At 65.3% G+C, this 139,270-nt stretch overlaps 1 protein-coding gene across 4 annotated transcripts; it reads right to left on the bottom strand.

The window, feature by feature from the left end:
* Positions 1-5,631: 5,631 nt before the first annotated feature.
* RXRA (retinoid X receptor alpha) lies at positions 5,632-97,493 on the bottom strand. Of its 4 annotated transcripts, XM_080820373.1 has the most exons (11): positions 97,375-97,405; positions 87,580-87,661; positions 30,579-30,844; positions 25,177-25,327; positions 24,903-25,082; positions 17,680-17,849; positions 15,240-15,369; positions 13,500-13,632; positions 12,465-12,556; positions 10,695-10,800; positions 5,632-9,233 (listed from the first exon to the last, which is right to left on the bottom strand). In XM_080820373.1, the coding sequence occupies exons 3-11, from the start codon at positions 30,786-30,788 to the stop codon at positions 9,086-9,088; spliced, it is 1,320 nt and encodes a 439-aa protein (XP_080676499.1). In that variant the 5' UTR covers positions 30,789-30,844; positions 87,580-87,661; positions 97,375-97,405; the 3' UTR covers positions 5,632-9,085. The 4 variants fall into 4 exon arrangements, with proteins under 4 accessions (XP_080676499.1, XP_080676496.1, XP_080676498.1 ...); XM_080820370.1 differs by lacking the exon at positions 87,580-87,661 and having other exon boundaries at positions 97,375-97,493; XM_080820372.1 differs by lacking the exons at positions 87,580-87,661; positions 97,375-97,405 and adding an exon at positions 86,176-86,193.
* Positions 97,494-139,270: the final 41,777 nt, after the last annotated feature.

Genomic DNA, 139,270 nt, shown 5'->3' on the forward strand with positions numbered 1-139,270 from the left:
AGCTGACGTCACACCCTTCCTCCGCCAGCCCCCACACGTCTCCCCGCCTCTCTCCCTCCTCTTACCCCCTCCCTCCCCCTTCCCTCCCCCTCTCCCTCCCCACCTCTGTCCCCCTCCCTCCTCTCCCTCTCTCCCCGCTCTCTTTCTTCTCTAAATGTGAGATATTAGTAAAGGCTTGATGTGGAATCTTTTTGGAAAAGCCAAGTCCTTATTTACAGCAGCTGGACTGTCTCACAAGTAAACATGTGGGTTTCCGTAAGTACTCAGGCAACGGTTTGTGACATTTTTTGTGTGTACATGGCGTTTTAATTTTCGAAATGAACTTTTTTATTTTAGAAAGCCATCAGACTTACTGAAGAGCACAGAGGGGGCACCACACTTCTGTCCCCACGCCCAGCATCCCCACCATCCCCGTGCTGGCCTCGGGCGCCCTCGGGCACGTCTGTCCTGGAGAATAAGCCCACCCGGTGTGTCACGCCCACACTTCCCGTGGGTTGGCTTTGTTGTCCACCTGATGCCCTTTCCCTGTCCTGGGGGCCCATCCTAGACCCCATGTGACCTTGAGCCACCATGTCTGGAATGACTTTCCTTCTGTCTGGTGACCCTGACGGTTTCGAGGAGGACTGGCCTCCGGAGAATGTCCCTCAGCGGCATCGGCCCGTGCACCTTGTGCTTGGGTGGGTGGGGAGGCTGGGAGGGAGACCACAAGGTGGGGGGCCATGCTCGTCACGTGGCTTCAGGGGTGCCCGCTACCATGTGGCTGTCACCCGCGGTGGCGGCCCTGGTCCCTGGCCGAGGCCGTGCTGCCGGTCCCTCCAACACGGACTCCTGCTTGTTCCCCCATTTGACAGCCGCCCCTGATCAGGATGTCCCCTGCACAGCCACCACTCTGGAGCGCACTCAGCCACCACCTCTCCGGGGATCGGGCGCCTGGACCGACTCCCCATCACTTGGTCACAGGAGTATCCGTGGTACGCAGGGAGTGGTCCTCCGGCCCCCGTGGCCAGGCGAGCCCGGGTCAGAGACCAGGGTCTGGGCGTGAGCAGGGCGGTTCTGTGCGCGCGCTTGCCTGTGCTATGTGCGTGGGTCCCCCGCGTGGCCACAGGTGGCCACGTGCAGGAAGGGCCAGGGGAGCACACGACGTCTCCAGCGCTGCCCCACCACGTGACGGCCGCTGCTCCGCCAGCCCGGCACCCCCGCTCCAACAGGGACGAGCCCGGCACCCCTGCGGCCTGGGGAGCAGCTTCGGGGGCTGGAGTACGGCTTCTCCCGCGAGCTCCCTCCGCCCCGCTGCCTACAGCCCTGCTCCCCTCCCCCCACCCCTCCCGTGAGGTGGCCGGCCCAGCCGAGCCACACACGGGGGACTGTCACCTACCCTGGCCTTCTCTCTGCTCAGTTTGCTCACAAGGGGTATGGCCAGGGGCGGCAGGTTTGGACAGGGGGACGGCATCCTGTCCCCACCGTCAGGGCGGCAAATGGCATAGAGGCCCCCAGCTCCACCCGCCGCCATGGGAAGCCTGGGAACCAGGCCTTTCCTGGGGGACCACCCCCTCGTGAACGAAGCCGGGCCCTGCCGCCTCCTCTAGGGCTCCTGCTACACAGCGACACACATGTCTGCTGCGCCCGTGTCTCGTCTCTGTGTGGCAGGTCCACGCACCAGTCACCTGCCGGAGGGCCTGGCAGGGCCCGCCTCTGGGGACCGGGAGCGACCCTCCCACCGACGCTCTCGGGCAGGTCGGCGGTGGGCTTGCTGTCGAGGCGTCACGGGACCACCGAGCAGAGCGACCGCTGCACGGCCTGTGTCCCTCAGAGCCCCACGCCCTGCCCCTCCGCGGGGATCCGGAGTCTTCGGCCGGGCTGGGCAGCCAGTGGGCGGGGGAGGCGGCCAGGCGCCGGGCCCGGGGCCACCGCCGAGCTGACCCTGAACTGTCACCTGCTCTCCCGGCCTCAACGGCCGACCTGAGCCGCGGCGAGATGACCCTCTGAGGCTTCACAGGGCCCGCCGGCAACCCCGGCCGCCTGGCCACAGACGGGGCACGGAGGCCGGGGAGGTGAGTGTTGTGCCCAACAGATCCCCAGCTGGGGGCGGACCCGGGTCCTGGCTTACTGAGCCTCACGTCTCACCGGGGGGGGCCCGGAAGTCGGCGCCGCTCCCACGGCCGCCCCGGAGGCCTGTTGTGCCGGAGCCAGGGCTGACTTCCCAAAGCTGCACCCCTGCCCTGCTGCACCGGGACCCCTTCGAGGGGCAGGGTGGCCGGGAAAGGCGCCATCAGACCGGTCCCTTCCAGCCCCCGCCCCGTGGTCCTCTCTGGGCAGTGGGCCGCACGGGCCCGGAAGCTCCCACTGGAACTCTGCCCGTCGGCGCTGGGGGTCCCCGGCCGGCCGCGGACACAGGCTCTCCCAGCCCCTGTGAGCAGAGTGCCGGCTTCACGGGCTTTGGTCGTAGATTCCCCAGGCCAGGCCCGGGCAGGGCTGGCAGATGGCAGGGTCGGGCCCGAGGCTCGGGGTCAGGGAGCCGTGCCCAGGCCGCCCTGCGGAGGCCCGGGGTGCAGGGTGCTACCCTGTGATGACGAACGGCTTCCCCCTGGGCAGGCTCCAACCTGGCCTTGGATTTGCACCTTCAAGGGCACAGCGATGGCCCACCTCATGCGCTCACAGCCCTGGCCTTCTCGGGAGGTGCCCCCTGCCCAGGGCTGACCTCTGAGGGCTCCAGCCTCCACCCCTGTCAGGGTCCTCGCCCTATGTCACAGCCTCTTTGGAACAAGGAACAGGAAGGGGGGACTTTGGGACAGTTGTCTGGATCCAGGCCCCAGGCAGGATCTTTGCCGTCCCCCTCCCCTGACAGGCACCAGCCCAGACCTCTGATGCTAGCTGCTGGGGGCCGGACTGGAAGGGATGGAGGGAGCCGGGTGGGCTGTGCCCCAGGGTGTCCAGCAGAGGGCAGTGCTGCTCCACGCCTCGGCCACCCCTGCGCTGTGGAACCATCCACGGGGTGGGGGGGGGGCGGCGCTGGTCCTGACTGAGGACCCCCCCACCCCCGGCTCTGCATGCAGCAGGGAGGCTGGCCTGGGCCCTCTGCGTTCTGCAGCTGGAGGGGGGCTGGAAACGCTCGCCAGAATGGCCAGTACGGGGACACTTGGAGAACACGATGTCACCAGCAGCCCCCGACTGTAGGGACAGATGGGACCCTTGCAGCACTGGGGACTGGCTGGGGACTGAGCTCTTTACATGGCCCCTTCCCTGACTCCCCCTGCTCCAGCCCCTTCCTGCCTGAGGTCTCCCCAACTCCCCTGCCCCCTCCACGGGTTCCTGTCACTCCCCTTCCTGCTGCCCTCACGCCCAGTGGTGGCACCAGCTCCCCTGTCCCATGTGTCCAAAGCAGGGTGCCAGGGCCTCTCCCCAGCAGCTCCCCCATTTCCCGAGCACGCCCGTACAGCACCCTGCCCGCTTGCTTGCTGAGGGCAGAGCCAGCCCCTTCTGGTCACAGGCCTCCCAGCTGCACAGCGGGTGCTCAGCGCTGTCCCATTCCACATGCTACCCCCACCCCCCTGGCCTCTTGAGCTCGAGCTACAAACCCCAGCCCTGCCGGGTGGGCCCGTGCCGGCGACAAAGCTCTCGTGCCCAGCATCTCTGGTCCAGGGGGACCACCCCGGGCAGGCGTCGCCATGCGGCTGGGAGCAGCAGCAGGAGGCCCGAGGCCCGAGGCCCGACTGCCTGCTGCGTGGCGTGCGCTGGTGCGTCGCCGGGGGTCCCACTCCTGGGGGGGGGGGCTCCAGGGGTTCCACCCACCGCAGAGGTCGGGGCTAGAGCCGGCCCGGCAGGACTCTCTGGGCTCCTGCCCACGTGCCTCTGCTCCCCTCGTCGGGGTTGACACTCCGCCCAGCTGTGCTCCCAGGGTCTCCATCCTGGAGCAGGTTTGGGGGACCCTGGCTTGGGGCAGGAGTGGCCCCCACGGAGGTCATCTCAGTCAATGGCCTGTTCCGGCCGGGGCCGCCCCTGACTGATTCGGACCGACAGAACGGGGTCCCCCACACGACTCCTTAGGAAGACGGGGATCGGCCCTCCCGGCCCCAAGGGCAGGGTCTGGGCAGGGCCACACCCTCAAACCCGTGAGGAACTCTCCTTTGCTGGTCCCCCTGCAGGACTGAGCGGCCCCTCCTGGCTTTGCAGCTGTCCGAGCCTGCCGTCGGAAGGGGACACTCACACCTGGCGCCCTCCCAGCCCACCTGCGACCGCCTGGCACGTCCTGCAGGCCCTGCCCGGAGCGGGGCCGGCACCTGCGTGGGGAAGGGGCCCACCAGGGACCTGCGGCCCCACACAGCACACTCGGCGGTGGCTCTGGTCATGGGGAAGGCAGGACAAGGGCCCCCCCCGGGGAGGCAAGCCTCCCGATTCCCCACCCCCCAGGCCTCAGCCTCTTCGCAGACCCAGGAGGCAGCCCCCACGGCTGGTAACGTGCTTCTGAGCAGACAGAAAGCAGAGCGGGTGGGTCCCGGCCAGTCCCAGCAGGTGGGGGGCTTGCTGCAGGCAGAGGTGGGCCTCCCTGTGCCCACCCCCTCCCGGGGAGTCCAGGCTGAGCTGGACACCTGGGCACAACCAGCAGCAAGCTGGTCCAGCCACAGCGGGGGCCCCGGGAGCGAGACGTCAGGCCCAGCCCACAGAGAGGGAGCACGTGGGGGGTGCCAACTCCCCCGGGGGAGACCCCCCTGTCCCGCGTCGCACTCCCAGAGGCCTTGTGATGCCCCTGCACGCCGGTGTGCAAAGCGGGCACCTGTGTATGCAGGTTGTGTGCACGCGGTGTGTACACAGTGTGAGGACGGTGTGTGCACGCGTGTCACTCGTACACGGACGTCGTGGGCAAGCGTTGCCTGTGAGCAGGCCTGTCCTGTGCTCCACGCGAGTGCCGTGTTGCGTGAGTGGGGACTGCGCATGCTCGTGCGTGTACACGGGCCGTGTGTGGACACGTGTTGTGGGTGCACCTGCTGGGGAGGGGAGCCGCGGGCCTGCCTTGGTGAGATTCGCTGCTCTGTCTGGAAGCGGCCCTCGCTCGCGGCCGACCATCTGTCTGGTGGCAGAGGGCAGGACCCCAGGCCTCAGGGCGTCCAGAGCCTCCCTGGGAAGGAGCCGGGGGAGGACACGGACACTCGCGCCAGGGCCCGGCAGCCAGGCCCGGCCCGGCCCCCCGACAGCATGGAGATGAAGAGTGTTTACGACACGGCACAGAGCAGGTGGGCTGTCGTTACCCCGTTAGGAATGGGGCAGCTGGATGACATCATTCACTCTGTGGCCCCCGCATGAGCGCGCTGGCCCGTTTGGGCTGGGGCAGCCTGGGGCAGGGCGGGTGGCCGCATGCCCAGTGCCCAGTGAGGCAGAGGGGCCCACAGGGGCTCCACGAGGGCTGCAGAGCACAGACCAAGGAAGGAGCACGGCCGCGGGACGGGGCGCCAACAATCCGAGCCGGGGGCCTCGCTGCCCTGGACCAGACCCCCCCAGCCCCCTGCAGGTCGGGCAGCAGCCGAGTCGCCCCGGCGCCCGCGCCGCCCCCATGAGGCCCTCCTGCCCCCTCGCACGGAGAGCTCCCAGCCCCACACAGGAAAGCCCCCAGCAGAACAAATGAGAACGGGAGGGTGATCTATTTTTAAACGCTCATATTTTGTTTCTCCTCTCACGTTTTCCTGTGTTTTTCTTTCCACGTTCTAACGCCGCTGTCGGTCCGCGCCCGGCACCGGCAGCGCCGGTGCTCCAAGAACAATCACGCAGGGAAGAAAGTTCACAGTCAAACAGAGTCTCGGGAAGGCCGGCCGGCGACGGGGGAGAACAGAGCGAGGCTTCGAGAATCACTCAGAAGGGGAAGAAAACCCTGGACGTCCGGGGCCCACCCTGCCCGAGGGGAAACGTCCATGCCGTTTGCACAAAGCCCGCGCTTCGACCTCGTCCGTGCGAGCGCTTCCCGGAGAGCGGTCTCTCTTCCAGCCCTAGAAGCAGAAACAAAACAAGTCCCACCCCCCCACCATCCACGGATACATGAGGGATAAAATTACATTTGTACAAAAATAGATTTTTTTTTTTACCTTTCCCAATGCTTTAGACACTTTCTCTCTACTCTGTACTCATCACCCTCTAGAGGGTTCGCGGCGCGTCCCAGCGAAGGCCTTGCTAAGGGTCGGGGGCCGGTAAAGCTGCTTTTGCTCCAAAGCATCTGAAAATAGATGCACTCCTCGCCTTGAGATCCTCACGCAAACCCGATTTCACCAACGGAGGGTCCTCACGTACTTGCTTACGTGAAGCAAATGTATAGGAAAACGGGGGAAAGTCTTGATTAGAAACGAAGACAGAACGTTGGTAACTGCCCCGCGCTGTCTCTGTGCAGCAGGGCGCGTAACGCCGCACCCCCGCACCGACAGGGCACGGGCCACGCGCCCGATTCCGTGATGGGGACAACATCAGCCGATCGCCCACCGGCCGCACATCCGGCCGGGCCCTGCCGGCAGCCCCCGCAGACCAGGGGGCTCCACGTGGTGTCCGCGCTTGGCGCCGGCTCGAATCTTCGAGGAACGGGAGACGTGGAGAGCCGGGGGTGCGGGGCCATCGCCCCAGAGACCGCGTGCTTCCGGGCGCCGAGGGCAGGCAGGTTTCCAAGGACGGCCCCTTGCAGACGCAGGCACAGTTGTCTTCGCTCCCTGCCCCCAATGTCACAGTGGGGACGTGAGTCCGCACAGCACTCCCGGGGCTCCGGCAGCTCCCGGGCCGGGCCGAGGCGGGGACGGGCGAGAGGTGGCCAACAAGCTGGTGTTAGCTATCTTTAGAAAATTAAAGATTGTCCCACCAAAATAACAATAATAATAAAAATAATTACAAAAATCACCTTAATTGAACCAGATTGATAACACTACTAACGGTCCGGTTAAATAAAGCTCCTACCTCTCCGCCGAGCCACGTGCAATCTCCCCGCTTCACCACCCCCCCCGCCCCGCCGCGGCGCTGGAAGTGTGACAAGGACAGCAGACGGAGGAGAGGACACCCCGCGCGCCCGCCGCGCCGTGCCCGCAGGCCGGAGGGGCTGGGGGCTTCCGGCTTTCCAAGCTGCAGCCGGGGCCCCGGGGCCCGTAACGGGGCTCTCCAGAAGCCGACCCTCCCACAGACCCGGTCCCGGGCTTCCCCCGCTGAGGCCCCCACGTTCCCAAGGACCGTAGGCAGTGGAGAGGGCAGGGCATGGATGACGGGGCGCGTCCGACTGCAGAAGGCACCAGGGGTGTCGGGTGTGGGGCAGTCTACCGTCCCAACTGGGGGGACCCCGAGAGTTCCCAAGAGTGCCTGCATCACTGCCTGTCACAACCAGGCCCCCACAGGCTTCCAAGACTTTCGGGAGAGTCTGGGAGCTGGGCAGGCCCTCCAGGCCCCGCCCCTGCCACCCACGTGGCAGGGGACCCCTCCCCTCCTCAGGAGCGGCCGGTGGCAGAGGAAGGCGGCTTCTGGGCAGGCTTTCAGAGCCCCGGCCCGGCGCCTCTCTGTCAGGGGGGCTGAGGACTCTGGAAGGCAAAGCAGGGCCACCTCCTTCCCCACGGGGCCTGGAGGCCCCTCCCTGCCTTGTCCTAGCTGGGGAACCAGACCCTGGGGAAGGCACCCCCGACCCAGGGCTGCTCGTGGGGACCACAGGAGGGAAGCCTGGCTACAGAGCAACCCCTCGGGAGCCGAGAACACCAGAGCTGCCCACGTCCCCCGCCCCCTGCCACCCCTGCTCGGGCCCCCAACGGCAACAAACGCGGGGTTCGTGGGGTCTGAAGCGCGAGACTGGGAAGCACGCAGACCGAAGGAGGGTGTTACAGTGCAAAAGAAGCCAGTTCAACCTGAGAGAGCCCTGCTCGCCCCGGAGCGCGGAGCGCCCCACCCCAGGAGGCCGCGCCCCTGCCCCGGCCGTGGAAACACTACGGAAGCGGGCACCAGCCTGGACGGGGGCGCCGTCAGCCAGAGCACGTGCTGGAGGCCGGCCTGAGGCGGTCACTCCGACAACAGCTGGGCTGGCTGTCCCCGAGGGGCGTCCAGCTGCACGCCCCAGAAGGCAGGCACGCCACCGTCCCCGAGTCTAGGACTCGTCTGCACACAACAGGCCGCCGGCGTGGGGGCCCCTCCGCCAACAGCTCCGGAGGAACCCTCGCCTGCCCCTTCCCGCTGGGCTTATCCGCCCACAGGCCTTCCGGCTCCGCGCGCCCCGGGAGTGCCCCGGCTCCCTCCCGCTGCCTGAAGACCCCCCCCCCCCCCCCCCGGACCAAGCACCCTCCTGCCTCCGACCTCTGCCCCCGACAGGTCAGCACGGCCCCGGACTGGGGGAAGGCCGGGAAGCGGGCTCACCCTGCACAGACGGGGGCTGGCCTGCGCCTCTGCACAGACTAAACCCACGGACAGAACGAAGGCCGGGCTGCACACGCGGTCTGCTCGCCCCGGCTTGCGTACGGCTGTGCAGGGGGAGAGGCTGAAGCGCTGACTTGAAGAGAAAGGCGACGGGGGAGGCGGGTGGCCCCAGGCCCTGGAACCCCGCTGGAGGTCAGCTCCTGCCCTGCTTGGCTTGGGGGTGACACTGCAAGTCATCTTTGGAAAAGGGGCCACTCACCCCTCACAGTGAGGGAAGCTGGCTCGCCCCAGAGCCCCCCCGCCGCCTTCCTGGGGGGCAGGTGGAGTCTTCGTCCCCCGGCTCCTGAGCCTGGGTGGGGCGCGCCGGCCGGGGGCCCCTGACGAGAGGCCATGGGGGTCACTCCAAACGCAGGAGGGGAGCGTGGGATGTTCCGACACCAGCGTGGCCCAGGGGCGGGCCTGCGGCCCGGAGAGCTGGCCCCGCCGCCCCAGGGAGCCTGCGGGCCTGGCTGGGCTCAGGGCAGATCCCGCCCCGGGAAAGCCGGGGCCCGCTTCCCGCACGAGGAGCACTGGGAACGGCGAGGCGGCAACACGGAGGCTCAGCGGACCGTGTCCCCACATCCGCAGAGGCCGGGCAGGGAAGGGGCAGGGGACGGGGCTCGGCTGAGAAGAGCAGCGGGCGGCCAGGCGGGAGCGGCCAGGCCGGCGGGCAGGCGCGAAGGACGGGCCGGCGGGCCTAAGTCATTTGGTGGGGGGCTTCCAGCATCTCCATGAGGAAGGTGTCGATGGGCGTGTCCCCGATGAGCTTGAAGAAGAAGAGATGCTCCAGGCACTTGAGGCCGATGGAGCGCAGGGCCGGCAGGCGGAGCAGCAGCTTGGCGAACCTGTGGGAGGGCCCGGTGAAGGCGCGCCAGGCCGCCCTCCCCACCCTCCACCCGGCGCCCGGTGGCCTCCTGGGGACAGGACGGAGCCCGGAAGCCGCGGCGGCGGAGCCCGGCCTGTGCAGAGCCTGGGGGTGGGCGGGAGCCAGGCCTCTCAGGGAGCGGAGACGGCAGGCCCGAGCCTCGGAGCAGGAGCGTGCGGGGTGGACACAGAGATCCCAAAGGACGGCCCATGGCGGAGGGACTCGGGAGGAAGGACCGGGGGCAAGACAGTGGCTGGGCTGCTGCAGGCTCCACCGCGCTTCCCGGGCAAGTTAAAACACGTGGCCTGGCTCCAAGCACGAGCAGGGCAAGAGCTACAAAAATGGGTCTGAGCACCGGCAGCGCGTCTGGCAGCAGTGGGGAGGTCAAGGCAGAGCGGCTCTGGGCCGGGGGAGCAGGTCTGGGCTCGATCCAGCCGCGGCTCGTAAAGCACTGGCGTCCCGTGTGCCCCAGGCCGGCACCCACCCCTTCCCCAGAAACGGCTCTGCTGGAGCCGAGCCACAGGCCCGATCCCCAGGCCCTGCCCAGCCCGCGGGAGGAGACCGAATGGGGGAGGGCGGCGGGAGGTGCTGGGGCTCCGGGGCGGGGGGACGCCAGGCTCAGCTGCTCGGTCGCCCTCCGCCCCAGCAACGGCATGGACCCTTGAGGAGCCATGGGGCCTCATTAATTATTCACAACGTCTGTATTTCAGGGGAGAAAGCCCTGTGGTTGGTCTGGCTGCCACACAACCCACGTTCTAGGGCAAAAACGCAGAAGAGGCTGGACCGGGGCCAGAGAAAGCGGTTTTCTGCTGAGCCGGCGAGATGGGCTGCGGCAGGGAGCCAGGAAAAACAAGCCCGGCCTCCGTCCTCCTCAGCAAGTTTCACTTTAAACCGAACCAGATGAGGGCCGTGAGGAGCAGGGCACAGCCACCCGTGCCCGCAGCTGCATGTGCGTCAGGCGGCGGGTGGCAGGGGCTGGTGACCGGTGGGGGGGGCATGGCCCTCCCGAGAGAGGCCTTTTGCGGGTGCGGGGGGGTCGGGTAGAGTCAGGACAAGACTCGCAATGGCACCAAAGCCACAGACACCTGCCGTGCGCCCGGCACTGTGGACCCCGGCGCCCCCGGTGCCCACACGGCTCCGCACACGTGTACAAGTGCCTACCGTGCGCCGGCTTCGGGCAAGCACGCCAAGACCCAGTTCTAGGGGAGCCCATGAGGGGCCGAGGGAGGCCCTAGGGCACTGGCTGCACACGGGCCTGTGTTTGCAGGGGCGGCGGAGTGCCCGGGCACGTCCCCCATGCCCCCCCACACAGACTCCCCCCACGGAGCAGGGCGCCGCCTTCTAACTCACACAAAGGTACCAGAAGGGCCGGGGGCGGTCCTGCCCGGGGCGGGGGTCACGGGACCCCGAGGCCCCGAGGGAGGCCCGGGCCGGGGCTCACCTGCCCGGCTGCTCCGGATACTTGTGCTTGCAGTAGGCCTCCAGGGACGCGTACACCTTCTCTCGCAGCGCCTCCACCTCTGCCGGGTTCGAGAGCCCCTTGGAGTCTGCGGGGGAGGGGCAGCAGGTCAGCGGCCTCAGCCCAGACTGCTGCGCGGGGCACCGGGGCACTCGGGCCCGCTACCCCCCCCGGCCCCGCCTGGCTGGGGCCAGCAGCAGCCGGACACGCTCTGCCCCTGAGGCCGCCCCTCAAGTCCCAGCTTGGGTCCCAGCTTGCCACTCGCTGGACATGTGAACTGTAGCCCAGGCCTGGACGTCCCGGCTCTCAGCTTCCCCATCGGGGGTCCGGTGCACGGGGCCACCGTCGCCCTCTCCTAGTCACCATGGCAACCAGGCTGACGTGGTACCCTGGCTGCACCGGGGACTCCATGCCTCTGAGAGGGAGGACAGCTCAGAACCACCACCCCAGAGTCAGGCAGCCCTGGGTAGGGCAGTGGGCAGAGAGGCTGACAGCCAGCCTGAGCCCTGGGACCCTGGGGGCGGGAGCCCGTGGACAGAGATGCCTGGGACCTCAGCCACCAAAGCCTCCAGGGCCCAGGGCTGGGATCCACGGAGGCAGGGATAGACGTCCCAGGGCTCAAGCAGGTGAGCCAGCCCAGGCCTTCCTGCCTCGGTCAGAGCCCACCGGGGCTGGGTCCTCCTCTCGGCTTCCTCGTCTCCCGGGGTTTCCCACGACCCAATAAGCCCACAGAGACGAACCCATCTCTTTCCACAGCAGCCACCGTGTCACATGGTGACACGCTAGGACTCAAAGGCCCCAGGTCTGACCCCAGCCAAGGGTGGCTCATCCTGACAGCCCCGGGGCCGACGCTGGAGCCCACAGCTGCCCACTGCTGCCATCTGAAGCCAGCGAGCCCCACAGTGGCTCCGTGGCGAGACGCGCCTGCCATGAGGCCGCCTCCGAGCCACAGACTGGGGGGCTCACACCAGTGCCCACACCCCCAGCAGGTACACCAGGGTCCAGTGCGAAAGCCGCAGGCCGCCTGGGGCCCTGGGCACCTCAGGAACATGCCAGGCTTCTCCGTAGCTCAGCACCCGGGCCTGGGGGCCTCCGCTCCGGCCACGTCCTTCCTGCACCCGCCGCCAGGGAACCCGCGCTGGCAGCCAGGCCATGCGCAACCGCAACGGGGAGGGCGCACGGCAAGGCTGAGCTACGGGGCCCCGGCTCCCACGCTGGCAAGACCACAGGCTCAGAGCCTGGAGAACAAGTGCCCCTGGACGTGGGCTGTCCCCGCAAGAAGACACTCATCTCTCCCACAGCCAGTTCCCTCAGTACTGGAGCCGATGGAAAGCGGGAGGTCCGGGCCCAGCGCCCCTGGCACCATCCTGGCTTCCCCACTGGCTGGCCAGCTCCCCAGCTCCCCCAGAAGCTGGCAGCAGCCCCGAAGGACACTGCGCCCCCGTGCCCCTCCCTCCACTGCCCGGGCTCTAGAACCTGCCCACTACAAGTTCACGGAGAGGCTGCCTCTCCCAGGGCCCAGGATTGTGGGCAAAGTGGGGCCACGCTTTGGACGTAGCACCCAAACCACAAAGGGTGAGCACAGCTCCCCAGGCCATGCCAGGTGTCGTGCTCACGAGAGCTGTGGGAAGAGGGCGGCAGGGCTAGTCTCCTCTCCCAAGGAGGGGATGGGCGACGGGCCCCACGGCACGGCACCAGCGAGCGCAGGGGGCCCGGGCCCGGCCAGCAGGCCGTGTGCCGGGGAGGCCGTACCGGGGTTGAAGAGGACGATGGCGCGCAGGCAGCCCAGCTCCGTCTTGTCCATCTGCATGTCCCGCATCTTGGACACAAGCTCCGTCAACACCCTGCAGAGGAAGCAGGCCGCCACCACCGTCCAGTCAGACTGCGCCCCCCTGGCTGCACCCCCCCCAGGAAAGACCCTGAGGACGGGCTCCCCATGGCCTGAGGCCAGGCCCTGCGGCCCACGGGAAAGCTGTTCTCCCCAGGATGTGGTCTTCCTTCCTCCTACCTAGCTGCCGGACGGGGAGACGTTTCGCTTTTTGTTACCAGACACTCGTGGCCAAAGCGAGCCACGGCCTCTTGTCAGAGGGCAGGACAGGCCCAGCCCCTGTGGGCAGTGGTGTCTGTCTGTCTGCAGCACCCTGCGGCCTGAGCTCCCCGACCTCCTCTGCCTACTCATGGGTCCCCAAAACTCGACAGCCGTGCCCAGGGAGGGCTAAGTGGTCGGTGAGACTAGACAGGGGAACGAAGGACGGTGGCCCAGGGAGGGCCTGGATGGTCACCCTGCAGAGCCGGGGAGTCCCCGACAGTAGGTAGGCAGCACAGGGAACAGATCCCTGGGAGCCTGGAGGTCAGAGTCAGAGGGGACGGGGGCTCCAGAGGGTGCCCCGAGGCCATGGTCCCCTGTTCTGTTCGCTCAGAGGGCAAGGAGGAGCTGGTTGTCCCTGATGTCGCCCACTGGGGTCTAAGCGCGCCCCTCTGCCACCGTCGCCTCCCTCCCTAGCAGCTGGACATAGGCAGCTCGGAGCATGGCGGGGGCCACGTCTCTAAACCCAAGCAGATCCCAGGAAGTCGTACTTTCTAGAGGCCTCTGTGGACAGCAAGGCACAGCCCTCCTGACCACACAGGGTTTCAAAGAAAAGAGCCAGAGGAGACCAATCTGCTCGTTCCACTGGTACTGGGAGTCCCCAGCACGGGGACTCGCAGAGACGAGAACCTCGCCCTCCTACGTCCACATCGACACCCTCCAGGGACAGAACGGGCCATGAACCCGGGCGGGGCCCGCACCTGTCAAAGATGGCGCCCACCCCTGCGCTGTGGGCACTGTTCCGGTGGACGTGCAGCCCGGTGGCCAGGAGGATCCCGTCCTTCACGGTGATGGACCGGTGGGAGAAGGAGGCGATGAGCAGCTCGTTCCAGCCTGGGGGTAGGAGGGGGCACGGTCACACGGGGGTCCCTTCCCCAGACGGGCTGCCACTCAGCCCTCCACAGGCAGCGTGCACTGTCACAGAATGTCCCACAGTGGGTTCTGGGGACCCCACATCCCAGGGGTGTGGCACAGAAACGCTCCTGAGCACCGATGTTCAGGACATGCCTCTTCCTTCTGCGGTGCAAACTCGGGCAGTAAAGACCCTGAGAAGTCCCGCACAGAGCACCTTCTTTGGCTCTGTGTAGCCCAGGTGCTCCCCAAGCCCACACGTCCAGGGAGGTCTCTTCCCACACCGGCAGGAAGCTTGTGCCATGGAGGACGTGGGGATCCTCTCTGGGATGGCCACGGACGAGCAGCTGCCCACCTGGTCTCAGCGGCAAACTCTCCAGTTACTGCGTGCTACGTGCGGCACCACAAAATAATAGATTTGTAAACTGAAAGAACGCATCTCAGAGCCTCAGGCGGACAGGACGCTCCCTCTGCGTGAGCTCCCAGCAGAGACAAACCGGAGGAGGCGTCAAGGGTTAGGAGAAAGTATGGAAGCAAAACTTGAAATACAAATGATTTCTGTGCCGGGTTCTCAATGACTGCCGTGGACGGGAGCCCCAGGCCACCTCCACAGAGATGGCTCTGTCCACAGCCACACTCCCAGGGCCCAAAGGCTCTGGGCTCCGTGGCACAGCATCACGCAGGCTATCCCACTTCCTACCAACTACAGTCCTACAGAACTATAGCCCCATTTTCCAGAAGGAGAAACTGAGGCCCAGTGCAGGGTAGAGCTCACCCCATCACACAGGGAGTCAGAAGCCCCAGCCCCGTCACCTTCGCCTCGTGGCTCTGGGTGTCAGGTGTTATGCCCCAGCTGGAGGCCCCCACAAGGCCAGGGAAGAGAGTCCTGCTGTGGGCCGAGCTGGCCCCAAGAGCATCTGTCCCCCCATGGCGGGACCACTCTGCATCAGTCTGCCTCTCCCTGCCATCCCCCCTCCCCCGGGGCCTGCCCAGCGTCCTCCTACCTCTGGGCCGGCCGCCACCTCTCCTACTGCCCCGAGCGCACCCAGGGCCCGGCAGGCATGGGGCAGGGCTGCCCTCTGACGTTCCCACGCACCAAGCACGTGCAGATGGCCCGGCGGGGCAGGAGGCCGGTGGGGTGGGAGTGCTCCCTGCCGCCCCCCCACCCCCGAAGGCCCAGCACCCCGCACAGCTGGCGACCCGCCCCTCCTGTCCCTCCAGCAGGAACCTGCAGCCGGCATGCCTGGAGCATGTCGAGAGCCAGGCCTGACCCCGAACCCCAGAGTCTGTGCTCCTACCCCCTGCCCCCTCCACAGTCCCCACGTGAGGAGCAGAGGCCACGGTGCAGGGAGAGGTCGGAGCACAAACCCTCCAGGGCGGCCCGTGTTGGGCACACCCCCTGCCCTCTCCAGAGGTCCCCAGACAGCCCCTGCCTCTCCAAAAGGAACTTAGAGACCCGAAACCAATGACCTCCTTGTGGGTGGGGGGAGCAATGCCAGAGGGGGGCAGGGCCGGGCGGGAGCCCCACACTGCAGGTCCCCGCCCTCTCCCTCCCTCCCTCCCCTGCCAGGGCCAGCCCAGTCACTCACCTGCCCTCAGCAGGATGACCTGGTCGTCCAAGGGCAGCTCAGAGAAATGCGGGACCCGCTTGGCCCATTCGACCAGCGTGAAGAGCTGCTTGTCCGCGGCCTGACAGATGTTGGTGACGGGATCGTTGGGCTGGGCGGGAGAGAGGCACCCACTGAGCGCCCGGCTGAGAGCACGGCCCAGACCGGGCCCCCACTGCGTGTGCTGCCCCAGCGCTGGGCAGAAGATCGGCCCCAGGGCCTGTGTCCTCGCGCCCCGAGCCCATGGCTAGTGCTGCTTTGCGCCCCCCTCTGTGGGCAAGATCGAGGGAGGCTTTGAGGGGGGTCCAGAGTCATCATGGGGTCCCCAAGGAGGAAAGCAGGGGTCAGAGACGGGAACCCGTGAGCAGGAGAGAAGCTGCTAGCTTGACCCTGGGAGAGGGCCCAGGTCAAGGACACGGCACCTCCAGCAGCAGGAAGGGAAGGGACCCGCTCTGGCCACACCGCGACTCTCGTCCCGGGACGCTGCCTGCGGACTTCGGACCTCCGGGACTGTAAGACACTAAAATCACTGCTGTGGGAAGCCCTAGGTGTGGGGCCGAGTGCCCCCAGTCACAGGCGGGGAAACGGAGGTGCGGGCGTGAGTGCCAAGCTGGGGCGGGACTCTGAGGACGGCGGCCAGTGCCGGCCCCTCTAGGCCACTTCTTCCTACCAGGTGTGGAGACAGCACACAGACGGGGGCATCTTCCAGAAAGTTCTAGCCGGAAGAGACTCTCCCCTCATTGTCACAGATGAGGAAACCCAGGCAAGCCTCAGGGGAGCACCCTCCCAGCTCCTGACCAGCGGACCCTCTGGGTCCTGAGTGAGGGGGAGGACAAGAGCCACACGCGATGGCCAGGGCGTCCTCTGAAGAGCTCCCCTGCCTCGACAGGAAACACCTGCCGTACAGGGAGGCTCAGTCGGGACGCCCGGGGCCCGCGGGAAGGGCCCGCCAAGGGCGCGTGTGGGACGCCCGGCAACAAAGTGACACAGAGGCCACAGGGTTGGAAGGGGCTGGGGTGTGCAGACGGGGACACGGAGCTGCACACACAGGCGTCAGCCAGGGTTTCTGGGGCACAAGGGACCCCCAGCCCAGGGTGCTAACACCCAGAGTGCCCCCACACTGGCCCTCACCCCGAGTCCCTCCTCCGTCCCCGGCAGCAGATTCGGCGCAATCCAGAAGCCTGGAGCCCCGTGCCCCAGCCCCACACCCCCGTGGGTGCTCCCTCCACCCCGTGATTCACGCGGGCACAGGGGCCAGCCCGCACGGAGTCCCCGCGTGAGACACACCCAGCAGCCAGCACGCCGGACGCCAGGGCTGGGTTCAAGCGCGTTCCACCACGACCAGACTCTGCTCCTCAGAGGCTCGGGGCAGCCCCGGGAGGGGAGAGCCTGGGCCCGGGCAGGCACGTGCTGGGCCCGAGATGCCACGTGCTCCCCGCTCACCAGGCCCCTCTGTGGGGTCCACGCCAGGGAGCAGAGGGCAGCCCCGGCAGTTCCCAAGAGCATCCGGGCTTAGCAACCCTTTGCTCCCCTCCCAGTCCTGCCCGGAGTTCATGTGCAATCGTGAACGCCTCGAAGCTGGCCTCCCCTCCCCTCACCGGGACTGCAGGGGTCGGCCCCGGGTGCACCTTCTCCCTGACAGGGCATGGATCTGAGGGGGGCCGCGGTGTGCGGGGAAGTGCGGGGAAGCAGGGACGGCCCATCACCCGGCCACAGGGGCCTGGCGAGCACACAGGACCCTCCCAGCCGGGACTCCCTGTGAGTGCCCACGGGCAGGCGGGGTCCTGGCTGGAGCTGGGCCGTGACCAACCATCGCCTCCAGGCACGTGGCAGGGCGGGAGTTAACACGCCACACGCCCCACTACTGGCTGCCGCATGCTGGGGGAGAGGAAGGAAGCTCTGTGCCCCATCACGGGGCCAGACCCACCTTTGCAGGGCCATGAAGGCAGGCCGGCAGGAAAGGGGTCCCTGGGAAAAGGGACACCTCGGGCCAGACAGAAGCCTGAGGAGGAATCAGGGGGAGCCACACGTGCAAAGGCCCTGGAGTTGCAGAGGCACGAGCTGGGTTTGTCCAGCACGGTGGGGGCCGCTCTGGGCCAGGCGGAGGACAGAGGGAGGGAGGCTGCTGTGACCTCAGGGCCAGCCACAGGGCTCTGATCCCAGCCCTGTCCCCACAAGAGGGCACAGGTGAAACCACCCCGTGGCCTGCATGCCTGGGGCAGGTACAGGACTCCCGAGACCCAGCTGAGCAATGGCCCGAGGCCACAAGGAGCCAGGCAGCACATGCTGTGTCCTGGCAGTGAGTGCAGCCCACGACAGCTTGGGCCTCCCATCCAGCAACATCCACCAGGGGCCAACAGTCCCTGAGCAGTGCTGGCCCTGCCGCCCCGGGGGAGGCCGTGTGTGCAGGGGTGGAGCTCACCGAGTTGGGGTTCAGCCCCATGTTCGCGTCCACATACGTCTCGGTCTTGGGCTCGACGGCCAGCTCCGCCTCCAGAATCTTCTCCACCGGCATGTCCTCGTTGGCGCTGCTCGTGGACTCCACCTCGTTCTCGTTCCTGTCCTTGCCCCGCTGCCTCTCCTCCTGTACGGCTGCAGGGGGCAGGGGGGTGGTCAGCCCGCGACTCCCTCGGCAGGGACAGTCAGGGCCCAAGCAGAACTAGCCCTGAGCCAGCGCGCCGACCGGGGCCACAGAGGGAGGCACAGCTCAGAGCTGGACGAACCCCTGCCCCATCTCTGCCCCAGGTCTGGCCTCCAGCGGCCATGCATGCCCAGAACACAGGGTACACCGCCCTTCGTTAATCCACCCAACACACCAGCCCACAGCAGCACCCGTCCAGGGCCAGGCGCACAGCAGCCAGAGTACACAAGGCCGCTCTCACACAGCTGACTGGTGGCTTAGCAGCACTCCCAGCATGCAGTGAAAAGAGCGTCAGTGGACTATGGACTCAAACAAAGCCAGGAAGGCTTCCTGGAAGAAGTGGCAAAAAAACACAGGTAATAGTTCAGGCAGAGGAGGGAGCATGTGCAAAGGCCCAGAGCTGGAACAGAGCCGCTCCTGATGAATGGAGACCTCTCCCACTGGCTGGAGAACCACTGCGAGGAGTACCAGTGGGGGGCAGGAGGCGAGTTCCTGCACAGGGTCTGACAAGCCACAGGAGAGACAGCACAGTACACGCGTCTCCAGCTGTAGAAAGAAGAGGGGTCCCAAGGGAGACCGGAAGCTGGAGGTCAATCCTGAGTGTGAGCCAGGATGCCCTGGGCTGGCCTGGTGGGGGTGGGCGGGAGGGCTGAGCACGGGGGTGGTCAGAGGGTGGTCAGGGGGTGGCCCAGGAGGGAGGGAAGCCTATGAGGGAGGCAGAGAGGGAGGCACTGACTTCCAAGCAGCCACACGGAGCCCCACATGGACAGAAAGGAGAAGCTGCTGCTTACAGACCTCGGGCTTCGGAGCCCGAGCAGCTCAAGCTGCCCCTCCCCAGAGAAGTCAGCTCAGGTCAGCGGAGCTGTAGGGCCTCTGGCCCACCTCCCAGCTTCCGGCCAGCCTGGAGGTGCCGGCTCAGCCGAGGGGCCTCGAGGCCTTCCCAAGGCTACCGGCCACACGCTGGTACCTCTCACCCTGCACCGAGCCTTTCTTAGGCCACCTCCCGCTCCCTATCTCTGACCCGTCGCAGACTGACATCCCCAAGACCAGGTTGGAGCCCCAGTCCCTGCAGAGCCACAGCCTGGCACCCCACCCTCACCCCTCACACTCCCGTGGGACTCTGCACTCAGTGCCCTCTTTCCGGGTCCAGCATCCTGGGGCAGGACCTTCTGGAGAGCAGAAGATACAGCCCCACCCGGGGCTTCCTGAGTGCGATGGCCCTGGTCCTCAGATGGAGCTGGGCCTCCTCTCTAGGGGCCCGACATCTCCAGGGGACCACACACAGTACCCCCTCCTTGAAACCCCGGACCCACCCCCGGCTCTGGCTCTAAGGGCCCAAACTCAGGCTGCCTGACCCGTCCCTCTCCCCTTTGGCTTCACGCTGGCTTTGGCAAACGCTGAGGCACCCGCAGGAGGGCGGAGGGCGGGAGGACGGGTGGCGCGGCGCTGGCACCCTCTCTGCCCAGCCTTGGCTCCGGGCTGTCCCTCCTTCCTGCACCCGCAGCTCCCAGGTTCGGCCAGTCCTCGCTGCCTCACTCCTCCAGCCCAGGAGTGCGGGGGCTCCCCGATGGTGCTGGCCCCAGGGGTCCCCCAGGCCTGTCTGGTTCCCATAACATGGCCCACAGCTCCCTAACAGTTCACATGAACACCTCTCGACCACCGCTGGCCCCTGAGGGCAGGCCCCATGCCCCTCGTGCACTGACAAGTGGCCGTTCAGGCCCAACCCCGAGCCAGAGGCTACGCTCTCCGGGACCCAGAGCACCGACTCAAGCGAGGGACTTGCCGTCCACACAGCAAGTCTCAAGGACGGGTCAGCCGACACCTTCACACCACACCAGCTGGGCCAGGAGGCCCGGCAGGAGGCCCCGAGTCAGAGACGCTGCAAGCCCGGCTCCTCCACAGACTCTGACAGCAGGGGTGTCCTCGGGGGGCTCGAGCCGGCACGGCTGCGCCGGCTGGCCGTCCTCTGCCCCTCTCCAGCCAGGCCTCCAGACGCCAACAGGGGGCGGGGGCTGGGCCCCTCGTCGGTCCCCCTCGGCCACAGGGGATGAGAGTCCAGGAGAATCACCCAAGCCACATGGCCAGCAGCCGGGGTGAAGCACCCGCGTCCGGGCCGTGTCCCTGAGACCCCGAGGATGGCGTGGTCCTCAAGGTCTGTGCTCTGGGCAGAACCTGAACCTGTTAGAGCCAGGATGCCGCCAAGAGGCACCTCGTCTTACCAGCTGGGGCGACAGGCCCGCAGCAGCAGAGGGGCCCGGCTGAGCTCACAGCACGGTGGGCGGCTCCAGGCTCAGGGACGGCCCGGCCTCCGGGGTCCCGCCCCGCCCTGGACAGCCCCGTGGCCCCGCCTGCTCAGCCCTGGAGCGGGGAAGCACAGCGCCGGCCCCGGGCGGGACCCACGAGCCGCTCACACCTCCACGCCTCCTGCTCCCACACTACTCACACGCGGCCAGTGGCGGGTCTCCTCCCACTGCACAGACGGGACGGACGGGGTGGCCCCAAGGCGGGGGCAGCGCCCAGAGCGGCGGGGGGTGGAGGCCCCCAGCACCTGCCTCCTCCGTGGGGGCGGCGCGAATTAATGAGCCAACACTCCGTGAGGCACTTTGAAGCCGTGGAGGGCCGGCAGCTCTACACGGCATCATTATAAATATTATGGTTTTATTTATAGACACGGAGGGGGCAGGAGGGAGCCCAGGGACTCATGTCTTGCCAGCTCAATCACCTTTCAGATAGAGTCATGTTTGCCTTACGTTGTGCTGGCGCCGGGAAGCCTCAGGCAGGAGGCGTCTGCGAACACAGGGCTTCATTATTGCCCCAGGCCCAAGCGCTGCGGGACCCCGGGAAGACCACAGAGGCACAGGCTGGGAGGGTGTTCTGCACCCAACGAGACCGGGGTCTCCGGCATCTGGGGAGATGCTGATGTGGGGGTGGGGGGGCAGCAGTCCCTCGGCCAGAGCAGGCCAGCCCCGTCCTGGTGCCCACCTCCACCCCTCCAGGCTGCTGGGCCGGGCAAGAAGCCAGGACGTGGGAAGGGGGTGTCTCTGGAAGGCAGCACCCCAGCCTGCTGCCAGCTGGCTGGGCCCTTCCTCTGTCCCGTGTGCAGCCCCAGAACAGGCAGGACTGACAGCCCAGAGCCCCTTTGTCTGACCCAGAGAAGGGACTATCCCGCCGACCGGCTCTCTAGCTCAGCGGACACGTCCCTCCCGCTCTCAGGGCACTCAGTCCAGGACAAGGCGTCGGCATGCAGGAGTGACCCCACACATGCTCTCTCTCTCTCTCTCTCACACACACACACACACACACGCTCTCTGCTCTCCACCCCCACACCACCACTGCCCTGTTCCTCCCAATGAGCCTACAGGGACCCACTGCGCCGCCACGGTCACCTGTGGAAACAGGCACAGACAGGCAGTCACCCACTCGATGTCGCCGGGGTAGTGCGGGAACCCAGCTGGGCTCTTTGTCCACAGCAGGAATGTGTGGGGCGCTTGTGCAAGCACACACACACACGCACACATGTACACGCAAACATGCGCACACACACAGACACACGCACGCATACACACACACGTGGTCAGAAGACAGAGCTCGGAAAGCAAAGGGAGGCAGGAAGGAAGCAGGGAGAGGCCTTCCTGGAGGGGAAAGAAGGAAGCAGAGAGGCGGGCAGCGGGGCGATCCTCCAGCCTGGGCTGGCGTCACCCAGGTGGGGCCAGGTCCCCCCATCAGACCAGGAGCGCCAGCAGCGGCCCCCCCCCCACCCAGCCCTGCCACCGCGTGTTCCAGCAGACAGGCCCGGGCACAGCCTGGCCAGCAGCCGGCATTCCCACCTGGGCCGCAGCCCCCACCTCCCCGGGAATGCAGCTGAGCGAGTCCCAGGCCGAGGCTTGTGTACGCAGGCCCCCGCATTGCCCAACAGAGATGCTATCTGCCGGCACCAAGGAGGGGTCTCCGTCCACTCCCAGCCAGGGCAAGCCCCTCCTGAGCTCTCCCTGAGGGTCAGCCACTCCGGATGCCAACCCCGGGCTGCTCCCTCCCGCGCTGCACCAGGGGACAGCGTCTGGGGGCAAGCCCGCTTCCTCGCCCGGGGGGACAGCGTCTGGGGGCAAGCCCGCTTCCTCGCCCGGGGGGACAGCGTCTGGGGGCAAGCCCGCTTCCTCGCCCGCACCGGGGCCCTGATCGCAAGCTTTCCTGCAGGGCCACGCAGCCCAGACCAGCCTGGAAGCCAACACCTCCCAGCCTCTGTGCTCCAGGCCAAGCCCGGCTTGGCACACCTGGCCCCCATTCCCCTGGGCTGCCACGCTGCCCTGCTGCTGCCAGGGGCCCCAGCTCATCTCCGAGACAACAAAGAGGAAAGGAGCAGTTTCAGGACCAGTTCCGGGGGGACAGGGGCGGTTCCCAGCACCCCGCCACAGGCCTCGAGGCCTGGGAGACCATGGAGCTCCCTGCTGGGCCGGCGCCGGAGTCACACTGGGGCCACTGATCACTCCACTCAAGACAGAGGCTGTGCACTGGGCCCCGCGCACCGGGCAAGCACGGGGAACGGGCCCGGCTGTGCGCTTCTGTGTTTCGGGCAGGAGAGAGCTCCGTGGGAGGGTTTTTACTGCACGTTCGTGACTTACAAATCCAACACAAGGCAAGAAGGAGGTGGGCCCTGCCGGGACCAGGTATTTATCTAACGGCCCATAACTCAGGTATCGAGGGCCGTGTGCTGCCTCAGGAACGCGCCCAAAGCACCAGATTCATCCATCAGATGAGAGAGCGAGGCAAGAGACACACACAGGCTGGCGCGACTCCCGACCGAGCTGACGGGGGCAGCCCAGGCCCCTCCCCCCACAACCTCTGCAGCCCGTCTGTCTCCGAGAAGCCCAGCAGCACGGGTGATGGGGCAGGGTGCCCAGTGAGGCCCTGCACATAACACCCTATCCCCATGGGCACCAGGGCAGGGGCCAGACCGGGCCTCCTCCACCCTGGGACCCTGGAGCTGCACTGGCACAAGACGGGCATCACCCAGTCTCTCCCAGGACTGGCAGGGGAGGCGGCAGCCGGAGTCTGATGGTATCCAGGCTCCAAGCAGCCAGGCTGGGGGCTTGAGGAAGAGATCAGTATCTCCAGAGCCGTCCAGGGACCTGGGGGGAGGGTCACTCTCTGGGGCCTGGAATAGCGTCCGGGCCTCGCAGAGCAGCTCTACCGGCTCCTGTTCTTGGCCTCAGCCCTCCGGCTGGGCTCACGATCTCCCTACACCCTCCAGTCTTAGGGCATCAGGCTGGACATCGGCCCACAGCTGGGTTCCCCCACCGACACTGACAACACTTGGTGGGGGGGCCTGCCTGGTAACGTGACAATCACGGTCAGTGGATGCCTGCCCATAGCTCATTGCTCATGCCCAGCGCCCAGCATGGCGCTTGGCACCAGGAGAGCTGAGCTTGGCAAGCGAGTGGTCTCGGGCACTAACCCAGGCTCACCCTGTGCTGGGCTGTCCTCGAGGGAGCCCGAGCCTCCCCCAGCATGCCGGCACCCAGCACTCTGCCCAGGCCCCACACCTGGGCACACACCAGTCTACTGCCTGCGACACGCTTGCCCTGCCTGAGTTCCCGTCCCAGCAACAACGCTGCATGGACCTCCCCCAGCAAGGCCTCCCTGATTACAGGGGCATCCAGAGGAACCGGGGCCAGGTGCACACATCCTCTGGCTGGGCACGTGCTTCCTCTGCCCGGGATGGCCTGAAGGAACGAGGGCAGCACTGGGAACCAGACGCCTGCATCCCACCTGGCATGTGACCTCAGACAAGCCCTGGACCCTCTGGGCTTCAGTCTCTCCACCTGCACGAGGATGAGTGGGTGGACCGAACAGTACAGGGAACGGGCACCCCGACCAGGAAGGTCTGGGGGCACACACTCCCCACGGACGGCGCCGGCCCCTGCAGCTTGGCGCCGGCGCCCGAGGCTCCCCTTGCCGGGAGCGGCACCGTGTCCTGCTTGCCCCAGCAGCCTGGGGCAGGACATCCTGCAGGACTGCATGGCCCGTCTGGGTCTCAGCTTCTCCCCAAGAATCACGGAGCGGTGGGCCACCAGCCTGGGGACCCCATCAGGAGCAGCAGCGGCACAGACGGGAGCAGACACAGAACCCCTGATTCCAGAGAGCACCTCCCAAGCCCCACGAGGCCCTGGGTACGAGCGCCAGCGAGACACGCCCCCCACCCGCTACACCCGAGCACAGGAGAAGAGTGTAACCCAGGGAATGAATCCACCGGGACGCAGCGGTCGGCAAACCTGCAGATGGGGAAACTGAGGCCCACAGCGAGGGGCTGGGCAGAGGGAGGTCACACTGCTGCGCTGGGGCCAAGGGCTCAGGCCCAAGTCTGGCTGAGTCACTTAACAAGTTCAGTGGCCTCAGGGGAGTGACCTTCCATGCCAGCTGTCCCCCTGCCCTGCCCCTAATAAACTCTGTCCATAAAGCGGGCACCCATACCCAAGTTCGAGAGTCCCACTGCTCTGAGGACCCGGGGAGCCTCCGCCAGGTGCACAGAAGGAAGCAGGGCCCAGGGCGACCCCGGCACTCGGCGGGCTCGGGAACACCGGCTCGGTCTCCGGAGCGTCCTGCTCCGGTCCGCCCCCCTTCGGTGCTGTCCCCGCCCTGGCCGCCTCGACCAGCCCCTGGCCAGACCCCAGAACGCAGCTCAGGACACGCAGGCACCCGTGGCCCTGGGCTCCTCCCACCCCGACCCCACCTCCCACCTCGGCCCTCGCTGGGCTTCCACCCTTGCCCGGCGCCCTGCAAACCACACACCGGGTTGCCACGACCGTGAGGAGGGTCTGACCGACGCGAGTCCGCCACCGGGCTGGAGGGACAGAGGCGGGCCCCTCGGCGATCTCGGGCGCGCAGCAGGTGCCGGGGAAGGGGGACCAAGCCCGCCGCGCAGCCCCGCGCCCCGCAGGGAGCGAGCACCCGGGCAAGCAGGACGCGGCGGCGCACCACCCCCGACCCTCGCCGGTGCCCGCGCCCACCTTCCCGCTTCATGCCCATGGCCAGGCACTTCTGGTAGCGGCAGTACTGACAGCGGTTCCGCTGCCGCTTGTCGATCAGGCAGTCCTTGTTGTCCCGGCAGGTGTAGGTCAGGTCCTTGCGCACCGTCCGCTTGAAGAAGCCCTTGCAGCCCTCGCAGCTGTAGACCCCGTAGTGCTTGCCTGCGGGGAGAGGCCCCCGTGACCACGCCGCCCCGGCCAGCCTCCCGCCTCCCCGCGCCCTGCCGTGGGGTCCCGAGGCGCCGCGGCGGCCTACCTGAGGAGCGGTCCCCACAGATGGCACAGATGTGCTTGGTGAAGGACGCCATGTTCCCTGAGGGGTGGGCTGGGACTTTGAGGACACCGTTGAGGCCCAGCGGGGGCTTGATGTCCTCGCTGCTGCTGACGGGGTTCATGGGTGAGCTGAGCTGAGGAGGGAAAAGCAGGGGTGCCTGGGGGTGCGTGTCAGCATGCTCCCCCGCACCAGCCCACGTTAAGGGAGCCAACATAACCCCACTTTACAGAGAGGGAAACTGAGGCTCAGAGGGGGCCCCGCCCGCCACAGGCCACACAGCTCAGGAGGGGCAGGGCCCAGGTCTGCTGAGCGGCTGCCAGGCTGCGGGAGGCTGCTCTGCCCACAGCCGACCCAGACCTCAGGGGAGGACCCCCGAGGCCCTGCTCACGCCCCCTGCCCCTCGCTCGGCTAAGAACCGCCCCCCATTACGGAGCACGTCCTGGACAAGACCACGTGTACTCGCCACCATCCCCGTGAGGCAGGCACTTGGGGTGGGCGCCGAGGCCTGGTCCCAGCAGACCAGAGAGTCGGGGTCCACGTCAGCAGGCCACCCTGCCAGGGCCTCGGGGATCAGGGTGGGGGTCCCGGGTCATGTGGCCCCAGGCGTGCAGGGCCAGGCCAGCACCCCCTCGGCACCCAGCCCCGCCCCGCCTGGAGGAAGCGTGGGAAACTCACCAGTCACCCCGGCAACAGCGGGTGGCTGTGACACAGCGGTGACACAGCAGTTTTGGTTCTGCTGCGTCCAGTCCAGTGCTGCTGTCAGCGCCCAGAGATGCTCCCCACGGCAGCCCGCAGGCCGGCCCGTCTCCCCCGGTGCCGGGACCCCAGCCGCGCAGCACCCCCACACCCCCACTTCTGCAAACTCGACGGAGGCGGAAACTGGGTGGTGTGGGCGTCCATGGGGAAGGGCGGCGGGAGCCACGCTGCCCCCTGGTAGCCCCAGGCACCTCCTGCCAGCAGGAACCTCACCTCCTTCCTTCCCCACGGCCCCCAACCACCCCCACCCCTTTCCTCAAGGGGCAGGAAGAGCGTGGGCTCAAGGCACACGAAGCAGAAACCACCCAAAGCCTCCTTCCACGTGGGCCTCCGTGCGGCCCCCGGCCCGTTCTCGGTCCTGGGCCGGGCGGCTCCGTGAGGACACTTAACCCCCGCAGGACCCGGGTGGGGCGCCCCGAAGAACAGAGCAGCCCCCTGGGCAAGGCCGGCGGGCCCAGCTGCTCCATCACCAGGCGCCAGGAGCGCCCCCCCGGGAAGACGGGGGCCTGAGCAGGGGCGCGGTCTGTAAGAGCCCCAGCGCCGCGTTCACGTGTGCGTGGCCCTCAGAGCGCGGGAACGCTCCCCCCACCCCCGTTTCCCGGACCAGGGGGCTGGCAGAGCAGCAGGTGAAGCTGGGGTCTCGGAGTGGCCAGTGGTGAGCACCGAGGAGACCCTCGCGTGCTGCAGAAGGGGAAAGCGAGGCCCCAAGAGTCCGGCTTGTCCAGAGCCGCTCAGTGACCCCAGCCAGGCGGTCAGAGACGCGGCACTGCGGAGCTCACAGGCCGGGTGGGGACGGGAGGAGCAGGGTGGGGGGGACAGTTCAGCTTCGGCAAGGCCTCCGAATCACGCCCCCTCCATTCACTGTGCGCCTTTGGGGAAATCACTGTCATTCTGCCCCTGAGGTCACTGGTGTGCGGGACTGAGGGCTGCCGGCCGGATAACAGAGCGGATGCCCGGGCAGCTGCCTCAGTGCTCGGCCTCTAGGAGGAGGCGCCGCCAGCTGGTCCTGGGCAAAGGGGATGCCGAGCCGGTCCCCATGAGCCCACCTTCAGGGAGCCACCCAGGACACGAGAGCAGGAGGCCTGTCCCCATGCTGTGGGAGCCTGGGCAGGTCTCCATGTGGTTGGATCCACTTGGGAGCACAGGGAGAGGAACGTGGGCATTTCCTCTTTCATGCTTGCCCACACCATGCTGGGCGGCTAGCGGGCCACCTGCCCTCCCAGCCTCCCATGTGTATGCAGGCCCCAGGGACTGGGGCCTCCCCTGGGTAAACTGAGGCAGGGCTGCAGCAGGGAGGAGGCTGGCCGGGGACCCACATGGGAAGGAGCCACAGGCAGGATGGTCAGTCAGTGCTGTGGCCCCCAACCATGTGCCGGGGCATCCCTGCCCTCCGGGGCCTAGGCTTCCCACAAGCAAAGTAGTCGTCCTAGGAGACCCTGCACATGTAGGGAGATGAGGGCTGGGCCGGACACCCCACTCAACACAGGCTACCCACTTCGTTTCTTTGCCTCAACTAGTAGGTGGTCCCCACAGGACCACCAGGGCAAGGCTGTTGGGGTCGGGCTCGCTATCCGTACCGCCCCCCCTGCCCAGCTCCAAGCTGATGGGCCTTGGCTGGGTTCACAGCTCCCGGACAGAGCACAAACCGATTCCCGGGGCCTCGTTCTACCTTGCACACACCCCTCCCCAACCCCCCACCTACGAGGGACTGCTCCCCTCCTATAGCCCACCCCACCCCACCTCTGGGGAGACCCACGGCGCCAGCAGCCCCTCACTGGGGCCCGACGGTGGCCACCCTGTGGCCAGGGTGGGGGCCCGTCTCGTTTCCCCTTTCAGACCCTTGGCATCTATTTCAGTTCCCACCGGAGCCTACAGGACTTACTAAAATCACCACCTGCCTCCTCTGTGCCCCACCAGGGTCTCCTGCCGCCTCACGAGGCTCCTCTCTTCCGCACCCACCACGCCCTTCCTCTGGAGCCCACAGCAGGCCCCCTCCACCAACCCACGGGGGAGGCCATCACCCACGGCCAGAACCGGGATTGAAGGCTCAGGCCCGCCACACACGGAGCAGGTCCTTGGCCTCACCGGCCTCACGACGGCAGCAAGGCAGGGGCAAACCCAGCAGCACGACTCAACTCACCTGGTCGTCCCGTCCCAGAGCCTCACGGCCACGGGACCCCCCCAGCACTGGCCGCCCCGCCAGCCCGAGAGGATCCCGCACCGGGGAAGCTTCGCCGGGCTGGGGACGCCTGGACGCAGGGCTGCCCACAGTGGGCCAGGTGCGGCGGGCGGGCTCTGGGACGAGCCGGGGATGCTCCTGGGCCTGGTGCTGATGGAGCCCCCAGACCAGGAAGAGATGCGGGGCCGTTTGGGCACTCGGCCCAGCTCAGACGGCGGGCCAAGTGGGGTGGGCTGGGGTGTTGACTCCCCCCTCCCCCAGCGCTGTGGGTTTGAGCGGGCAGCCCTCGGCAGAGCGCCGGGCCTCCCCCAACAACAGCAGAGAACCTCCCCGTTCTGGCAACCATGACTTCGCGGTTGTGGTTTGGGGAGGGGGTGGGGCATGCCCCCCTTTGAACTCCACCCACATGCCCATGAATATGGGGAACCCCAGGTTTCCGAGACAAGCTGCTGAGACTCAGAAGCTGCACTCGCTCCAGGAAGGAGCTACTGGGGCGTGGGGCTGGCGGCAGGGTTCAGGGGAGACGGAGGCCCACCTGGGAAGGGCAGCCAGAGAGGCCAAGCACGGCGGGGGGAAGGGGTGCGCAGACTGTGGCAAAACTCACTGTGGCCCAACTGACGGACGGACACACAGGCAGATGAGCGGCCGACCACAGGACAGTAATGAGCATCTGGGACACAGGTTTGCTTCCTCCCCTGCCCCGGGCCTGACTCTTGCCCTGACTCCGTATCAGCTTCATGGAACCCGGGGCCCCTTTCCACACACAACCCAGCTTCCACCAGCACCCACTAAGTGCCAGGAACCTAACTGAGCACAGAGAATAACAGAACGGGACAGAGGTGCTCCCGAAACCCCCTCACTCCCTAGCATTTCGCTGCCCCTGCCTCCAGACAGGTGACCGGTACCAAGGGGCAGGTGCCCCCAAGGTCTGAAGGGCGTCACCGCCACCGCCGGGCTCCTACTGTGCACGAGCCCTCGGGGTGTCTGGGACGGGTGGCAGGTCCAAGGCCGGCAAGGACCCCCGTGGGGCTGAGGGTCTGCAGGTGCCTGCCTCCATCATGGTCCCCAAGGGGCAGGTGCAGGCTCCAACTCCTTGTGCCCTCTCACTCCCTGCATGGCGCTGTGCAGCCAGCAAGAGCGGGGGGGGGGGGGGTGGCAGTGCTAAAAATGACCTGGCCAGGCCCAGGAAGGCAGCCGAGCCTCCTGCATGCCAGCAACCTCAGGCCTCCTGCCTGCTCGGGGGCCCAGGTGACAGGACAGGGGCCCTAACTATTCTGCCCCCTTCCCTCGGCCACCAAGGGCTGACAAGGTCACTCTGGAAAAGCCAGCAAGATCCTGCACCAAGACCAGCCCTAGAGGCCCAGCCAGACAGGCAGTGGGCTGGCTCAGCTCAGGGGTGCCCCAGGCCTCCCGCGCCAGGGCCAAGGCGGGCTGCCCCGCAGGTGCTTTGGCAGCAGCGGGTTTGGGAGCCCATGGGACGTGGCAGGCACAATTAGATGTATGGCTCTGGGCCGGGACGCCTGCACTTCAAGTGTCTCCCAGCAGGCCGTCCTGAGGCTCCGTGGAGACGGTTTACAGACCGCCCCACCGCAGGGTCCTTCGCCTACCGCGGAATGAAGGGCTGCGCATGCACTTGGACTCGGACCGGGAACGGGGCCGTCCCTGCTCCAGCAAGGACAGCTCGGCCGCAGAGAGAGGACGGACCGGCTAGCACTCAGGCAGATCTCCCACCCACCCAGCAGAAATCCACCGGGAAGTACACGGAGCTGGGAGAGGGGAGGCCTGACTGGGCCCCGGGGCCCCTTCACAACGCAGGGACCTCCAGAAGAGCTCAGGACAGCTCTGCAGGGGTTTGGACGAGAGGCGCCCAGGGGAGGGTGGGCCGGGCCTCCAGGATCCGCATCGCAAGAACCGAACTGAGCCAGGCCCTGCCAGGCACCAGCTGTTTCCTGATTCACGGACGATCCCGAAAGCCAGATGGTTCCGAACACATGACTGTGGGAAAGACCCCAAGCCCAGCGGAGGAGCCCGGGGCCTGGTCCGAGGCGGGCGCATCTGCGCGGAGCCTGCGTGTCTCCACCCTGGGATCGGGGCCCAGGGGTGCCGAAGCCCCTGGCGTGGGCTGAGCAGAGACTCAGGAGCGAAGGGCCAAGAAGGGGCAGAGGCTCCAGGGAGGCGGGTTCATCCCGACACACACAGAGCCCCCACCTCCAGAGCCGGGCCCCGGGAGCAGGGAGCCCCCGACAGCAGGGGCCCACTGGCGGAGACGGCCAGCTGCAGCGAGCTTGGCTGATGACCTCTGAGAGTCCAGGGCTAGGGAGCCCGCCAGAGCCGGCCTCAAACTCAGGCGCGAGCCTCCTCTCTGACGCTCTGCTTCCCAGCAGCAAAGGGCAGAAATGACAGTGCGCACCCCCAGGGTCCACAGGAGGGGTCCCACCTCAGCACTTACCTGGGGGCTGCCCGTGCCAAAGCCCAGGGCAGGCGTGGTGGGCACTGACATGGAGTGGGGGCCCATTGGGGAGCTGATGACCGAGAAGGGCGGGCCCATGCCGTTGATGGGGGAGCTCAGGGTGCTGATGGGCGAGTGCAGCTGTCCTGGGGAGCCGAGAGAGGAACCGATGCCCGGGCCCAGGGAGGGGTGCAGCGAGGGGGCGGCCATGGAGCCTCGGCCCGTGGGGGAGTTGAGGGACGAGGAGTTCACCTGGGTGGAGAAATCTGTAAGACAAGAACCCAGAAGAGGGTGGTCAGGAGCGCATACTGCCCGGCCTACTCCCTGCGGAGCACAGAGGCCACGGCGAGGCCAGGCCCCGGCGCCCCCATGGTGAGCCTAACCCCACAGCGAGCCTAACGGTCCATGCCGCAGATTCCTGCCAACAGGAGGCCGGAGGACAGGGAGCTGCCCCCCGACACCCGCCAGCCCCGGCCGCAGGGCGCAGGCCGGGCTGGAGCAGACAGGTGCAGGCCGAGCAGGGGACGGCTGCCAGCGGACGGCTCTCTGATGCCCTTCCAGGCCAGGAGGCCAGACAGCCGCCTGTCCACCTGGAACGCCTGCTCACCAAGAGCTGCCGGCCCCTCTGCCCATGCGCCCAAGGGGCAGAACTAAAGGTGGGCCGTGACAGTAAGAGCCACGAGGCTGTTGCTCCCCGAGTGCCCACCACGTCCGCGAGGCAGACCCCATGCCCGGGGCTGAGAGCCACGTGGTGAGTACTCGTCCCGGCCCAGCTTACAGACACGCAGCCGAGACCCCAAGTTCCCACAGCTGCCCAGGGCACAGCACATCTGCCACCAGGAGGCTGACCCCCTCTCCGACTTCTGTGGCCTCAACACGCCACCCTGCCCACATCTGCCCAGATGCCCCCGCGGCCGCGGCCCCTCAACTCGCGAGGCCCCGGAGAGACGCCTGCTTCCGATGTGCCCGGGCCCGCTTCTGCGGGGGCCTCGTGGACAGGCCAGGGTGTGTGCCAGCCCAGAGGCTGCGGGGAGAGGCTGGGACCTCCCACACATGCTTTCATCTCGGGGATTTCAAAGCCCCAACGAGAGAGCTAATGAGGCCTCCTCACCCCACCCTGCAGGCTCTGCAGGAAGAAGGCTCCCCGGGAGGAAGGCTCAGGCGGCGAATCCACTGCCCACGGGCAGGCAGAACGCACCAGCACCAGCACAGCAGCAGAGCCGACGGGCCCCAGGCCACCTCCACCCGCAGAACGCCCTGGGGCCCCTCCCCCGGCCTCAGCCTGCCCACCTGCAAACGGGCCTCGCCCACAACACCCCAGGTCAGAGGGCCCAACCCGGCTGCGCCTCTCAAGGCTCCGGGGACCGCTTGTCTCCCTGAACCTCGGGGCAGCTGTGTTCCAAAGGCCCCCCTGAGTCTCGGGGGACAGACCCCATCACGCGGCGTGACACCATGACCAAGCGGCCCAGTTGGGACGCGGCACACGTGACTCTGGCCAAAACCCTTATCCGGAGCCGTACGACCCTATCCCCGGAGATGCTGGGGGTGGCCAGCCCGAAGGGTGGGGTGGTCCCGCAGGGACGTGCCACCCCCCCAGAGGCCCAGCCCCCGCGAGCATTTACCCACTTCCGCCTCACAGCCCCCGGCCCGCAGAACACTTCCCCCTCCTTCCCGTTCCGTGGGATCAGAGGCACAGAAGCCGGCCCGGAGTCCCACAGTCCAGCCGGGGTGGGCGAGCCTCCGGCGCCCTGACTCCACTGACAGCAGCCTCAGCCGAACTAGCGGAAACGCCAGTCACTCACAAAATCGGAGATCGCCCATTTCAGTGAACTTGAGAATGAAAACTAGAATTCCAGCGGCACTGGGGGCTGGCAGCACCTGTCAGCCAGGGTGGGGTGGGCACCGCAGATCTGCCCTGGTGGTCTCAAAGTGCCCTAAACACGTGTGCCTCGAGGGCCATAACTTCCCCAGAAAGCCCAGGGGGGAGCAGCGGGGCTGACGACAGAGGACAGGCAGGGAGAGGTGTCTGCACACACCAGACCCAGGCCAGGCCGCCAGTCCCTGAACCACGGGGCTCCTGCAGCCCTGTCCACCCATCCGAGACAGACACAGAGACTGAGGCACGGACCGCTGGCATGAGACTCGCCCGAAGGCTTGAGTGCAGAAATCCGCAGCTGCCCCGCACCAGGCAAGCAGGGACCCACCGTGGCCTCCCCAGCCCACAGCCAGCCCTGGATGGGGGCCCGGCGCGGCTTCACCCCTGCCCAAGCCTGGGCTTCCCTATCTGCACACACCGGCGTTGCAGGAGCCAGCCACGGCCTGGACCAGGGCTGCCCCCTCCACACAGTGGAACGGGCACCTCTCTGACTTCAGCGTGGACGCGAAGGGGGACAAGACAGACTCTGCGAAACAGCGTCAGCAGCCAGGTCCGCAGGAGCGCACGGAGACCCCGCCAGGCAGCCAGGGCACCCGGGGCTCCCAGGCCCAGAAGGGCGTCCCTGCACCCCCACGCACCTTTCTTCCTAGAAGCGGGAAGGAGACCAGGAGGCCAGGGCCAAGCCCAGCAGGCCACTCCTAGACTCCACCCCCTGCCCAGGTGCTTCGGAGGCCCGGGGGGGCCTGAATCAGACCCGTGCACTGCAGGGCTTCTCAGGGGCCGCTCGCCTCGAGAGGCGGGGTGCAGGGGTGCAGCCAGTAGCCACAGCCGCTGGGAGGAGCATCCGCTGCTGTTACAGCTCACAACTGCGGGGCCTGCGTCCACCCACCGCCCACCCTGCGGGGCCCTGAGCTGCTGCTAGTTTGCTGCTCCCCCCAGGAAGGGGAGGGAGAGACAGGAGAAAGCTTGGCCGGAAGGAAGGAAGGAGGGAGGGAGGGAGAGAGGGAGGGAGGGAGAGGCCTGTTTGACTGCCAGCTGCCAGGCTGCACCCCAAAGCTCCCAGCCCCGCAAGGCACTGCCTGCCCCTAGCCCAAGTCTGAGAACCAGGAGGGGGGCAGCCACCAGGGGAAGGAGCACCCACTGCCAGCTTCTGTGTGGCCCCACCCCGCCCCGGCTGGACGGCACAGGCTCAAGCGTCCAGCGACTGCTCCAGTGTGAGCTTCTGGGGCTGCTGAGTCTGGTGGCTACACCAGCCACCCTCAGTGCACGCCCCCTCGGGACCCCTGCTGTCCCCAGCCCCCACCAGTGCATGCCCCCCCCCGCACCCCCCTCCCTGGCTTTGGGTGTTTCCTGTTTACACAGAGCATCCACAGCAGACACTTTCCCGGAGCCTGGGTGACAATGGGCTGGGTGTGTTTTCTGGAGTCTTCTGGAGAGAGACACTCTGGCCAGGAAGGGAACGTTACAAAGAAAAGGCAAAAAAATGCCCAAACATCCTCCGCCTGCAGAGGCCCTGCCCGCCCCCCTCCTCCCGCTCACGCTCGCAAGGCTCCCCCAGCCAAGCCCCTTACCCGCCCCCACCCACTGATAAGCACAGGAGCGCTCAGGCCTTATTCTTTAAAAGTCCTACTTTGAACCTGCTCCGGCTTTGTCACTGGCTGGTCACCACACGCTTAACTGACCCCTGCTCGGCAGGGCTGCAGGACACTGGACGCAGGCTCCCTGTCCCAGGGATGCAGAGGGGTTTGCGAGGGAGGGGCAAAGCCTGAACCCCAAACCTCACACCCTCAGCACCCCACGTCCTTACACTGCGCATGCATGCACGGTGCACACACGCACACACGTACGCACACACGAACACACACGCACGCACAGACCCCTTTGGGACTATGAGCAATCAGTGAGACTGGGGAAGGAGGCCATGGCCTGGGAGCTCACAGGGACCTCCAAGGACAGGTCCCTGTCCAAACAGGGGAGGCCCAACAGCCCCAACATGGGTGAAGAGACCTGGAAAGGCTGCCAAATTCAGTCCAGGAAGGCTACGTGGAAGAAGTGGCAGACAGAACTCTCTTTTGGCACAAAAAGCACTTCAGGCCACAGAACTGCTTCTAAAATGCTAACACCTGGAGGCCGGCGTCAGTCACGGGGCAGAGACGGGACGCACTGGGGTTTCAGCCCCAGTACCTCCCTGCGCCCCAGAGCCCGAGGGTGAAGAGCTGTATTTGGTAAAGTTTAAAGTAAGGAAAGCACTCCTGGTGAATGACAGTGGCAGGGACTGCTTCCTGGGGTGGTGAGCTCCCCATCAGAGCCGCATGCAAGCAGAAACTATGTCCACCGCTCAGGAACGGCCCAGCAGGTGGCCCCTAAGGCCCCTTTGAGAGAGGGACTCTCTCCACCCCCCTCCAAAATCCCTGAGCTCCATGTGCCCCCCACAGAATGGGGTTTTGGAGGGACCCCACAGCAGGGAGCTGGGGAACCCCCACCAACTCCTTTCTGCTCCCCACAGGGTAGACAGGGGCAGGTGGCAGGAAATGCCAGCCATCCCCACTGCGGTGGGGTTGGGGTGCACCCCGGGACTCCGCCCCCTCCGGGGCAGCTCAGGGCTCCTCCAAGGCCCTGCTTTGCAGAACCAACTGGGGCGGAGTCCAGGCAGCCACAGGCTGGGGCTGCAGTCTAGTGGAGAAGAGGACGCTGGGCCAAGCGGGGAGCTCAGAGGTGGGGAGGGACAGGAGGGCCAACTGAAGGAGCGCGAGGAGGGTCCCGTGGGCGGGCATAGGCCAGAGGCTTCGAGGGGGGCCAGAAGGACCGCAAGGGGGCAGGAGAGCAGGTGCCCAGGAGGAAGAGGGGCACAGAAGGACCCGGGACAAACAAGACTGGGTTCTGAGCACAAGCTCCCCCAGGCTCTGCAATTCTGTGTCCCTGCCTAGGGACCCGCCCCCCCCGGAACCGAAACCCCATGTAGAGGCGCTGGCAGGCCTCAGGAGCTTCCCGGGACACCCACCTTCAGCCCCCACCTTCCGGAAGGACTGCTTCCCCTGCCGCCGCCGGGGGAGGGAGAAGTGGCCGCCTGGCAGGGACTGTGGTGGGGACCACGGCAAGCGTCTGGGTTTGGGGGAAGCTGAGGGTGGCTGGAACAGACGGAGGGGGTGGAAGGAAGCTTCGACCGGCCCCGCAGGGTGAGGGGCCTTCGGGAGCTGGGGCTGGGCCGGCCCTATAGGAGCAGACCCCTGCCTGCCCCCGGGGCACACGGACCCAGCACCACCTAGCCTGTCTCCCCTCCTGCGCGCTGAACGCACCCATGGCAAGAGGCTAGCGTGGTGGCCGCTCTCCAGCCTGCAAACGGTGGGCTGAGATGCAGGGGCCCCGCCACCTCCAAGCCCACGGAGCGTGTGGCACCCCGATGGCCGCCCCGCGCAGTGTCAGCTGATGGCTCAGGTGGCTGGGGCTGAAATTTCAGCTCCTCTGGGGTCACCCTGCCCTGTCCCAAACCAGCGGCGCCGGCCCCAAACCCCAGCCCCTGGTGAGGAGGACACAGGTCAGCTGGGCCTTCCCAGGGGGTCGAGAGAAGCCCTGGGCTGCTCCTGCCCTGCCCCAAGCACCGGGGGCCTCGGAGCAGGGTGGGTGTGTTGGGGGGGGTGCACGAGGCAGGCAGCCTCGGAGGCCGACCCTGTGGCAGGCTCAGCAAGCCCATGGGCCCACCGCGGCCAGGACTCGGGGCCTGCCCAGCTCTACACGGAGCCCGCGGTGGACCATATCCACCCAGACCGCAGACCCGAGAGAGGGAGAGAGGAGGGGCACGGCGAGTCAAGACACGCATTCCTCCACCCGCCCCCACCTGTGCACCTTGAGCGGCTCCGAGGGCTTTTGGTTCCGAGCCCGACGGGGACTTCACCCCCCACAGGTCCCCTGGAGACTACCAGCCGGCTTCTCCGGAGTACGGCTTCGTGCCGCCCCACCCAGCCCTCTGCGATGCGCAGAGGGGCCCAGGGGCCCGGGAGCAGAGGGGGGGCAGGCAGGGGGGACACTAAAAACCAGGGGACAGACAAGATGCTCTGCTAGATAAAGGACAGACACCATGACCCCCCCAGCCCCAAGTCCTTGTGGGGGCCCAAATGACCAGAGACAGTGGACCTAGCAGGCAGAGGCTCCACCCAAAACTCAGGAAGGGTCTGAGGCTTCCTGGGGACCCCAAGTGTTCATGTCTCAGTGACGCCGGTTGTGCCGGGCCAGCTCGGGCCCCTGGGAACGAGCTGAGCATGAGACCTCAAGGCCTGGGAAATGCCAGACCCACCTGTGTGGTCACTAATCCCCACCCACACAGGGACAGCGGGGGCTCAGCTCCCGTCCCAAACCCCGGAAGCGGCCGCGCAGCTGGGCTCTCCCCCTGGAACGCACAGCACAGGCCTCTGCCCGCCCTTGTCCCACTGGCCCTGGAGCCACCCTGGCCCCCGGTAATGGGATCAGAGCCCGGCTCGGAGTGGGAGAACGGGAAACGGGAGGAGGGGAGGAGTTACAAGGTGAAGGCAAAGGGGCCTGGGCCCCGAAACAGGAAGGTACCCAGCACGAAGCACGGCTGGCCCGACGCCTGCCACCCCCCAGGGGAAAGAGATAGAAAGGCGGGGGCGGCACTGGCAGCCCGGATCTATGGGGCCCCATCAGGCCCCTCCCCCGGGGCCCCCCAGGGTCCCCCAGGGTGTGAGCACAGGACTGGTAACACAAAATCTGGAGCCAGGAGACAGCAACCTAAAGCTGACCACCTTCCAACCCCCCGGCCCCGAGGAAACAGCCCCTGCAACGCCCCTCATGGGCACGGGCCCCGTCGAGGCCCAAAGGACCTAATGGGGAAACCACTCTCTGTCATAAAGCTCAGGGCAGGACATCGGTGCTGATATCTGGTGAGCACTCAACAACAAATACATCTGTCCCGTCACCAGTACCACCATTGTCACCATCGTCGTGACCACCATCACCACCCCCACCGTCACCCCCACCGTCACCACCGCCGTCATCACCATCGTCACCATCGTCATCACCATTGTCACCGTCATCACCACCGTTATCACCGCCATCATCACGGTCATCACCGCCATCACCATCAGCACCATCACAATCACCATCACAATCACCGCTACCATCAGCAGCCTTATCATCGCCATCACCACCATCGCCATCACCACCATCGCCATCACCCATTCCCTGGGCAAAACCCCTGCCCTGCCACACCACACACATGACGGTCGCACGCCCAGAGTGCCTGATGCTAAATGGGATTTGCCACAAGTAGTGAAAGGGACAGCGTTTTGGGGTTGTGCTGGCCATCCCCAGCAGGCCAGGGCTGGTGGGGGCAGGGGAAGAAGAGGGGCGGCGCAGCCATCCTCACCGGCCGACTGGTCCTGGGAGGCACTGCAGTCGGGCCCAGCAGCAGCAGGTGCAGGTCCAGCCACTGGGGGGGACGCGGGAAGCAGAGAAGTGGGTGTCCAGGAGAGGGTCCCCTTGGAACAGCCAGCCACCCCTGGGCCTAGAAGGTGCTCCAAAAAGAGCTGAGGAGCGACAGCACTGAAGCCCGGGGGCACGAGGGCAGGCATCTCTGCTGGAGGCCGCCCTTTGTGCCCCTGGCCCTCGTGGCCACGGCCCCTACACCAGGCGCAGCCAGAGTCAACCAAAGGCATCCGCACCCTTTCCCCTGACTCCTGCAGCCGGCGCTGCCTTCACCCACTGGGCTGGCAGCACTCAGTGAGGCCTGCAGCGGGCACTCTCTGGGGTACCCTGGGGGCTGAGCTGTGCGCCCAGCCTGGGGGAGCACTGTTCGGACCATCATGGCACGGAGGACGAATGGGAGTCTCAGGGCAGCACGTGGCTCCTAAGTCTTCACAGCTCAGAGACCCACACAAGGAGAGGAGCAGAGTGGGGGCGCGCAGTACACCTCAGCCTGGCACCTGGGGGGTGGGGCTGGACTCCCCCCAGAGCCCTGCCTCCCTGGCCCACCCCATCCTCACCAGGCCACCCTGAGCCCCTGGGTGCTGCAGAGAGAAGATCCCAGAGGCTTCTCACGGCTTCAGGGGGACGGGTGACATGGCCTAGAGTACAGACACCTCCCTCCCAGTTCCGACCTGCACAGCACACAGATACCCACAGGCTCAGGAAATGCCAACTCCCCACCTTCCCTTCCCTCTCCCCTGCGACTGCAGGGGCTCCCAGAGCTCTCGGCAGGGCCGGCTTTTCCAAGAGAAGTTACATGACCACAGGCAGGGTGGGCACCAGCAGGCAGACCTGGCCCCAGAGGCCTAGGACTGTGGACAGGCAGTGGTCAGGACTGGTGGTGTCGGGTCAGCGACTGTGGGATAGGCGAGTCCCATCCCGAGCGCTGAGCTGGGTTCCTGTTTTGGGGCACTATTTCTCCATCCATCCCACAGGCAGAAACCTCAAAGGATGCTGGCCCCAGAGTTCCAGCCACACAGTCGCCCACTAGCCGCCCCCGCCCACCATCTTGAGACCAGTCCTCTTAGGAGAGCTCCAAGGCATCTGATTTTACCAAAAGATGAGCACATCCTTCTACCCCAGAGATGACAACGTGGGGGGAGGGCAACAAGGCTTCAGGTGGCCTCACTGATGGGGCTACGCACCCATCCCAGGGACCCCGGGGTGAGGACAGCCCAGCCAACACAAAGGAGGGTGTCAGGAGAGTGCAGTGATTGGCAGGACCTGGCTCGGGGCCCAAATAACAACGCTGGTCCCCGGCCCAGAGAGATGCTAGTTTCCAGCCCTGTGGCCAGAGAGCCCTCGGCAGGCTGGCCGGGGCACCCCTGTGTCCCTGGGCACCGCAGGCAGACTGCCCCACGCTGCTGTCCGACAGCTGGGCCACACCTCACACTCGGTGGCCTAACACAGGCCACCTGCCAGAGAGGCCAAGCAGCAGCCGCAGCTCACACCCCCCAGCCCGCGGGAGCCAGGGGCGAGGGGGGAGGCACTGGCGCAGAAAGGGGGTGACGAAAGGCACACAGAGGAGCCGGCAGCCAGCCATGACCAACCTGCAGGGATACGACCACACCGGCCACGGCAAAACGGAGCTCCCCATACCCGCGAGCCTGCCACATGGCACCACGGGGGTTCCAAGGCTCCCCGGAGAGAAACGCCCCACGTGGCTCACACGGAGCCAAGGCAGGGCCTCCAGAGCACACCCGCCCGGCGCCAGTGCCATCCCAGGAGCTCTGGGGACTCCTCTACAGGCAGGAAGAGGGCTCGGGGGGGTGAGGCTCCTCCCAAGCCTGAGCGAGAGCCAGCCAGGGCCCCCCACCCTCACAAAGATGCCCCGTGGCCAGTGGCGTGGCCAGACACCAAGCTGCAGGTGCCACGGAACCCGGTGGCCGGCAGCGAGGCCCACCGTGGGGACGGAGTGGTGGGAGCGGGAAGCACGCTCACCTCTCCGGGGCCAGGCAGGGGCTCCTGCGTGCCGTGGCCTCCCCTCCAGGCTGTCCCCTCCACTGTCCCCAGGCCCAGCGGGGAGCGGCCCAGACGGCAGCCACGGAGGAAGGTGGGCGGGAAGGGGGGGATTCCTGGTGAAAGCCCGCCTGCGGCCCGGCACCTTGAGGCGGGAGGGGCCCCGAGCCCACGGGCTGCTTGAGCCTCTCTCTTCAACAGGAAAAGAGACGATCCTTGTTTCATTCTGAGCTGTGCTACCGCAGCTGGCTCCGAGGCGGCTGGCCCGGGGGCCCTGCTCTGTCGCGGGACGCCTGTGCTCTCTGCCCACTCCAGCTGTTTCTCTACCTTCATTTGCATCCCCGTTGGCTTCTGAGACACGCTCGCCCAGACGCCCAGGGCCCAGCCTGCCACACGGCACCCGGCCTCGGTGGGGGGCGGGGCCTCCAGGCAGGTGGGTGCCAAGTCAGGGACTTCTGGGATGGCTAAGGAAAGGGGATGCTCTGGGTAAAACTCTGGGCCCGGTGTGCATGGGTCTCACCTGGGGGCAACCCCAAGGCGCCCCTCTGCCCACAGAGCACCCCCCTTTCCCAGACGTGGCATGAATGCTCCAAGGCCCCAGGACATAGCTGCCTGGGGCCACGCAGCGGGCAGGACCAGGCCTACCCAGGAGTCCCTGGAGAACAGGGCATCTGCTCCATTCCCAAGGGGTTCCCAGAGGGCTTCCCAGGCCCCCCATCACCACGTGCCGTGAACCCTGGCCACACAGCATCGTCCCCTAGGCAGAGGCTCACCCACACTGTACTGACTCAGCTGGGAGCCCTAGGCTGGGCCCAGTCGTGCACAGGGGCCCAGCAGGCAGAGTGGTGCAGCCCGGAGACAGGGCCTCACCCGTGAGACAGACCGAGAACAGGACGTCTGCCTGCCGGAGCGGGGCTTCCCCAGGTCAGTGGCTGCAGGGGCGCCTCCCCTCCACGGGGCAGGGGCCTCTGTGGGTGCTCCCCTGCATGGCGCAGCCGCCCAGCCCCCATCCCCACCCACCAGGCCCCCCCACCCAGAGCAGCCTCTGCACACCTCTGCCCCGCCCCACCTGGAAGCCCTGCCAGCTCCACTTTGGGCGAGAAGCTGCCTCACAGGGACCCCTCTGGGGGACCTGACGTGTGAACCCCTCACTGCCGCGTCCCTGGCTGTGATGCCCACGGGCTGGGCTGGATCCCAAGCTCAGAGCCAACTGCTCACCCAGCCGCCCACGGGGGCCCTGCCATGTGCCAGCCTCCGCCCTCGACTTCCTCCCCTGGGCTGCCAGTCTGGGCAGGGAGAGGGGAGACAGAGACCCAGAGAGGGCCGTGCTTGCAAGCACGGGGCCAGGCCTGGTGGAGCCTAGAACTTCATTCGGCTCTGTCCTCACAAACATCAAACCATGTCACCAGGATGCCGACTACTGACGTCCCTGGGGGTTGGGTGTGGCCACGGAGGCAGACAGGCGACATCCATCCCCAGCAGTCCCCTGCCCCAGGAACCGAGAACAGGCCCCAGGGAGCACCCACACTTGCATCCAGCCCACTGCGTCTCCAGCAGAACAGGGGGCAGACGGACGGAGGGACAGAAGGCCCAGGAGAGCCTCTCCCTGGGCTCTGGGTGATCACGACCTCCAACCGCCCCACAGTGCCCCCCACAAGTGCTCAGCAGCCCCCCAGTACAGAGGACGGCAGCAAGCGGCCAAGCTCAGATCCGGCTACAGACGGGCAACCACCGCCTCCACATACCCAGTCCGCAGCCCTCCCTCCTGCTGATCACTCAGCAGGACTGGCCACAGCCCACGGTCACTGCTAGTACCTGCCATAGCTCCCCATTATACACCCCCAAACTCCAAAGCCCCTGGCCCATCGTGGAGGCCTGAGGCCCCCTGGTGCCCCAGCACTCCTGCCTCTGCCACACTGGCTGAGTGAGGCCAGGGCCTCTACCCTCGCACCTCCTGCCCCCACGCCCCCTTCCAGGCCGTCTCTAGCTCACCAGCGTCCACCTGTCGGGAGTCTCACAAACAAGCCCCAGAGTCAACGTGCGGGAGGGAATCTGGGGAAAGCACATTTCCACTGTCTGCTACTGTCCTTGGGACAAACAGCTCCGTGAACTACAAAGAATGGGCAGTCCTGAACGCCCAGAGTGGGGGAGGGGTGCGGAGGGCAACAGGGCTGGGGACCAGCCACCCCAGGACCAGTCAGGTGACCAACGTGCATGCCCAGTGGCAGGGCTATGCTGAGAACCCAGGGGACCGGACCCCTGCCCCGGGGAGCAGGAGCTCAGTGTGGTCAGGCCTCAGAGGTGGGGGCAGCCAGCAGGCAAGGCCGAGTGCAGAGGCCGGGAGGAGGCCAGCCCAGCAGACAGCAGCGTCCATCTCTCACTCCACCCAGAGAGAATCGGGACACCCTCTCGGCATCTGAGAGAGAGAAGCAGGGGCCCAGAAACATGCCTCTGAGACTTCACACCCACCCCAGTTCCCAAAACCCAACAGTCCACGGAGCAACGAACACACAGCTTGCCAGCCACCTGGGGACCCCACACCACCTGGCCCCAAGAGCACCCAGCTGTGTCACCTGGAACGACCTCCCTCCACCAGAGGCCCCCGACACAACCCCTTCTCCTACTCAGAGGCCAGAAGACCACAGGTCCAGGTGCAGAAAGACCCCAGAAATGTGGAGAAAACCCTGATGTGCTCAAACAGCGGCCACAGACGCCGGAGGCTACAAGCTTCACACGTTCGACTCCCAGAAGCCGTCCCTGCTCAGAGCCTACTGGCCCGACACGGCACGCAGTGCTGACACACCACGCGGGGGGGCTTCCCAGGAACGAAGAATCAGAATGAGCGAGACGTGGGACCAAGCGGTGACAAGTAGGGGACCGTGGGAGAAGCCGAAACATGAGACCAACGCCCAGCAGCCGGGTCCACGCTCCAGGCAGGTAGCCAGAGCCACGGGCCCACGCCGTCCACAGGGAAGCTGGTGAGCGTGCCCTGCAGGACACTCAGAGAGCCTGGCCCCGTCCCCAGTGCCCACGATGACCCCCGCTCACACCCCGCGCACGCACGCACCACGGGCCGCCCAGCTGCAGGAACCGGTGCCCCAGCCCCTGTTCAGGAGCCCAGACAGGGCCCCACGGCTTGGGATAGGTTCTGTGTAAAAGTCACTATATGATTTTAAACGTCTGTCATGACAAAAGGTAAACAGCCCTAGGAAATCCTCTACCTGGGCCCGTTTCATGGATACGGAAGCCAGAGCCAAGAAATGAAGGGGTCCGTTCGGGGTCAAGCCTGGAGGCAGACAAGAGACACACACACCGGTCTCACCCCCAAGGAAGAGCGGTCAGAGGGACGGGAGTCCCAACCCCCGCCGGCACCTCCAAAGCCGGAAAGACCGAGCCCCTCGTTCCAAGACACATGCCAGAAGGTTCTTTGCTGCAGGAGGACAGGGCCCACCTCGAGCGGCCCTTCACAGTCACTCGGCCAGCACAGCCCAGCGCAGAGGGCAAGCCAGGTGCAGCTCTGGGTCACCAGCAGTCCAGAGCCGGCCCCAGGATGAGGGTGCAGGGCGGGCATGCCCCGAGCCCGTCCCTCAGTTCCAGACACCACAGAGCGTGGGAAAGGCTTGCGAAGGGCATGTCAGGGGCAGGCGGCCCCCGTCAGGACAGTGTGGCACCCAGCTGCGCGTTCCAGGGCCAGAACCCCGGAGTTCCCTGCACCGTCCACACGGCACAGGCCAGGCCAAGCCACGGCTCCTGACACAGAGACGCAAGCAGGAACCTGAGACAGTAGGAGTCCAACATCCAGCAACTGCCAGAGAACTTTAAAGGGCCTGGTGGTCCGAGCTCCCCACCCCCGGCCGGCCGGATCTGTTTGAGTCCCTCCCCTGCTGCACACCGGGGCCTCGGTTTCCCCTGAACCCAGGCACAGAAGCCCGCGTCCCGCCAGGGACATTTACGAAGGCAAGTCAGCCACCCGCACCGGCCCTGGCGCAGGCAAGTGCAGACCACACGGGCACCCCTGCTCCTCTTCTAGGGCCAAGAGCCGGGACAGGCAGGGGCATGCCCCCCATTAGCACGAGGGGTTACTCTAGCCTTTCACCTCTCGCCAGAGCCGGCACCAGCCACCCCCCACCCCCTGCCGGCCTCCTCCCTGTCCACGGCCCCCCTCCAGTCAGACTCATTCCACGGGTCCCCACCTCTAGTCCCCCAGTGAGAACGGGGAGTGAACCAGACCCCGAGAAGCCCTCCCCAGAGCTGGCCGCCCTTCCCACTGTGCCCCAGAATCCAGCACCCACACACACAGGCCAGGCTGCCCCCAGGCCCGCCAGTCCCGGCCTCACCTGCCAGCCACCTGTGGTCCCCAGGCCGCCAGGCCAGGCCCCCTCCCGAGAGAGAGGCCAGGAGGTGCAGCCTCATGGTGAGTGTGGGTGACAGGTCCCACCATGGGGGAGGCCCCATCAGCCCCCGGCCTGCTGGCTCGGGGTCCCACGGCCTCCGACGATGCAGGGCGGCGGTACAGGGGTGGCAGGGGGCTGGGAGGGAAAGGAGGCGCGGGAGGACCAGCGTCGCCACAAGGCAGCCACCGGCGTCCGGAGCGAGTGACGCTCGCACCAGCCCAGCGGGCGAGTTCCCCTTTCCCAGGGCCTGCCCAGCCCACCACCCTCACCCAGACACCTGTGACCACAGGCGGCTCCCATTGGCTGAAACCAGCACTTCTGGGAAAAGGACAGGGACCCCAGCCTTGTTTCCTCAATCTGAGACGAGGCAGCCCGGGCTGCAGCTGGTGCGGCAGATGGGCACGCCACCCGCCAGGGCCTGGGACAGAGGGACAGCACCAGCAGACCAGAGTTCAACCTGCCCCCACTGGCCAGCCCCCTGCCCCAGTGCTCGCTGCTGTGAAGACAGGGCACCCCTCAGGCTGCCAGCCCCCCCTGCTGCCAACCCCCCTATGCTGCCAGTGCCCCCATGCTGCCAGCCCCCCCAGGCTGCCAGCCCCCCCAAGCTGCCAGCCCCCCCATGCTGCCAGCCAACACGGCCTCCAGCGAGGGCTCCTGCGTCCAGATGCACAGTACTTGTTCCAGCCTGGCCTGCGATGCTGTGTCCTCCCTCATCCCCAGCAGCAGACGTGGCACGGAGCCCTGGAAGGCAAGGGTCCCGCAGGAGGACGGGGCAGCAAAGGTGCAGGCCCAGAGGCCGAGAGTCCCGGACAGGACAGACAGAGGGAGGCCAGGGTGAAGCCTGACTGTGGGAGGCGTAAGGGACCACAAGGCGCTGCACGGCCAGGGAAGCAGGGCCTGCACAGGCCAGGACGGGCCCCCTCCGCAGCCCACAGGGACTCGGCCTCGGAGGGGAGAGGGTCTTCGGGAAGCAGGAGGGAAGCCTTCACGGGCCCCCAACCTCCCTTCAGCCACACAACGGGTCATTCTTCTACAGCACAGAATGCCTTTTGTGGCTCATCAGTCAATGGCCCCGGGCGGGTGGTGGGAGCGGGGGGCACAGGGACCACAGCACGGTCCCTTCAACCCCACCGGTCCCTGCCCGACAAGGAGTCCGAGGTCCGACCGGGTCTACCCACGCTGGGCTGCACTGCCCGGAATGCCGGGGCCGAGACTATGCGGGAGACTCTGAGCAGCACCCCCCCCACCCCTGCACACTGCCCGCACACCCACCCCCACCCCCGGGCCTAGCACCGGCACTGGAGACGGGCCACCGAGACGGAGATGTGGCCAGGGCTGGAGGCCCACACAGGCCATCGCCATCCAGAAGCCCCCCGCAGGACTCTTACAGACGGGCCACAGTCCTCGCGCACAGGCCACACAGCCCCTGCCCCCAGGCCACTCCAGTGCCCCACGCCTGTCCCTTCATCCGCTCATGCCGCCTCCACCCGACACCCAGCTGTAGCACTGCGGCAGCCCCTTCCCTCTGCCTGTGCGGGTCCACGCTCACGGGGGGCCCACTGGGTTCCTGATTCTTGGCCTCCTCCCATGGCAGGCTCTCCTGGTGCTCCCGTCCCCACGGCCCGTCACAACCCCCAACTCTGTCCTGTCACCAGGGACCCACGTCACGACTCAGCCCCCTCGGCACCCCACGAACGGCTGCCCGATCTGGGGTTCCGGGATCATGAGGGAAGGGCCCAGGAGTCACACTGCGGAGTGGGGACGCCCAGGACTCCCAGCTCCAGGGTGAGAGACGGCACTGCCTGCTTTCGCTCGGTCTGGGTTCCGTGCCATACGCACACGTTGTTTTCGTGATGACACAAGCCACCTCTGCGGCACCCTGACTTGAGCAAGGCCCCGGCCAGACAGGGCCAGGCTGCCGCTGCCCTCCTCCGTGTTGGCCACAATCCCTCACTCACTCCTCTCCACGCCTCCCAGCGCCTGCCCGTCTGGTTCAGGGCCGGGACCACACCTGGATAAGCTCACTCGACGGACAGGTGGGGCACGGTCCCGGCGGCAGCAGGCACGGCAGCCCAGCCCATGCGAGGCTCTCCGCCAGGTCCGCCGTGGCTTGTGCTCAGCTGCCTGTGGCCTGGCGGGTCAGCCGGCCTGCACCCCTAGGGCCGGGCAGGACAGGGAGGTGCGGCCCCTGTGAGCCTCCAGGCCCCCATGCCACGGGGTCAGCTCACTTTTCCACAGCATCTCCTCCCCGGAAAGCTAACTCTTGCCGTTTGGGGCAGCCGGGGAGGTAAGGTGCCAGTGCCACCCCCGGCTTGCCCTCCGCACCACAGGGGTCCAGGACGGCAGAGCCGCCCCCGGAGCCCACACAGATCTAAACCTGCCTCCGCAGGACAAGGAGCAAGTCCCGCGGACCGGTGGCCTCGGGTAGGGCAGCCTGGACAGCGGTCCCCGCCACGGCCCACCTGTGCGCGGACGCCCGGGGAGGCCAGAGCACCCCCGACCCCGGCACATACGCCCACGAGCCACCTCCACGTCGGCCACAGGCTCCTGGAGTTCACCAGCACGGGGCTGGCCCGGGGCATGGCCAGGTGCCTCCGGGCCCTGGGGGTCTCGCCAACAGGCCCATCCAGGGAAGTTCAAGCACCTCGCGGCAGGCGAGAAGCCGACCGGGGAAGAGAAGGGCGTGCCACCTGGGGGGGGCGGGAACAGGCGGGGGCGGGGGCCACCAGGGGCTGCTGCACCTGCTGGCGGGCTGGCTCACACGAAGCCCTTGGCCATCGGCCCTGAACAACATCGTCAGTAGCTGGACGTTGGCCGTGGCCAGAGCGTTTGCAGCACGGAAACCGGGAACCCCCACCCGTCGGGGCCTCCCCCCAGCCCGCCCCGAGCCGCAGGGATGCCCCCTCCCGGCCTCGCTTCCCCGTGGACCGGAAAGGCCCCTCCCCTCCCACCGCACCCCCCAGTCCCACAGACCTACTGTCCCTTGCAAGTCAGTCCCCAGCCTCTGGCCCACGTGGCCGCTCCGGCCACGTCCAAGATGGCGGCCCGGAGGCCCGGGGGCGCGGGAGGCCTTCCGTCCCCTCCGCCCGCGGCCGCCCCGCCCCGGCACCCAGCCCGGGCCCCTGCGGCCCCCCGCCGCCACCCCGGCCGCCCCTCCCCGGCCAGCGCGCCCAGAGCCCCGCGAGGAGCGAACACACACACCACCCCGTCCTCGGCTTCCTTCCTCGCCGCACGCCGCAGCAGCGAGGGGGGCGGCGAGCAGGCCCAGGGGCGGGCAGGGGTGCTCGCGCCCGCCCTGGCAGGGGTGGGGGCCGGCGTGGAGGCAAGCTGGCCTCTGCCACGCTCCTGGGTCCGGGGACGGCCCCTCAACAGCTCCGCCTGAGCAGTGCCGCCCCCCCCGGGGACCCCCCCGAGCCCAGGGATAATGGGGGGTGGAGCCGCCCTGCGAGCCCTGAGGCTGCTGAAGACCAATAACCATGAACTTGGGGAACCTCAAGTTTACCCAGGGGTCTCGCCCGTCACTCCCACCGAAGCTAGCCCACCTCCCTCTCTCAGAGGGGCCCCGTGGCCACAGGGGGCTCGCCTGCCCCCACACGAGCCTCAGCGTCCAGCCCTGCCCAGACCCCAGCCCCCTCCAGTCAGTAGGTCCATCTGCCCCTCTGAGTCCCAACCCTGGCCCTCCGAGCAGGCATAATCGTTCACTCTGGAGCTTCCTGCCAGGAACACCTCCTCCAAGAAGCCCTCTCTGCCCCTGCCAGACAGAGCCCCAGCCCCGAAAGACCCTCTCGGAGCACTCAGCCTCAGCCCTGCAGTGGCTAGTCTGAGCCCACCAGCCCAGACTATAGGCTATGATGGTCCAGTCATCCCTGGACCCCGGCCCCCAGCCCAAACTAGACCCTCTGGTCACCGCTCCCAGCCACATGACCTCTTCAAAGCCCCTGAGCCTCAGATCTGTTCCAGCCGCCCCCATCTCCCCTAAGACGGCCCTCCACCAGCCCAGCCCACGTCTGCCCTTCACGGTGGTACCCAGATGGCCCCCCGAAGGTCTGGGGCTTTGCCCTGGAAAGCTGTGCCCAGGTCACAGCTGGCAAGAGGCTGTGCCGAGCTCAGACCCTGGCTCTGACTCTACCCACAACTGTCCGTCCCACTCCCCACAGCAGGGAGCACCAGCCCCCCATCTCCCCTCCCCTGGGACTCTGCTGTCTCTGTAGCCAAGTGTGCCTTCAGGAGGATGTCTGGCTACTGTCTACCTCGGGACACCTGCAGCTCTAAGGCCGCTAATCCCAGACCTGGTGGCCCTAGCCCCTCAGGGGCCCTTCCTCTGGCCTCTGAGCCCCCAGGACCGGGTGAGGCTCAGTGGCCAGTTCTGCGCCCACCAGGCACAGGAAAAGGAGTGGACCAGCGCCAGGCTGGCAGCTGGGGGGCACCAAGCATAGGGGGCTGCCCCTTCAGGCCACACTGCCATAGCTGCCCCCTGGCCATGCAGGGGCTGGACCCTGTGTCTATCCACCTTCCTGCCTTGCCTCCTCCCTCCCCACGGGTTTGCCGTCCACGTGTGAAGTGGGTACGGAGGCAGCATCTGCTCCTCACGAAGCACCGACCTGGGGAGGCACCAGCTTCTCACAGCCACCCCGCCTCCCCAGCCCCAACAAGAGAGTCCCCCGCCTCCCACAGGACAGGCTGGTGGGAGGCGGGGTCTCTGAGATCCGGCCCACGGCCCAGCTTTCCCTTGAGGCCACGAGCAGGGCCCCCACCCACCCCGACCCCTTCCTTGCCAGTGCCAGGCCAGTGGCATGTCTTGGCACGCCACCCCACAGCCAGGCCCCCATCACCCCCACTCCTAGGATCGGTGTGACTCACGGGGTTGGAACGCCGCCTGGCCCCCACGCACCTGTCCAGACTTGCTGCTGGCGGACGTCAGGAGGGCCTGGGAACTGGGTGTCCCCAAGACTGTGGGGCCAGCCAGGCACTGTGCCACGGAGGAACTCCCAGGAGAGACTCAGGAAGGTCACGCTCCAGCAGGTGGCTCGGGAAATGGACCCCTATGGGGCGGAGCCCCGATCCCAAAGGCCCTAAGGGCCAGAGGAGCACCTGGTGAAAGGGCCTCGGACTCGGAGGGAGACCCGCTTCCCTGACCCCCGGGACGCAAAAGCCAGCGTGCCGACCGCCACGGAGTTCCTGGACCCACCAAGTCCAGGTTCGGGGCCGCTGCCTCTCCCCACGAGGCTGAGCTTCACCCTGGGGCTGGGCAGGTCAACGGGCCCCGGTCCCTGCACAGGCCTTCTGCTAGGGCCAGGCCAAGGTCTCAGCCATCCTGTCACCCCCCCTGGGAACAAGGGATGCTGAGATGGGGGCAAGAGACAGGACAGCAAGGCCCTGCCGGCTGTCGGGGGAGCATGGGAAGCGCTTCCAAGGGACAGCCTCATCTTGGCTCAAAGGGCCAGAGCTGGCCTCGGACACAGAACAGCCTCCAACAGCGACATCCACTGGCCCAACTCACCGCCCCAAGGGCAGGGTCTCCTCGGACATCCCCACGGGGGACCCTCCTCACCACAGGTCCCAGAGGCCATCCCCACAGGTGGCCAGAGAGTAAGGGCGTCCCCATTCCAGGATGCCTCTGGGAGCACAGAGTGCTGGGCACTCACGTCTCCTGTGCTCAGGTCACAGAGGAAACCTGAAACGGCCTGGGCTTTGCCCTCAGGAGCCCACAGGAAGTGGGCAGAGACGCTCGAGGAAAGGGGCCTCCCTTAGTGCAAGTGAACGGGGGCAGAGCCTGAAAGAGAAATATACGAAAAGGTCCAGGAAGGAGCACAGCAAGGACAAGCAGGCAGGACAGGGAACAGCATGACGTTTGGTTCCGCTGCACAGAGGTGTGCGAGGCAGGGCCAATGGCATAGGAGGGGCTGGAAGTCTGGCCCCAGGTCCGAGGCGCTGCAGCAGGAGAGCTGGGTGGTAAGAGAGGGCAGCACAGCCCCCCACCCCGACCCCAGGAAGGCGAGGGGCTCGCGGTCCCGCCAAGGACAGAAGCAGGCCTCTCTTCGGGGTACGATGGAGTAGGACGATCTGACTTGAGGAAACCAAACAAAGTCACAGCCAAGGGCAACCTGGCTGTCACCCTGCGCTCTGCTCAGGGGGTTCACACGGACTGCGCTGGCCGGGGGCCAGGCCGGCTCCCCGCGTGCGGCACCTCCAGCAACTCCAGGCTGTCACACGGTCAGGCCGGGGCACCTCTGGGGTCCAGCGCCCTCGGTGCACAGAGAACCGACCTCCCTCGGCAAACCCCAAGTCTGAGCCGAGCAGCTGGGCGGGCCGAGCAGCTGGGGGTCAGAGCCCCCACTCCCTGGCTGTGACCACGTTGTCCGCCAAACTTGGCGAACCGCAGCCCAGAGCTGAAAGGGGTGGCGGAGAGAGCCACGGGCGCCACCACAGTCTGGCCAGGCAGCCCCCGCCCCCCCAGAAGACGGCTCCTTCGGGACAGGGAATGCGCCCCAGGGCCTGGCTCCAAGCAAACAAACCAGCCAGTATCCTCACTTCCCTCGGGGCCATGGACCCCCCGAGGGCAGGCTCCCTCTTCCTTCTCCACCTTGAGGAGACAGGACAGTGCTGCCCGCCTGGGGTGTGGGGGCGGGGTGGGGGCTGGGGCCGGGGTCCTGGTGCAGGGCCCTGGGCGCCACCATCATATGGCAACACCCGTGGTGGCCGGGCGCCCCCGGGAGCTCAGCCCTCCTCACCCGCACTCTCCCCCTCCCGCCCCTGCCCTGCCCACTTGGCCGCTGCCCACTTCCAGCTGAACGCGCCCCTAGTCCCCAGAGGCAGTCAGCACGACTCACCAGCGCCCGGTCGTCCCCCCCAGACGTGAGGCTGTGACCAACGCAACACGGACACATGGGAGCAGAGAGACGGGGGGACACAGAGCCCCGAAAGAAACTAAATCTCGAGCAGGGCAGCGCTCTGACGCGGCAGCGGCTTTCACTTTCTTTGGCTTTGATGACAGAACGACGGGGGGTCGGTTTGGGGTGTTTGGGGGGCATGTCATAGAACCTCAGTCAGCCCTGTGCACAAACCGTCCCACTGAGAGGCCCCTCCACGCCAATGCAGATGTGATTCTCTCCTAAGCTCTGCCCACCCCCAGAGCCCCTCCAACCTTGCCCCCAAGTGAGTGGGAAGGAGCCCTGGGGGACCTGGAGCTCCCTGCCCAGCGCCCCCTACCCACCGCTCTGCTTCCAGCCTGTGCGCTCAGCTGTAAGAGGAGGGGCCTGGCCTCGACGAGAGGCTGCTTGGCGAACTCGAATGCCAGCCCATCTGAATGGTCCCTGGGCTGACCTGGACGTGAACCCAGGTTTACGCTGGGCCAGGGCCCCAGAACCAACTCCCCCAGCGCACCCTACAGCTCCAGAAAGGGCCACGGTCCCCCCAGGGGAGCCCCCAGTCTCCCTCCAGGAAGTGCCCCCATTGCCCAGACCCCGACTGTGCCAGCCAAGCGAACACCCAGAAGCCACTGCGATTCTGGGGGTGGGAAGGTTTCCTCCCGGGCCTGGGCCAACCACGGCCACGGCGGCCACCTCCCGCCCTCCTCTCGCCCGTGTTCGCTGGGCGGGCCCACTCTCCACCCCCAGCCTTGGAAACCAGGTCATTTCCAGGAACACACCAGCTCTCGGGCCTCTAGGCTTGGACAGGCTGCTCCCTGGGCCGAAACTTCCCCTGCGCGTCTTCTGGCTCACTCCAAACCAACTTAAACAACACCTCCTCTAGGATGCCCTCCTGATCCTCCCGGCCAGAGCACAGCCCTCATCCACTACATACCCCCAAGAGGGCCCCAAGCTGGCCTGTCTGAGGCTGCTAAAGTCTGGGGGCTTCCGCGGGTAGGAGCCCCCAGTGGTCCGTCAGGCACCCTTAGGTCCTGGCCTGGAGCCTAGCCTAGCACCTGGCATAAAGGGGTCCCACGTAAAAACTTACTAAATTTTGGCCCGGCCCAGAGAGGGGCAGATAGGAAAGGTGGGAATCGGCCGGTACAGACCGCAGGACTCACCACGGTCCTTAGGAGCCAGCCACCAAGCACTGACTTCTACAGAGACCCCAAGGCCGCGACAAGCTGTGTAAACCCAGCAGGTAAACCAGCGCTCCGAGCAGAGACTCCACCGCCTATGAAGAAACGGGCCAGGAGGAGGCCGGGGAAGCGGACGGGGCACCGCGGAGCCTTTCCTCATCTGTTCCCCACAGGTGTGAGCAGCTGGTGGCCCTCGGCCAGCAGGCCGGGCTCCGTGCCCGGCTCCGGCTCCGACTCCAGGCCAGGCAGGCCCGCAGGCATCTGCCGCGCCCCTGGGGCTGAGAGCCCCCGTCCTCAGAAAGGCTCCGGCTCCTCTCGCGCGTCACACCTGCTCCTGCGCTGCCCCCACACCAGGAACAGGAGGGTCGACGAGGCCGGGCCCTGCCCAGGGATGTGCCGCCCGAAGTCAGGCGGAGACACTTGTCCAGGAGCCACAGCCGTCAGTCACTGGCGCACGGCAGGAGGACAGGCACGCGGCCCTCGAGCGGACATCAGGCAGGGCTTCCCGTAAGAGGCGCCCTCGTCTTTCTCCAGCTACAGCAGAGCAGCTTCCTACATGCCCCCCACGAACAACTCCTGCACCCCGGAGGATGGGACAGACGCCCGCCGCCGCGGCAGGGAGGGCGGCAGAGGGACGCAGGGGACCCCTGGCAGCAGGAGGCACCGAGACCAGGGCCCGGGTCCAGTCTCACCCCCTCGTGGCCCAAGACCTCACCTCTCTGGGCTACAATGTTCTCATCCGAGAGATGGGCTGATTAACCCTCCAGACGCAGTTGCATGAGGACGTACGTGGGGCGTGGGGTGAGCTGAGCACGGGCCCGGCGCACCGCGGGCCTACGGCGGCGGGAACAGGAGGCATCGACCACGACCCCGGCACACGGCAGTGGGGGCTCACGGGTTTCTGCCCGAGTGGAACCCACAGCACCCTCCCCACCCCGACCACGGAGACTCCCACCTCACCAGAGACTTCCACCTCTCCCGACGCCCCTCTCTCCAAGGCCCCTGGCGTGGCGGTTGCCTCGCTGTGTGGCCCAGGCCCAGCCCCTCATCCTCTCTGGGCACCTGCTTCCTCCTCCGTAAGAGACAGTCTCCAGCGCCCCTCCCCTGCTGACAAGCGACAGTCAGACGCCACAGCCAGGGCGAGGCCTGACCACAGGTTCCTAGAAGCCCAGCACCCCCCCTCCCCGCAGCGGGGGGCCTCGCTGTCCCGTGGGCACCTGTTCTGCTCCCTTCACCCACAGAACGGGCACTGGAGGCATTCTCAACCAGCTCCAGGCCCGGGCTGGCACAGTGCCCTCGGGCTTCCTGGACCACTTGCCCGAGGCGGCCCCGTTCAGAGCAGCAGAGCTCGGTGGTGCTCCCAAGAGAGCACTCTCCTGCTGGACTGTGTCCCCCCGCCGCACCTGACCCGGAAGAATCCCAGAGACAGTGGCCTTCACCGTCCAGCAGCCCACTATGTGACGCCAGCAGGTCAACCCGCTCTCCAGGCCGTTTCCCCTCCGAACACCGAGCAGCAGAACACGAACACCGGCGGTTACAGGGAGACGCCTTGCTCCCCCCAAGGCCACAGGCCTGGAGCCCAGTGGGCGAGCGGAGACTACAGCTGTGGTGGCCGTCTGTCCTCAGGCAGGAGAGTCCAGGCACCAGGCCTTGCTCCAGGCGAAGCCAGAGGAACACCCCCACCCCCGGGGTTGCCTCGGGCTCCCCACTTCCCACGGTCTCCTCACGAGGGGGTCAGCCCCGAGAGGGGCCCATGCCGAACCAGGACAGTCTGTCAGAGGGCGCAGGTGGGTGCACGCTTGCGGCGCCGCGTCCCCGGCCTGACTCCGCTCCTCCTTTCACCTGCTCCTTCCTGCCCTGAGGGCAGCAACGGCACTGACTCCAAGCCCTGGGTTCAAATGCTACTTCCCTCTGCTCCGAAGCCAAGTGATGTACCTAAAATGGGCAGGTCACAAGGACCACGTGGGCCCAGGCTTGTGTCACCCTGTCCTAACGCCACAAACACCGCCATCAGCCTGGACAGCAGTCTGGGGATAGCGGTCTCTCCCCATCTCCCCAGGGAGGAAGCAGGGAGACGGGCACCCAGACAGGGGGGCCTAGGCTGGGCCTGGCACCCGGCTCCTAACACTGGGTCCTATGACGGGCTAGCAGGATGTTGGGAAACCCATGAGCACTTGGATTTCAACACCGCTGGCCGCGTCAGCAACTGGTTTCAACACGCAGCAGCACCCAGGAAAGGGCCACAGCCCTCCCGTGGGCCTGCCTACCCGCCGCGCCACGCCACGTTGCAAGGGGGGTGGTTAGGGGAGCTGGCCTCGGGCAAAGGGCTCTCAGCTCCCCTTTCTGTCCCCCAATTTGGTGATGCTCCCTGCCCTCAAGGACACACAGAGATAAGGGTCAGATCATTTCAAAGGTACAAAAGCCACACCTTCAAAGCCCGTTTCCCACACCCCAGGGCCAGGCTACAGGCCTAGTGAGCCAGGGGGTACCAGGCCTAAAATCAGGCACCCGGCTCCGCTCCAGGCCTGCGTGCCACGGCCAGGAAACCAGGACAAGAGTTCTTGGAGGACGTCGCCCACAGCCCGGCGCCCTGGGGCACCCTGCCGGCGCAGGCTCGCCTCACCCTTCACACGTTCACACACACCCACCCCCCACGCCTGGGGCCAGCCTGCGGCCAATGTGCCTGTGTTTGACTTAAAGCAAAACCAAGAGCAGGCCCAAGGACAGGAGCGGCCACTCGAGGGGACCCTATGCTCCGGGGACACGGTCCCGCTGTGCTCTCAGGACAGTCCCACCCCCACAGAAGGGGACACAGTGGCCCCACGAGAACAAGGGACTCAGCCAAGGCCTCACCTGAAGGAGCAGGCGGCCAGGACCCCACTCCGACCCCACGCCCCTCCACAGGGCCAGCAGGGGAAGAGTTCTCGCTGGAGTGGGGGTCTCCTGGGGGTGGCAGGTCAGCGTCAGAGGCAGATCTCTGGGAACAGGGGCTGTTGGCCTACTCGCCCAGGGGCCTACCACCTGGCGACCCCAGGACCTGCCAGGAGCCCCAGAGCCAACTGAGCCCCCCACACGGCGCTACCTCCAGCTCCTACAGCGAAGGTTCCCAGCGCGGGCAACCCCCCAGTCTGCTTGATACAGCCTCACCCCAGGCCCATGGGCGTCTTCCCAAATGAGCTAACAGACGGGACACACCGCCAGCACCGCCTCCATGCACGACCGCGGCATCCCCTCGGCCAGCTACCCAACTGCCACCTCCCCAGCACGTGTGGCCTAGGGACATCAGGGCTCCCTCCGGCCCACCCCTCTGGGGTCCGAGCTCTGCTGCTGCACACAAGGCGCCCAGGGCCCAGCCACCCGGCAGCCTCACCTGGGGCTCTCCCACACCACGGGCTCCCAGGGGCCACGCTTCCCGTCCAACCGCCCCCGCCCCAGAGTTTAGCGCGACAGCCAGCCGCTGACTGCTCGGACAGCTCGGGGTGACGGAGAAAGATGACTCAGCCGTCACCCTGCACCGGGAGCTCTGAGAGTCCAAGAGGCTCTGTGCAGCCAGGCCGCGCCAACAGGGGGACCATGGGCCCTTCGTCGGACACAAACCGGCCCGCCTTCTCACACCAGATGTGGGGACACAGCAGAGAGCCCGCCGGGGGAGACAGAGGGTGAACCCGCACACAAGTAAGGAAGGGAACTGGGGGTGGAGAGGCAGGGAGGCCCCGGGTGGTTCTAGGGCCCGGCGCCCCGGGCAGCAGGAGCGGCTGGCCACGGGAGCCTGCAGGGCATGGAGCGGGCTCCACGGGCAGCCCTGAAGCCGGGGTTCAAGCTCGGGTGTGAGGACATTCAAACCGTCACCCCGCATGGCCCTCGAAGGCCCCCGAAGACACCTAGTGAGGACAAGTGGTCCTCCTGCCTGTCCCCGCGTCAGGAGACCGAGGGCCACACCCAGGCGGGGTTGTAGGGAGTCTGCCCACAAGGTGCCCCCGACCACGTGCCAAGAGCCCCGCCACATCTTCAGCCCAAGGAGGGTCCGACACTTGAGAGGGAACAGGACCCTGCCTGGTACTGTGAGGCATAGCGGGACCCCCACTCACCGCCTGGGTCGGGGGTCTGACGCGAGTTCACGTGCACGCGTGAGTGCGGCCAAGTGCACGTGACGCAGGCCAACTTTCAGCTGGGAGGGGGGCCTCCTGACTCCTCCTCCCCCGCCTCCTCCCACCTCTTAACCCCAAGGCTGCAGGAGATGGTGGGGCAGCTGGGGGACAGGTGCCTGCCTGGCCCGAGGGGAAGCCATCCCAGGTAGAATCCCAAGGCAGGCCCAGGACTCGCAAACCTGGGCAGCCCCTGTGGGGCAAGGAGGCCCCGCCCAGGGAACCAGCAGGGGCAAAAGGGCCCAAAAAGCTCTCACACTCCCACACGCGTGCACACTCACACGCACACACACGCGTGCACCCCCCACAGAACGGTACACCTCATCTCTCACTCAAAGCAGGCCAGCCAGCTCTCCAGAAACTTCCGCTGCCCGGGTCTTTTCACTCCACGGGGAGCATCTCTCCCACATGGCTGAGGCTGTCTGGCCCAGGGACGGAAACCCCAGGCCCTCGGGGGCATCCTCGCCAGAGCCCGGGGACAGCCAGGGTGAGAGCAGCTGCTGTCCTTTCTGGAAGGGGCCTCAGCTGCTCGCAGAGGCTGGTCACGCCCCCGTCAAGCCCTGACCAGCCCTCTCCTGAGCCTGTGGGGATACCAGGCACTGAGGGAGCCAGGACTGGGAGCAGGCAGGGCCACACACCCAGGCATGTCCTCCCTCACCAGCAGCAGGGGACCGGGGCTCCCTCAGAGGGCCCCGGAAGAGACGGGAGCTTTCATGGCTCACTCCCATGCTGTTTACCTTCTGCAGGCTGTTGCTCCCCAGGATGAGGGCCTGGAGCTCCCTCAAGCCCCGGACCCCTCGGCTCAGGCCGGGGAAGCCCCCGCTTCACCCCTCAGACAGTGGGAGGAACCCCAGGGCCCGGGAAGGCCCCAGATCCGCAGCCGCTGCAGCTCCCGGAGACCCTGGCGGGGCAGCCCGGGCCTGGAGCACAACCACGCCCGCAGCAGCTCCGGGAGGGCAGAGACGGCTCCGAGAAGCACCGAGCGCTGCCTGTTTAACGACGAACCCCACCAGGCAGGCGGGAGCGTCTTCTCGCGGACTCTCTCCAGCAAGGCCGAGCCCATCTACCGCTGTCAGCTTCATGAGCGGCGCCCGCAGGGTCAGCGCAAGCTGAGGGCAGAGCCAGGGCCCGGGAGCCAGCGTGGCCGCGGGGACAGGCGGGGCGGGTCCTTAGGACGCACCTGGCAAGGGAGAGGACCGCGCGGCCGCCCCTCGCCACTCTCCACCTGCGGGTGCCAAGGACGGCTGTGCCTCGGTGGGCGCACGAGTCCCCACACACGTGCTGCCTTGGAGGGCACGGGGAGGCCTGAAGGTGGAGTTTGAGGCAACCTCAGTGGCAGGACACCCTGCAAAGGCCCCAGCGACAGAAGCCCACCACACGCTCCCCGCGAGGGCTCCCTGCCGAGGGCCGAGAGCCTGCCGGGGTTCCTACCCGTCTCCAGGTGGCTGGTTCCTGGACCGCTCGGTGCCACCCGACTCCCAAGGCCCGAGCCCCAAGGCCCGAGCCCCAAGGCCGCGGCCCTGGCCACTCCTCCTCAGACCACAGCCCCGCCCCCCCGGGGCTGCAGGACCCGCATCCTGGAGGCCAGGATCGGTCCTGGGTCCCAGGGCACTGCACAGCCTCAGGCAAGGGACCCACCTCTCCGGCCTCCTCGGTTCCCCACACACTGGGAACGGCCCCTCCAGCCCTTAAACCCGACACTCAACTTCCAGGTGCTGCTTCTGGAAGCTGCAAGACCAGGCCAGCCAGAGACACTCTCCGGCCCCACCCGGCTCCTCAAGGGGAGGCCCACGCTTCTCCCGGCCTCCCACAGCCACGCTGGCCCCCGGCCGGCCTCTCCTGGCCTCCCCCGTCTGAGGGGGCCGGGGCAGGGGGCAGCTGCGGCGGGAGTCCGGGAGCCCGGGAGCCCGGGAGCCCGCTGCGGCCGGCTGCTCTGCCGCCGACACCCCGAGGTAATGGGTTCCAGATGCGGCCGGTGCAGGAGCGGGGCAGCCCCGCACCCTGCTGAGCAAGTTGGACGCAGCCCGAGGTAATGTGGGATTCCTGAGCCCGTGCCAAGGCCCGTGGCCCGGGGAGGGGTGGCGAGCCGTGCAGTGGGAGAGGAGAGGCCACTCCCCCGCCCACACGTCAGAGACCACCCAGGTGGCGCAGATGGAGACACCCCCACCCTGGGCCACGTGTCCCCCCCCACCCCCGCTGGGGCCCCGGCATCTCTGAGCCTCAACGTCCCCTCTGGGACTGGCAAGACACCTCTCCCAAGGCTGCCGCCGAAGCCCCTGGGGGCTGGGCTGAGACACTGAGGACGCGTCAACCCCGACCCCTCCAGAAAGAAACGGGCACAAGCAGACTCCAGACAAGAGCCCCGGGGTCTTAAGGCCCCAGCCGAGACCGACAGTGCTCCTAGAACTCACCCGCCCGACCCTCCAACTCGCAGAGGGCCCAGCTTCATTGCTGGGCCTCCGTGCGCACCTCCATGGCGGGCCCAGCCCCCCACCCACACAGGACCCTTCTCACAAATTGGGCCTGAGCTGAGCAGGACGACGGGGACAGGGGTGCTTTCTGCCCGACACACCTTCCCTTCCTTCTACAGAGCAGCCAAGCGCCCCTCCTTCAGTCAGCCTGGCCCCTTGGAGCCACCCCTGGCCAGGGTTTGTAGCCACCAAGGACAGACGTAAAACTGGTCCAACTGTCCCACTGAGCGACGGTGAGGACCCAGTCCATGCACAACCCAAGCTGCTGGGCCTGGCACCCTGCCTCAGCCAGCTAGCAACAGCTAAGGCTGGGGGCCCAGCCACACGCTGCACCAGAACCCACTGCCCGCACGGAGGCCAGAGCGTGCAGAGCCACAGAGAAGCCAAGACCACTTAGGTCTCACGTAGAAACACGTGGGGCAGCTGCTTTTCTTGGGAGCAGGTGTACCTGCCAAATTCTGTCCACCCGGAGAGGGTTGGCTCACGCTCTGGGTGTGCCCAGGATCCTGGGCTCCTCGGCTCACCCACCTGGGCACCAATGCCCCCCAAAGGAAGCAGCAGATGGACACAGGGGCTTCAACCAGGGACGGGCAGGCTGCTAGGGTGTGGCACTGAGTCTCTTTACCCTTAAGGGGGGCTCCCAAGAGGACCCCACGAGATGCACAGCCAGCAGCCTGACCCCGGCTACGTTCCCCACCCAGACCTGCACAGCCTTCACCACAGAAAATGCCCCCAGACACTGTACAGCTCTCACACACAGGGGGACGGGGACAGGGCACAGCCCTCTCGAGACTGTCTCCTATGTGAGAGGCAGGGTATGCAGAGGCCAAGGGATGCACATCCTCGTCTATAATGTTCAAAAGGCCAAGACCACCAGCCAGGGCCAAGAGGCTGGCCCCACCTTGGGCACTCGGAGCCCACACACCCCGCTCCTCTCCCCTGACCGGCCAGCACCACGGGAGACCCCAGCTGGGTCCCAGACAGCCCCAAGGTCTCCACAGGCATACCTGGGCAAAGCACAGTCCCATAGATGGTCTCACCCAAACTTCCAGAGCACCCCACGGCCACCACTTCCCCGCCCCTGCCTGGCAGACCTCAGTCCAGGACACCTCCAAGCAAGAAGCCACCTAGAGGGTCCGGGGGAGGCCAAGGCCAGGCAGGCCTCAGCTTCCAAGCAGTAAACTGTTGGGACCCATGACGGGGCTGCTGTCATTACTGTCAACAGAGACACCAACCCCAGGCCTTTCCTGGAGCCTCTTAGCAGATCAGCCGCGGCTCCCGGTGCCCACACGTGGGACGCTCGCCCAGCCTTCTGCCCTGCCCACCCTCAGGGCCTCTGCACCCTGTCCCCGGACACCCGGATCTCACAAACAAGACGCTGCGGAGCTTGGAAGCTCGGCTCGACGAGATGTCTTCATTCAGCCAGAGACTTAGAGGGAAGACACGATCCGACCCGACAGCACCGCGCGGTCTAGAGAGCCGGCGGGAGGAGCACGGGACGAGCAGAATCCACCGTTGCTCGGGAGGAGCTGGGGTTTTTCTAGCTAGAAAGTTCTGAAGAAAGGCTTTTCCCCACACCACTGAACAAGGTGAAAGGATGAAGTAGGGGACCCAAGGCCCACTCTCAAGTCACAGGGCCGCCCCTGCCTGAAAGCCATCCCCCACCCCCAGCCATCGGCGCCGGAGAGTGGGCGCTGCCCTGGACATGGGGGTGCTCCGGGCGGCAGAAAGACCGCGCCGGACGGACGGGCAGCTGCACCAGGGTATCAGCTGAGCGCAGACGTGCACGGAGGACCCGGCCCGGCGCGGACGCAGGGCTCCGGGTGGCATCCTCAACACCACGTCATGCGGCCCTCTGGCCACACGCACCACCTGGGACCCTCCTGGAAATGCTGCCAGCAAGTCCCAGAAGCCAGACAGCAGCAAAGGGCTGCACAGACACAGGAGCCCCTGCAGGGGTGAGGGGCGAGAGCCTGCGTGCGGGTCCACCCCAGGTCCACCAGGGATGGGCGCTCAGGTGGGAAGCCAGCAGGGTGTGAGATTAGTTGCCCCTCCAAATGGACGCCTTCCTCCCCTTCCTGCCCCCGGCAGAGACGGGGTGGGCGCGCGGCCCGTCGGCTCCGCGGGGTGGGGGGACGCCTCGGGATGCCTGCCCTGGCTGCACGTGTGGGGAGAGCGCGAGGAGGTCCTGCTGCCCACGGGACTGCGGCCGTCACTCAGGTTACATCCATCGCAGGACACGGTGACCCCCTGGGAGGGTCTGTGTCCCCGGGCAGAGCGCTGCAGAAATGAGCCCCCGACACCCCCAGGAGGGGAAGGGGTGGGAGAGCGGAGCACCGGCTGCACCAGCGGAGCTCCAGCAGGAAGAGACTGGGGCAGGAGGGAGGCGGGGTGAGGGCACAGGCGCGCGGTGAGGCGAGGCGTCCCCTCCAGCCTGGCTTGGCCTCAGCGGACGAGGGGCGCGCGGGAAGCCGTGGCGGGCTCAGCTCCAGCGCAGAGCCTGAGTCTCGCTCTGGCGGGGCCCGGGGTCTCCCTGCTCAGGGGAACTGGCTGCAGGTGCATCCATGCCCAGCCCAGCACCTGGCTTGGGGGAGAGGCTCCAGAAGCTCCGAAGGGCGCTCTGCCTCCTCGAACTACGTCACGCGCTCATGCAGCGAGCCCCACGGAGGCTGCTGGGCGCACGGCAGCCAGAGGGCCAGCTAGGCTCCTGCCCTCTCCAGGCTCGCAGTCAGGTGGGGACAAGCCACCAAATCATGGAGTTTGGGACACAAGGAAGAAATGCTAGGGGCTGCAGCAGCATCCAGTGGGGGCCCCAACTTGGGCAAGGGGTCCAGGAGAGGTCCCCGTCCTAGGCAGAAACCTCTGCCCGAGAAAGGCACAAGGAGCGAGAGCCCCCTGGGGGGCGGTCTGGGCTGGGGGACGCCTGCACCTGCACCGGGGCTCCAGGCTGGGCAGGGGCTGGAAGACGCAGGGTTGGCCCAGGGGGGATGGGGGACCCACTGAAGGCACGGGGGGGCGGTGGCACCACAGCACGGACATGCGCAGCTTAGCCTTCGGAGCCCTGTCCCCTCCCAACCCAACTGACAGGAAGTGGGACAAAGGCCAGGAGAGGCGGTGCAAGCCAGGGGCGAGCTCAGGGCCGGGAGAGGGCCACAGCCAGAGCTCCTCTCACCAGTGGGTTGTAGGGGGGCTGGCAAGCTCAGTGGCCACAGGGTGGAGGGCTGACCCCACAGGAGCTGAGCCTGCAGCCCACCAAGGCAGCAGGAACACCCCAGCTCCCAGGGGTGCTCGCTGCAGAGGACGGGCACTGCTCTCCCCAGTCGGTAGACGGGCAACGGAGTCCCTGACACGGCTCAGACCCGGAGGACACCCAAGGCACTCAGGCTCTAAGTGCTTGTTCCAGAACCATCCACCGGCAATGGAGGGCAGCCCTGAGAGCCACAGGCCTGTTCCCGAACAAGGAGCCTCTGGAGCCCCTCTGAGTTTAATCAGAGTCGTCAGGCGCCTGCCCGGCAGTCAGGAAACACACATTACAGAACCAAAAAGCTCGTGACCAACAGACTCGGCACCACCACTGAGGGCGTGGAGTCGCTGAGGGATGGCGCTGGGAGCATTCAGTCCCCGGGAACCCCAACGCTTCTGTGCCCTCAGGCCTGGGTGTCACCCGCACCCGCCCACCTGCCCATCGGATGGATGGGGGCTGGACAGGGGCTGGACAGAGCAGGGAGACGAGAACAGGGTGGGATGCACAGAACAGTGGGACAGGTCCTCAAACTCGCCTCTGCACATAGTAGGCCCTCAGCTGGAGCTGGTCATGGGACCGAGGGCAGTGTCCAGGAGGGGACACGAACAGCAGAGGCAGCCACCCGCCTGCAGGGAGGCCTCAGTTTCCCCATCTGTGAAATAAGAACATTAAACAGGATCTCCAAGTTCCCCTCTAGTTCTGGGACCAGGTGCCTGACCCAGAGAAAGTTCCAGAATCATTAGCTGATAAACAAATCAGCAAAACAGTTACTACGTGAATTTGATGAGTCAGACGGCACGTGGGAAAGTCAAGTCTGACACCAAAAGGCCCACTCTCTCCCATCAGATAAGATCCGAGCAGAGCCGGGGAGAGAAGGTGCTTCCCAAAGGGAGCCTCGGACCCAAGCCATGCACAGTACGGGGCTCCTTCGGCAGGAGGCACCCCAGGAAGCTTGCCAGCCTCCCTGGATTCCAGCACCACCCAGAGGGGGTCCTGGACCAAGAAGCCAGGGCTCAGCTGGGTCTCTGACAGCCACTGGGGAAGGAACCCCCTCTCCCAGCCTTCCCCGGCACAGACAGCAGTCCTGGGGGGCCCTGCCTTCCTGAGCACCCAGCGCCCCTGACGGGGGCCCTACTTCAGCCCCAGGTCTACCCTCCAGCCCAGGTGGAGGCCCCAGGCCGGGGCCCTGTTGGGGGCAGCTTCCCCAGGAGAGTCAGGCCAGCACTCCTCGCTCAGCGACCCCAGATGCCAGGCCTGGCCCCACACAAGGCAGGCCCGGGGGCCAAAGCACCTCCTTCCCCGCCCAGGACCCGTGGCCCAAGAATGCTGGGCAGAGCCGGGCTCTGCCATGAGCCGCCGCGGCGACAGCCTCCAGACGGGCCCTGGGCCCATGCCGTCTCCATGCCCGCCCTCAAACCCGGGGCTGGTGCGGGGCCCCGGGACACGATCTCGTGACCCGCAGGGGTGGGAGCGGGAAGGAACAGCTGCTTCCTGCCTGCTCTGCCTCCACCCCTGACGACAAGCAAATGTGCAGCGTGTCCCAGCCAGGCGTCGTTCCCGCACCCCACGGCCAGCCGGTGGCCCGCAGCTCCCAGCCCAGCCTAGCGACCCTGGGACGCCCCCAGGTGAGACACAGAGAGAGCCGGGCCTTAAGGAAAGGCCCCTCCAGGAGGAAACCAGCTCGGGCATTGACATCACTGTTCCACTGGCCCTCCTGGCTCCCTCCCCCCTGGCCAGCCCTGGGACCCCGGTGGCGCCAGAACCTTCCCCTGCCCTTCAGTGGGGAGACGAGGAGCCTCAGCTGTGTGAGCCCCTTCCCTTCCCAGGCCAGGACCGCCCAGAGCCCTGCCAGGCTGCGCTGCCCAAGAGGGAAACAGACAGGGGCAGCCTGGGACCGGAGCACCAAGGCTGTCAGGGGACCTTCCAAACCCCAGCGGGAGTGGGGGTGCAGCCCGCCCCCTGCTCCCACCAGGGCTCAACCCTAGCTTGTTCTGGACCCCAGGGCCATGTGGACCCTGCCCTCTCCTGGGATTCGGGCCACAAATGACTACTGGCTTTTTGACTATTACTAGCAAAGTGAGTGAGGGGTCTTCATCAACCCAGGAAAAATCAATCCAGGCCCACTGATGGGGACAGGCTCGTTAGCCACCTCCCCCAGGGTCCCACCCTTCGCAGCCCAGCACCTCCAGCGGACAAAGCCACACTCAGTGTCCCATGAGAGGAGAATGAGGGGCTGGCGGGCTGGGGCCTGGGAGGAGGGCGGTCGCCCGGGCGGGAGGACTGGAGAGAGACTACAGGCAGGAGGAAGGGGAAGGAAGGTGGGAGAGTAAAGTGCCCGGTGGGGGGGCGGGTGGGGGGGGCACCACTGTGACTAATTAGCTCATTACTGCTGGATAATTATGTCAGGGCAGGCTCCAAAACACAAGAGGCCCCGGGGTAGCCCCGTTAGGGCCACCGAGTCCGCATGCCCTAACCAGGCTCTGCACGCCCTTGGGTGTCCACTGCTGGGCCTCAGTCTCCCCCAGTTGCACAGTGACGTCAGTGGCTTTCAAATTTGGCCCTAAGACACGCTCAGATGGAGCCCCAGAGCCCAACCAAAAGGGCAACCTCACCCCCTCGCTCTCACCCCAGATGGCCAAGGACAGCTCTTCAAGGCCATTTCTGCACCCCAGGCCTCACCCGGCCTCTGCCCAGGCCCCCACTCTCTGGCCGCAGACCCTGCCTCCTCTTGGGCCCCACCCCAAGATTCTCCTGCAGCCAGGAGTGCTCAGTCAACGCCCCCGGAACTGCATGGGCCCCTCTGCCGCGGCCCGAGCGAGGGGAGGCAAGGCCCGCGGGGGCCCCCACCCCTCCTGAGCTCACCATGACCAATCGCAAGGCTCCCGGCCCTCCGCCCACCTGCGCGGCCTGCTTCCACACACAGGCCACGCTCAGACCTGCCAACACTCCAGAGGCGGCCGCTGCCATCTCCCGGAGACCCCAGCCCTGGCTCAGGCCCCGCCCCGGGAACGGCCTGTCTCTGGCAGGATAGAGCACCCTGCCGGGCCCCGCTGACCACCTGGGCTGGGAGGAGGGCAGGGGACAGCCTGAGGCAGCACGGCTCTGCCGGAGCCACACCCAAGGCGAAGCCCGGAAAGCCGGATCCCTGGATGCCTGGAGAACTCTCAGGGACTGGACCTGTGGGTTCCTGCACACAAGGCACCCACGATTCTCCACACCTCGGACGGGGCCTCTGAAACCTCCCAGCTCTGGACCGCCCCACACAAACCCAGAATCCCTCCCTCACCTGCGGGCCTTTGCAGATGCTGTTCCCTTGTCTGGACCTGCCGACGGTCGCTTCTTCCAGGAAGCCCTCCCAAAAGCTCCACCCCAGCCCAGGCCTACGGAGGCCTTTTCCCAGGATGGGAACTGCCCAGTTCCTACCCCTCACCCCAGCTATACTCCACACCCTCACCTACCTCCTACCCGAATGTGGCCGCTGATGGGCCTCCTGCCCAATTCACGGCTCATCAGGTCAGGGTCCTCGTGAGGCAAGGACACCCAGGCTGGGCTGGGCAGGGCCTGCCGTCTCAGCTCTGACCAGGATAAGAGCTCACACTGGGCCGGGAACCTGGGCTGGGGCCAGTGCACTGGGACGGCCCTCACGGCAGTGACGCGGGGCCTCCCATGGGGACCGCTGTGAAGGGGATGACAACCGGGGTCTGTCCGTGAAAACACCTGGGAGCATCACACCTCATCCCAGCCACGCCCCACAGTGCCCCGCCAGGTCCCCATGTTCCCCGGGGCACGGTGGACAGCTAAATTTTCCCCAGCTCTCCACTGGGGGCCCAGGTCACAGCTGGTATCTTCTGCCTCCTCCTTGGCTGTCACTCCTCCCTGAACTCAGGTTTGCGGCAAACTGTCCCCAAGCTCTTGTCCTACGATAAGACAGGTGAAAGGTCACCAGGGCAAACGGATAGAGTTACGAAGAAACCGTGATTTGTATCCACGTTTCTAAGAACACAGGCTCCGACCCGATGGAAGCCCTTTCTGCCCACTTCTGGCCCGCGTCTGTGTTCCAGAAGGTTCTGGCTCCCAGAAATCTGACTTCTGGTTAAGTAGGGCATTTTCTACCTAAAATCTGCTCTTGATGGTGTCCACCACGGCCACTCCCTTGAACGCCAGGGCCACAGCGGGGGGAGGGGGGACAGACAGGGGCAGGATGGTCCACTGGGGCCTCGGAGGCTGCCACCCTCCCCACTGACACGGCCGTGCCCGTGCCTGGGCTCACTGCGAACCATCCCAGCAGAGAGGCAGAGCTCTTTCACTCTCCACCCCCCACCCCTCCAGGGAAGCACCGAAAGGACAGCTACAGGAGCAGGGCCAAGGCGGGACCCAGCTCCGTGCAAAGCCCCCTTTCCCAGGACCCGCCAGGAGCCCGGCTGAGCAGACAGCCGGCAGTCACCGCGCCCAGGCAGTGACCTCCGGCCAGCTCTCCCCTCTACCTGGGGCGGGAACCAAACCCGTCCGACGGGCCCAGACACTCCTGCACCCGGCCACTATCTGTTCCATCGCATTTCTCCACTGCACCAAGCAAGCCATTGCGACAGGCTGTGGGACAGATAAGGAGACTCAGGGTGTGGGCTGGGGGCTGGGGGTGGGGTCTTGTTTTGTTTTGTTTTTGCCCTCGCTGTGCCTCCATGGCTCCCCAGCCCTGCACAGGGCCGGAGGCTTCCCAGGGGTGCCCCACAGGGGCCTGGGTGCTGGCGCTCGGGGCCGCCTGCCTGCTGGGTGCTGGGCTGGGAGGAGGCAGCTGGGGGGGCCCAGGGAGACGCCCTCCGTCACAGGGTGGGGGCTGAGCTGTCTGTGGGGCAGGGGGAGGCTGGGGCAGGGTGGCCGTACACACCCCCACCCGACAAAGCCACTCTTTCCCAACTGCAGGACAAACATGCCACCAGCCACACTGTGACCTTCCCTTCCAAAAGGGCCGTGATGAGAGAGTCCACCATTCCCAGCCCGTGCCTCAAGGGGGTCCTGTCCGAGCCACTAAGCAGGATCGTGGTCACAGCCACGTGACTGGCACCTGAGGCTCTTAGGCCCTTCACGGGGGGAGAGGGAGAGGGGGACACGTGTCCTTGAGGCACTAAACGTCCCCCAGCCCTGGGTAGAGGGTGGTCCGGCCTAGCCACCCTTACGGGTGGGGGTCTGTACCCAGAGTGCACATCGCAGTTCCTTGGCCCCTGGGCCCAGCCGTCCATCAGGAACCTTCCTCACGAGCCTGGCCCGACTCCAGTACCCTACCAGGTGTGAGCTAGACAATTCTTTGCCACTTTACAAAAACCCAAGGTAGGACGTTTTCCCCCATTTCACTCTGGGGGAAAGCCAGGCTCAGAGTGACTTGCCCGGGCCTCTGCTCCCCGATGGGGCAGGGGGGGCGGTCACCCACAACAGCCTGACCCAGTCCACGGGGTTGGGGGCCGGGAAGTCCGGTGGGGGCGCGGCCACTTCCCAGGGAGCACCCCCCCGGCCCCAGCCCCCCAGCGTAGGAGGCAAGAAACCCCAGCCCAGGAGGGTTCATGCTCTCCCCGCCAGCTCCCCGCAGGCGGCACAGCCCTGCCTCTCTGGGGATGACATCAAGGCCCAGCACCCATTCCAGAGAGCAGGTGGCTGTCCCCAAACCCAGCCATGGTCAGGCCTCCCCACCCACGGCTTGTCTGACACCAGAGGGCAGACCAACCTCAAAACCCCCACTTCCCTGGAACCAGGGTGCCACAGAGCTTTCCAGAACACGCAGAATCCTGGGCAGACACTACCCAGGGCCCTGGGAGAAAGTCCCCAGCCACACCGCAGGCTGTACGATGGCTGCGAATCTACCTGCCTCTGGGTGTGGCCAGGACCTGGTGGGCCTCCAGGCCCGAGACGGGTGATGACAGAAGCTGTGTACCTCCCCAACCCTCAGCAGCCCCACGGGGCCCTGGCCAGACACGTGCTGTCTTCTCTCTCCTTTCGGGCTCCACTGCCCTCCTTGATCCCGACCTGTGCCTCTCCTTCCCCACCCCACTGAGACAAGAAACCCCAGTGAGAAACTGACAAGCCGGAAGCCCCTGCCCCCCACCCAGGCCCTGTGGAGCCCTGAGCACCGCTCACCAGCCCAGCCCTCCTGAGGGCAAACCAAGAGGCTGAGGCCAGGAGGGGTGGGAACGGGACTGTTGCCTGATGCCTCCGGGACCCACACTGAGGTTCGGGCCCGTTCGGGTAACAGTGCTGGGCAGGCTGGCCAGGACCTGCGGGACAAGGGCTCCCGTCCCCTCCAAGGTGGCCTTCCCCCAGGGCCCTGCTGGGGAGCTCAGACCGGCCGGCCTGCCCAGCGCTGCTCACACCGACCCACAAGCCCACAGATCCCGGGGTGTGGGCCCACACCTCTTCCAGGTGAGGTCGGACCCCGGGGGAGCAAAGAGTCAGACACAAGCAGCCAAGGCCACAGAGAACAGCTCACGGACGCCCAGCCATAGCCCCATCCAGACCCCAAGGGCCGACTTGGGCAGATGAGAGAGGAAGGCACGTTGTCCCTGGAGTTGTGTGTCCTGGGCCTTTCCATAACTGACACCTCACTCGTGCAGCCTCCTGAGAGCAGGCGGGCCAGCCTCTGGGGGTCCCTCTGGTCCAACACCCCCCCCCAGAACTCTGGGGCAGCCTCCCAAACTCCCCAGTGAGACTTCCTGGGGCCCTCAAGGCCGTCCAAACCCGGAAGGCCCACAGAAGCCGGAAAGTCAGAGTGCACAGGTCTGCGGAGGGAAGCCACTGACAGCGAACTCAGATAACCGTCGCCTGAGGTGCACGAGGGCCTGGGACACGGGAGGGAGGTCTGACCCAGATCTGAGACTTCACAGCAACAACACAGCTCCTGAAGACTTAAAACCTCCCACGACGCCCGCCGCCCGCGAAGCTGTGCGCACGCACGGAGCCGGGAGGAGGGGAGGGCCCCGTGGATGCGACCCCCATGAGCCTCCACCTGATCACATACGGGGGCCGCCAGGGAGCCCCGAGAAGCCCCAGCACCCAGGCTCCGCCCCAGGGCTGCGGGTCTAGTGGTCTGCGGTGTGGCCCGGGCCAGGGGCCTCACAGGGTCCCGTGCCAGGCCTGACGCGCGGCCGGCCGGCGCACGGCTGCAGTGAACGGGGTTGATGCGCTCACCCCCGCACCCCGCAGACCCCACCAGCCTTCCGCGCCGGGCTGCTCCCCGAGAGAGAAAAGGGCGCCATTACTCAGCTCCGGCGGAGGGGCCCCCGGGGAGGCGCAGGGGGAGGCACGGCAGGAGGCCACGGACCCAGGCCAGCCCCGCACGGCGCGAGCGTCCTCCCGTCCCGTCCTCCCGGGTGGACGCCACGCACCCGCCACAGCACAGCTCACTCTCAGGACCCAGAGTCCTCGCCCCGGCGCCCCATCCACTCCGCCAACCGGAGCGGGAATGCCGGCTGCACGCACCTCTGCCTGCCTAGGTCGGCCAGGGCGAGGGGTTTTACGGAGACGAGAGCACTCAGGGTGTGAGTCCTGGTCCCCTGCCTTCCCGGGCCCAGGGAGCACCCCGCCCCCATCCGAGCTAGCACCTCAGGTACTCTCCCCCAAATGCAGGCGAAGCCTCCACGCTCACCCTCAGCACCGCCTGTGCGGACGCTCGGAGCTGCCCCGGGGGTCTTGCCAACGTTGCCCCAACAGAAGTCAGGAATCGCAGATCACAGGTGGCCTGACTTCCCCAAAAGGGACACCAGCCCTGCAAATGATTCACGTCCCAAAGGCACCCCCACCCCTCCCAAGGCCCAGCATCGCCACAGAGAGGACACCTCGAGCCTCCTGCCCAGAGACGGACCAGGAGGGGACAGACCACCTGCGGACCCGGGGAGGGGGAGGCCCGGCACCACCTTCGGGAGGACAGGAAGGCTCAGTGCGCTCCGGGGAAGCACAGACCCCAAGAAGCGGACAGCGCATCACTGGGCAAAGCCAGGACTCTGGTAAGCCGGTGACGGTCTGCTCAAAGGCAGGAATGCCTGCGGCTCGGCCTCAAGGAGGGAGACCGGCCCTGCATGCACAGGTGTGAGCACATCTGTGTGCAGACAGATACGTGCACACAGGGCTGCGGTGTGCAAGCATACAGCCCAGGCCACCGGGCCTCGCGGGGGGCCCCCACAGCCAAGGGCCGCCAGAAACTCCGCCTTCGTGGGAAATCTGAGAACACGCCCCCAGGAGCCCTCTACCCCTTTAAGAGAACAAGCACGATCTCCCCTGCTGAGCCTGCTCCGTGGGTCCCTGGCCCCCAGGACCCCCAGCGGGGGCCCCCCAGCGACGGGCCTGCCCCTCCCGGTGCACAACACGGCCAGGGGCACCACTCTCGGCCACCCAATCCGCAGCACCCAGCCCAGGGTGCACTGCCCCATGACGCCCGCCACAGCGAGCAGAGCGGAGCCCCCAGGGAGAGACAAAAGGGCGGGGAGAAGCCGGGACCGCCTCACGGCTGGCCGTGAGCGGCAGAGGCCTCGCTCAGCATCCCCGCAGGGAGCAGGGCACCCCTGCCTCACAGCTGACCATGCCCGACAGTGAGCAGGCCCCTCTCTGCGCCCTGCGGGAAGGGGACTGAGCGTGGCGCTGCTCCCCTACGCTGTCGCCGCACGCCGGCCCCCAGCCAACCCCACAGCACCTGCCCCTGGGGGAAGGGACGCCCCGAGTCCGGGCTGGCCTGCCGAGGGGCAGAGCTGCTGCGGCACCCGTCGGCAGCCGGATCAGCTCCAATCCGCCAAAGGAAAACAAGCATGGCCCAGCAGGAGAGTGGCGGGAGGCTGGGTGGTCCAGACACTCGGCCTTGGGCAGTCTGCTTCCTGGCGAGTGGCCACTTCTGCCTGCTGCTGGGCAGGAGTGAGACAGGGAGGGGCAAGGCAGCCCTGCCAAGCCCTGCGCTGCCTGCCTGGGGGCCTGCAGTAGGGCCCCTGCATCCTCCTCCCTGGGGCCGATGCTCCTAGGGCCCTGATGTGGCCTCTCAGAGCCTGGGGGGCCCTGGCAAGCAGCCGCCACTGCCCCGTCCTCCTGGCCCAGCGCACCTGCCAGGGCTTCCAACACGCCCGCCTGCAGTGGCACTGGCCATTGGGGCCTGGAGGCCCGTGTCAGCCGGCCTGCCCGTCTTGTCATGCCGGCCACCTGGGCAGCCCCAGGAAAGGGCCCCTCTCCTCCTCAGCCCCAGGGCCCAGAACACTGTCCCCTCACTGCAACCGAGACTGGCCTCCCCCTCACACACCGCTGCCGGGACCCTCACGAGCCCCACGCTGTTTGCGGGACCTCAGGGCTCCAGGCCCCCGGGCACCGGGCGTGCAGACACGGCAGGGCTCCGGAGGAGTGGGCGGCCAGACCTGAGCCAACCAGCCCCGTCCAGCCCCGCACGCGCACACGTGCACACACGCACACGGAGACCAGACCCCACCCCCAGCCCTACACACACGCACAGACCAGATCGCCCACGGCAACACCCACGCCTGCCCACGCCCCAGGCGCAGCCACAGCCTCTGCGTGGCCCCCCGCACGCTGGCTCTGACAAACCCTTCTGTGCCCCGTTCACCTCTCATTCTGAGGGTCAAAATTCACTAATGGCAGCTGATGGCTGATTACATCTCGACCTTAATGAAAGAAGACCACGGAATGCCATTTCTAGTTGACGTGGCTCTGTCACCAGGAAAAACACTCCAGCAGGCCTGACACAGGAGCGGCGCCCCGCCCGCCCTCCAGCCGTGGACGGTTCAGCTTCAATTTTTAATCCGTTGATGAAATATTCACGGGCTGGGGAGGGGCTCACATTTCCCGAGGTGTTGGATCTCTGCCCTCTCCAGGGGCTCCCTGAGCCAGGAGGACACAGCGTTTGGGATAACAAAATCAGGGCAGGCCAGCGGAACAGAGCCCACAGGGTGGGGCCAGACACCTGCCCCCCCCCCCCCCCCCGCCACAGCCAGCACCCTGCATGTCCCCGGGGCCATGGGTGCCTGCCTTCCCTGTGTCCCTGCTCTGGGTGCATCACGAACCCTGCTGCTGGTCAGGGGCCTCCGGTGGGTAAGACCTAGCAGTAGGACACTGTGGTCCACCATCACCAGCCATGACCCCTGGCCCCAGTGCTGCCACGGCACGACCTCCACTGCCGGTTCAACCCTCCCGAAGGACCAGCCCTGTCCCCAGCACTCCACTTCCTAAGCAAAACGTCCAGGTGCCTGGCCCCTAACGCCGGGACCGACCCACATGCGGGCAGGTACACCTTGAGGCTATGGAAACCTCTCCTGAAGGCTGAGTGGGCCGCCCCGGGATCCCAGAAGGGGACACTGAGGCAGGAGAGGAGTAGCTCTGCCCACCCTCACCGAGGAGCAGGAGCTCGGCCAGGTGGTAAAGGCACGTGACGCCTGGCCTCGGACAAGTGCGCCCTGGTCCTGTCACGGAGCCACTGCGCGGCCAGAGCCGACGAGGGGCGGCGCGTCAACGTCTGGCACAGGCCCAGGACCCCCAACTCCCTGGGAAGTGTCCCCGCGTGCAGCGTGCAGGGCGACGACAGCTGGCCCACCTCCCTCCCACCGCCGCCTCTGAGCAAAGAAAAAAACCATCCCAAAGGCACAGAAGCCAAGCGTGGCCAGGAGACCCCCGCCCCGCGGAGGAGGAGGGGAAGGACAGGTGGAGCAGACCCCGGCCTCGGCCCCAGCTGGACGCCAAGAGCAGGGCTCCCCGTGCAGCAAGTGCCTTCTGTTCCCTGCACAGATATGCAGTGAGCCGGGGACGGAGACCATAATCCTCCTGGTGCCATCGGGCAGGGCAGAGACCACAGGCCCCTAAGAGGGAGCCCAAGCCTCTCCGCAGGCAGCCCCCCGGGAGCCTCTAGCCGCCCACATGTGGTCCCCACGGCTCTGCACCCTCCCTTACCCAAAGGGAACTGAGGCACAGAGGGCCGCCAGAGCCCCAGCTGGTAAGCGGGGGCCTGGGCGTGGGCCCAGGGGCTCGAGGCCGAGGCTGGGCTTGGTGCTCTGCTCCGCAGCGCCCGTCCCAAGGGCCTCCCCGAGGCCCGTCCCCCCTCCCTCCCAGCCTCGCTCCCTCCCCGCCTCCGGCTGGGTGAGCCCGACACTGTGCAGCTGCCCCGTAGCCCCGACAGGTTGTCCGATCAAAGCACGGGGGGCAGGACGTCTCCCGGGGTCTTGGGGCCGAGAAGCCCGCCTGGCCCTCTGCTGGGCCTGCTCTTCCTGACCCCAGGCCTGCACGTGCTCCAGACGGGGGCTGAGCTAGGGTCCAGGGCATGGCGAAGGACGCGCGGGAGGGCAGGCCGGGCCAGGAGGAGAGGGAAGTGCTGAAAGCAGAACGTGATGCTGTCCACGCAGCTCCATCGCAAGCAGTCCGCCCGCCCGCCCCCTGCACAGCCCCCCGGGGAACGGCCTTTCCCCGCTCCAGGGACTCAAGGGCACGCAGCCGTAACTCCCAGCCCAGACCCTCTGGTCACCATCGCCAGGGGCAGGGACTTTGCCCCCAAGGACACAACTCAATCAGTCCCAATAAATCTTGGAGAGGTCGAACCTCACCAACACCCGGCACCCCTTGGCCCCGGGGGGCAGCAAGCTTTCCTTCACTCTCTCCCAGAGCCCCCCAGAGGCCCTGTCCACGCCCTACCGGATGCCCTCCCTCCCTCCCTCCCCACACACCAAACCTGGCCATGCCCTGCACCCTGGTCAAGGTGCCCCTGGCCCAGAGCCGGCCTAAGCAGGACCACCGACTGCACACAGGTGACCAAGCATAAAGCCCGGGGCAGCTGGGGAGAAAGGCCCCCACAACCCAGCGTCGAGGGTGGTGGCTCTGGGCCCAGCTAGAGCAGGGAGCTGGGGTCTGCAGCTCTGGCCAGAACTGTCCCCAGTTCCACCTCCCCCCCCCACCCCGCTGCCAACTGTGAGCCCAGGGGCAGACCAGGTCCCTGTCGGGGCAGCCGGGCACGGCCCAGCACCACCCACTCACCCCCACGGCATGCAGGCCTCCCTTCACTGGGTCCCCAACACGCCCCCACCCCCGGAGCCTCTCTCAGTGACAAGACACCATCGCTGTCACTCAACGCTCAGCAAAGCTGGTGTCAGGGGACAGTTCCACTCTCACTGGGGACTATGAACCCCACAGGGACCAGCTGCCCCGCTGCATGCCCAGCATCCGGGAGGTGTTCTAGCGACTTTCACTGCCTGACGGCAGCAGAGAGACAGGCACGATGGAAACCCAAGACCCCGGGAATGGGTGCGGGTCTCATGCACAGGAGTGCCCTCTCTCAGGAAGGGAAGTGACCATCTGAGGAGGAGGCCCCACGGTCTCTGAACTCTGCAGAGCTGGAGGCACAGTGTGCGGCTCCCCCAGCCATGACCCTCGGCCACCTGCAGCAGCGCGTTGCTCCGACTGCCCTAAGCTCCGAGAGCAGCCCGGCCACCCGCGCCCTCCCACGGACACGGCGCTCACCACACCAGCAAAAGCCACAGTGATCCCCGTTGCCACCTGTCCTCACCCTCCAGCCCCTGTCAGCTAACAAAACGCAGCCCCAAGAATATTCTGAGCTCTGACCACAGACCCCGGAGTCCCACGTTTCTCCCTCAAGCCTGGACATCAGTCCAGTCTCCACGCAGCCCTGTACCGCCTCGCCATCTAACTGCCCAGCCAGAACCCTGGACTCCGCCCCTGCCACACCCCACAAATGGCACCCTCCTCCGGGGCCCAAACCTCTTGGGCAGCCCAAGCCCCCGGCCTGGCCTGTCGGCGGTGGCTCTAACTGTGGCCAGGTCCACCAGTGCACCCTACCTCCTCGGGGCCTCTGGACCACTCTCACCAGGGACCAGTGTCTCCCAACCTCCACCAGAGTCCTTGCTCCCTGCTGAGCCCTCCAAGGGCTTCCCATAGCTGTCAGGGCAGGCCCAGGAACCCCGCCCCCACTGTACCCCACCTGGCTTTTCCTCCCACCAGCCCTCCTCCTGCCCCCACCTCGGGGCTGGACGCAGCATCTGCCCTGCACCGACCCTCGCAGCCGAAGCTCACTCCCAAGTCAGGGCCTTTGCACACACCGCCCCTTAGCCCGGAACACCCTTCCTCCACGGCTCTGCCGCTACCTCTTCCCCGCTCACAAGCTCACCTCAAACATCGCCCCCACATACCTGGGACTTAACCACGGTCAGCACAGGCCCCAGGCCATCCTAGCTGAGCCCCCGAGCTCCTCTGGAGACAGGGGTGCAGGGGTCAGAGGGGAGCCTCATCCCGGGCCTCCCCCGTCAGCAGAGGCCCTGACACTCCCGCCGCGGCGGCCCCTGGCATTCCGGCTCCCCGTGCATCCAGGCGGCGTCTGCCCTGTGCTGTCCGGCCTTCTGGGCTGACGGAGGCACCAGGCTCAGGGGCGTGGAGACAAAGGCAGGCTGACCACCAGGAACCCGCAGTTAATCTCGGTCAACACCACGGTGAGCTGGGCCGTCCTCCACCCCGAGATTTACATTTTTATTAAATCACAACGGAAAATTAGAAACATTATTACTTCCCTCAACCTGTAACCCTTTATCTGCCAGGCTCTGCACCCAGCTGCCCATGCCATCTACCCCGGGGTGATTTCAGGGCCCGTCCCCACGGCCCGGATCCACCCCCACGGCCAGGGGCCCCTCCCTACAAGACCCAGGGGCCTCCCCCATTGCCCGGGGCCCTCCCCCAAAGCCCGGGCCTAGCCCAATACCTCTCAAACCTTCCCCAGTGGCCTCAAGGCAGACAGCACCTGCCCTCAGACCTCAGTTTCCTATTTCTGTAAGATGAGAAGAGTCAGGAGGTGGCAGAGTCTTGGCCAGGCCCCCCACTGTTGCCCCTCCACCCAGACACTGCCCCAAGCACCCGGGGCCCCCAAGAGCTCTCGCTACACAGAGCCCAGCGGTGCAGCAAGGACCGGCCCCCAGAGGCAGCACCTTCCCTTCACCCCTCCCTAAGGTACCCCACTGTCTCCACAAGGTTACCCACGGGAGGAGGCAGAGGACGGGCAGCCGCAGGCCCCAGACGTGGGGCTCAGCCATGTTCCTCCCGCACCTGCTGTGCTGAAGACGCAGGGACGCCAGCGGTCCCTGGGGCACCCAGAGTCCCAGAGCTCACACCCCAGCCAAGGGAACAGATGGGAGCCCCACGACAGACCTTCAGAGGGAAATAAGCAGGCTAGGCTGGCTGCGGGTGACCATGGGGGAGAGGCCACAGCAGTGGGTGGGGGACACCCACGTGAGATCAGAAGGGAGAAAACGGGGGCCACAGGGCAGCGTAAGGAAGAGCATTCAGGAGGCAGAGCATGTGCAAAGGCCGTGAGCAGGGAACGTTCGAGCGGCAGGAAGCAGATCGGTGCAGCCGGCCGGCCTCCCCCGCGGGGACCGGCGCCAGGGCCAGAGTTGGGCCTTCATGAGCCCCAAGGACCATGCCAGCATGGGAGAGATTGAGAAAGGGTGGCACGATCGGGGTCAAGTGTTTTGGAACAAGTGAGCACCGCAAGCAGGCTCTGTGTGGTCCCTGGCGGGAGATCACGCTGAGCTGTCGCCACGCCCCCACATGCCCCACCCCAAAAGCTGCTGCCAGCCCCAACACAGTCCCTACAGGGAACGTGGGGAAAAGACACCAGATGCAGAAGACACTGGGCCTCAGGCATGGGAAAGAGCCTCCCGGGAGTGGGGGTGGGGGACATCTAGCAGGGCTTCCTGTAGGAGGGGGCATCTGGGCACAGCACGCAAAGCGGGAGCAGTAGCACTGCCATCGTCCCGCCGTGCAGCGCCCACTCGTGCTTATCTGTGCCAGGCGCTGACCCAGATTTAGTCATGAATGAAGCGGGTGAGTCGAGACTAATCACTCTTCACTCTCCCTGGTCCCGCGTTATGCACTGACGGTGAGTGGGGGCGACAGGAAACCGGCAGCACAATTAATTTCAGCTTTAACTGTTCTCTCCCTCCCTGTGCTTCCCCCAGCCCCCACCCCCCAGGGAAGAACCTTCTTTAGCTCGTGTTTCACAAATATCTTTAGGGATCAAGGAGGCAGCTGGCACCAATGGCGGGGGCAGTGGGGGGGCACTCAGCCATCAGACGCTGAACTAAGACCCAGCAGGAGGGGCCGGCTAAGAACGCAGAAGGCGAGGTCCGAGTGACAGCACCGTGTACCCCCCTGCCCCAAGTGCATGGTGGTGGACCCCGCTGGCCCAAGGCCACCAGACCCTGATGGACAGAAGCTTCCCAGCCCCAGGCTCCAGACCCCGGCCCAGCCGCCCGCACGCCGGCCCTGGGGGGCCCTGGAGGCCCATAAGCCCACGACACGCACCCACCGCGGGCGGGCGAGGAGACACGAAGCCCCACCTCTGCGTTTGGCCCAAACTTCCAGCCTCCTCCCAGCACGTGCGCCCGCAGGAGCTGGGGCAGCCTCAGGCAGTGCAGACACTGCCCTGAGAACCCTGGTGGGGGCCGGTCTCCCCACCTGACCAAGTGGAAACCGGGGCCCTGGCCCCAAACCGTACCACCCACCACCCCGACCAGGCGCTCGCGGACAGCCTGTGGGGGGCGTCCTCCGCCATCTCCTGCACAGACGCTCTGCACTGGGGGCCGCAGCCTCGGCGGTGGGAGGCGCCCTGTCCAAGGAGCTCGAGCAAAGGCCCTGTGAGTGCCGGCCCCCACTCCCTGCCAGGCAGCCCCCCAGGAGGCCCCCCAGAAGGCTGGCCCCGGCTGAAGGGCTTCGGCGCTCCCTTCCACAACCACATCCAACTGTCGGGCCCGCGGTGACACGGAGGGAGACCCCAAGCCCCAGCCTGCGACTCTGCCGGGGCGCCGGGACACCAGGCACCGCCGCCAAGGGGTGGCGGGACCCAACCCAGGAGAGCCCTTGGAGGAGGCTGCATCCATGGGGAGGGGACAGAGCAGGAAGCTGGCAGGTGAAGAGGCTTGTGGGTGGGAACCAGAGGCAGAAGCCAGCCTGGCTCCTGAGGACTGAGAGGTGCCCCGTGTGGCAGCAGGAGGGACAGGGTGGACGAAAGGAAAGACAAGCCAGGAGGCACCGAGGACCTCATCTTACAGGCAACTGGGGAGCCACAGAAAGTGCTGCACTGGAGAGCGAGGTCTGGGCTAGGGGGTGGGGAGACACCCCCGGACACACCCCCAGGCTGAGCCCAGAGCCCCCCCGATCCAGCCCCACCCCCAGTGTCTTACTGGGAACCCAGAGGCAGGAATCAAGGGCTCCACTTCCCACCTTGGAGAGAAATCTGGGCCCCGTGGCAGATGCCCAGGGCTGGGGTTTCTGTGGAGAAACCTCCGGTTTCCCCCACCCTGCGGCTGCTGAGTCAGGAGCACAGGGGTGGGACCCAATCACAGACCCTTCCAGCAGCATGGGCAGGAAGCCAAGTCCGCTGGCCCCAAGCCCTGCCAAGCGCCTACTGCATACCAGCCAGCGCCCAGCTGAGCAAGCCAGCTCCTGGCCCCTTGCCACAGCAGCCCCTCCCAGGACCAGAAGCCACACCATCCTCACTCCTCAGGGCTGGAAGGGACCCACTCGGAGCCGAGGGAACCAGGGCCCAGGGTGCGTGAAGGTGGCCCTGTCCGTGTTTGGCCCAGTCCCCTGCGGGGTATGGAGCCGATGGGGGCGGCAGGGACCTCAGAGGACAGGACACCCCGCTGAGGCCTGGGGACCAGCTTCAAGGGGACGGAGGCCCCGTGGAATCAGGCTCAGGGACAGAAGAGCAGGGGGAGGTGGGCACACCAGGCAGAGGGCACCGTGTGCGCAAAGGTCCAAAGTGGGCACGTGCAGGGCACGGCACCATCAGGAGCCGCCGCGGGGGCCCCCGCGAGAAACCACCGCGTCTGGGGTGAGAGCTGCCTGGGCAAGCCCACCCCACCCTGATGGGGCCGGGAGGGCAGGCACGGGGCTGGAGGGCATCGCAGGCAGGAGGGCAGAGGGCGAGAGGGCGGGGGGGACGTCATATCTGCTGACCAAGCCCCCGCCCCCACCGCCCTTGGGGAGAAGAGCTCTTTCCCACAGTTACGAAAGATCCTCTTTGCTTGAAGGAAGAAAGGGAACCCAGAGTCGCTCCACGCCAGGCCTCGGTGTTCGCGCTCACTGAAGGTGGGGGCTGGTCCCCTGAGATCCAGGGGTCCCTCCCCGACAGAGCCCACCCACCGGACACCCATCCCTACCCAGGACCCAGGGAGAGGCCCGTGAGGACTGGACAGGGAACGCAACCCCCCAGTCCCTGCCAAGGCCACACCGGGCGACAGGTCCCACTCCTGGCCCTGGGGATTCCTGGTTCCCAAGATGGTTCTGGAGCCGGCTGCCCCGAAACCACCCCTCCCCGGGGAGCGGAACTTTCACATCCTCCCCACGCTGCCCAGCCCAACACCGAGTGCTCCCCACCTGCCAGGCGTCACCGGGTGCTGACGGGCGACCTTTCCCGTGTGCCAGCACCAGAACAAGAAACTCCCCTCCCCACCGGGCAGATGAGGACCCCGAGGCTCGGGGGGGCCCCACCGGGCAGATGAGGACCCCGAGGCTCGGGGGGCCCCACCGGGCAGATGAGGACCCCGAGGCTCGGGGGGGCCCCACCGGGCAGATGAGGACCCCGAGGCTCGGGGGGCCCCCACCGGGCAGATGAGGACCCCGAGGCTCGGGGGGGCCCCACCGGGCAGATGAGGACCCCGAGGCTCGGGGGGCCCCCGCCACCACTCCCCCCTGCTTCCGTCAGCAAACTGACGGTCTGGCCCGACGTAGGTTCATCCTCACACCCGCCCCAGAGGCAATGGACATCGCCCCACTTCACAGACAACAAAGGCCGGGCTCCGAGAGGGAGCCGCTGGCCCAGGCCACACAGCTGTGCAGGCCTGAGCACGAGTCCAGCCGCCCCTGCACCCCAAAGCCACCCAACCCATGCAGGACTTCCTGGGCTGCGAAGAGGAGCCCCTCTGCCCTGTGCTAACAAGGCAGCCCCAGCAGCCAGATGCTCCCTGCCCACACAGGCCACCTCCCAAGGGCAGGGCTGGGAGAAACCCCGTAAGCTGTGGGCCTCTCCAGGGAGGAGGCAGCCCCCCCACCCACCTCGGCTGCGGGATTTGGTGTCCTGGCCTGTGATCAAGGGATTACCAACAATCCCGGCACCCACTCGTGCACACACGAGCACACACGTACCACCTGCATCACTCACACCACGGGATCTGGGCAGAGGACTACGGCTGCCTGCTGTGCCCACCGGAGCCAGCCAGAGCAGGAAGGGCCAGGAGGGAGCCCGGGCGGGTTCGTCCCCCACTGCCACCCACTACGGCCCACAGGCTGGACCTGGGAAGTCCACCCAGCACTTCCAGGATGGCAGAAGGCCCCAGGGACCCGTGGGGCTTGGTGGGATGGGTTCAGAATCGACAGCTGCTTGGCCTCCGCCCTGGCCGCCAGTGATGGACAGACACACACAAAGTGGGCCCCGCCGGTGCAGAGTGGGCTGGACCCGGCCCAGACGCCCTCACCACGTCTGTGCCCTTCACCTGTCCTTGGGAGGCCCCCGACCCGCTGAGCCCTGAGCCCTCACCCAGACCCACCTGTCCACGCTCCGGCCACTGGCCACGCAGCACACACCGGGCCCCGTACGTATCGGCAAGGTGGGCCTATGTCGCATGTCCCCATTCAGACAAGCAGCTTCCCGACATCCAAGCCCCCCCCCACCGGGCCTTCCATCCTGATGGTGCAGCCCCCCAGCCTGTGCAGAGCCCACCCTGGGTCCTAGAGAAACCCTGCCCCCTTCACTGCACCTGTTCTACCCTCACCTGTTCTACCCGGCCCCTCCCCACTAAAGGCCTGGAATGGGGGCCCAAAGCAGAGTCCCATGCTGCCTCCTGTAGGACGCTGGCAGCAGTGTTCTGGCTTTCCTTGCCTCAGTTTCCTCATCTATGAAAGACCAGGAGAGAACGTGGCATCGGCCGCCCCACACCCCGAGCTGTGTGACCTTGAAGATCTGCCTGGCCTCTCTGAGCCCAGGCCTCGTCTATACGCAGAGCACCGTGGGTTTGGCACAGGCCGCACTGGGCACCCAGCGGGCTGCATCCGGCTCGCCCCACACCCCAGCCCCACTCGAGCCTGTGCTGGCCCAGTGCCTTCCCCAGACTACTCTCACAGCTCAGGACCCCACGCCACAAATGTTGGCCTGCTGCCTAGCTGTGTCCACACAGGCAGACAAGGTCCCCAAGACCCCTCTCCCTGGACTGGGCCATGAGCCCTAACCTGGTGTCTCCACGTGCCCCACAGCCAGCAGTACCCACCCCGGGAAGACCCCAGCTGGCCTGCCATTCCAATGACCCCCGCCCTGGGGTGGGCTTTGCTCACCCCACAGCACAGCCCGTCTCTCAGGGCCCAGGGCCCTTGGTGGACGTGGTCTGAACAAGGCCCAGTCCAGCCCTGCCCTCAACACACCCCGTCCAGCCAGGTCCAAGGCAGGACCACTGTGCACTTACCCACCCGCATGGCAGCCCAGCCCACCCGGCACACACACCTACTCCTCTGACAGGCCACCCCAAGCCTCAGCGGCCCACTGAGAACCAGGGAGGGGTGTGAGGAAACTGAGTCAGGCACAAAGACACACCCACTGCCATCACGCCCTCCCCCACCATAGCTAGTCCCACAAGATGAAAAGGGGCCACTGCAGAACTATCTGGGGAGGGAGTGAGCTCCCCGTGACCGAGTGAGTGCAAGCCAAGCTGCCGAGTCCCGTCCCCACCCCACCCCCCAACGGAATCACATACACTCATCTTCTCGGAGGCCCCAGGCCTGGGCCAGGAAGCCGGGTGGAGACTGGAGGGCGGGGGCCTATCTGACCCAGAGTTGCTAAAAAGAGCCAACAGGGAAGTAAAAATAGGAAATAAAAATAAAATTGCCCCAGCCAGCCCTGGTTGTTTGTGTAGGAAACAAGGCATGTACCGCCCCACAAGGAGGGCTCAGCACCGGCCCCTCCCAGACGAGGAATGTCTCCCCTAGGCTCCAGCTGCCATTAAGACCTCAAATACACACCCGAGCCACGAAGACGAATCCCGAGGGCCTGGTTCAAACCCCAGCTCTGCCACCACCCAGGCGGGTGACCTGGGCAAGAAGCGGAGCACCCCCTCCCCATCGGCGGGTTACAAACCCACCTCCCGGTACGGAGGGACGGAGGGAGGGATGGCGACACCATGGTTCACACAAGGCTCCCGGTGCCCCCACACACCTTTCTGCCAGAACCCCCCCAGGCACACTCCCCTCCGCCAGCGCCCCATCTGCACGCTCGCTCTGCCACACAAGGTGGGCAACCAGAAAACCGAAGCACCAGACGAGGGCGAGAGACGGGATGTGGCTCCCGGCTGGCCCCAGCTCACTGGGCAGCAATCAGGCCTGGACTTCCTCATGGAACAATCAGAGGAAACCTTCCTTCCCATCCTTTCCTGCCGGGCCGTCCAGGAGTGGCACTAGGCTCATTCATACTAAAGTGTGCATGACTGACCCTGGCCTCAGGTGCGGCTCGTTCTCCAGGGTACAGAGCTGCGCAGAAGAGAGTGAGCTGATCCTGGAGCTGGAACACCCAGCCAGAGGGCAAGGAAGGCCCACGTGGGCCCAAGCCTGCCTGCTGTCCGCCCCTCCCCCTGCAGCATGAGGACCCTCCTCCACTGGCCCCGTTCAGTAAGGCACCTGCTGGGTCAGCACTCAGCCTGCACCTGTAGCAGTGGCTGTGCGTCGCCGGTGGGCCCCAGCAGCCCCCATGTGCTAGTCCACAGTGTCCCCGTCACCCCAGGAGCCCTCGCGGGCCACCCCTGGATCTGACGCCCACAGCCCCCTCCCGAGGAACTGAAGTGGGCTGGGGGGGAGGGGAGCCAGAGAAGTCTGGGGTGACCTACCCGGTCTGACCCAGCACCAGTCGGCCCCAAACCACCCTCCCCACGCGAACCCGCTGTCCTCTAGAATGCACATCGGCTCCCAGCCCTCTCCAGCCCCAGGTCCTCGTGGAACTCACCTGCCTGCCAGCCCCTGCCGCTTCCTTAGCAATGACTGGCTCAGACCCACCCAGGCCTCCCTGCGCACACACCCGTCTACGCCGTCTGCTCTGCCCGCCCTGAGGGAGCCGGCCCATGGGAGGGCAGGCCCAACCGCAACCTGGCATGACCGTGCTGGCCAGCAAGAGTGGGGGGCAAAGCCGCACAGACCACACACACGCACACACACAGGCTCGCACGTTCCAGGCACACAGGCTCACATGCTCTCTCAGGAACTCATTCAGAGCACTCCGGCTCCAGACAGGAGGGAGCCTGCCAGGTCCCTCTGCCCCACGTGTATCTGGCTCTGAGGCCCTGAGCACAGTCTGGAGAGGGTGGGGCCCCAAGGGTGGGGGCGGGGCAGACACGGGAGTTGTGGGCCACATGCCCAGCACCCTGCAGCCGACGGCCCCTCAGAGCCTGCTGGAAAGCAGGAGGTGGGCGGTCCCGTGGCTGGGGGAAGCCAAAGACAAAAGGTAGACTCTGGGCCCCTTGACCTCCAGGTCCTGGAGCCAAGCCTGAGGTCAGAGACTCTAGCAGCCCACCCGCCACGGGCACCGAGGCCGCTGACCGGGATCGGAGCTTGCAGTCCCGGGTTCTGGCTGGTGGGGGCTGCCACACGCCAAGCATGAGTCTAGGCAGCCAGGGGGACAACAGTGGTGACCACGGTCCCCTAGTTCCGCAAAATGGGGGAGTAGCGGGAAAAGGGGACACTAACAGGTGCAGAGCCAGCAGGGCAGGGAGGCCCAAGCCTGGGGCAGGTCCTCTCCTCACTCTAGGGTCCCTGAGACATCCCCATGAGGCCCGACCACTACCCCAAGGCCAGGCTCAACCACACCTCCTCCCACCCCTCAACCACAGGGCTGGACAGAGCACGGGGCCTGGCCTCAGGGCCGGACAGAAGCGGTGGCCGAGGGGGTGAGGGGCACTGATAACGAGCTCCGCAGCTTATCAGCCACGTCCAGGGCCAGTGTGGGCTGGCGAGCTGGCCCCTCCCCCTCCCATTCGCCGGCTCTGCTGCCCAATGCAGGAGACACAGTAACTACCCACGGGCAGATAAGGCCCAGGACTGGGCTGTGGGCAGGGAGGCAGGGCTCGATGCAGCGGGCAGACCCACGCAGGGGTCACGCCTCTCCCAAGAGCTGCAGCCAGCAAAGGCACCAGGAGACATGACCTTGCCCTGGGATCCTGGGCCTTGTCAGAGGGACTGGGCATCCCTAGTCCCGCCCACGGCCAGGAGCACTCAGATCATGCCCTGACGCGAGGCAGCCCTCTGAACACCATGACCCGTTCTCTTTGTAAATCTCATCCCACCGCAGCCAGAAAGAAGTCGGCAGGCATCCAACACCTCATGGTGGGGGGTGGGGGTTCCAGGCCAAGGGCCACGCCTGCCCGCTTGCCCACCCTTTCAGCCCGAGGAGGGAGGCCCAGAAAAGCCCTGCATGTCCCAGGCCGTTCCCCACCTCCCGCAACCCTCAGATACCCTGGAGCCATCGTGAGCCCTGTTTGCAGGTGTGGACACCAAGCTGGGACCCAAACCAGGCCGTTCTGCCGAGGCATGTGCCACGGGCACAGGTGGCAGGAGCCTGGGACAAGCCTCCGTGTCTCGGGCGCCTGGGGCCAGCCAGGGTGGAAGGAAGCTCTTCCAGCAGCCGCCGAGCCCGGCTTCCCGCAGACCATCCAAAATCTGGGGGCAGAGGGCACGGCGGGGGCAAGCCCTGCGAGCCCCGCCGGAGCCGACGGAAGTCCTGGCACTGCCCCACACCCCACTCCACGGCAGGGATGGGCTCCTCTCCTTCCTCTTTGGGGTGCTCTGCGGACACAGCCCCGTCAGGCCGACGGGCACAGCTCTTCCCACCAATGAGCCCCAAGCCGCAGTCCCCACCACAAAAGGCAGCGCCAAGAAATGAAAGGGGGGGTCCTGCCTCCAAAGCCGGGCTCCAACAGCATCCCCGAAGCACAGCCTGGAGGCATCCCACTGACGGGCCCGAGGCCCCGGCCTGCTTCCACCTCTGCTCTCTATGGGGCCGGAGGAGTGACCTCCTCCCGCTGCCGGGCTTTCCTGCCTCCCCCACCGGCCGTCACCCCACATCCCACCCCTGACCTCTCCCCTGCGCTCCAGCCCCGCCCCAGCCCTGCCCACCAGACCTCTCCCGGGAGGTGTCAGAACGAATCCCACTCCGAAGTCCCGACCACCCTCAGGACTGCGCCTCTCCGGCTCTCCACACTGGGTAAAAGGCCCGTCATTCTTCCCCTCACGGAGGCCGCGTCCACCTGGTGACCCCCACCCTGCGCGCCAGCCCTGCCTCTGACACAGCCACAGTGGCTCCGAGCTCCTGGAGGCAGAAGGCCCAGAGCCCTCTCCAAGGCCCCCGACTCCAGCTGTCCCCTCTCCCCTCAGTGGCTTGGCTCCAGCCACACAGGCAGATTCAAGGAGCTCTGGGTCTGAGCAGACAGACACTGATTTCACCCAGACAAACTCCTATGCATCCCTCAGGAACCAATTTAGAGGACCCAACCCACCAAACCTCAGGGCAAGCTTACCTGCCTCCAGTACGCCTTTCTGCCACCGCACTCACACCGTGTCCTCCACGAGAGTGACAGCAGGATGACATCAGGCCAGCCAACCTCAGCGCCACACTCACCGCACGTGACCTGCCCTGATCCGCCATCGGCCCCACTTTACACGTAAGAAAACCAAAGTCCAGAAAAGGTTTTAAAAATCTGGTCCGAGGTGACCCACTGAGAGCCGGTAGCCCCGGGTCCACTCTGTTCTCTGACCTCAAAACCCGCTGGCTCCCTCGGGGGCTGAGCTTTACCCAGCCCTGCCGCCTCAGCGGAGCCAGGTGTCTACGGACACACGGCCAGTCAGACAGACGGACGCACAACAAACAGGCAGGGGAGATGTTCTCTCCGGGCCTCTTGGCCTTGGTCCCCGCCACCCCCCACCCCTCACTGACCCAGTTTCAACAGGATGCGCTTAGCGGCAAAGGAAGAACCAGGTCCTGCCCCGGGTGGTCCTTTGGAGCTGAGGGCTCTTCCCCAGATGCGTCTGGGTGTCCGAGTTCAAGGGCAAGCCAGGATCGTTTCAGCAGCGGTGGCCGCTGCGTTTAAAGCAAGCTGGGGCTGGGGTGGGGGGTGGGGGGGTGCTGGCCCCAGGGGCAGGAACACACACACGGCAGGCTCCCTCAAGGGCACCTGGGGACCCTCCAGGGCAGTCCTAGCACATCATCCGGGACCCTCCCCGCTCCGCCCCCAGGAATCGGCACCAGGCTGCACACCACAGAACTCCCCTCCCTCAGAGGTCAGCAGACCTCCAGAAGGAGGAGGATTCCGCACACCGGTAAGAATTTTAAAAGCCACCTTGGTGAGGGATGGGCTCCCTGCACGGACCCTCTGAAGTGCAGAGGGCAGGGGGAGCATCTGCAGGGCGCTAATTCAATCAACAAACATTTGCGCAAGGGGCAGAACCTGGCACCGTGGCTTCAGCCGCAAACAAGACCCAGGAGCCACCCCACGCTGGAGGAGGGGCGGCCTGCGGTCTCAGGGACCCGCAGGGAACAGAGCCGCACCCCGGCAGCCATGCCTGCCAAGGGTCCCCGCGGGAGCAGCCGCACACCACTGCAATTCCCACCACCATCTCCTCCAACCTCCTCCCTTCCACTTCACCAAGGAGGAAACCAAGATAAAGAGGGAGGAAGCAGCGTGCTCCAACGCACAGAGTTCCCGAGGCAGAGCCGCAACGGGACAGTCGGGGGACCCTGAGCGTGCCCCCATTCCCCCAGGGCCCGCAGTCTGGAGGGGTCAGCCTCTCACGCAAAAGGCTCCCTGGGGTCCCAGCCTTGGGGCTAGAAGGGGCCCAGCCAGCCAGGAGGGCTGGAGCCCTGACCTTGTGCCCCCAGAGACAGAAAAAGGAAGAGGGAGGCCCTGGCTGCCCTCCCCGCCATCCATGCCCCTCCACGTGGGCCCAGGAAAGGGTCCAGGAAAGCCAAAGCCGGCACTGCCCCGCCCCAGGGGTCACGGCCCAGCACGCAGTGCCTACGGTCCCCACCTCCCAACCCTCCTCCCGACCTTGGTCCTAGGAAGAAAGTCCAGGAGCAGGGGTGGGGTGGGGACAGCTCCACCCCCACCCGCGGACTCTGGCCTCATTGGTTTCTTCCTCAGTGCAGGGAGGGGACAGCCCAGGGCACACACAGGAGGCCCCTGGGCAAAATGATACCTAGCGGGCGGCGGGAAAGGGGCAGGGGCAGCGGCAGAGCGGCACCACAGGGATGGACTGAGGATATGGGGACGGAGAGTCAGGGTGAAGAAAGCCCCCCCCCCAGCTGCTCCACCCGGAGAGGGACCCGGCAACGGCCACTCACCCCAGGAACCAGAGTTCTGAGCCAGTCCGACAGGTGGGGGGGGCCAGTGTAGGTTACACCCCAGACCGGCACATTCCAGGGCCTGGGAAGCAGAGGGGACATCAGACGAGGAGGCAGCCAGCTCAGAGGGGCTGCTGACAGCCAGAATGGGGTCCGCCAGGTCAGAGAGGCCCCCTGCCACCCTCACTCCTCACAGGGTTAATTATTCCCAGACCAGCTGACTCCACCAGCACCAGCACTACCTGCCAGGGCTCCCACGTCTCCTCACCAGCACAGACCTAGAACCCAGCCGGCAAGGCGGGAGCCACGGGAGCCTGGCCACGTAGCCAGATTCTTCCACGATATCCCTACCAATATCCACAGAGGCGCTGCCCTCCATATCCCTCCCTGGGCCCAGAAATCCCCCAAGGAGGCTCCACCCACACTCTCTACCTCGATCCCCTCCCCAGAGCCCACCCCGCAAACTCCTATTCATGCCTTAAAACCCAGGTGCAACAACACCTCTCCTGTGAAGCCTCCCCAGGCGGTTTACAGGTGAGGAAACAGAAGACCAGACTGATGAATCTGCCAACCCAGGGCCACATAGACTCCAAGTCAGAGCCCGCCCTCCTCACTCAGGGCAGCCGCCCGGGGCAGCAAGCTGTGAACACGAGAAGGCAAGGAAGAACTGCAAGTGGTGCTGGATGGGCAGGAGGGGCTCCAGGGCCACATGACACGGAGCTGAGGCCTGGCCTCCACCCTGAGGGGGATGGAAAGCCATGGAGAGTTCCAGGCAGGGGAGATCGGAGCCCAAGAAAAGAGGAGGCTGGCTTGACCTTGGGTGCCAGAAGCAGGCCCCCACTGCCACCTACAATGCCCAGCCCCGGTCATAAGGGGCACGACTTCCTCCGTCACAAGCTACTCGCCCCAAAGTGTGTTTTACCTTAACACTCCCAGTTCGGACCCAGAGCTAGGCCCAGCCAGAGTGACCCCAGGCCCCACTCTGGCCAGTTCAGGGCCTGTGGCTTCCGGGCACGCAGGCACCTCACCCCCAACCCAGGGCCTGTCCCCCAACCCAGGAAGGACACAGAGTCACTTCCTGAGATGCTGGGCCCCAGCTGGGACACCCCAATCAGACAGCCACCAGCTTACGGGAACCAGACCAAGGTACCAGGAGGGAAAGACAGAGACCTCTGGCAGCCAGAGAACCCCAGGGAAACCGAGGCCAGGAAAGAAGGCACCTGTTCAGGCATGTAGCAGGCTGCTCAGAGCACACCTGGGCCAGAGCACACCCCAGCTGCGCCTCCGCACAGAGCGGTTCCTCTGCCCCGCCCCCAAGCAGGGCAAGACAAGGGGGCCCAAGGGATGCCCCCACCTGAAGCACAACTGTACAGGCCTCTCCCAGGACCAGCAGCAAGTGCTTCTGCCGGGAGCACCCCGAGCCACTGCGGACAGGGCCGAGCCCCGGGGGACACACAGTGAGCACCCGCTGCCTCCAGGAAGGACCCCCTCCTCGGCTGAGACCCCAGGGCCAGTCTTCTGGGCCTTCACCAGCCACAGCACCTTCGGCGAATCATTCAACCTCCCTGAGCCTGAAGCCTGCATCCCAAACCTACGGCCCAAACAGCCCCAGCCGTGGGCTGGGGGACAGTCAGCTCCCGGCTACAACTGCAGCCACACCAGCCCCTGGACGGTCCCTGACCAGTGCGGCCCAGCGCCCAGCCCTGCCTCTGACGGGCAAACGATGAGCAAAGTGGGCCCTCCGGACACAAGGCCCAGGTTCAGCGCGGAGCGGGGACCGGGCCACCCCTCCAGCCCCTTGCCGGGACACTGGGCAGGCTCCACAGGGCAGGTATCCAGCTGCCACTGACGGCCAGTCGCACGGTCTTCTCCGTGCCAGTCCTGAACCAGCCACACACGGCCTGGACCCCGTGCTGGACATTGCGCGGCCACACACCCTTGATGCGGGCCCCACCGCCAGGAAACCTCAGAAACGAGGGATGGCAGGGGGGCGGCCTGCACAGGAGGAGAGCCCACGGGCCAAGACCAGCTCCGCCACGGCGGGCCTCACACCCCCTCACACGTGCCTAATCCACGGGGTCCCCACGAGGCAGCACGATGACCGCGTGGGAGGCACGAGGAAGCAGCAAGGCAAAGGGCCCGCGGCTCTGACGGGGGGCCGGAGCCCTGGCAGCCTGGCACCGAGTCCGAACCGTGCACGGGACACAACCCAGCCCTGGCTGGGGAACGCCAGCAAGCCCCCAGGAGGACGTGGCTAAGGACACAGCTCTAAAGCCAATGCCACAGATGGGGCAGAGGGGAGAGAGGGGGCTCCAGGCCCCTCAGGCGCCTCCTCCAGAGAGCTCCGCGCAAGGCAGTCGTCCGTCAGGAGCCCGTGAACGCTGCGACTCGGGCCACCTGGGCCGTCACTGCCTGACCTCTGCCCGGGGCCAGTGCGGACACTTAAGCTAAATTGGTCAATTATGGGGTACTTAGATCCCTCCCCGGGGCTTCCCAGCCTCCCTCGGTTCTGGGCCGCAGCACCAGGAAGCCTGTTGAATCAGTAACCTCATTACAGCCAGGAGGCCACACCCGGGCCGGCTTTGAACTCCACAGGGTTTATCCACGGCGCTGGAGGATTTACACACCAGCCTGGCCCAGGCCCAGCTCGCATTCCCCTCCCCCCTTCCCCCCCACGCCGGAGGCTCCCTCTCCTGAGACCCATCGCCACTGGCCCTGTGCTCCAAGCACAGCAGGGAAACTGAGTCAAGGCTGGAAACCGCTGCTGCTCCTGATGGGTCCACAGAGGTGCAGAGAGGCCAGGGCCAGTCTCTGGGTCACCCTAGACACAGGGTCTCAGACCAAAGCTCCCCTTTCCATCCCCAGCCCCAGGAAGAAGAGCCGGAGTCACCTACCTCAGGAGCTCGGAGCCTAGGGCCAACTGAGAACGTCGCAGGGGGGAGGACCCCGAGCTAACGCCTCACACTGAGGTGCTGTGGTTCCAGGCCCAAGGCCAGTCCCAACATGGCCCTCAGGTCCGGCCCCGGCCCCAGGATGCCCAGCCGCCCTGCCACCTACGGACAGCCTGTGCCCCCGCAACCTGATGCTCTTCCCAGACCTGGGCTTCAGCCCTTCTCGATCACCAGACTGTTCCGCCATCTTTCCCAGAGCTCCACTAGCACCCCAGGCCCTGGAATATCTTAGTTAACGTGGGGAGGGGCGCACAGGCTGGACAGCATCCCCCCCCCCCCCCAAGGAGAGGCCAAGGGGCGAGGGCCAGGAAGGGAGAGAGCGACAGGAAGAGAGCCAGGGAGGGGAAGGACTCCTCTCCCGCCCCCATGATCAGGGATGGTGGATCGCAGCCTGGCCCTGGGGCCTGGCCCAGGGGAGGGGAGTACCGCGCCCCCCCCCCACGGAGGGGCACCCCACGGACGCTGCCACACGGACTGGCTCAGCCAGGGCAAGGTCAGTGGCCCACACAGAGTGACACCTACCAGGCGGGGTTCCAGGCCCACCTGGGACCTCTCCTCCCTCCAGCGCCTGCCTGCCTCCAGCCCACCCGCTGCACAGAGCTGGAGGCCCAATTCCTACCACAGACACCACCCTGCCCACGGCCCCCCCATGACCCCGGGCCCCCCCACACCAGACTGGGCACCCCAGGCTCTCACCCGGACACACTGTACCCTCCTTTCTTTCACACAGCACGGCCTCTCCCGGCTGTGGCCACGCGGGCCTAGAGGCCAGGCCTCCAGGCCTTTGTCTCCACTGTCCCTGCCACCAGAGGACCCCTCCCCCCACCACCTGTTGCAACCTTGCCTCTCCAGAGCCCATAACAAAACCAGCTCCCACGGGAAGGTTCACCAGCCCCCGACTCCGCAGACCCACCCCCAGGGGACGGCAGTACCAGGCCGGCGCTCAGCAGCCACACTCCAGATGCTGCGTGGACAGAGTCCAGCCAGCAGGCCTGGTCGTCCTAAGGAAAAGTTCGTCAGGCTTTGTTAGGATAGGCTGGGAAAGCCGCACGTGTGCCCCTGTGCCCCCACTCGTGTGAGTGTGTGTGCGCGCATGCGTGCACGTGTGTGTATGTGTGGAGTTGTGTGTGCCTATGCACATCTGTGTCTGTGCGTGCATGTGTGCACATGTGCCCGAACACACGGGCTCGTCTGTGCACGTGTGTACGCGTGCACCGGTGTGTGCACTGGGAACGATGATCACAAAGGCGAGGCCCTGCCCTGCCCCGGGGACGCGGTGTGGCCATTGTAGCCCAGCCACCTGCCACCTGGTTCCCTCAGGAATTTGCTGCCGGACAGCTCAGTCCTGGTGGAGGGAGGAGGTACGCCCCAGTCCACGGGGGTCCTCAGGCCGGACCTCTGGCTGCTGACCCCACCCGTGGTTTTCCAGCCCATCAGCTGACCCCCTGCCCCTCCCCACCAAAGACAACCCTGGACGAGGATCAGGGTCTGCACTCCCCAGAGGGCCTTCAGTGAGCGACAGGGGACAGGAGGGACATAGCGAAGCTTCCACCTCCACCGAGGCCCACAGAACAGAATGCCCATTCACCCGGGGGCCCAAGACCCGTAACAGAGCTTCGAGGGAGCCAGGACTGGGCGCAGATCCAGGCCCCGGTAGGCAAGTGGCTTCTAACTCTGCTGCCTGAGGGTCAGGAGGCCCGGGGGAAACAGCGCTCCCGTCCTGGAGGGCAGTTCGGACCCAGAGGCTCAGCAGAGGCCATGACGGAAGGGCTCGCTGAGCCTGCCTCTGTGAAGCCTCCCCAAGGTCTTGAAAGTCAAGTCCCGCGTCGGCAGTAGGTGCCCAGAGACTGGAGCCATCAGCATCCCCCGAAGGGGCAGCACAGAGCCCGGAACGAGTCGGGAGAGGCTGAGACTGACAGGGTGGGCGAGGACCACACGGGTCCATCTGGATTCTGAAGACCAGGAAATAGGGCCCAGGAGGCCACCTCACTCACCTGGGGCACAGGGACCCAGAGATGCGGGGATGAGGGGACACTGGGATGCAGGTCTCGGGGCCAAGAGGCCACGTACACACAGGGACATGTAACCAACGCCTGGGGGTAGAGCGCCAGGCAGGGCCCGATGGCAGGGGCCGGAGCACGGTGTGGCCACCGCTGTCCAAGAGGGAGAGTGTGACGGGCCCACGCCCAGACCCTGCACACGCCGCATGCTCGCGTGCTCGCCCCCACTCTCCCCTGCACCGACCGCACCAATGTCATTTAGCTGCTTTCTGCCCCATTTCGCGCTCGTTCAGCTGCCAAGCGCCACGACTGCTTTGGAACTCCAGGGTGCGATCCCCCGGTCTGTGAGGCGCTGGGGCACAGCTGCGAGGCTCTGAACACCTCGCCCCAGGCTACGGGGGAGGGGGCGCCCGCGAGTCCCTGGCCGTGGGGCTCCAGGAGAGGCCTCACAGTGGGGACCGGGCAGGGGTGAGGGCACCCAGCCCAGGGGCCACACCAGTGCTCGCTGAGCTCACAGAGGCTGGGGGCGCCCTCCCTTCCGCATCTGCGCCTCGCACCTGAGAGCCTGGCCATCCTCTCCGCTTCAGGGTCCGCGTCGGTCCCACGCCCCAGACCTGGGCAGCGCCCTGACCCAGGCAGGAGGAACAGGGAGCCCTTGGCCACACACCTCACCGTGGGAGGGGCCGTGGGAACAGAAAGGGCTGCCTTCCCCAGTGCCCGGCAGAAGCCAACACCGAGTCCATCCTACAGAGGCACAGAGGCACAGCAGGCCACACACACGTGTGCACACGCACACACACACACGCGCGCAGGCAGCAAGGAGAGGCCGGTTCCGCCAGCCTAGGAGCACGACACAGCTGTCCGTGAAGACACCGTTCCTAGTGCTCACCACCCCTCAACCCCGGGGAGGGCAGGGTCGCTCCAGAGACAGCAGGTTTGGGGAGCAAGTGACAAAGGGGCGTGCCTGGGAGAGGACGGCAGGGAGGGAGGAGGCTAAAACTGCATCTCCCAGGACACCAATGTTGCAAGCAGGGTCATGCAGGGGAGGGGCGGGACAGGAGGGATTAGCCCTCTCCCCCACCCTTCCACAGCCTCCCTCAGATCGATCCGCTTAATGAGCACCAGGACAAAGGTCTCGAAGGTGACCCCCAAATGAGCACGAGCAGCGCCAGCCCCCCAGGCTCAGGGTCCACACACCCCAAGTCCTGAGGGCCTGGACCCCTGCCCCAGCCCCAGCGCTGCCAATGACCACTTCCCATGGGAATGGACACCTCAAAGCCCTGGCCGCCGAGGCCCGCTACAAAAGACAAAAAACACAAACTTCACCAAACTTGAAGCCCGTGGCAAAGGGAAGGAGGAGCAGGTCTTGGATTCAAAGCAACAGCCGGATGACAGGGCCCGGCCCGGGCCAGCTCTGCAGCCCCGGCTCCGTGTCCAGCGGAGAGCAGCTGAGCGGGTCCAGGAGCCTCTTCTCCCAGAGGATGGGCCCCACTTGCCACTGGAGACCACAGCCGTGAAACACAGCAACGGTGGAAAGAGCCCATGCCGCCCAAGAAAGTGCAACTCCGTGGGCGGCTCCCGCGAGCTCCGGGCATGGAAGGCTCTCGCCACACCACCCTCCATGCAGCCCAAGTCTGTGCCACCTAGAATCTCCTCGGAGCCGCTCTCCCGATGGCAGAGCCCCAAGCATGGGCACCCTGCGCAGGCAGAGGACCCACCCCAATCGTGCGTCCGCGCCCGCACGATTCCACTGCTACCCCCTCCTCCCTTCCCAGGACAGGACACCGAGAGGGTGGGGGCCAGGGAAAGCAGCCAGAGGGCCTCCTGGGGGAGGCGCAGGTCCCGCAGGCCCTGAAGGACAGACAGACACAGCTGGAAGCACAGCCGGAGCTCCCGGGCAGCCACCGCTGGGCGAGCAGGGCTGCAGGCTCAACTCTGCCTAACCCAGCTCCCAGCCGCCAGCCCTCCCGGCGCGGCCTTCCTGGGGCCAGCTCGTTCCACCCATGTCTGGGCAGAGGGGGTCAGGGCTGTACGCTGGGCCCAGGCGAGCCTGCAGGCTGCAAGGCCTCGGCCACGGTCAGCCCGCAGGAAGGCTGTTTTTCTCGCCCTGACACTTCTCCTGTCAACAAACACAGCCCCCTCTGGAGTTCACCAAAACAAACGCCCCAACAGTCGGCAGTGCCCGGCCGTAGACAGAACGGCCTCAGCAGGCTGGACTCCAAGCCCGGACTCCAAGCCCGGCCTCCCCAGAGTCATGTGACTCTGTTATTTCAGGAGGCCCCAGTATGCGCTCTATTTTGGGTCCCTCGGGGCTCTGATGTTACCAGAAGCCCCTCACCATGGTTCCGAGCTCACTCAGGTTCCCGAGAGGGTTAGGGACCCCCCAGAGGATAGCCAGTGGGCCTAACACTCTGCTAGGGGCCACCCCTTCCCGCCCAGCAAGTGAGCCACTGCTGGCCCAGCAGGGTCTGGCCAGACCTGAGACCTGTGGGCCTCCCTTGCAGGCCCGGCCTTCTGGCCCCACCACCCAAGTGGGTGCCAAGGCAGGCCTCCCCCATGGGTGTGGGGGGCACTGGGCAGCAGGGGCAGGAAGCAGGGGCTTGTCCCTGCCCCTCACCAGGTAGCTCAGTGGGCAGTGGCCAGGAGACTCCCAGGTGGGTAAGGGCAAGTGCCCAGCCCCCCCAAGGCCTGAGGCGGTGGCTGCTGGGGGAGGAGGCCCTCTCTGCCCAAGGCCCCGAGAGCCCAAGAGGCGGGCGGTGCAGCCTTCCCAGCAGCGCCAGGGCTGGCCTGGGCTGCCAGCCGGGCCCTGGACAAGTGAGTGGGCCTTCCAACACTCACCCCCATGAGGGATTAGGCTGTGTTTACAAAAGAGCTTGGGCAAGTAGCTGCTTAATCGGACCTTCAACTCCACGGCTCTTTAAAGCCGGTCACAAGCTCAGAAAAAAATAAAATGTCATCAGAGCCCGGGACTCTCCACTCAAGCCCAGGGCTTGGGCTGCTGGAAGGCCACCAGCCTGGGGGAGGAAAAGCCTCTGAGTCTCTGAGGGACTTGTCCGGGTTCCTGGGGCCCTGGTCCAGAGGCAGGACCTCTCCTTTCCATGGGGACGCCAACACCGCCACCCTGCAGCCCAGGCCCTACCTGCGCCAACTGCCAGGACCCTCCCAGGACATCGGAGACAGAGACCCTTCCTGCCCCCAGCACCCAGCCAGGGCCCTGTCACCTCGGGGACAGGGAGCCAAGACAGAGCAGAGCATTCCTGACCCAGGAGGCACCCTCGGGGAGAGCCTAGCTCTGTCTGCATGCGTCGCGTGACGGCCCAAAGCCTCGGTGGGGAAGAAGGAGAGACAACTTAGCTTTCTTTCCTCTCCCACGTACACTGGCACCCACGGACTAGGGGTTCAACTCCAAAATTCACCACTTTGCATCCTGTGGCCTCGGCTTCTCCCAGCCAGTTTTCTCATCTGCACAATGGGTGTGTGCGCCCACCCGCAGAGGCCTTGGGGAGGACCAGGCTCACGCCAGGAGGACGCTCCACTGGGTGGCTTCGGGGTCTGCATCTTACAGAATCAGAGAGAGGGTCTTCCTAGATCTCACAAACCTGGCTAACCTTGGTCCGGTCTCCAGGCAGCACCCCAGTTTGTGACTGGGCTGAGGGGCGTCTAGGAGTGTTCAGACCCTCACCCTGACCCTGGGAGGGGGGTGGAGGGCAGCTCCACGCTGGCTCACCTCCACCTGCAAGTCTCAGCAGACGTCCCTGCAGCCCTGCCGGGGTCTGACGGCCAACCTGCTGCCCAAATGGGGCCCGGGGCTGCGGGGGGGAGGGGGGGGCAGGAGGGGCGACTGACCGAGGGGTTTCATTCATAATCAGCTGTTTTAATTTCCATTCCGCACAGACCCTTCACCCAGCCTGACAGCCTGGCGGCCGGCCCCACCACCAAATTAATATCCTTCCCGGCGCTCGTTCATAAAGTCTCCCCAACCCCTCCCCCTTCCCTGCCTCTCACTGGCTCCCAAACCCCAGGGAGGGCAGCGGCTAGGGGCGCCTAGCCAAGCCCCTTCCCCCTCCTACGTGGGTCGGGGCCTGGAGCCGGGGGGCAGTCTGGGGCAGAGAAGCCCCTGGGCGGGATGGCACTAGGACGGGAAAGCGGAGCCTCGGCGCCTCTGGGGTGTCCTTCCCCCAAGTGCAGGGCCAGCCCCCCTCCCCTGCACGCCCCGCACAGCCGAGTGAGGGGTCCCCGTTTCTGGGGTGGGGCCTCCCCGGCCTGACGCTCCCGGTGCCACAGCCCCTGGGTGACCCTGCCCACCCGCGCCCCGGCCGCCCGCGGGAGGAGGGGTCCCGCGCGTTCCAGGGCCGGCGGCCTGCTGGCCTCGGCAGCCCGGGCGGCGGCGCACAGGCCGTCCCGGTGCCAGGGCGGCCTCAGGCTGGGAGCGCACAAGTTGCTCCGCCCGCCCCGGCCCGGCCCCTGCGCAGCCCGCCGGGAGCCGCGCGCCCCGGGGCCGCAGGCGGACCCCGTAGCCGAGGAGGGGGCTGGGGCGGGGGGCAGAGCCGGGGCGGGACCCCCGTCCGCCGCCGCCCGCCGCCCCCACCCCCGCGCCGCCGCCTCCGCCGCCGGCCCGCCGCCCGCTCCCGCCCCGCGACCCAGGGCCGGCCCGGCGCCCGCGCCCCCCGCCCCGGCCGGCCCGGGAAAAGTTGCCCGGCCGCCCGCCCGCCCCGCGCCCGCGCCCCAACTCGGCGAGGGCCGCGCGGGGGGCGCGGGGCCGAGCGGGCCGGGCCGGGCGCCCCGCGTGCCGGGAACGCGCCCCGCCGCCCGCCGCCCCGCCGGCCCGGCCCGCGAGCACTCACCGAGCGGCAGGAAATGTTTGGTGTCCATGTCGGCGGCGACCGCGGCCGGCGGCGGGACGGCGGGGCGAGCGCGGCGGCCCCCGGCGCGGCCGGCCGGGCCCGGGCGGCGGGAGCCGGCGGCGGCGGGGCGGCGGCGGCGCGCGGAGGCCGCGGCGCGGCGAGTTGTTGCAAAAGTCGCCCAACAATGTAAACTACTTGCGCTGCGCGCCGCCGCCGCGCGCCCGCGCCCGCGCCCCCGCCGCGCGCGCCCGCGCCCGCTCCGCTCCGACCGCGGCGGCGCCGGCGGGGGGGCGGCGGGGGGCCCGCGACGGGCGCGGACTCGGCGCAGCGCCGCCGCCGCCGCCGCCGCCGCCCCGCCCGGCCCTGCCGCCCCGCCCGGCGCGCGCCTCCCGCGGACCCCGCGCCCCCCGCCCCCGCGAGCGCGCGCGCGCCGGAGCGCGAGCGCGGAGCGGGCGCCGCGCAAACTTGCGAGTTGGCCGCGGCCGGGCTTCCCGGGAGCCGCGCGGGGGCGGCGGGGGAGGGGCGGGCGCGGGGTTCCCTCCCCGCTGTCCCCAGCCCTCCGCGCGGAGGGGGAGGCGGGCGGGCGGCGGAGTCGTACGCGGCCGGGCCATTGTCTGGGCGGCCACACAAAGCGGCCGGCTGAGCCGCGCGCCGCCCCCGCCCGCCGCCACGTGGGGAAACTGAGGCCCGCGGTGGCCCGGGCTCGCGCGGGGGCACGGGGTAGGCCTCCGCCTGCGAATCCTCTGGTTTCTGGACACGTCCTCCGGCCGCCCCCCACTTTCACGTCCCGGGGAAGCCGCGGTCCCCAGGCACCCTCTGCCCTGCCCCGTGGCCGGCCCCGGCCGGCAGCCTGGCCCGCCGGGAGGGGCAGGAGCGGGGGGGGGGGGGGGCTCGAGCTCCCCGCACGCGGGCCGACTCCGGGGACCTCTGTGTAGCAGCACCGGGGTGGGGAGGAGCTGCCGTGAGTTGGGGGCTGACTTTGGAGGCCGGTGGCTACTTCTCTGCCCAGACTTTTAAATTTCTGATTTGTTTGTTTAAAAACGAAAGGAAGGAGCTGGCCCCGGGACCGCTTGGCGGCAGGAGTTAGGGTTCCTGCGTTACCTGCTTGGGGAGAGCCTCGCTCAGCTGATGTAGCCCAGGGCGCCCCCTCCCCACCAGCCCGCACGAACCTGGGGCTCTGCTGCACCCGTCCTTAGCATGGACCCCTGGGTCCGGGTGGTGGAGGGGCTTAGCCAAGCTACACCTGCGGCACGTGGTGGTCCTGGGGCTGGGGGGCTGCTGATGGTAGAGGGAGGTGGAGGCTGAATGTGGTAGGCCTTAATGCCCAGAGACTGAGGCCCTTGGCAAGGAGGGGAGTCCTACCGCCTGGCTGCCACCTGGGTGACCCTGGGTGAGCCTTACAGTCTGGGCTTCGCTTTCCCCTCTGAGAAGCGGGGAGTGGTGGGACCCATGACCCACCTGACAGCCAGGAGCGAGATCTCGGGATGGTCACTGTGACCTGTCCTGGGGAAGGCTTCCATGCCACTGGGGGCAGGAGCGTGGCAGTTGGAGCCCTGGCTGGAGAGCTACCCCCCAACACCACCCCCAGGCAGCAAACCCACAGGCCATGGCCCTGGCGTGTCCTGGCCCCCTGGCTTCTGCTTGATCCACCGTCCCCTCCCCGTTGCTGGCTCTTGGGCCCCCTGCCAGCTGCCCCCCACACACGCCTCGCAGCTCCCCGCCTTCCTCCCAGCCCAGCCTGTTTAACTGAGGCCCTCGTCCACTGTTATCACACCCTTCCTCACTTCCCCCGGGCACAGCTTCGAAAACTGATTTCCTCCTGCCAGGGCTGGGGGCCGGGAAGCACACAGGGAGAGCTCTGACAACGAGCAGATGCTGGCAGTGACACGTATGGAGAGCACGCCGGGGGCCAGCCCCAGCTCTCTGGCCTGCCTCCGTCGCACTCCGGCACGCCTGTGGCCATGGTACACCATCAGTGTCCCTTCTGGAGCCTGACCTACTGGCCGGCACCATCAGACCTTTCCCTCCACCTACAGAAGAGGCCAGAGGCCCTTTTCGTGCAGAGACCCAAGTGGGCACAACTGACCGGGAAGAGGGGCCCACTGAGACCACAGCGCTCCCTCCTTTGCTTGACAGAGTCACCCAACATCCCACGGGCCATGGACGCTACAAGCCGCCTGCCTGGAGAGGACGCACAGGCTAAGAGGTAACACAGGAGCATGTCATGCGGCAGTGACGGGGAAGACAGGATTTGAACCCAGGGCCTGTCCTTGGCCCTTCTGGGCCTCCAAGGGTGCCAGGGTGCAATCCTGCACAGGCCCCATGGGCCCCGGGGACCGTCAGTGAAGTTGCCGTCCTACCATGTCCCATAAGGACAGCCTATCCACAGTCCAAGACCCTGGGCCTCAGGACAGAGAGGGTGAGGCTGGGTGGGTGGGGAGGAGTGGGAGAGAGAGCGGTGAGCGATCTCGTGGCTCATTCAGTCATTCAACAAACATCTGTGGCGCCCTTACTCAGGGGGAGGTGTGGTCCCAGGTGGACAGGCATGGGCCAGATCCCAGCTCCGGCCCTTTCCAGCGGTGCAGCTAGGCCAGGTCGCACCCCTCCCTAGGCCTCAGTTTCCTCATTTGCAAAGTAGGGGTGACACGCCCTCTCCCTGAGTCACTGTGCAGATGAAACGAGATAACAAGGAAGGAGAGTCTGGCACCGAGTGGGAGGAGCTCGGTGAGCTCAGCTATTACTTCTACCACTACTACTATTATTATGAGATGATGACTTGGGCCCTCTGGGAGCCCCCGCCCCGAACCAGAGACAGAACATGCCTACAGGGGCCTCCCGTGTGAGGTGCAGAGCCGTGGGCACGCAGGAAGTGGTGCGGACACTGGGCCTCACGCAGCCGGGGCCCCAGGCACTTCTGGGGACCGCTGGTCCTCCCGCTGGGTTTTGAAGATGAGAGGTTTTCACTGAGTAGAGGCAGGGGTGAGGGCAGGGCCGGCGGTAGGACCGGTGTGAGCACTGGCCGGGAGGTGGGAGGTGCTCAGCTTCTGGAAGGAACAGCGGGCAGCCGCTTGGAGGGCAGGTCGGAACTCGCTGGGCGCCGGTGGGAAAGCCGGTCCTGGAGGCCTGGAAGGCTGGGCTCAGACATCTGAAGTCACCTCTGGCAGTGGGCAGCCTGGCACCAGGGACTCCCAGCCCCTCCCCAGCCCCACCCCTGCCATGGAAAACTCTGGAATGGGGGGGGGGGCGCCTGATGACTGGGAGCCACACGCAAGCCAACTTCCACATGGGTCCCCACGCCCAGGGAAGGCACAGAGCGGGGGGGGGTGCTGGTGAAGGGCCCTCTGTTCCTAAGAGAGATCCAAGGAGGGGCCCCCCGGCCCTCAGCCTCTCTCCAGGGCGGCGGAGCGAATGCGGGATCTGAAACCGCAGACCCGCTTCAAATCCAGCCTCAGGGCCCACAGATGCCCCCGCTGACCCCAGTTGCCCGCGGCCTTGCCTCCCAGTCGGGGTGCGGGGCTCAGGGCGCCCCTGGAGCCACCGCCCACAGCCGGGGGGCCTCAGCAGACCCGTCTCTTGGATGGAAAATGCCCGGGCTGCTTGTCGTTTCTTTTTCTCGCTCTCGCCTGAAGCCGGCCCTCTCTGTGGAAACGCTCCCACAAGACACCGCCCGGGACGGTGGCTGCCCCGTTTGGAGTGGCCCGGTCCCAGCTAACCACGGAAAAAACCGCCCCCCGCCTTCCTGCCGTGTGCTTCTGCAGCCAAAAATGTTTTTATAGTTATATTCATCTATTTACAACCTGAGATCTAAGAGGGTTTTGTTTTTTGTTCGGGCTTTTTTTTTTTTCTTTTAAAACATCCCTGAAGATGCCGTTTTGGGTACTGTGGCCTGTTTCTTGTGCCTGTCTCAGCACAGTCTTGTAAACACTCTCCAGAATCACGGGGGGATGGTATTTTTGAAGGCCCGTGTCTGCTGGCCTGGGGCCCCTGAGGCTGGTGTCCGGGTGGGCCGTTCCCAGCAGTTGCTGGGACAGCAAGGGCCACCTCGGCTGCTTCTGGTTCCTTCCCCTAAAGAGGGTCCATGTGATCCTAAGTGACCTACAGGACCCCACGGGGGCTTGGGGCCATTGGCCCCCAACAAGCAGAGGGGCTCGGGCACTCACACCTGTCCTCATCGGTGGGTGGCCTGCCTCTGTCCCCAAACACCCAGCCCAGAGGGCCCTCTCTCCCCGACTCTGTGGCTCCTCTGGGGGGTGACACTTTCTGCCAGTGGCCACAGGTGAGCCAAGCTGGGAGGTGAGGATGAAGCCCCGTGAGGCCTGCTGGAGCCGACCCTGGTCACGGTCTGTCTCTGGGGGTCTGAAGAACACGGAAAGCTGCTTGTCCACACCCGGCCTCCCGCGTCAGAGGGAGCAAGGATGGGAGAAAAGGGGAGAGAGGAGGGGAGATGAAAGGAGGGGGAGGGACGGGGGAGGGGACCGGAGAGGGGAGAGGAGGGGACATGGGAGGGGAGAGGAGGCTGGCTCGGTCTGTGCAGTGCCCTCAGCCCTGCGGCGCCCCCACTGCACCTGTCAGCAGCTCCTGGCCTCACACCCAGACCCAACGGCGACAGGAGGGCCGGGTGGCACGTGAATCAGGTGCTCCAAAGGAGGCCTCTCACTTCCATGGCGGGTGGGAGGCCCGTTCCAGACGTCCAGGAGGCTAAGGGAAGTAGGCAAAGTCATTCAAGTGAGGCCTCAGGGGATAAGGGGCCTGTTGGTGGAGAAGGACCAGGATTTCGGAGAATGGGTGGCTACCCGCCAGGACCCTCCAAAGAGACGCTCCTGGAAGGCGTACCAGCTGCCTGGAGGGAGGCAGGGGGCAGCCGGGAGGCTGGACAGGGCCCTCGTTTCTGGGAGTTCCGAGTCAAGGGAGGACACAGATGCTTTCTGGGTGCCTCTTGGTGTCAGGTCTGCGCGCACTGCCAGGCACTGTCCCCTCCAACCACCCAGCCCCGCGGACAGAGACTCCGGTTTCCCCATTTCGCAGATGGAGCCACTGAGGCTGAGAGGGGCAGTGACTGGCTCTGCGCTGTGCAGTGGCTTTGGCACCAGGGGCCCCAGACTCACAGGGGACTCAGGACTCAGCCTCAGGACGACCACGAGTCTCTGACCCCACCTTGAGCAAAATCCTCCGGGCCCTGCTCCTCACAGGGAGGGGAGGCCGCCTGGGGGGGGGTGGGCAGGCAAGACCAGACTCCACGAAGGGTCAGACAGCAAAACGGGAACGTTGGGTGGTGGGTGGGTCCCAGGAGGGGAGGCCACCGCCTGGCTGGGCTACCAGCCCTCACGTGGCCCGCTCCAACCCGTGGTCTCTGACAAAGGGGAAGAGAAGAGCCACCAGCCACAGACCCTTCACGGCACATGCGGGGAACCTGTGCACAGTGATATCGGTCACGGGAGCCCGAGGAGGGACCTGTGCCCAGAACCCCAGCCCGGCGCCAGTCCCGGCCTCGCCCTCGGAGGCCCGGCCGCCCTCCCCGGCTCTGCCCCTCGGGGCCCTCTGCGGACACCGCCCCGAGGGCCAGAAGGCGGTGTGCTTTATCGGGACCTTCCTTCCCGACAGTGGCTCCGTGAATCTCCCTCCGCACACATACATATACATAAGAGGTAAATAAATATTCCGCCAAGAGCCGCCGCGCCCAGCCTCACTGATGGAGTCGGCTTGCCCCCATAAAGATAACGGGAAATGATTCATAATATTTATTTGACAGACATGATATGAACCGTAATAGCCTGTTGGGATTAAAAATATCCGTACGTCTCTGTCATCCACCAATGTGGTTTAAATATTATATATGTGGCCACTGCGGCAACGGGGAGCGGGGAGCCTTATTGATGGCGGCCATAAAAAGGAGTCGTTTTGCACTGAAGAATGGGAAAAGTAGCCAAGGAGTTTGCCCTAATGCTCCTTGGTGCTCACATCGAAAGAAATGGTGCAGAGAGCCGAGGCTCCGTGCCTGCAGGCTCCCAGCACGTGGGGAGGAAAACCGGCCCTTGGCTTGTGGCATCCGTCCCCAGGCTGAGGCCCAGGGTCCCCACGGAGGAGACTGCCCTGGGCCCAGGTCCCACCCTCTGTGGCTGGAGACCCCACTGGTCAGCCTGTCCCCAGCCTCCACCCAGCAGACAGCAGCACCCTCTGCCCGCCGCCCCCGAAGTCGGTCACTCCCGGCTTCAGAACTCCTTCATGCTCCCCACTGCGGGAGGGATAAAGTCCGAACTCCTGAGAAAACCGGCCCGGGCTCGTGCCTCCTCCCAGCGGCCAGCACCCTTCCCACAAGCCACACCCCCCAGGCCCACCGGACGGAACTGCGGCTCTAGACCGAGGCCCGCTGCCGGCCAGCGCATAGTGACCCAACCCTGAGGCCCCTCTGGGCAATTTGCCACCTACCCTCTCCCAGCACCACCCCCCCTCAAGTCTGGCTGGGGCTTCTCTGTGCCCCCGGCAACCTGTGCCCCATGGGCCTCCGTGAGGTCTATTTCATTGCTATTCCCAAGGCCAGGGACCCAGGATCGCCCGCTTTCCATTCCCACCACGGGAGCTGGAAATGGTCAAAGAGGGAGGGAGCTCCCCCTCCAAGCCCTGGGGGTGGGCTCTCAGGATCCCCGTTTCTATCTCCAGGCTCGGTCCTTCTAGGCTTGGAGAAGCATCCTTTCCTCCCGGGACCTCCGCTTACCTGCCCCTGCACCACGCCTTCAGCATGGGGGTGGGGGTGTATGTCGAGGCCCCTCGAAAGCCCCGCAGGCACACACTCACAGAAAGCTTTTCAGGGTTTGCTTTGGGAAGTGCCCAAAAGAGTTGGCACTGAGAAAATCGCAGGGAGGGTTACCCCCCACCACCACCCACCCTACCTCACCCCTCCCGACCTGGTCCCACCCGCCAGCCCCCAGCGCCATCAGCGAGCCCCGCCCCAGGCCCAGTGAATTACGGGCTCATGGTGACAATTGGCCTTTGTTTGTCCCACTAATGAGGGTCCCAGCTCCCCAAAGGAGCAGCTTCAGAGCTGAGACATCGGCGGGAGGGGCGAGGCTGTCCTGGAAATGAGGTCACCCAGGAAGAGGGCCCCAGCCCCAACTGCTTGCAGTGCCTGGGGTCTGGGCCCCAGCCTCAGCACCCGCCGCCCTGGGAGAGAAGGCCGGCCGGACTGGAGGAGAGGAGAGGCGAGCACCAGGCCGGAGCATCGCTGATGAGCCGAGGGACACACAGCACGTGTTTCCCCCGCCGCAGGCACAGACCCTCACTTCACTCCTTTCGGAGAGACCAGGCTCCTGCTAAAGCCCCTGCCCGAGATGTCCCCAGCCTCCTGCTTTGTAGGCGGTGCTGGTCGGTCACGTGTGCGCTTCCCCCCTCCACCAATAATAAATACCAGGACTGGACAGGCGCTCCTGCTGTCCGCACGGTGAGTCCCCTGGGCCTCTCTCAAGCAGTAGAGCTCTGTACCTCAGGCTCCTCCCATCCCCCTCACAGACCCTGCCGGAGCCCCAAGCAGGCACTCGTGGAGTGGGTCGGCTGCCCTCCCCTGGCGCCCGCGGGCCCTCTTTGCTCTCACCCTCTCCCCCGGGATGTGAGCCGCAGGGGCCCCACCTGCCATGGGGCAGTGGAACCTCGGAACGGGGAAATGGAGACCCGGGGGTTCATGGGTCCCGTGCACACCCTGGACAGCTGCCCCGGACCAGTGGGCTTCAGATGCGCTGAACAACATTTGACTGTTTTTCCCCCTTAAAAAAGATTTTCTTGGGCGCCTGGGTGGCTCAGTCGTTAAGCGCCTGCCTCCGGCTCAGGTCATGATTCCGGAGCCCCGCATCGGGCTCCCTGCTCGGCGGGCAGCCTGCTTCTCCCTCTCCCACTCCCCCTGCTTGTATTCCCGCTCTCGATATGTCTCTCTCTGTCTAAATAAAAAAATATATTAAAAAAAAAAGAGGGGTGCTTGGGTGGCTCAGTGGGTTAAGCCTCTGCCTTCACCTCGGGTCACAGTCTCAGGGTCCTGGGATCGAGCAGGATCGAGCCCCGCGTCGGGCTCTCTGCTGAGCGGGGAGCCTGCTTCCTCCTCTCTCTCTCTGCCTGCCTCTCTGCCTACTTGTGATCTCCGTCTGTCAAATAAATAAAATCTTTGAAAAAAAAAAAAGATTTTCTTTTCTGTCATAAAGTGTTTTCAGGGATAAGGGAGCTGGCAAACGCGCACACCCCGCGTGCCTCTGGACCAGACCGTGTCCTCCCCCTCACCCCCCCACTCTTGGGGACTGGAGAAGCGGATGCGGCAGCTGGAACGGAGAGACCCGCAGAGAGACGGAGTCTCACATTTCGCTCGGCTCCGTCCCCTCAACGACCCTGGGGTGGGAGTACAGGGGAAGACAAGGCAGGGGCCACGCGGGGGGGGGGGCAGCGGGGGGCCCCCCCAGCCCGCCCGGTCACGGCCAAGTCGCAGACACCCGAATCAGGAGGGAACCCAGCGGAGGGGCAGCAGGACTGCCCCTGTGGGGTTCAAGTGTGGATCAAAGGCGATAATGTCTGGAAAGCCGCCAGCCCGGCCTGCCCCCAGCCGGCGCTGAGTAAGGCTCCGCTAATGGGATTATCAGGCCCGGCTGGGGCACAGCTCCCCGCACACCTTCCGTCAGCGCACCTCTCAGCCGAGAGCCCGGCCCAAGGCCAGGATCCAGCATTGCCCAGTGGAAACCCCGTGGCAGAAATTTCCAGATTGTGCCGCCGTTCAGACGGTGTTCCCTGGTGTTCCAGATTCACCCTAGCGGAGTCTGCCCGTGGATGGGCCTCGGGGCCTGGGAGCTGAGCCGGTTCAGGGCTCTTCCTCACCCACTGTGCCTCGCCGGGTGGGCCCCCCGGGTCTCAGCTCTTGAGAAGCCTGAGTCCTGGGAAGGCAGGAGAGGACGGGCAGAAGGGCCTCCCAGTGGGCCCTTGGCTGGAGGGCACGGGGACAGCAGCAGAGAGGTGAGCTCTCGCCGACCACACACCCCATCACCCGCGGGCAGAGAACGTGGCTGAGAGCTCCGGGGGGAGCCGGCTGTCCCTGCCCAATGTGGCCCACGCTCGGGACCGCTGGTCCCCACTTGCTGGCTGGCACATCACAGCCCAGCTGCTGGTCCTCTCAGCTCACTGATCAGAGAAACATTAGCCGATGGGAACACTATCACCCTGATAGTCTGACTGGTGTCGCTTCCTGGGGTTCCGACTCAGGGAAGTGTCGCATCATCCCTCTCCCCCAACCTCGCTTGCCTCCCCATGCCCCACTGGTGTGGGGTTCCAGAACTCTCTCCTGGGGATGCCCCGGTCATCAGCACCTGGGCGGGACCTGGAGCAGAGCAGGGACCTTGCCAGAGTCCAAGCCCGGTGTCCTCCAGGCCGTGCTGGGTCCTAAGGACACAGTCTCAGAGGAAGGTCCAGCAGCCAAGGGGAGGGGGCATGCCACCTCCCAGCCTTGGGGTTGACCTGCTGTTGCACACGTGTGCCAGAGTAACGTATTGCCGAGTGAATAAACAGCAGTTAAAGTTACATGCAGAAGGACTCTGGTCATGAGGGCAAACACAGAAGTCTGGAAAGAAGCCCCCCCCCCGCCGCCCCCGTTGGCTCACAGTGCTGGGTTCTAGCAACAGAGAGCTGGGGACCGTTCAGATCCTCCTCTGTACTTTTCCTCCTGTCCTATAATGAGGCTTTATTTCTATACAATCACAAAAAAGTAGGATCAACAAAGGCCTGTCTGAAATGTGTCTGAAACCCCAGCACGGGTCCCGTGTCCCCTCTCAGCACCCCCCAGCCCAGCCCCCCCCCCCCCGAGGCCGCTTGTGACAGCCTCCCGGCCTCCTCCGTTTCGACTTTGTCCGGATAAGAACATACTCGCCAGCCCCTTGATTGGCTGTGCGGACATTTATCTGATCTGCCCACCTGTCACTGGGCCAGGCGGGATTAATAATACACTTTATTCCACAAGCACGGAAGGTTGTGTCTAAACGGCCAAAATATTTGGACCACAGAACGACAAGTGAGATCATTTCAGTGGTTTTAAAAGCTGACGCAGAGGCCGCTTGGCATCTGTTCCCCGCTGTCCGTTGCCAACACAGTGAGTGGTTGGGCTTGGCCAAAAGGTTCTGAGCGGTGGGACGGTACCCTGGACCCCAGCGCCCTGCACATGTCACCCTCCCTCAGCAGGGCAGCCTGTGAAGGGGGGGGTGGCAAGAGGAGGGAGAACACAGCCCCGGCCCCTCTTCCCTCTAGCTCCAGGTCGCACGCAGGTGGGACACCTGTCCCATGGGCCAGATCCCACGGTGATGCCCAGGGAGGGGATGGGACACAAACCTGGAGAAGGAGATGGGGGTCGGAGGCCCCCGGAGGCATTGTTGGGTCCTCTGGCTGGGTATTCAGGAGCAGCGCTCCAAGGGCCTGGAGATGGGCCAGGTCTGGCCAGGGGACGTGGGAGGGCAAAGCCTCCTGGTGGGGAGGTCAGTTGGGTGCATGGGGTGGGGACAATGGCACCAGGCGCTCCGTAGGGAGCAATAGGGTGGCTCGGGCTTGGAAGGGCGTTTCGCACCCAGCCGAGGTGCTGTGAAGGGGCCCGGGAGCGCGGTGAGTCTGAGCACTGGGGACCGGCCCTCAGGCGGGGGTGGCCTCGCGGCGGCCACTCTCACAAAAGCAAATGCCTCATTGGCTCCATTTGACAAGGAGGAGCCGGGCTTCGAGATGCCAGGGGCCTTGCCTTAGACCATAGCTGGGCTAAGGTGCGCTCAGGAACCTGGTGCCCAGAGGCAGAGCCGGGCTGAGCCGGCCAGGGCAGGAGGCTGGGGGACCGCGACACATCCCCACCCCCGACTCCAACCCAGCCCCCACCGCCCTGAGCCCCAAGAAAAGCCTGTGCCCTCACCTTGTCCAGACCGCCTCCCAGAGAACCAGCGAGCATGATGGCCCTAGACCACCGAAAGGGGGACTTGAGGCCCAGAAGAAAGGAGGGGCTTGCCCAAGGCCAGAAGCTTCCAGCACACGCCGGAGCGAGGGGGGCTGCCCGCCCCGCTTTTAACTCCCCTCCCTGCCGGCCCGCAGAGGATGAGTGCCTCTGGGGGTCCGAGCCGCCGGCCCTCCCTGACTGCCTGAGCTCTTCATCATGCCGCTGCCCAGGAGCCGCTTTGTCCGGGGCCCCTCCGCACGAGGGAGCTAAGCAAAGATCTAACAGGATTTCTCGGCTGCGTCACTCCTGCCATCACCCCCTCGGCCCTCTGAAGGGGAATTAGCGTGGGCGTCCTCCCTCCGCCCAGACCACCAGCCCCGAGAGGCTCCGGGACTCAGCCTCTCTGCCCGGGAGGCAGGCGAAGGTGCCCGGACGGGCTGCAGCCCTCCTGTGGGTCAGGCAGCCCTCCGCCCTGCTGTTGGGGGGCCCCGCTGTGGGGCGCGGAAAGAGTTGGGCCTCCCAAGCAGCCCCCGGTCGAATCCCTGCTCTGCCCAGCTTGCAGGCCGCTGGGGCTCCGGCGAGTTTCTTGGTCGGCTTGATCCTATTTCCTCCCCCTGAAAGCGAGGGCCTCACGACCCTCTGGGAGGCCGTGGAAAGCTCAGAGCCTCCGCGCTGGTGTCAGGCGCACAGAAGGGGCGTGTGACCTGCTGAGGCTCACCAAGGGTGCAGACTCTAAGCCTCGTATCTCGTACAAGCGGACCCTGCGATGGGCCTCGGTATTTTTGGTCCCGTGATGGAAGGTGCCGGAAAGTACTGTAGCTGCCCCTCCGCACATGCAGAGGTTCCAGGTTCGTCGCCTGGGGCTGCCAAGAAGTCCTGGCCATTTGGTATCCCCACGAGTCTATGTCTGGCCTCTGCTGGTCCAGGGTGACACCCTGGAGGTCCCTTTGGGCTTTTTCCCTCCAACACGGAGCCCAAAGGGCATCCCCTCGGTGCATTAGTTACCCACATCCTCCAGGGCACTCCAGGGCGGGGCTGGAGGGAACTGCGGCTCGGCCCGAGGGGCCTGGCAGGCCTGGCTGGGCCTGGTGTCCTCGCCTGAGAAGGAGGCTAGCAGTCCCCCTCCAGGGCGCTCGTAGCACCTAAGATCACGGCCTGGTGTACATCCGAACGAACGCTTCAAACACCTGGTTTAATAAAAAGTAAAGCTTGACTGTTGGAACAGGACATGGGAACTCCCTCCAATCACCTAAGTGGGAGGCAGGAGGCAGCTCTTCTCCCGTGAGCCGTGCACCCACACTGCTCGGCCATCGCAGCCTTTGTCGGGGATTTTTTGGGAGGAGGCATCCCCTCTGTTGCGGACGGCCCTCGCCGGCCCCCTGCCAGCATCCCCAGCAGGAACCCAAGGACACACGCGGCTTCCACGTCCATCTCAAGCCGACAGCGCAGGTGGTCACCAAGGGTATGTCCAGCCTGTGGGCGATGTCTCGGCTTTCGGCCGCAGACAGGTCTGTGTTGGATTTCCTGCTCCCCTGTAGAAGAGTCCCGTGCTTGGGAGCCTGGATGAGACCCCCGCCCCGCACATCTGAGCCTCCACTCCTCATCTGTGCAATGGGGCGATGGGGTCTCTGTAAGGCTGCCTCTGAAGAGAAAATGAGAATATTTTCCTGGTCGTCAGACCATAGTAATGACCCACAGCCTGGGTGAGGAGGCAAGACAGACCTCTAAAGTCCAAGAAGGACAGACCGATGGCAACTGGGAAGGCCGAGACATTGCCTTGACCCACGGGGAGACAGGTTCAGAGAGAGGAATGGACTCGGGCACGAGGTGGTGTGACCAGTGGCCTGGAGCAATGACATGAACGGAGTCACGCAGCCGGTGATGACAGGGTCACAGAAGAGGTGGCAGGACGGCTTCTGAGAAGGAGGGTGACGTCTGAGATGGGTGGGGTGGGTGGAGAAAGGCACACGTGAAAGACGTCTAGCAGGTGACACCATCCTCTCCACGGCGTCCCAGGGAACTCTCGGCATCAGTGCCGAGATCTTTCCCAGCGCCTGGAACCAGGATCATGGGGCCAGAGGGCAGGGGGGACACTCCTGGGTCCAACATGCCCTCCCCAAAAACAGGCAATACATTTGCAATCTGAAAATGAACCCACACACCCAAATTCATGGATGCAGCTAAAGCAGTATGGGGAGGGAAACTTATAGCTTTAAATGCTTATATTGGAAAAAAAGAAAGGTCTGAAATTAGTGACCAAAAGATACCTTAAGATGATTAAAAAAAAAAAAAAGCAAACTAAATCCAGAGTATGTGAAAGCAAGGAAATATAGAGCAGAAGTCAATGATACAGACAGAGACTGCAGAGAAAATGAACAGAGCCAAAACTGGGTCTAGGAGGATATCAAGGAAATTGACGGACCCCTGGCTAGGAGGCTCGGCAAAAAATGAAAAAGCACAAAAATCGCCAATGTCGGGAGGAAAGAGAGGTTATCAGCACAGACGCTTCCCATACTAATGAAAGAAGGCTGTGGACAACGTTATGCTAAGAAAGAAGACAACGTGGGCAAAGTCGACACATTTCTTGGAAGAGGGACCTTACGAAATTGACACAAAAAGGAATAGAAAATCTGATCAGCCCTACAGCGGTGAAAGAAATTGAATTATTATGAAATATCTTCTCGAAACAACAGGCCAGAACATTTCACTGAAGAAATTCCATCAGTCGCTCAAGTGTTTTATCCAAGATTTTATTCAAAATATTTTTTCAAAGATTTTATGTAAGTCCTTATCAAATTTGTAACAAATTAAATCCAACAATATAGAAAAGGGATACCCAACGATCAGCTGACATGTATCTCAGGGACACAATGTGGGTTTGACATTGGACAGACAGCCAACAGAATTCACCCTATTAACAGATGAAAGGAGAAAACTCTTATAAAAATACGATTATTTCAAAAGATTCAGAAAAACATTTAATAAAATTCGTCATCCATTCGTGATAGAAACTCTCAGAAAACTAGGTAGGAAATTACAGAAGTGAAGTTTCTCAAATTTCAAAAGAGAATCTATAAAAAAACAAGCAACATACGAGGCCCCTGGTGGGCTCAGTTGGTGAAACACGTAGCTCTCGATCTCAGGGCCATGAGTTCAAATCCCACCTTGGGAGTAGAGTTTACTTTAAAAAAAAAAAAAAAAAAACAGAAAAGAGAAGCAATGTATACCAACCTCACCCTGAACAGTGGAAACAGACTGGTTTTCTCCCGAGGTCAGGAACAAGCAGGGGGTTGTATATGTTAAAAAGTTGCCCCTCGGCCCCAAATAGCAAGCCACAGGCTGGGCTGGCCACCTAGCGCTTGGCTGCATTTTCTCCCTGAGCCCCCAAAATAAAGTAGTGCTGCTGGTGTGTGCTGGGCCTGTCTGATCAGAGGACTCTGAACTTCACCCAAGGGGTAGGATTTGGTTATTCCCCGACTGTGGCCCAAACCTGGGGGCTTACTCGGAAGAAAAGCTCAGAAGGCTCCCATCACTCTTAAAGTGTCAACTTTTGGGACTTGTTGGAAGGTGGTCCCGGGAAGCCGCGGGGGACATGGGCTGGGGGTCAGGCAGACCCAGCTCAAACCCTGGCCCAGGATTGTGACATTGGTCCGGCCCCTGAAACTCTCCTCTATAAATCGAGCGGGAAAGGAAGTCGCCTCCCCCGGGCCGGTTCTGAGGCTCTGTGAGCACGGGACTGACCACAGCCTGTGCTTGTGGGCACTGGCACCTCCTCCTCTCTGGCCTGGCGTAAAGCCCTGTTCCCTCCTCTCTACCCACTCCTCTTTTCCTCCCAGCAGCAAACCCAAGACCCACCCAGGGGGTCCCTCTTTGGTAGGGCCCGGCAGGAAAAAGTACCAGGCTATAGTGGGGACCACCAGGGGCTGCTGGGGGAGTGCCCATTGGCATGTCTGGTCCTCCAGTGCTGCCCTGCTCTTGACCGGGAGTGCTTGGGGTCACTGGTGGTGTCCCCCTGGGGCTTGGGGCCGTTCCTGGTTCACACTGCGCTGACATCTCTCCAGGCCCACGTGTGGCCTTCCTCCCACGGCATTTTACATCTCTGTGACCCCCAGCTTCAAAACACACCCACCTTGGCCCAAGCTGAGAAGTCAGAGGGCCACACTGCTCTTTGTCTAAAGTGGACCCCATATCAGGGCAAGGCCCAGGCAGGGGACCTAGGTCTGTGACATCTATAAACACACGCCCCTCTAGGTTGTGACTGACACCAGAACCTTCCAGAAACTCTGCTCCAGTTGGCTACTGCTGTGCTACCCCCCAATGTAGTGCCTCACCATCTTTCACAATGCCTGGGTCGGGTAGCCCATCAGGGGTCCCACCCGGCAACCCTCCTGCCCCAGGTGGCATTGGCTGGATTCACTTGGTGGCATTCAACTGGCAGCCAGGCTGGTCTGGAGACTCTAAGATGGCTTTATTTCCCTGTGTGGTTCTTTGCCAGCATAACTAAAAGCCTGGGCTTAGCTGGGACCATCACTCAGACTGCGTACAGGTGGCCTCTCCAGGATAGAGCCTCAGGGCAGCTGGACATCTTATATCACAACTTAGGGCGCTCAGAATGTCCTAAGAGGTCCATGGGTCATCCGACCTAGACTTGGAAGTCCCATAACAACATTTCCACTAGGTCTCACCAGCCAAGCAAGCTATGAAGCTAGCCCAGATTCAAGGGGTGAGGAATCAGACTCCACCTTTCAGTGGGGGAGGGATCACTTTGGAGGGGCTGTTTGGCAAGGCTGTTTCTTTTGTTGGCCATACAGAGAGCCTACGAGAAAGACGTTTTATCATCTCCATCAATATCATCATCATCTTTACCATAATGAGTTCCATCATCATGATTACCAACATCACCATCATCATCACCATTATCACCATCACCATCATCACCATCAACAGCATCATTACCACCATCACCACCATCACCATCACCGTCATCACCACCATAATCATCATCATCATCACGATCATTGTCATCACCACCACCATCACCATCACCATCATCACCATCATCATCATCATCATCACCACTATCACCGGGACACCTGGGTGGCTCAGTTGGTTAGGCGGCTGCCTTCGGCTCAGGTCATGGTCCCAGCATCCTGGGATCGAGTCCCACATCAGGCTCCTTGCTCTGCAGGGAGCCTGCTTCTCCCTCTGCCTCTGCTGCCACTCTGCCTGCCTGTGCTCTCTCTCTCTCTCTCTCTGACAAGCAAATAAATAAAATCTTAAAAAAAAAGAATTTAATATCACCACTATCACCATCATCATCATAATTACCACCGTCATCATCATCACCATAATCATCATCATCACCATCACCATCATCATCACCATCATCACCATCAACAGCATCATTACCACCATCACCACCACCATCATCACCACCATCATCACCATCATCACCATCATTGCCATCACCATCATCATCACACCACCATCACCATCATCACCATCATCATCATCATCATCATCACCATCATCACCACTATCACCATCATCATCACAATTACCACCGTCATCATCATCACCATCACCATCATCACCATCACCATCATCACCATCAACAGCATCATTTCCACCAACACCACCACCATCATCACTGTCGTCATCATCATCATCATCACCGTCGTCGTCATCATCATCATCATCATCACCACCATCACCATCATCATCACAATTACCACCGTCATCATCACCATCATCATCACCATCACTGTGAGCACCTTCACCCTGGGCTGTGCATGTCTGAGACCAAGGCTGTTCGAATCCCTATGGAACAGATGAAGAAACTGAGGCATAGATGAGTTTGCCCATGCTGAGTGTGATGGAAGCATCAGGCCTCGGATGCAAGTGGGTGTACACCACACCCTGCCCGGGCACTGTTCTTTTAAGCACCTGCTCCCCTAGTCTCCCCAGAACTCTCACTGTGGGTAGCCCATAAATCTTCACCATGGACCTGCCAGGGAGGCTCTGCCACCCCCACAACTAGAGTCAGGGAGATCAGGGCATACTTTATCTAAAGTGGACCCTATATCAGGGCAAGGCCTGGGCAGGGGACCTAGGGGCATAGGGACAGAGAGGGACAGTTGGAGCGCAGCTGGAGGCCCAATCTCTTGCTTCCAACATTCCCTCTTGTTCTGCTGCAGCTGTCCGAGATCCGGAGACTGACGGAAGGGGCTATGCAGAGCAGACGCTGGCGGTTCTGTCTACACTAATCAAGTTCATTGGATAATTGCCACTTCATGGTGCTTGGTGTTGATGCAACTTTGAACTTGATTTTTTTACAGAAGCCTTCCTCTGAGCCTCTCGGGAGGCTCCCCTGGATGGCAGATCGGGCCTCCTGCTGTCCCAGGACAGAGGCAGCGGGTCCCCTTTCCTAGAGGGGGCGCACAGTGGAGGGGAACGGCTAAATGACTGTCCCAGGTCACGAGGTGCCAGACCATGGACGAGGTGACAGGAGGAGCCTGGCGTCTGCCCACTGCCTCCGGCTCTGACAACTAAATCACCCCAAAGAGACGTGTGTGGTTTCATTTCTATTCTGTCTGCGGGAGGGGAAAAATCAATGTTTGCTAAATGAAAAGGAAAAAGATCGGCAGGAGGAAAATGTATTTTCAACTTTTAATAGGGCGTTATCGACAATGACAAGTCAAAAGCAGAGCAGCAGGCCTGTCTGGCCGTGGGGCTGGGCTGGGCTGGGGTGCCAGGGACAGTGGGGGGCAGTTACCCCTTCTGCCAAGCCTGGGGTGGCCCGCAGCTTCTGGATGAGCTCCAGCTGTGTGCCCCAAATGGGCAGTGGTGGGGGAGACAGGGAGGAGGGCGGGGCAGGGACTCCTCTGTGCCTGGGAAGGGAATGGGGGCCGGGATGGGGCCTCCCTGCGGGACCCACGGCCTGCTCGGGCCACGCCGCACGCCGCGGAGAGCAAACAGGCTCGCCGCCCCCTGAGTCTCCTGTTGGGGGGACACGGTTTGGCAAGGGTCTGGTTTTATTCGTTCCTTGAGTCTGGTGCCTACTTAGGGAAAAGTCGTTGAACTTCTACGCGGTGGCACAGCGGGGACACGGCCATGCCCGGGGCAGAGGTGCCCTCTCTGCGGGGTCTCTGGTTGGTAACGAAGGAAGTTTGTTTTCAGATGATGGAGCCACGGGGGTGGATCCCCCATCTTGAGCCCTTCCCCTTGACTCGGCTCTTGGTGACCCGTCTGTCTGCTTCTGTGACTTTCAGTGCTCCCATGTGTAGGTTTCCCGGGACTTGCACTCCACCGGGGTCCCAGCCAGGGGTCGGCTCAGCTCAGAGCACGCAGGCCCCGCAGACCTTGGCTTCCCTTGCAGGGAGACAGGATTGGCGGCGTGCAGGTGTGCATGGGGGTGAGAAGCCTGGGGGAGGCGTCCCCGCTGAGTCTGAGCGGACGGATGGTCGAGCCCTGACAGTTCTCCGAGGTGACACAGCGAGGCAGGCAGGAGCCAGCCACGACACCGGGGAAAGGCAGCAGCAAACTGTGGAGTGCCCTGCACAGGTGTGCGCTGTCGTGAGACGCTGTCCTCAGCTCACCGAGCCTTCTGCCCGAGAGCCGCCCTTTACATGCATCTGATCCGACGGCACGGGTTTTCTTAAGTTGTTTCCTTTTTAAACAACAACAACAACAACAACAAAGAGTAATTCATTTGAGAAAATCTGGAAAACGTACAAAGGTAAAGGATAAGAGACAAAATAAAAATGCTAATAATCCCGTCACGGAAAACGGGTCCTTATTAACACTCTGGTCTTTCCGCTAGTTCTTTTGTCTGTAAATATATTTATTATACACTTTATATATGATATTATATATTTTTTCATCCAGAGATCATGCTCTAGCTACCTTTTGTACCCTATTTTTTTTCTGTTAAAATTACATCCCACATGTGTTCTGTCTCATTAAATACTCGAACTATTATTTACCACGGTTACTGCGGGGTCCGGCAGGCAGATTTAGAGTAATTAACTCTTGCCAGAATTAAGCACCTCTAAGTGTCCTCTGCGTCTCTCTGAGTCTCGGCTCATCACTCCCTGGCCCTGGACCAGTGGTCAGAGGCCTGCTCCTCGCCGCGCTTGACATCTGCTGCTGGATGACCGGGGGTCCAGCCTGTAGAGCCTGGTGAGGCCAGGGAGGGACCGGCCACCCACTTCCGCTGTAGTCTTGGTGTGAGCGCGCGCGCGCGCGTGTGTGTGTGTGATCTCGGGGTTTCAGCGCGCATTTCCCTTACGATCAGGCTATGGGACTATTTCACGTTGTCCACAACCCCGATCAGAACCCGGCTTTCTTTCACAGAAAGACAGAATTCGCGAGAGCACCTTGTCCACTGTCCTTTGCCCCTTCTCTGGGATGCACATCAGTGGGGGCTCCCCACGTCCGTAGTCCCAAGCCGGGTGACTTGAGAAATCCTCCCCAGAGTGAGTATCGGTAGGGCCCTACCCGGGGCCAGGGGACGGGGATGCTCAGCATCCTAGGCTTGAAGGGGCAGCGGGGAGGGCACGGGACCCGAACCTGGAGACAGAGAGGGCTGGGGGAGGGGCACCTGGCAGGGGCCGACCTAGCAGAGAGCCGTCAGCACCTTGACGGTGTCTTGCTGCTGCCCCTGGGGCTGGAGGACAGGGCTGTGGACTGCATCTGCAGGGTCAGCCTCCAAGGGCACAGAGCGGCATGGCAGGCAGGGCCGAGGGCCCCGGGGGCCGGTGCGGAGCCGCAGTGGGCCGTCTTCTTATCGGTCTGTGGGCACTCTTTATTTTCATGGTCTTGGTCCTCCCTCGACACCTAGCCTGGGGGGGCACGACGTCTGCCACCCTTGTGCACGCCGTCACAGGTGCGTGGGGACCAGACTTTCTCGGGGTGCCGGCCTTCCTCCCTGTTGGAGAGACCGTGTCAGGCAGCTTTAAAAATGTGGCCTCAGGTGGAGAGATGTTCCCTAGGCTCAGTGCCACGGGCGTCCTCCCGGGGAATTAGTTGATTTGTGGGGACGAAGAGCGGCGATGCCAGAGGGCGGCACAGGCTGCACGCATGAACTCCAGGTGATTTAGGTGTTCAGCTTAACCGTGAGTTCGTGCTGGTGGCAGGCCACCTCCCAGATGATGCCTGTGACCCTGCCTCAGGGTGTGTCCCCCTTCGTGGCCCTCCCACGCTGAATGCAGCCGGCCCGAGGGGCCCGCAGGACACAGGGGAAATGGTGCCATGCGACTCTTTCGCCTTGCCCTCTCCGTCGGCCACAGGCTCCGGGACAAGGGGCCGCCACATGGCAGGGCCACGGAGAGAGGGGTCCAGTGGGGAGGAAGTCAGGCCTCCCGCCAGCGGCCAGCGCCCACGTTCCCAGGATACGCGCCCCTCAGAAGCGGACCTCGCAGTCCCACTGAAGTCACATCGGCTCAGCCGACAACTTGGGAACCATCCTGCCTGGCCAAACGTCCCCACCTTCCTGCCCCCCAGAAACTGTGGGAGAGCAGAAATGGTCACTGTTGCCTCACACTGCTACATGTTGGGGGCTGACCCCCCTGCCTCGACAGAGGACTGTCACAACACTTGACTGCAAACCCAGGGGACAGTTGGCAATCCAGCCTTGGCGGCACCCGCTCTCTGGGTCTCCAGGTGCACCCGGTGGACAGAGGCACCCACAGGCTGCCTGCAAGAGCTCGGGGCCGAGGGCTAGTCATGGGGACACCACCCCTCTCTTAGCCTCAGTTTCCCTTGTCTGTAAAATGAAGGAGCTGGGCTAAGAGGGGCAGTGGCCAGTCACCCTGGACAGATGGCTTCTCTCCCTCCCCAACCCTGTCCCCCTGCCTCGAGGTGAGCCAGGACTGCGGCTGCACCCGATGCCCGAAACGCCAGGGACAGGACCCGCTCTGCTCTCTGTTTGGCGGGAGAGGAGGGTGTGGCCCTGGCTGATCACAAGTCCCCCCTACGGGTTTTTTTTAATATATATTTTTGAAATCGAGGTGTAATGAACGTACATATGTCATGCTCTTAAAGCGTACAGTTCAGTGGCTTTTCCTACCTTGACCAAGCTACGCGACCTCCACCACTAACTTCAGAACATCTCCCTCGCCCTAAAACGAAACCCAGCCCCCCGGCAAGCCCCCGTCTGCTTGTCATCTCAGGGCATTTGCCTGTTCTGGACTTCCCAGGTACGCGGATTCACGCAGGAGGGACCCGTCTGGGTCCGGCTTCTTCCAGGTAGAGGACGTTCCTGACGCTCAGCCGCACGGCAGCGCGGGTCCGTGCTTCCCTCCTTCTTACGGCTGCGTAACGTTCTGTCGTGCGGACATGCCACCTGCTGCTGGCCTTCCTCGGGGGGTGGGCTTCGGGGGTCCCCGTCTTCAGCTGTGGTGAACAGAGCGGCCCCTGGGAGGAGAAGCCAGCCGGAGCAGCGGGTGGACCGTCCTCTCGTGGGCGGAAACGTCGAGCCCTGCGTTTACGTTTTAAGGCGAATTCGTGAACTGAACCCCCGGAGGGAGACCTTTACATTTCCAAAGCACTTTCTGTACCTGAGCAAGGGCTGGCCTGGCCTGCAGACGTGAGTGGCCAGTTCCAAGCCCCGCTTGCCGGATGCCCGAAGCGGGGAGCTGGTGCTTGGTGGGCCTGCTGCGGCTCAGGGCCCTCGCGAGGGCGGAGGGAGCCCCAAGGGGCTGGGGGTCAGGGAGGGCCCCTCGCCGGGACAAAGCTCCTCCTGACCCTGCCGCTGCCCCCAGCGGCCCAGTCTCTCCGTCTGTGAAATGGGAAGGTGACGTCCATATCCTTGGGCTGTGGAGAGTCCGCGGGCCCATGTGGGGGGAGGCACAGCCCGTGGCCGGCGGCTCCAGCCCGGAGGAAGTGAGTCGTGGGCCCCGAGCGAAAGGCGGGGGTGATGAACGGGTCATGCGTGAATGTGCACTCGGATCAGCGAAAGACAGAGCGGAGGCTCACCTGCGAATACCGGCGGCCGCCTCCTGTCCTTCGGGCCAGAGTGGGAGCCGGGGTGCCCGTCCCCTGCGCCCCTCCCACACTGGGGGGGCCCACATGTTGACCGAGGGAGAGGGAGAGAACGCTGCTGCCCTGCGCCCACAAGCCCACTCGGGGGCAGGACCAGTTGCTTTCAGCTACCCACCCCCCCACCCCCCGCTGCCCGTGTGACGCCTCCTCCTGGCAGCCTGCAGGAGGACAGGAGGACAGGCCTGCCCCTCTCCTGGTGCGGGACCATCCATCTTGGTCTGACCCTATTAAAACGCATGATAAAGGGAAGAAAAGAGTGAGCCGGGAGGTGAAGGGGGTGGAGGAAGCCTTTGTTTGCTCCCCCCTCCAGGACCTCAACAGCCAAGATAGAAGGGGCCTGGGGCTTTGTTCTCCTGGGCTGGGGGAGGCCGAGCTCAATGGGCTGACTCTGTGGGAAGGAGTCATCCTCAAATTCCCCGGGCCTGGGCACCCCGTCACCCCTCCACCTGCAGACCTCGCCGCTCCTGCAGAGACGGTGGTCTGGAACTTTCCTGCCCCCAGAGTTGGTGCCCGGCTCTCGCTGGGGCCCTGAAGCACCCAGGGGGGACAGCCGCCCATGGGCAGGGCCTCCCCCGAGATGGCACTCTGGGAGCTGACCGAGGAGGGCCGAGTGGGCGGCCCAGCCTTCATCCTGGTGCTGGGGGCCGGGGGGAGGCCTCTCAGAAGCAGACGCCCCACACCTGTGGGGCCGGGCACTCCCTCCACCAGGAGGTAAAGCCCCATGGCCCGCTGAGGGCCCAGACCCTACACTACCCTTGGGGGTTACCAACAGTGAGCCAGGCCCGAGGCAAGGCCTTTTACGAGCATGAGAGCTTTGACCCTTACAGTCACTTTTTAGGGCTTGAATTCCGTCCCTCCCCTAAAAGATAACGTTGGTCCTCACCCCCACCTCCTGCTCCGCGCCCCTCAGCACGTGGCCAGGTGTGGGAACAAGGTCCTTCATCGCAGACACACTCAGCGAAGGTGCAAGCCAATAGGACCGGAGTCCTTAAAAGACAATGGGCATGTGGGGACACATGGGGAGAAGGGCACATGCCCACGGAGGCAGAGAGAGCTCGGCCACGGCCGAGGAGCACCCACGGTCGCCGGCACCCCAGGAGCCAGAAGAGACATCCTTTCCCGTGGGTCTCCCCAGGAGCACAAGCGCCGCAGCCCCTCAATTTTAGATTCGCGCCTCCGGAACTGGGAGACGCAACGTTTCCGTGCCGGCCGGCCGCTGGGTTTGGGGACAGTCACACGGCGACTCCCGAGCCAGGATCCCAGCACTTCACGGGGCTGGCGCTGCCGGGAATGTCTGCACGGGGACCCGTCGCCCCCACGGCCCTGCCTGCCCCCGGGCTCCGAACAGAGCACCGTGCCCTGCGGAATGCGGCCCCTGGGGAGGCTCAGGCCGCTGGGGGCAGCCCTTCTTCTAGAGGAGGACATAGGATGCCCTCAGAAGGTGTTTGCCCGGCACGGAGAGCGGGGAGCGTGACTCTTGGGACAGCGGCATCCCCACCGATATGCAGGTCCGTATTCTAAAGAACGTGCACAAAGAAGGCACACCTGTATTGTCCCTGGAAAAGCCCCGAGGCCAGCTCCACAATTCCTGTGTCCTGTCCCTTCTGGGGTGCCCTGGAAACCTGCCATCTCCAGGTCCAAAGCTGAGGGTTTCGAACGTGTTATACGAGCAGATCTGGGACTGCGGCCGGCGATAAGAGGAGCCTCGGAGACCGCTGTCACTCGCCGCGTGAGCTGCTCCACCGGGAGGCTGGGGCTCACGTCTGCTGACCCCTCCCACATCCCTGGGATGGACGGTCCAGGTGCAGGCCCTGCCCTGCAGAGTTCGCGCTCTGGGAGGAGGGACGTGGGGGTCACATCCAGTGTGTTAGGGACAGCCTGCATTCAGAGCGGGGGCCCCTAACTGGCCTGCGGAGCCCGGGAAGGCTTCCTAGAGGAAGCGCCAGGCCTAAAGGATGAGAGGTGGGTCAGGTGAGCAGGGAAGGGTGCACCAGGCACAAGGACAGCCCGAGCAGGGACCCGGAGAGGACAGGGTTCGGCAGCAAGTGGTTCTATCTCGCTAGGTGGCTGAGTAGCAGGGGTGGCTGGGGGTGCACAGCCAGGTCCCATGGTGCCTGGTTAGTCACGTGGTACAATCTGGGTTTTCTCTGAGGGCACTGGGGAGCCATGGAAGGTTTTGGAGGAGAGGTAGAGGGTCATTTTGAAGGAAGAGGTGTGAACTTCTGCTCGGGCTGTCGGGTGGAGATGTGGGAGCAGGCATGTGGGCAGGGAGCCCCGAGAGGACTCCAAGACATAGTCATGGGGAGACCCTGAGGCCCAGGCAGTGGAGTGGCTATGGGGAGAAGTGGACTGGACTGCAGCTCGGGCTCTGTCTGCCTGGCCTGCTCTTTGGAAGAACTCCGCCCCAAAGCAGGGGCCAGCCACCCCCACCTACCCCCACCAGCAGGCTGGCTCCCAGCTGGCCCCTGATTGGGGGGTGGCATTTCCGTCTACACATACCTAGGTAGTCTGGCTGGGATGAGCCACGAGCCCCTGTCCTCATGGGCACTGGGGCTACGAGTCCACGGGGTGTCCACAAAGGCACTCACGGCAGGGTGGGCTGAGCCTCCAAAGGTCCAGAGTTGTCCTCATCAGAAAGTACTCTCCGTGGTTGTACGAGGCGGTCCGGTGAGGCAGGCGGGGGAGCCCTCGGTATGTGCTGTGGACTCAGCCCCAGGGAGAAACGGCACAGGAAGAGGCCTTGGTCTCACTGAAGAGGGAAATGTGGACAGAAACACCATGACGAACCTCGTGGTTAACCTTATGCATCCAGTTGGGTGAGCCGCGGGTGCCCAGACAGCTGGTCAAGCATTACCCTGGCTGTTTCTGTGAGGGCGTTTCTGGATTAACACTTGAATCTGTGGACTGAGTAAAGCAGATGGCCCTCGAGCATGTGGGTGGGCCCCATCTAATCAGTTGAAGGCGCGTCTTGTTGTTTGTTTGTTGAGAGAGAGAGAGAGACCAACCCTCCCTGAGTAAGAGTGAATTCCCCCGTGTCTGCCTTCACACTTTATTTGCCCCATTGGCTCTTCTGGGTCTCCACCTGCTGGCCCACACTGCAGCTTCTATGACCTGGTGTGCCAACTCCTTGTAAGAAATGCTTTCCTCTCTCTATGCACACCGTCCTGGTTCTGTCTCTGGAGGACCCTGAGTCACAGCACAAGCCCCCCCCCCCCTCCAGGCCTGGCTGAAACCAACCCTTCGGATATTGGCCTCCAGCAGCACGGGAAGCAGGTGGGGCCGGTGCTCCGCAAGTGGGGGCAGGGCTCAGGTGCCCTTGCCGAGACTCCAGCTCCTTCCTGGGAGAACAGACCGTGCTCTCCGGTCCCAGTGGGTCTGGGGTCACCGGCTGAGTTTCATCCGTCATCACAAAGCCCCGCCGAGGCGGACGGACCCCAGGTGGGCACAGGGCGAAGCCACACAGGAGAGGATGATGGGGGTGGGCCCTGGGCTTTGCTCAGGTTTGGAACGAGGCAGTGTATTGGGGACAGATCCAGGAAGAGGTGGCCTCAGGCGCCATATTGGAAAGGACCCTGCTGAGGCCCTCACCAGTGGTCTTCGGGAGAGGCACTTGCTTGTCCCGTGTCTGACGGCCACGCTGGGGCCAAGCTGCCCTTTCATTCCTCCTCGCCGCGAGGGCCCCATGGAGAGGCCCCCCCAGCCATCTTCCTCTCTGCCCACTTAGCCTCACAGCGCTGCCGCCTTTCCTGGAGAGAAGCATCTCCAAGGCGGGGTGGCTCGGAGAGCTGAGTGCGAGCATCCTCCAGTCTGGTCTTGCCCGGCTCCCGGCGCGGCACACAGCACGCCCGTGGCCGGTGTGGGGCGAGCCGGGCTCGGTGACCCACGGCCCCTCTGCGTGCCCGAGCCGGGTGCCACCAGCCCGATCCGCGGTGGCCTGGGGGTTCACTGAGACGCCCCCACCTCCCACCCGGCCCGGCAAGGCGGCCGCTCCATGGTCCCACGGACTGGGCTTCCGCGCCGGAGTTCTTTGAAGGCTCACACCTGCAGCTTACACCACCCAGTCGGGGAGACTGGGGCTCTGGGCTCAGACATGTCTCCCTCCCGGTGACGGCCGCCGCGTGAGGAGCGGAAGCCAGACTTCCACCCGGGGCGCCCGCCTCCGTCTCGCGGGGTCACGTCCTCAGGGATCAGATGTCTGTGAAAACTATCCCCAGAGAATCACCCCGAAGCTCCGTTTCCAGCCAGGGCTAGGGTTCCAGAGGTCGCCCCGAGCCTGATACGAACACGACGTATCACATCAAGTCCTTCCCCTCTCGGCACTCCTGGGAGGGGAGTTCGTCCGCTTCCTCACCTCCTGCCTGCCCTTGGCCGTTCTGACGCCGGTCCTGTCTTCTCAGCACAGGGGAGACGGAGGGGAGACAGCCCCAGCCTTCGGGGGGGTTGTCTTCTGGCGCGAAGATGGCCTGAAGCTGCCCTTTCCATCCAGGGCGTCCTTGCTCTCCTTCTCCCCGGACATGGGGCTTTGGACGTGAAGGCGGCCCGTGGCCACTTGTCGGGGTGAGTTTCCCTGTGCATTAACCAACACCTTCGTCTCCACTTTGGATCTGGGGGGCGGCCCTGCGTGACGGCTGTGGTCCAGGCCAGCAGGGTCCGAATGGAAGCAGGAGACAGAAACCCACCGGAGGCGGAAACGCACGAGGGGGACCCGCCCCCGGTTAGGGCTCTGAGGCCAGGGGACACCAGGGCTCGTCCTACCAGTGCCCCACGGCTCTGCCAGATTTGGGCTCCTGGTGGCTTCTGCTCCGACCCGGGACAGGGCTCCAGCTCTGACCTGGCCTGCCCGCACCACCGCACGCCTCCCCTGGGGGTGCCCTTGGCTTGGGTCGGGGCTGGAGGAATCCCCACCCCCTCCCAACCTGACCTGTCCCTCCACTGCCCCCGCGCAGGTCTCCCGATGAACCTGACTCTTTGCAGTGTCCACCTGCTTCTGGACAAGCGACTGAAGGGATGTATCCCAGTGTCGGCACAAAATCCTCCCCCACTGCGAGCTAACGGATTTGGCTTCCGATGTCCGTGCAAACACGCCTGCTCGCACACAAGCAACCAGCTAAGTGGGCACCTACTGAGTGCAGGGCGCCTGGGGCTCGACCCAGAGCAGGTGCCCCAGCGGGAGGGCAAGCACAGCCCGGGAGCCCCGCAGCTCGGGTCACCTCCCAGCCCTGCCCCTGGTCGGGCCGTGTGACCTCCCCGGGCCAGGCTCATCGCACTTTCTTCTGGAAAGAGAGTGGACACGTGACAGAGGTGACAAGGAGCCCTGCCCTCCCTGAAGGGACAAGGCCATCTCACTGAGGCCTGATGGTAGACAAGTCAGTCTGGGGCCTGGGGAACAATCTGGATCCGCCCTGGGTGCTCCGAGGAGGCAGGAGCCAGCAGGGAGCCGGGGCCTCCCCCTGGAAGCGTCCACAAAACTCACACCAGGCCCCTAGACGGGAATGGGAAACCGAGGCACGGAATGGAGAAGCAAATTGCCCAAAGCCCCCTGGCCCAGACTGAAACCTGGGCCTGTCTGGTCCTGACGCGGGGGCTCCGGAGGGCTGCTCACTCGCTGCTGCTGCTTCTGCCTCTTACGGCCGGGATGGGGAGGCAGTGCCTCCGTGGGGCAGGGTCGGTTCTCGGGGCCGATCTCACCCCCACCACCGGGCCGGGCTGCTGGCTGGGACGCACTGCTGGGCACAGGCTCAGAGTGAGCGCTCCGGTGCGTCAGGAGCAAATTTAACACGGCGAGCTGCAGAGTAGACAGGTCACACTGCCTTCCCGGGCAGGGCCTTGGTTTGCTCCTCGGCAAAGGGCCATGGTGGGCATCGGGGATTGCCGTGGGCTGCCGGGCCTCCTCGGGGTTGCTGGGGATGCAGCTCCGGGTCCCTGGGCACCCGTGATTTTTTTGTGTCTGTGTCCCCACTGCACAGGTGGAGGCCCAGCAGGACGGCCGTCAAGCCGGGGACCCCGAGCCCGCGTATCTTGGAGCCCACCAAGAGACGGCCCGGCCCCCAGAGCCGTCCCAGAGCCAAGCAGCAGGAATGACACCAACAACCAGCAGTCCCCAGAGACGCAGCGTGGCTATGCCCGGGCGCCCAGGCAAATACACAAGCACGCGTACGCCCCTGCCTGTGTGGGGTGAGCCCACAGGCACAGAAGCGCACACACACTGACCTGCCCCGGTACATTCAAGTGCAAACACGCGGCGCCCCCAGGGGAGTGGGTGTGCTCACACACGTCTGCACACCCGCGTCCAACCAGCCCTCGCGGTGGTTCGCTTCCTGCGTCCACGTGACCAGGCCGCGGCGTGTCCAGATATCGGGGTGTGTCTGGAGGGTGCTTCCGGGTGAGATTAGCGCCGGAATCAGCTGACGGGGCAAAGGCGCTCGCTCGCTCTCCCACCCGCTGAGAGGGTGCTGCGGGCTCTTGGGCCCTGGGAGTTTACACCACCGGCTGTGGGGCCCTAGCTCGTGGACAGAAGAGGACAAGACTTCTCGGCCTCCACAGTCACAGGAGCCTCATACTAAACCCCTCCCCTCTCTCTACACACACGCGCGCGCGCACGCACACACGTTCTTCTGCTTCTCAGGAGAGCCCTAACACCCCATTCCCAGCACACGCACTCGGCGCGCAGCCCTGGGTGACCGCAGGTGCTGGGGACTCTGGGAATTTCCACGAAGCGTCACAACCAGCCCGGGACACCAGCTCTGCCATCAGCACTGCCTTCGTGGGAGAGGGACGGGGCTGGGATCCGGCCGCCAGCAAATGGCAGAGCTGGGCTTCCCCGTCCGGCTCAGCGTCCTGCCTCCGGGTCCCGGAGGTCTGTGCTCAGCCAGCAAACTCTCAAATGCACGAGCGGTCAGACCACAGCACGGATCCCGGCCGGAAAGTCGTGTTGGCATGGGGCCACCGGGGAACACAGGTATGCAAGCATCCCACGGGCCCACACGTACATCCCAAGCATGCTCACGCCTGCAGTGCACACCCACAGACACACACGCTGAACCCACGCACACTCATAAGGGAACAGAACTGCCTCCCTGGCCTCTCCCTGCCGGGAACTGGGTGGAAGACAGAGGCCTACCCCACCCTCTCCCTGTCTCCAAAGCAATGACACCTTTGCCGGCTCCTGCCATCAGTGCCTGGGCTGACGGATCCCCCTGGGCGGCGACTCAGCAGCTGTCCGCCCATCTATGAAACGCCGTTCCTTCCGCCAGGGTCGGTCAGCGCTCCCGTCACAAGGCAACCTCTTGCCGTCCCCCTCGGCAGCCTTTAGGCGAAGGCGGAGATGGACCCCACGCACAGCCTGGAGCCGGGGGCTTCGAGGGACCGTGCTGGGACAGGCCCTCAGGCTTCCATCCCGGGGCCCTAGGCAGCTCCGGGGGTGACGTGCCCCCAAGTCCCAGCTTCTCCAGTTGGGGACAAAGGAGCCCCCCTGGCCTGAGTCATGCTGGAGTGATCGGGGTATGTCCTGGGCCCAGCGTGGGGACCATACTGTCGAGTCCAAATGCACACCCCTTCAGCATTATCGCACAGACAAGACCTGCTGTCTGATTAATGACCCGTGGTCATCTAAACGATGACAGGACCGACAGCATCTGCCTGTGTGGGGCACCTGCTCTCAGCCAGATACGCGGACAGAGAGCCTCCCTCCGGAGCAGACACCGGGGCCCGACTCCCCCGCTCAAAGCTGGCCTTTGCCACTTGGCAACTGTGTGCCCTCAGGTAGGTGACGTCGCCACTCTGGGCCTCAGTTTCCACACTTGTCCAAAGGGACCGATAACTGGGCCCTGGCAGGTCGAGAGGAGGAGTTTAAAATAACGTCGTGGAGCACTGGGCCCCAGCCGGGCTGAGGGCCTCCCAGAGCTGGGCGAGCGACTGAAAACATACGTGTCCCCACGCGGCCTCGCGCCAGCTCTGGGGGCTCATGGTCTTTGCCCCATGCTCCAGGCGTGGGGACCGAGGCCCCGGAAGGCCCAGGACTTGCCCAGGGACCTGCCATTCACCCAGGACCCCCCTCTCCCCGCGAGTCCGGGATCTGACCTCACCCCGGGCTGGGAAAAGCCACCCCAGGATCACAACCCAAACTTCAGCATACTGGGTTGTCACTGGTTCCCGGGACAATAGTTCCCAAATCAAAGCCATTCCAGAAAAATCCACAGGGCACGCTCACCCTCAGAAAGGTGATCATTCGCAGAATTCCGCTCTCGGAACAGGACTTGGCCATCGTCGGCCTGGGCTCCGGGGAGGCCCAGCGGCCCCCCCAGCTCACCCAGGCTGGCCGGGCCCCGCTGTCCTGTCCTGCCCCCCCTCCCCGGGCTCGCAGGAGCCGGCTGAGTTCTCCTCCCCGCCTGGAAGGCCAACGTTGATAGGGGGCCTTGTTTGCCTCCCGCTGCCCCAGGATAGGACCTCGTCCATGCCGGGGCCGGTCCACGGTCAGCGGCCGACTACGACCCTGCGGCTGCTCACTTGCAGGGGTCAGGCCCCCGCACTGTGGCAGGGCCCTGGAGTCGGACCGAGGTCAGTGTGCCCTCTGGGTTTGCTTGGGTAGGACTGGACAGGGACCCCGCCATCACCCCAAACCTCCCTGGTCCACCCCCCGCCCCACCCTGTCAAGACTCTGGTGACTGGGGATTCTCAGGCAGGAGAAGTCCCCTTTGTCTCCCCTGCCCCACAGAGGGGGAGGGGCGGCACTGGCTTCTTCCCGGTGGGGGAGGGCTCGGGTACATTAATCCCCAGGGGCTGAGTCCCCCGCCCCAGCCGGCCTCGAGCCCAGGTGCGTGACTGTCACCAAGATAAAAGAGACATAATTAAGTTCCAATCAGCAGAGTGATTTGTTATCATAATGTAATATTCCCCTGCAGCCCCTGGGCCCACAGATCTGTCTCCGTCAGGCCCGCCGGGGTGGGGGTCTCTGTGCGCCGCCCGGGCTCCAGGCCTTCCTGCCACCCAGGGCCCAGCTGCTGGAGGAGCCCGGGGAGGTGGCGTCTGCGCCGCCTGCCCCCTCCGGGCCACACTCGTCCCTCCCCCACCTCCAAGCTGCCCAAGGTGATAATGAAGTCATTTTTCTAAGGAATGTTCACCTGGAAGACAGCCCCGTCCACAAGCCAGCGGCTAATCAAGCTGGGAAGGCAGGCCCAGGGGAGCAGTGGGGGCGGAGGGCGGCGGGAAAGGTGGGGGCGAGGAGGGCCGCCAGGTCGGGGCGCCGCGGGCCCGCTGCCCGGGGTGATTTATGCCTGCGATCCTGCCGGCCAAGCCGCTGCCTCTGCTTCTGCCCTGGCCCTGGAGAAACCCCGGGTACCAGACAGGCCCCCCAGCAGCTGGGCCCACCGGGCTCCCAGGGGAAGGCTCCAGCCTCGCGCCCGGGAAAAGGGGGCGCCTCGTCTGCGTCTCTGGCCAGCCTCCAGTATGAACCTCGGGGAGAGCCTGGACGGCGCCCTGGCTCTCCTCTTTGTAGACATCACCCACGCATTTGCTCAGGCCCCGCATGGCTAGGACCCCCGGGCGGGGCTCAGGCAGACCCTGGTTCATGCCCAGGGGCCGCGGCCCACCGGGAACACCACCGGACCCCGCCCCCGCAGGTCTGTGGGCACCTCAGTTTCCCCTTCTGAGACACAGGCGTCCACAAGAGCCGGGCTGGAGGTCGGCAGGAGGGTAGAGACCTGGGTGTGGGGCCAGGACCGACGGCCGGGGTGCTGGCTCCTGGAGGTCAGAGGTGGGGAGGGGACCTCAGGAAACTTTGTTTACAACTTTCTGCTTTCCTGTGGCTTCCACGTTTGCTAAAATGGGTCTGTTGACTTTCAGTGGGGGAAGCATGGGCTGTGTGTGGCCCAGCTGGCGGGTGGAGGTGGCTTGTGGGCAGCCACAGCCGGCGGGTGGGGGGGCCCCACCTGGGAGGCGGCCGGGGCGGCGGCTCCCGCACAGAGCACATCCTGGCGCCCGAGCTCACAGTCTGCAGGCCCCGTGGAGGAGAAAGGGCTGTCGGGGGAGGTACCACCATTAACGGCAGCCCCCACCGCAGACCCGGGCCCGGCGTGGCACACGGCGGCTCAGGACCCCTTGAACCCGGGCTCCGGGGAGGGCTGTCCCTGTGTCTCCGGCACGCGATCCTCATGAAGGGTCTGTTCTGGGCCTGATTTTCTTGGTTCCACATGATTCTCCCAATGCCCTAGGCAGGTGCACGACTCTCCATTTCACAGGGGAAGGAAAAGAGGCCCGGAGAGGCTGAGCAATCGCCCGAATTCATACAGCTCGAAGGGGCAGAACCGAGTTTCAGACCCGAGTGGACAGATTAGAGTCGGTCACTCAACCTCCCAAGGGTGTGCCAAGGGCTCGGCAAACCAAGCAGGGGCTCTGTTTGGGCCTCGACCCAGCACCCAGCACACCCTTCACTGACGGAGCTGTTTGGAGACAGGTGACGGACACTGGGCCCCTAGTTGGGCTGACGAGGCCCAGTGACCAAGGGCTCGGGGGGACCACCCAGAGCAAGGGGGCCCTGCAGCTCAGTCAGACAGGACTGGAGCAGGTGGAACAAGGGGAGGAAAGGTCTAGAAAGGACCAGCCGGGCCCCACCCAGCAAGGGGCAGCGTGGCATCCACAGGAACGAAACCTGAGGACCGTCCCCCCAGGGAGAGCCCTGGAGAAACACCGTGGGGCTGTGACTGTTATGGGGGGGGGTTGCCCTAACCCGGGCGGGACCTGTTCTTGGGGAAGATATCTCCCGTGGAGGGGGTGGTTGGGTGTGGGTCAGCCCCCAGCTGGCCCACGGGCCTGACCGACTGTGCTATCCCCAGAGCCCTGCACCTGCTTGTGAAAAATGCAAGTTTGGGGGCACCTGGGTGGCTCCGTGGGTTAAAGCCTCTGTCTTCAGCTCAGGTCATGATCCCAGGGTCCTGGAATCGAGCCCCACATCGGGCTCTCTGCTCAGTGGGGAGCCTGTTTCCTCCTCTCTCTCTCTCTCTCTCTCTCTCTGCCTACTTGTGATCTCTGTCTATCAAATAAATAAATAAATAAAAATCTTAAAAAAAAAAATGCAGGTTTCCCTTGGTCCTGTTGACGCTCGTTTCTCAGAAGGGGAAACTAAGGTACCAGGCAACACCGAGCTCCTTGGGGCCAGCCAGCTCTGAGGGTCCTGTGAGTAAAGCAGGCTGGCCGGTGGGAGGGGCAGGCAGAGAAGGAGCCCAAGCCGTAGCTCTCCATCTACTCCGTTGGTACTGGCGGGGCGATGAATTTGGGTTTCAGTAAGAACTCCAGTAGGAACCCCGGCCGGGCTGGCCAGGCTGGCCTCCGTGCCAATGGCAATCAGCTGGTCTTGGCTGCGGGAGGAGGGCTGGGCGCCAGGCTCAGCAGGAGAAGACCGGTGTTTGATTAGTCATGCCTGCTACGGGTGCAGGACGGGGACCAGGTTGCCGTGTCCTTCCCGGGAGCGAGCTGTCACGGAGAGGCTCCCCTACCTGGCAGACACGCAGCCAGGGCGTGGGACGCAGGTCAGCTGCCCTCTCCCCTCAGACACGGCTCACGTGCCTCCTTCCCAGAGGCTTCTGTAACGTGTCCTCCTTCACTTCCACCCCCCGCCTGTCTGTCTGACCCACTGTGCATCTATCTGCCTAACTGGCTAGCTCCAGCCAAGGCCTGTGGGGACAAAGGAAGCCACGGCCTTCCACACGTGGCTGACATCCAGACAGCACATGCACATCAGGGGGCTGGGTTGTGGCCCTCAGGGATCATCCTGGAGCTGGCAAAGATGCCCAAGGCGGCCCAGGCAGGCTCCTCCTGGCTTCGCAAGGACCCATGAGCCCTGCGAGGCGTCTGGGAGATGCGACAGCACGTGGGAACAGGGAGCTGCAGACACACTCCCCAGGACAGGGCAACAAAGAAACCGGAGTGGACGCCTGGGGACGGACACGGGACACTGTGGGTCCAGAAGGGGTCCTGAGGACCCTTGGTCAGTAGCCCTGGCCTCCGCTCAGACCAACCTGGGTCACACTCAGCTCCCTCCCGCTGCATCGATGGGCTGGCTGACCGTCTCAGTCTCGACATCCGAATCTGTGAAATGGGGATGCGGGTCCCCGCCCAGTGGAAGTCTCGTGTGGAGCCAGTCCCGGGCACGGAGCTGGACACACACGCTGAAAGTGAAGGGAGAGGCCCCTGGCTCCCAGGGCGGTCTCATCGGAAGCAAGAGGCCAGGGCTCAGCCGCCTGGGTGGCCGCCAGCTCCTGGGAGGCACCCCGCCAGCTCCTGGGTGCATAAGAGAACATGTTCGGGAAAGCGCCCAAACCCTTGCAAGAGGGAAATAACGTGATCGGGAGGGGAAAGAGGCAGCTTGTGCCAAGATGGTTATAGCAACACTATTCATCCTGCCATGAGCTGGAGCCCTCCCAGGTGCCCGACAATGGGGAGCAGGGAAGCCAGCGCCCGGGAGGCAGCTGTGCGGACCCCGTGGGCACACAGCGCTTGGCCGAGCTAGCTGCCTAGGCGGGGAGTGGGCAAGACCGGGCCGGTGGGCATGCCGGCCCCCGGTCACAGCTGCCGGACGCTGGCAGGGCGGGGGCGCGGGCTGAGGAGGCCCACCGCGGGGGGCATGCTTGCTGTCACCCTGGGGCCTCGCCCCGCAGGAAGCCCCCCTCAGAGCAGGAAAGGGGCTGTGGGAACATTTGGGAACTAGGGCCAGATGGTCACGAATAGGGGTGCCCAGGAGGCCAGTGTGTCTGTCTCCCTGTCCTCCCCAAGGGGTGGTGACAGTTCTGGTGAGCAAGAGGACGGGGCCCAGCCCTTGTCCGGCTGGTGGGCACCCAGGAAAGGGCAGCTGCTGCCTCATTGGACAGCGAGGGCGTTGTGGAGGTGCTTCTCATGGACCCCACTTCTGCAGGCTCTTCTGGAATATGGGGCCCCCACACCTTTTCCCCTGAACCACCTCCTCCTACAGGACCCGACACCTGAATGTATTGGGCAAGAGTTGCCCGCGGCCCTTTGGCTCCCTCGGGCAGGCTGGTGCCCGAGGAGCAGAGGGGACGGGTGGGGGGAGGAGGAGCCCGGGACTCCCCACGCCCAGCCCAGGCCAAAGCCACCAGGGCAGGTGGGGGGGCGGGGGGGCGGGAGGAGTGGAGACCCTTCGGGAAGGGCGTGGGCCAGTGGGGAGACCTGGGAACGGGCCGGGCGGACAGGACATGCCTGCAGGGCTCTCCCTGGACCACCTCGGGGGGCGGGCCTCAGTGGGGAGCGGGGTTCAGGGAGACCACAGGGGACCCGGCTGTGCACAACACAGCCTCGAGCACCGAGCCCCACGCGCCCGCCTCACCGAGCCAGGAGGATGCAGACGAGCCCGGCAGAGGCCCGGCCCTCGGGGGACGGAGAGCTGCCCCTGGGACCTTCCAGGTGTGTCGTGGCCACGCTCCTCCGGGACCCGACGCTTGGGAAGCCCTTTCTTGCTCATTGATTGATTTTGTTCACTCTCAGCACCAGCTTTTTTGCAAATCTTACAAATAAGGAAGCCGAGTCTAGGCGAGTTCTGGTGGAGAACGGGGAAGCAATCAGAATTCAAACCCAGGTCTCCAGTAGGCCCCCGTTCCTTCTGTCCCGAAACGTGCTGCCACCACGGTGGCTCCCAGATTACCATGAGCTGGGGGTGGGGGGCTGGGCCTGCTGCCCGTCGCGCCCCCGTGCCCAGCGCTCCTCCGGCCCCCGATGAGCGCACCAGCCTACCCACCCTTGTCCTCGAGTTCCCGGACCCCTTCCAGCCACAGCGGCTCCCTCCCTCCTCTGGCCTGGATGGCTCTGGGCACCAGCTCTGCTGGACCCGGGGCGGCTCCTCCAAAACCCGATAGAAGAGCTGAGCACGTACAACCATTTTCTCAGATGAATTATAATTTTCCTTCATTTCCCCTTCAAAACACACTAATTAAACAGACATTGTTAAGACAGCCAATTGAAATTCCAAAAAGCATCCTCTTTCTAAAGAACATGTCCATTTCTTTACAGGCAATTGCGTGCATTGTGGAAACCGCACACGGACGCACACACGTGCACGCGTAGACCCGTGCACACACACGCGCGTGCGCACACACACAGGCCGGGTGCTGGCGCCCAGCTCACCTGAATGCAGGCCTCCCCTAGCCCAGCGAGACCCTGAGCCCAGCCTCCGTGGCGACAGGCGGACAGCTCCCACCCATAAAACTGTCAACTTTCAAAACCCAGGGGGAGCTGGGGCTCCAGGTAACTGTGGGGTTCGGGGGCTCACCTGGGGGCACCCCCTTTAAATATAACTCCTTGATTTTTTTTTTTAAAGTGTAGCCAACATACAGGAAGGTGACTTGGGACACGGAGCACCCCGCAGAGCCACTACTCAGGCACGAACCAGAAATCTACCAGTCCCGGAAATGGCCCCAGAGCCCCCAGCACCCCTCCCACTCTCCACCCCCGGGCCCACCCTAACCCCTGACGCCTGGGACCACTCTTGCCTGTTGGAACTCCAGGCCTCGGGCTGTCCCCAGTCCCTGCAGGGAGCAGGCGCGGTCGTGTGGGATTTATTCATCCGCGCCGCTGTTCAGGGATGCTCGGTCCTCTACAGCTTGCAACCATCACGGTCAAGGCCGCGGTACCTGCCCCCACCGCTCTGAGTGCCCACTGGGGCCCTGGACGCTCATCTCTGTGGGGCAAGTGGACTTGCTGGGTCATTGGCAAGTGATCCCACCGCCACTGTGGACAGCAACCTCCCAATCTCCTTGATGAAAGGCTCAGCTTCTTGGGTTGGTCTCTCCTGCCCACGGAGTCCTGTCCCCTCCCTCCTGGACGTTTTGCCCCTCCTGGCCTGTGGCCTCGCCCCTGCGTCCATTCTCCTGGCTAGCGGCAGGGCGATGCTTTCTAAAAGCGGGTGGGGGGCAAAGTCCCGCTCAGCAGGAACTGACGGAAGACTCAGATCGGCAGGGCCTTGCCGAACCTCCCCGAGCCCCAGCAGGGCTTGGCCGCCCGGCACCGGGGCCCAGCCGTCGTGGCTCCCGGAGTCACTGCCCAGCCCCTCCGGCTGGCGTCCGCAGACCGAGCCCACCTGACGAATCCCTACAGACTCTCCCGCTGGGAAGGTGCCGGCCCGAGCACGGAGTCCCGACAGGGGAGTCGAGGGTCAGCCAAGATTAGGAGGCTGGTGATTCAGGCTTTGAGGGCCCGCCCAGCCCTCGGGCTCTCCTTGCCCCTCCCCTGCACCCGCTCCCTGAAGGCCTGAGCCCTGTTCGCCCCACCCACCCGAGGGCCTTGATGTAGGAGATGATTCACTCCCCCACCAACCCGTGAGGAGGGGAGGAATCTGTGGGTTCCTAGCAGCCCCTTGCTCGCTGGACCCCTTGAGCGGGTGCTGGGAGGGACAGGCCTCAACAACGTCCCTGGGGAGGAGGTCAGGTGCATGTGCCTGCACCTTCCTCCAGCTGCCCAGAGTCTGACCGCCCCTGCGACAGGGAGCATATGTCCCTGTGACCTCAGACCTAGGACCTGGGAGGCTAAGCCGACACCCTCGGGCTGAGGGGTTACTGTAGGCAACGGGGTGGCCAGGGTTCAACTCCCAGCGCCGTCCGCTCCCGGGTTCTGGATCTCAGGGGAGGGAACTTCCCAGATGGCACCGTCCCTGGGGAGGGAGGAGGCGGGTACCTGGGTCCCCAGTCCCTGAGGACAAGCCCACACGGTCACAGCCCCAGGGCGTAGCCACAGCTGCCGCCTCCTTGGGATGGGAAGCTCATGGGACGCTCAGAGGGCCCCGGGGGCCAGGCTGAGGGGGAGTCCCCTGGAAGAGCCCCGCCTCCCTTTGGATTGGTGAGGGACCGAGCCACCCTCACCTCTGCAGCAAACAGTGATCCCAGCACAGAGTGAGTGCCTGCTGTGTACGCGCCACCACACCTGCCGCCAGTGACAGGCTTGGGCATGCAGAACACGGCAAGCACATGCAGCCGGGGAGCCAGGGCCGGAAGGCTCCCCGGAGGAGGCAGCATGGCCACGTCGAGGTGAAGGATGGGGTCCAGGCAGGGTATCCCACAGAGGACGTGCTTGTACAAGAGCCCGGAGTCTGCAGCCGGAGCCTGAGTGTGTGAGAGCGTGTGCGCGTGTGAGTGTGTGGGTGTGAGCGTGCATATGAACACAGGTGTGAGTGTGTCTGTGTGCATGTGGGAATACAACTCTGAGTGGGTGTGGCAAGTGTGTGTGTGTGAGTGTATGCGAACACAAGTGAATCTGAGTGTGCATAAATGTGTCTGAGTGTGTGAGAGTGTGTTTGTGAGTGTGTGAACACAAGTACAAGTCTGAGGGTGCAGATATGTGTCCAAGTGTGGTGAGTGAGCGTGTGAATATGAGTGTGAGTGTGTGAACACAGGTGAGTCTGAGTGTGCAGAAATGTGTCTGAGTATGGGTGAGAATCTGAGTACGTGAATGAGTGTGTGGTGAGTGTGCAGATATGAGTGTGAGTGAGTGTGAGCATCTATGGGCGTGAGCATGCGTGTGAACACAGGTGTGAGTCTTAGTGTGTAGATACGAGTGTGAGTGAGTGTGTGTTAGAGTGAGGGAGTGTCTGGCACACGTGTGGTAGGTCAGCAGGGCCTCATGGGCCAGACAAGGTGCTAAGGACAGAACCCTGAGGCCGGGGGTGGGAGGCCGGAAGCCGCCGGGGCACCCCCTGAACCAGGGCGGGTTGTGGGGACAGGGCGCGGTCCCGGGCCGGGCGCTGGCCCATCTGAGCCGAGTCAGGCAGAGTCGCGTTTTGCACTGACACGTGTTTGTCAGTCTCGCTCCATAACAAGCAGCCCCCAATTCAGTCGCTTACGAGAACCCACAGCGGTTTCCTCGCCGGCAGGTCCGTGGGCCCCAGGGGGCTGGGGGGGCCGGGCCGCAGGCTGGCTTCGGGTCCGCTCGTGCACCTCCTCCTCGTCCCTGCACCAGTGGCTCCTGCCCGCTCCTGGGGGCAGATCCCCGGAGCGGGAGAGAGCCGGCCGCCGGCCAGCCGTGGAGCCGGGGGGAGGGCCTGCCGGGCTCACCTCCAAGGCCGTCCCCTGGCGCAGGCCTGCCCTGCCGCCCAGCCCACGAGGTGGGGCAGGGAAGTCCCTCCACCAACACCCGGAGGCCAGGGAGTGGTGGGGAGCCTGCCAGAGGGCGGGAGGGGCTGGGCACCCCACCCAGGGTCCCACCTTCCTCACGGGGCGCTGGGAGGAGCGCAGGACACACAGGACGCACAGAGGAGCAGACCCTGGCAGACCCTGCCCACCCACCGGGAGGCCTTGGCAAGCTCTTCTAGGGACCTTCTACACGGGGCTGGGAAGGGGTCAGGGTGCCCTGAGCTTCCCTCCTCCGAGCGCCTGGAGCAGGGACTCCACCGTCCGTCCCCGCAGGAGCGCCCTCCGCTCCGGCCAGCCGCCCAGCGGGCCCCCACACTGTGGTGATCCCGCTCTGGGGGTCTGTCAGGGCTCCGGCCCCTCCTGCGTTCACCTTCCCAGGGACACGTGGCCTTGAACACAGGCAGCCCCGGGGAGGAGGGTGCTCTTGCCTCGCCTCCTCTGGGGGCCGCCCCACAGCCTGTCACCAGCCTCTCCCCGCACCAGGGGCTCCGGGCTCGCAGGGCATCCTAACCCCGGAGCCTGGGGGCCGCCCAGGAAGCAGCCGCAGAAACGCCTGCAGAAATGCCAGACTGACTCGTCAACCTGTCTGCCGCATAGACGGGGGCGAAGGCGGGAGTGAGGCCGCCCCAAGGGCGCATGGCGGCTGGGGGTCCCGTCCGAGGCTCTGGACCAGCTTCACCGTGACGAAGACGCCCCCTCCTGCCTCCCTGCCGGACTTCACCCGGTTTCCCTGACATGCCCCTGCAGATGGGCGCCTCACTCCTGCCTGAGGCGGTGGTTAGAAGCGACTTCTTCCTTTGACCTCCTGTGTCCTGGGGTCCCACATCCTCCCCCACAGGGCAGACCCCCCGTGTGTATTGGGCCTCTGCTGAGGGCAGTGCCCGGCCCCATGGCACAGAGGCCAGTGCCCACAGACAAAGGAGGAAAGACAGGGGGAGGGGAGGAGGGAGGGGCAGAGAGGAAAGAGGGGGGAGGGGGGAGAAAGAGAGGGGGGAAGGGGGGAGGGCAAAGGAGGGGGAGGGCTGGGAAATAGAGACGGAATGAGAGAGGGAGGGGGGGAGGGAGGGGAGGGGGGAGGGGGAGAGAGCGAGCAAGCCGCTGCCCCTGCCTGCGTCTGTCCTGGCACCACTCAGCCTGAGGCGATCAGACCCAGGGGAACCCAGAAATCTCATCGGCACCTCCAGGTCTTCCCCTCCTGAAACAACAGACACAACTTCGTTGGTCGCAGCCCAGACCCCCAGAGGGCTTTCGGATAAAAAGCCACATCTTCAAAACATCAAACCCAAGTCCTTTCCGGCAACCACGGGGTCAGCCTTCCCTCTGGGGGTGGAGACAGGAGGCAGTGGGTGTCTGGGGGGCCCCGCCCGCCCGTCCGCCCGGTGGGGGGCCCACGCCGAGGCCACGGGATGCATGACCGTGTCCTGGCCTCCTCGAATCTGCCGGGACACCCCTGAGGGATGGCCAGCTGACCTCAGCTTGGTTACCACTAGCGGCGAGGGCCGCACTCCCCATCTGTGCAGGCTGGTCCCGGGAGGCCCCTCCCAAAGGGAACCGTCCCCGCGCGTCTTCACGTCTGCCTCCTGTAGCACGACCCGGTCCTGGCTCCCTCGGGGGACACTCAGAGCGCCTGCTCCTCTGCGCCGAGGTTGCGAGCCCTGGCAGCCAGGACCCACTGAGACACGGAGTGGGGACCCTCGGCCGGGGGTGGGGAGGGGAGGGGTGGTTTCATTCTGGGCCCACTTTATCCTCCAACATTGCAAGCGTTTGGGGAAAGCCCGGAGGGGTGACTCTGATTCTCTCTGCCCCGCTCATTCCAGGTGGGGTGCTCTCTCCGGCCGGGGACCCCCACCTCCGTCTCACCTGCACATCCCTCACCCCCCGTCCTCTTGTAGCCCCACCGCCCATTCCCCCACCGCCCGTGGAGGCAATGCCTGTGTCCACCTCGCAGGGAGGAGCCTGAGGTCCTCCTAGGAAGCCATGGGGTCGGGGCAGGACAAAGGAGATCCCTCAGTCTGTCCCCAGTCCCGCTTAGGCACCTGCTGGGTCCTTGCTTCCAGGCACAACCGCTCTGCCTGACACTAGGGGTGGGGCAGCTTCTGCCGCGCCCGCTCTACAGAGGGAGACTGAGGTTAGCAGGGAGCTGCGCGGCCCGCTCCTCGGGGAGCCCCTCTCTGCCTGTCCTGCAAGCTGCCAACTGAGGCTACAGCTCCGAACTCTGGGCTCCAGCCTGAGGGGCAGGCCAGCACCCAGGGTCCCCCACCCTGGGCTCCGGAACCTGCAAATTCATGTCCCCTCGAAGGCCCAGGACGCCTCTGGGCCCCACGTCTTATTTCTGCCCGGAGCTCACTCTAGTGGGTTCGTCTTATGTCCAAGAGGCGTGACCTTGCTCCCAGAGCGGAGCTAGGCCCACGGGGCTGGGCGGGCCCTCCAACCTGTGGGCTCTGCAGGAAGGAGCCGGTGTCAAGGGCTGCACCGGCTGGTGAGAGCATCAGGTCTTCCTGCTGCGCAGGGGAGGGGCCTCTGCTTCCTCCACACCTGGGATCCCTCGGATGTGGCCATAGGAGGCCTGCAGGGAAAGGAGCACACGGCCCCAAGCGAGCTCAGCTGCTCTCTGAACGGGAAACCTCCAGGTGCTTGTGCTCATCACGCCTGCAACCCCCCCCCCCCGCCCCCAGCCCTCACCGCGGGCACAATCAGAGGAAACGGACTCAGAGAGGCTCAGCCACTGGCCCAGGATTACTCAGCAAGGACATGGCAGAGGCAGGATTTGAACTCAGCTCTGCCTGGGTCCCGAGCCCAGATTTGT

Source organism: Martes martes (genome assembly GCF_963455335.1).
Source record: "Martes martes genome assembly, chromosome: 12".
NCBI lineage: Eukaryota > Metazoa > Chordata > Mammalia > Carnivora > Mustelidae > Martes > Martes martes.

Coding starts and splice junctions, on each gene's coding strand:
- RXRA (XM_080820370.1), bottom strand. CDS start 97,402: ATGGACACCAAACATTTCCTGCCGCTCG. Junction 30,845..97,374: donor CAAACATTTCCTGCCGCTCG/GTGAGTGCTCGC, acceptor CTTGTCTTACAG/ATTTCTCCACCCAGGTGAAC. Junction 25,328..30,578: donor TTGGCACGGGCAGCCCCCAG/GTAAGTGCTGAG, acceptor TTCCCTCCTCAG/CTCAGCTCACCCATGAACCC.